At 48.3% G+C, this 102,036-nt stretch overlaps 23 protein-coding genes across 23 annotated transcripts; 13 read left to right on the top strand and 10 right to left on the bottom strand.

Moving 5' to 3' along the window:
* Nucleotides 1-18: 18 nt before the first annotated feature.
* On the top strand, nt 19-1,737 carry F5891DRAFT_1195100 (uncharacterized protein; the record flags this gene model as incomplete). Its single annotated transcript, XM_041368060.1, has 3 exons — nt 19-600; nt 653-984; nt 1,038-1,737. 3 exons carry the CDS (start codon nt 19-21, stop codon nt 1,735-1,737), a joined length of 1,614 nt encoding a protein of 537 aa, XP_041220225.1.
* An 8,316-nt stretch (nt 1,738-10,053) lies between these two features.
* On the bottom strand, nt 10,054-10,671 carry F5891DRAFT_1115879 (uncharacterized protein; the record flags this gene model as incomplete). The annotated part of the gene is made up of 1 exon (XM_041363789.1): nt 10,054-10,671. A coding segment is annotated over exon 1 (513 nt), but the record flags the coding sequence as incomplete, so codon positions are not given.
* Nucleotides 10,672-10,698: 27 nt separating this feature from the next.
* On the top strand, nt 10,699-11,290 carry F5891DRAFT_713518 (uncharacterized protein). The gene is made up of 4 exons (XM_041372924.1): nt 10,699-10,753; nt 10,810-10,977; nt 11,037-11,051; nt 11,104-11,290. Exons 1-4 carry the CDS (start codon nt 10,746-10,748, stop codon nt 11,165-11,167), a joined length of 255 nt encoding a protein of 84 aa, XP_041220223.1. The 5' UTR covers nt 10,699-10,745; the 3' UTR covers nt 11,168-11,290.
* A 60-nt stretch (nt 11,291-11,350) lies between these two features.
* Nucleotides 11,351-13,877, top strand: F5891DRAFT_1062079 (uncharacterized protein). Its single transcript, XM_041362944.1, has 4 exons — nt 11,351-11,913; nt 11,968-12,062; nt 12,186-12,924; nt 13,016-13,877. The coding sequence occupies exons 1-4, from the start codon at nt 11,414-11,416 to the stop codon at nt 13,509-13,511; spliced, it is 1,830 nt and encodes a 609-aa protein (XP_041220222.1). The 5' UTR covers nt 11,351-11,413; the 3' UTR covers nt 13,512-13,877.
* A 366-nt stretch (nt 13,878-14,243) lies between these two features.
* Nucleotides 14,244-15,410, bottom strand: F5891DRAFT_961302 (CHAT domain-containing protein; the record flags this gene model as incomplete). The annotated part of the gene is made up of 1 exon (XM_041375807.1): nt 14,244-15,410. A coding segment is annotated over one exon (1,167 nt), but the record flags the coding sequence as incomplete, so codon positions are not given.
* Nucleotides 15,411-20,735: 5,325 nt separating this feature from the next.
* Nucleotides 20,736-23,048, bottom strand: F5891DRAFT_713495 (uncharacterized protein). The gene is made up of 4 exons (XM_041372923.1): nt 22,813-23,048; nt 22,668-22,765; nt 20,877-22,611; nt 20,736-20,826 (listed from the first exon to the last, which is right to left on the bottom strand). Exons 1-4 carry the CDS (start codon nt 22,889-22,891, stop codon nt 20,816-20,818), a joined length of 1,923 nt encoding a protein of 640 aa, XP_041220220.1. The 5' UTR covers nt 22,892-23,048; the 3' UTR covers nt 20,736-20,815.
* A 1,911-nt stretch (nt 23,049-24,959) lies between these two features.
* F5891DRAFT_1195093 (uncharacterized protein) lies at nt 24,960-25,499 on the top strand (the record flags this gene model as incomplete). The annotated part of the gene is made up of 3 exons (XM_041368059.1): nt 24,960-25,218; nt 25,271-25,401; nt 25,458-25,499. The coding sequence occupies 3 exons, from the start codon at nt 24,960-24,962 to the stop codon at nt 25,497-25,499; spliced, it is 432 nt and encodes a 143-aa protein (XP_041220219.1).
* A 2,065-nt stretch (nt 25,500-27,564) lies between these two features.
* F5891DRAFT_713450 (uncharacterized protein) lies at nt 27,565-29,857 on the top strand. Its single transcript, XM_041372922.1, has 12 exons — nt 27,565-27,580; nt 27,661-27,900; nt 27,953-28,056; nt 28,113-28,148; nt 28,196-28,424; nt 28,481-28,611; nt 28,669-28,686; nt 28,734-28,784; nt 28,837-28,962; nt 29,025-29,182; nt 29,233-29,305; nt 29,361-29,857. The coding sequence occupies exons 2-12, from the start codon at nt 27,729-27,731 to the stop codon at nt 29,754-29,756; spliced, it is 1,494 nt and encodes a 497-aa protein (XP_041220218.1). The 5' UTR covers nt 27,565-27,580; nt 27,661-27,728; the 3' UTR covers nt 29,757-29,857.
* A 1,194-nt stretch (nt 29,858-31,051) lies between these two features.
* Nucleotides 31,052-33,786, top strand: F5891DRAFT_1195091 (MFS general substrate transporter; the record flags this gene model as incomplete). The annotated part of the gene is made up of 19 exons (XM_041368058.1): nt 31,052-31,191; nt 31,250-31,361; nt 31,417-31,495; nt 31,559-31,631; nt 31,681-31,700; nt 31,751-31,821; nt 31,874-31,934; nt 31,986-32,017; nt 32,075-32,080; nt 32,133-32,317; nt 32,372-32,449; nt 32,508-32,694; nt 32,751-32,945; nt 32,983-33,089; nt 33,140-33,279; nt 33,337-33,371; nt 33,431-33,473; nt 33,524-33,711; nt 33,769-33,786. The coding sequence occupies 19 exons, from the start codon at nt 31,052-31,054 to the stop codon at nt 33,784-33,786; spliced, it is 1,770 nt and encodes a 589-aa protein (XP_041220217.1).
* A 1,463-nt stretch (nt 33,787-35,249) lies between these two features.
* On the bottom strand, nt 35,250-35,962 carry F5891DRAFT_713346 (uncharacterized protein). The gene has a single exon (XM_041372921.1). It carries the CDS (start codon nt 35,728-35,730, stop codon nt 35,371-35,373), a length of 360 nt encoding a protein of 119 aa, XP_041220216.1. The 5' UTR covers nt 35,731-35,962; the 3' UTR covers nt 35,250-35,370.
* Nucleotides 35,937-37,025, bottom strand: F5891DRAFT_1195090 (uncharacterized protein; the record flags this gene model as incomplete). The annotated part of the gene is made up of 6 exons (XM_041368057.1): nt 35,937-35,996; nt 36,057-36,122; nt 36,178-36,250; nt 36,308-36,432; nt 36,491-36,678; nt 36,737-37,025. The coding sequence occupies 6 exons, from the start codon at nt 37,023-37,025 to the stop codon at nt 35,937-35,939; spliced, it is 801 nt and encodes a 266-aa protein (XP_041220215.1).
* Nucleotides 37,026-38,233: 1,208 nt separating this feature from the next.
* F5891DRAFT_1195089 (thymine dioxygenase) lies at nt 38,234-39,801 on the bottom strand (the record flags this gene model as incomplete). Its single annotated transcript, XM_041368056.1, has 11 exons — nt 38,234-38,275; nt 38,344-38,418; nt 38,477-38,488; nt 38,547-38,647; nt 38,710-38,767; nt 38,824-38,889; nt 38,936-39,008; nt 39,059-39,189; nt 39,240-39,436; nt 39,505-39,580; nt 39,637-39,801. The coding sequence occupies 11 exons, from the start codon at nt 39,799-39,801 to the stop codon at nt 38,234-38,236; spliced, it is 996 nt and encodes a 331-aa protein (XP_041220214.1).
* Nucleotides 39,802-40,590: 789 nt separating this feature from the next.
* F5891DRAFT_1281534 (uncharacterized protein) lies at nt 40,591-41,750 on the bottom strand (the record flags this gene model as incomplete). The annotated part of the gene is made up of 4 exons (XM_041370479.1): nt 40,591-41,241; nt 41,298-41,440; nt 41,495-41,571; nt 41,724-41,750. 4 exons carry the CDS (start codon nt 41,748-41,750, stop codon nt 40,658-40,660), a joined length of 831 nt encoding a protein of 276 aa, XP_041220213.1. The 3' UTR covers nt 40,591-40,657.
* Nucleotides 41,751-42,365: 615 nt separating this feature from the next.
* On the top strand, nt 42,366-43,621 carry F5891DRAFT_1115862 (cytochrome P450; the record flags this gene model as incomplete). Its single annotated transcript, XM_041363788.1, has 6 exons — nt 42,366-42,487; nt 42,543-42,582; nt 42,639-42,792; nt 42,842-42,972; nt 43,024-43,388; nt 43,441-43,621. Coding segments are annotated over exons 1-6 (987 nt in total), but the record flags the coding sequence as incomplete, so codon positions are not given.
* Nucleotides 43,622-52,960: 9,339 nt separating this feature from the next.
* On the top strand, nt 52,961-53,520 carry F5891DRAFT_961270 (cytochrome P450; the record flags this gene model as incomplete). The annotated part of the gene is made up of 4 exons (XM_041375801.1): nt 52,961-53,080; nt 53,133-53,171; nt 53,219-53,320; nt 53,377-53,520. Coding segments are annotated over 4 exons (405 nt in total), but the record flags the coding sequence as incomplete, so codon positions are not given.
* A 1,662-nt stretch (nt 53,521-55,182) lies between these two features.
* F5891DRAFT_984903 (uncharacterized protein) lies at nt 55,183-55,714 on the top strand (the record flags this gene model as incomplete). Its single annotated transcript, XM_041377519.1, has 5 exons — nt 55,183-55,296; nt 55,359-55,365; nt 55,412-55,507; nt 55,541-55,630; nt 55,677-55,714. 5 exons carry the CDS (start codon nt 55,183-55,185, stop codon nt 55,712-55,714), a joined length of 345 nt encoding a protein of 114 aa, XP_041220210.1.
* Nucleotides 55,715-62,702: 6,988 nt separating this feature from the next.
* Nucleotides 62,703-64,831, top strand: F5891DRAFT_961283 (uncharacterized protein; the record flags this gene model as incomplete). Its single annotated transcript, XM_041375802.1, has 9 exons — nt 62,703-63,303; nt 63,356-63,639; nt 63,690-63,903; nt 63,946-64,066; nt 64,119-64,204; nt 64,254-64,303; nt 64,356-64,459; nt 64,517-64,644; nt 64,701-64,831. Coding segments are annotated over 9 exons (1,719 nt in total), but the record flags the coding sequence as incomplete, so codon positions are not given.
* A 3,460-nt stretch (nt 64,832-68,291) lies between these two features.
* Nucleotides 68,292-69,728, bottom strand: F5891DRAFT_1130893 (uncharacterized protein; the record flags this gene model as incomplete). The annotated part of the gene is made up of 8 exons (XM_041364584.1): nt 68,292-68,409; nt 68,465-68,610; nt 68,662-68,790; nt 68,845-68,977; nt 69,042-69,235; nt 69,282-69,390; nt 69,448-69,591; nt 69,649-69,728. The coding sequence occupies 8 exons, from the start codon at nt 69,726-69,728 to the stop codon at nt 68,292-68,294; spliced, it is 1,053 nt and encodes a 350-aa protein (XP_041220208.1).
* Nucleotides 69,729-70,127: 399 nt separating this feature from the next.
* F5891DRAFT_1195077 (uncharacterized protein) lies at nt 70,128-70,621 on the top strand (the record flags this gene model as incomplete). The annotated part of the gene is made up of 3 exons (XM_041368055.1): nt 70,128-70,190; nt 70,250-70,538; nt 70,587-70,621. 3 exons carry the CDS (start codon nt 70,128-70,130, stop codon nt 70,619-70,621), a joined length of 387 nt encoding a protein of 128 aa, XP_041220207.1.
* Nucleotides 70,622-70,916: 295 nt separating this feature from the next.
* F5891DRAFT_1281532 (uncharacterized protein) lies at nt 70,917-72,433 on the bottom strand (the record flags this gene model as incomplete). The annotated part of the gene is made up of 7 exons (XM_041370478.1): nt 70,917-71,160; nt 71,212-71,253; nt 71,306-71,315; nt 71,374-71,863; nt 71,931-72,149; nt 72,187-72,299; nt 72,349-72,433. The coding sequence occupies 7 exons, from the start codon at nt 72,431-72,433 to the stop codon at nt 70,917-70,919; spliced, it is 1,203 nt and encodes a 400-aa protein (XP_041220206.1).
* A 1,681-nt stretch (nt 72,434-74,114) lies between these two features.
* Nucleotides 74,115-78,569, bottom strand: F5891DRAFT_1195075 (uncharacterized protein; the record flags this gene model as incomplete). The annotated part of the gene is made up of 20 exons (XM_041368054.1): nt 74,115-74,138; nt 74,190-74,243; nt 74,294-74,374; nt 74,425-74,505; nt 74,556-74,636; nt 74,687-74,746; nt 74,806-74,871; nt 74,918-74,968; nt 75,033-75,598; nt 76,386-76,507; nt 76,559-76,728; nt 76,791-76,982; nt 77,038-77,190; nt 77,236-77,297; nt 77,351-77,954; nt 78,008-78,091; nt 78,142-78,258; nt 78,312-78,392; nt 78,443-78,451; nt 78,507-78,569. The coding sequence occupies 20 exons, from the start codon at nt 78,567-78,569 to the stop codon at nt 74,115-74,117; spliced, it is 2,721 nt and encodes a 906-aa protein (XP_041220205.1).
* A 6,482-nt stretch (nt 78,570-85,051) lies between these two features.
* On the top strand, nt 85,052-88,062 carry F5891DRAFT_984900 (uncharacterized protein; the record flags this gene model as incomplete). The annotated part of the gene is made up of 14 exons (XM_041377518.1): nt 85,052-85,171; nt 85,226-85,487; nt 85,544-85,761; nt 85,864-86,128; nt 86,175-86,325; nt 86,589-86,629; nt 86,715-86,782; nt 86,872-86,888; nt 87,046-87,105; nt 87,301-87,331; nt 87,373-87,390; nt 87,501-87,599; nt 87,692-87,775; nt 87,856-88,062. 14 exons carry the CDS (start codon nt 85,052-85,054, stop codon nt 88,060-88,062), a joined length of 1,641 nt encoding a protein of 546 aa, XP_041220204.1.
* A 3,596-nt stretch (nt 88,063-91,658) lies between these two features.
* On the top strand, nt 91,659-92,717 carry F5891DRAFT_1195071 (uncharacterized protein; the record flags this gene model as incomplete). Its single annotated transcript, XM_041368053.1, has 3 exons — nt 91,659-91,698; nt 91,752-92,357; nt 92,410-92,717. The coding sequence occupies 3 exons, from the start codon at nt 91,659-91,661 to the stop codon at nt 92,715-92,717; spliced, it is 954 nt and encodes a 317-aa protein (XP_041220203.1).
* Nucleotides 92,718-102,036: the final 9,319 nt, after the last annotated feature.

The following is a 102,036-nucleotide window of genomic DNA, read 5'->3' as shown; positions in this document are numbered from 1 at the left end:
GAGATCAACTTGAGTGCAATGAGACCCCCCAGCCCAACAGAAGACCCGCTTCTGCTGAGTGCAAGACATTTCGGGTCAACAACCAGTTCTAGATCGACCCCTGTTTTCTTAAGCTCGTCACCGCATAGACATGCCGACGTTCGGGACACCCAATCACCCGAGTGGACGGACACCGAATCGGAAGGCGAGGGAGAGTACACAGGGCGTTTCAAGATGTTTCAAGTACCTACGAAGGCGGACCCACCGACTAGTGGGACAAAGGCCCGCATGAAGGAGTGGGGTCGGCCAGTCAGCCCATTTCCGTACGAGGCACGACTAGACAGGAGCTTGCCTGATCCAGAGGATATGGAAATTGCAGATAGTGAGGATGAAGGCATGGAAGGAAATATCTTGGATGCATTGGATATTGAGAGTGTGTTCGAGGATATCGTGGAGGTGCCACCTGGTTCCGACGATCTATCCAGCGATCTGTCAACCAGTGATCTTCATACCAGGGTAGAAGAGAGTGAAGATTCAGATGTGGACGTCGAAAGCGACGTAGTACGCATTACAGGGAGCGATCCAAATGCTGCAGCGAGAGCCGCTGCGATCTTGAAATTAGTAAGTATCTCTCTTCAATCTCTACAAGTTAAAGTTTTTTTGACCAATCCAGCATGACTACGACTGCGTATTGGCGTCTTCCAGGCCCGCTGCTGCACGTAAGTCGCGCACAACGTTCCCTAGCGCAGGCGTCGGGAAACGCCGCAGCTCGATACCATCTCGGCCTTCCAGTGCAACATGCGGCCAACCTCGTTATAAGCCTAAGGCGGGCGAGTGGAGGCGTGAAGACTGGAAACTTTTGGATAAATGTTTTTTTGAGGAGTGCCATGTCAACGGAGTTATCACCTCGCCCAAGGATGTGAACAGAGAGGCGGTGGTGATGCGATTTCAATGTCTTGCTGGAGGTCACGATGTTGTGACGGGGCTGGGTCCCCCATGGAGTTGGTTTGTACTTCCTGACAGTTTTCGCTGTCCCAGCTGAGTTGACACACACTCAGGGAGAACTTGCTAGCAAGAGTAGATGTGCTTATAAAAAAGCGGGCTGCGCGAGCCGATCTCTCAACATTATCTTTTGCCAGTTTCATGTCCCCGGATGTGTCCAGGCTGGCAAATTTCACATCTACACCGGTCTCGCACATACCACGGTACCGTGACCTCTTCGACCAAGCCGGTGCTATTGACCCGACGAATATTACCATATCTACATCATCTTACTCAGTTAGGCCTCAACCGACTATTGTACCACCAAATCATCTAGCAGAAAAGACGGGATTCTTTTCCAGGCTTCCGACATGGGCATCATTTCTTCCTCGCCGTGAATATGTTAAACCTGATGACCACCCCGACTGTCCTCCCTTACCTCCTCCGCCAACAGATCTCATAGACCGTCGCAAGCCCATTACGACACCAGCGCGGAAACTTTCGGAGCGGCAGAAACCGCACAAGGATTTTGTAAATCTTCACCATACCACACCTCCACAGAAGCATGTACAGCTGCGCAGGAACAAGCCTAAACGCCTCGTGGAGCTCCGTCACATATCGCCAGAGCCCGTCTTCACAAGTGATTCCCGGGCAAGACGGAGTAGCGGTGGTAGCGTCAAGGATTTGATCCAATGTTTTGAAGAGGCGAGTGATCTTACTGGTTCTATACAGATTTCTGCAAGTGCCGTGCAAAGTAGGCTTCCTTGGCAACCATAATTATGCATCGAGAGTTATCATATCATTGTATTCTCAATCATTATTCTAGCAACACGTACATCAATAAGACTTGGTTTCAGGTTTCTGAAATCGGGTTGGTTGAAATCAACCAAATGGAAAAGGCGTTTTTGATGGGCGTGGACTTCAACCTTTACATTTCGAGGAAAACATATATTCATGGACACACCTATTAAGGGGGTTCGTCCACGCCAAAGACAGTGTCGTAGATGGCAATTGTCATAGTCATACTCGACCGATGTCCGCGGCACCGATTCGATCCTACACATTGTATGTACATTTATTCGGCGTGAAATAATTTGACTTGTTTGCATGACCCTGCCAGCCTGACACGCACATTGTATATACATTTATTCGGTGTGAAATCATTTGAGCCGTTTGCACGATTCTGCCAGTCTGAGATCCACCTTACAATGGGAATGAGAGATTTTTGACCACATGCAAGTCCGGACCCAAGGGTTTGGTAAAATAGAGCATGCTCAACTAGTTTAGTAAACGTCCTCATGACTGATGCGAGGTGGGACGACGACGACCAAAGGAAAATTCAAACAAAAATCCGCAGCAGCTCAATGCTTGATAAGAAACATCTCCCATCCCACCACCTGCTCCTTGCGTTCCTGTTGTTTGCCCTTGAGACCCTTGTGTCCCTGGCACAGCCTGAGATTGACCTGCTTGCGTGTCCGTCAGGCGTCCTTGAGACGACTGTGCGCCCGACACAGCTTGAGATTGACCTGGTTGTGCGTTCGTCGGGAGTCCTTGAGACACTTGTGTTCCCGACACGGCCTGAGAATGACCTGCTTGCATCGAACTGCCATTTGTATGTTGCGCAGCTAGTGCAGCCGCTTGTGCGCGGGCCAAATCTGCTGCGCTGGGAGGGGAAACATAGATTCTCTGCCGATGTATTAAGTTCCATGATATCAAAAAAGGAGCAATGGAGGTCACTCACATTTTTCTTCCGACCGGCAGCTACTTCAACGGTATGTATGGAGCTTCCCCCTCGAAATAAGTTGAAATTCCAACGTCGGGGCTCGCGTGGTGTTGATTGAGGCGAATTCGGAGGTCGCGTGCCGACACGTGGGGAACGAAACAACAAGAGACAACGCACTTGCAGGGGAGCTGGCCCATGGTTTCTATCGCTACCAAAGAAATCATTGCCCTGTATCAAATGAATTTTAGCCAAAGCTAAGAATTGAAAAATAATACTAACATATCTCCCCACGCTTCTATTGTTTGCGAGCTGTCGTGAGGGGAAGGTCTGACAACATAAATCAGCGAAGGATCAGGTTGTTCACAACTGCTTGGCGCACATCTAGCGGTCGGATTGGACGTTTCTAGTAAAAAGGTGACATCAAATGTGAGAGAGATATAAAAGACTGGCTTACCTTGAACTTCGCGTCGGGCCCTGCATTGGCGTCATCCGTACCCTAAACAACAGCAAAACCTTCAGAATAAAGAAAAGACGTGGAAGTACAATGCAGAAGCGCACACCCTGCTTGTTTGAGCGCTGCCTCTATACGTTCCATATATAGGACCTTTGTGTCTAATCCAGCGCTGGCAATATATTTGCCATCAGAGGACATGGCAACAGTCAAGAGTTCGTCATCATGCAAGAGCGGGTCTCCGACCGGCTGGTTGGTTCTGAGGTCCCAGATGCGCACAGAGCAGTCTTTTGATGCGCTAACAAGATGGATTTGATCAGGGGAAAGACAGAAAGAGTTGATGGCATTGGCATGACCGTGAAAAACAGCGAGCTCTTCCCACCAATCGACCGCCATTTTCGGATGGTGCCATCATACGACGCGGAGAAAAGGTATGCGCCATCTCTAGACCAACACAACGACGTCACGACGTTTTCATGTCCCTTGATCTCGATAAGTAGCTCGCCATTCTTTGACCACACACGAATTGTCCCGTCCTCCCCGCCGCTCGTGAATTTGTCGCCTTGTGGAGAGTATTTGACAGCATAGACCCAACCGTGACCGGTCTCTATCGGTGGTGCAATTTGTCGGCCGGTATCCGGGTTCCAGCGTCGTATGGTGCCGTCGCTCGATCCACTTGCTATCTCCAGCGCATTGGGAGACCAATCGAGGCACCTCACTTGGCCATTGTGGCCCTCCCACGGATCGCCAACTACACTGCCCTTCTTTATGTTCCACAGCCGTGATCTGCCGTCTATACTTCCGCTCACAACCACAGTTTCATCAGGAGATACAGCCATAGAGCCTATCGGGATCCCATGGTTATCCAAAGGTTTTCCTACTGATTCTCCGTCTATTTTCCACTGGCGAATCAAACAGTCGTTCGACGCGCTCAGCACATTGCAGCTGGCACCCACGCAGGCAAGACTCCATATGGAGCGGGAGTGACCCCCAATGATGCACTCCGGCATCAAGCCCCCTGCTGGTCGTTCTGGTATCGGTTTCTTCCAGGATGTGGTCCGAGTGTTGTGGTTGACGAAGTAGGACCGACCGAGTGGTGAGATGTGCCATTCACATCCACTGACAGCAAGATCTCCAGGATGATCTATGCTTTGTCATGAGTTCCTCGCTCCCAGTGGGATGGTCTTCGCTCAGCTAGACGCACTCCTGGTAAAGGTCGGTTGACTGAAGCTATGGTGATCGCATCGTCTTGATATTGTGTTGTACCATCCAACACCTTAAAATGTTGCCATTCAGAAGGGAGCGCTTCATTCCCGCCTGCATCTTGTTAAGTAAGTCAGTGGCCATCCTGATACTGTTTGCTCACCTTCCCAAATACCATCCTGCCGATGCTGTGCACCATATGGCGGTGGATCTTTCTCTCCCACTAGAGGTCTAATACCTGTTGATGAGCCTAACGGCGCTTCTCTTCCTCTGGCTGACGTGCTTGGCTTAGCCTCTTTGTGGGGCATAACCCTGATTGAGAATCTAAATAGCGTGCTTGCTTTACAGAGAGGTAGACAGTAAACCTTGAGGCAATGCGCAAAATAAGAGTGGAGAAGATATGATGGAGGTGATGAACGAACCTGCTAAACGCTTAGATTTGGATGTTAAGGTTGCAGGCACCTTGCCGAGAACATATGTTAGCGGCGGTTATGTGACTGATGGTTTCATTTCGATGCACCTCGGTTTGTTCCGTCTTACATATTACCACTTGTACCTGCGATTAAATTCGTCGGCGAGCGCTAAGATATGGAATTCTATTGAGCTTCATATATCCAAACACCTGGACAAGCAGTGAGAGTTAATTTTAATTGTGAGAAATGGACATGCAAACGCAGTTACACGCCCAGTCTGTGCTTCTGGGAAGTGTGACTAAAGTAGAGAGGAATACGTGGCATATATACATACATCGTTATCATGATATTCAACGCCCGAGCGGAGTCATCCATGGATGGAAAACCATCCTAGTCAATGATCAATATCCTCCAGAGCGTTAACATACTCCCCATGCGTATCTGGCGTCCAGTTCCGCACTCTTTTGTCACGACACTGACTCAGGTCGCCAACCACCTCCCGACTCCCAGATCACGTTCCCATCGAATATCACATTCCCTAAGAAAACCTTGCGCACCACTGAGAGCGGGGTTCCAGAAAGCAGAGCTGACTTCTCTGAGGGTGGTTGCAACGGGTGAATCTGAAGAAATTGATAGAGGGGGAGGATGAGGAGAAAGAGGAGGCTTGAGCCGAGTACACAGGTGAGGGTTGCAGTGGTGAATTTTAACTCTGAAAAGAGGAGTGCTACTGTACCAGTTCAAACACGCGTATGGATGGCGGGCTTGAGCATGTATGTGCCATATGCCTTCCGTTTCACGACTTTGGCGAAACATCTTCTTTTTTGCTTTGCAATGCACGAGGATTTGTGTACGTCTGCGTAGAGGTATGATTGGGGTAGGCTGGGGATCTGAGCCGAGGGGAAGCCACTACCAGCCCAGCACGTCAGAGCCGCCATCAGATTTACCATCGACGGGTGAGTAGCATTGGTAAACGTTAACATTCTTGGAGCGATCATTGCTTCTGTTCCACGCGTGCGCGTGAAGGCTATAGAGCTGTGGCGAAAACAAGGTACCAGCAGTGTGACGTAAAAAGACCTCAAACACTTCGTGCTATTCCGTGGCTCCGCGGAAGCGATCTGTCTAATTTTCAAAATACACCATCCCACCACTCCATGAGCCTCACCGGCACCGCTCATGCAACTGATCAAATGATCTTGTCTTTCGATTCTCAATCGGACGAATTAGAATGATTACATCTAGGCGATGACGAGAAAGTGGACGAGCTCTTGAATTTTCATGTTGAGTGACTTTACTTACGACAAAATATACAAAACACACAATCCGTCTGAATGATACACAGATCCGCATGAGCTATGAGTTTCGTGGCCATAGACATAAGATAGCTAACACGATGATCACATTGTTGAGTTGGAAAGATGTTGGCCGGTTACTCAACTGAAGAGTCGTTCGAAAGAATACGCATACTCACTCCCAAAACTGAGGGTGATGGTAATCCACCCACCATCCCAGCGTGTGCCGAATCGTCCTCTCCAGGATATGCACTTGGCGGTGCGTGGGGCAGTACTCTCATCGTTTGGATCCTTCCACACTACAAGCAACTGCCGGACGTAGTAGGCGACGCCATGTACTCAGACAGTCCAACCACCTGGCCACGAGTGACTGCAAATGGGAAGACAGAGAGATTGTTGGATGATGGAGGAAAGTTTAAGAACATGAACGTCGGGGTGTCGAATGTTTCGCCTAGACGAAGATGGTTGAAAGCGATGGTGGCCAAATGCTTAAGGCCCGTCGAAGGTGTCGGGAAATTCAAACTGACGATAGCCATTTGCAGCTTGGGGAGGTCTTGCGAGTGCGAACTGAGGTTTACCTTCTGTGTGTTCAGCGGGCACCGACCACTCCGAGTTGGACTCTTCTCTTCGAGGTCTGAACAAAGGACGGTAAGGACCGGATAGATGTGAAGTCTCACCCGAAGTGCTCTTAGATCTCGTTCCAGTCGGCCTGCAGTGGAGGGCAGATTTCGAAGCAACTGAACGAGTCAATTAATCGGTCTCACTACGTAGGACTGAGATTGACTTCGTTTGTCGTTTGGACAGGCGCACATGCATGTATTCTGTCAAATTTAAACACTGACCTCCTTAAAGTTCTTTCATCTGACTAGCAAGTCAATGAAGTCTGCTCGTAAAACTATTTCCTTTCGTCCTTCACGCTCTCGGTAACGCTCGAACTTTCAAGACATTTGTGGAGTCTGAGGTATGGGATGTACTGTTAGGCACGCACTCGTTTGAAAACCGTGATAAGAAACTGTATGGCTTTCATCTACACGGACAAGTAAAATACAACGCTCACGAGGTGCATATCTGGGTGCGAAACAGTCTGTAAAGCCCACGAATTCTAGAGAAAAAAACATCCAAACAACTAGTTTAGTAATTGTCCTCATGACTGATGCGAGGTGGGACGACGACGACCAAAAAAAAATCCAAAGAAAAACCCGCAGCAGCTCAATGCTTGATAAGAAGCATCTCCCATCCCACCACCTGCTCCTTGCGTTCCTGTTGTTTGCCCCTGAGATGCTTGTGTCCCTGGCACAGCCTGAGATTGACCTGCTTGCGTGTCCGTCGGGAGTCCTTGAGACGATTGTGTGCCCGACAGAGCTTGAGATTGCCCTGCTTGTGCGTTCGTCGGGCGTCCTTGAGACACTTGTGTTCCCGACACAACCTGAGATTGACCTGCTTGCATCGAACTGCCAGTCTCGTTGCCATTCGTATGTTGCGCAGCTACTGCAGCCGCTTGTGCGCGGGCCAATTCTGCTGCGCTGGGAGGGGAAACATAAATTCTCTACAAATGTATTATTTTCCATCACATCACGAGGGAGCACTGGAAGCCACTCACACTTTTCTTGCGACCGGCAGCTACATCAACAGTATGTATAGAGCTTCCTCCTTGAAATAAGTTAAAATTCCAATGCCGGGGCTCGCGTGGTGTTGATTGAGGCGAATTTGGAGGTCGTGTGCCAGCACGCAGGGAACCAAACAAACGACGAAGAAGAGATGGCGGGCTTGCAGGCGGAGCTGGCCCATGGTCTGTATCGCTACCAAAGAAATCATTGCCCTGTATCAAATGAATGTTAGCCAAAGCTAAGAATCGAAAAATAATACTAACATATCTCCCCACGCCTCGACTGTTCGCGAGCTGTTTGGAAACGATTGGATGTCTCTGGAAAGAAGGTGAGATAAAGTGTGAAAGAGATATAAAAGACTGACTCACCTTGAACTTCGCCTCGGACCTTGCATTGGCATCATCCGTACCCTAAACAACAGCAAAAACCTTCAGAATAAGGAAAAGACGTCGAAATACAATGCAGATGCGCACACCCTGCTGTTTGAGCGCTGCTTCCACGCTCCATACGTAAATCTTTGCATCTTTTCCAGCGCTGGCAATGTATTTTCCATCGGAGGACATGACAACAGTTAAGAGTGAGTCGTCATGCAAGAGTGGGTCTCCGACTGGTTTATTGGTCTTGAGGTCCCAGATGCGAACCGAGGAGTCATTTGATGCACTAACAAGATGACTTCCATTAGGGGACAGACAGAGGGATTTGATGGGATGGTCATGACCCTGAAAAACAATGAGCTCCTTCCCATCAATGGACTGCCACTTTCGGATGGTGCCATCATACGACGCGGAGAAAATGTATACGCCGTCCTTGGACCAACACAACGATGTCACGAAGTCATCATGTCCCTTGGTCTCGATAAGTAGCTCCCCGTTCTTTGACCACACACAAATCATCTGGTTCACTCCGCCGCTCGCGAGTTTGTTGCCTTGTGGAGAGTATTTGACAGCATAGACCCAACCGTGACCGGTCTCTATCGGTGGTGCAATTTGTCGGCCAGTATCCGTGTTCCAGCGTCGTATGGTGCCGTCAGTCGATCCACTTGCTATCTCTAGCGCATCGGGAGACCAATCGAGGCACCTCACGTGGCCAGTGTGGCCCTCCCACGGATCGCCAACCATACTGCCCTTCTTTATATTCCACAGTCGTAGTCTGCCGTCCACGTTCCCGCTCAAAACCATAGTTTCATCTGGAGATACAGCCATGGAGCTTGTCGAACAATGGCTATCCAAAAGTTTTCCTGCTGATTCTCCGTCTCTTTTCCACTGGCGAATCGAACAGTCGGTCGACGCGCTCAGTACATTGCAACTGGTGCCCACGCAGGCAAGACTCCATATGCAGCCGGAGTGACCCTCGATGATGCACTCCGGCATCAAGCTCCCAGCTGGTCGTTCTGGCGTCGGTTTCTTCCAGGATGTGGTCCGAGTGTTGTGGTTGACAAAGTAGGACCGACCGAGTGGTGAGATGCGCCATTCGCATCCACTAACAGCAAGATATCCAGGACGATCTATGCTTTGTCATGAGTTCCTCGCTCCCAGTGGGACGTTCTTCGCTCACCTAGACGTACTCCTGGTAAGGGTCGGTCGAATGAAGTCATGGTGAGCGTGTCGTCTTGATATCGCGTTGTACCATCTAACACCTCAAACTGTTGCCATTCAGGAGGGAGCGCTTCATTCCCGCCTGCATCTTGTTAAGTAAGTCAGTGGCCATCCTAATATGATTTGCCCACCTTTCCATAGAGCATCCTGCCGATGCTGTGCACCATATGGCGGTGGATCTTTCTCTCCCACTAGAGGTCTGATACGTGCTGATGAGCCTAACTGCGCTTCTCTTCCTCTGGCTGAGGTGCTTGACTCAGCCTCTTCGTGGGGCATAATCCTGATTGAGAACGGCGTACTTCACAGATAGGTAGACAGTAAACCTTGAGATAATGTGCAAAATCAGAATCGAGGAGATGGTATGATGGAGGTGATGAATGGACCTGCGAATTTACATGCTGTGGGTGCAGGTACCTTGTTTAGAATGCCTATGATGAACCTCGGTTTGTTCCGTCTTACATATCACCACTTGCACCAAATCCGTCGGCGGGCGCTAAAGAAATGAACATGCAAATGCAGTTACACGCCCAGTCGGCACCTTCAAGAAGTGTGACAAAGGTAGAGAGGAATACGCGGTATGCATACATACAATGGCAGCGTGACACTCAACTCCCAAGTCGGGTCATCCATAGACGGACAACCATCCTAGTCACCGATTGATATCCTCGGAAGCGTTAACACACTCCCCATGTGCATCCGGCGTCCAGCTCTGCACTCTTTTGTCACGACACCACAACCCAGGCCGCCCACCACCTCCCGGGTCACGTTCCCATCGAACATCAAGTTCTCCTCGAAGAAGACCCTGCGCACCACCGAGAGCAGGATTCCAGAAAGCAGAGCCAACTTCTCCGAAGGAGGTTTCAACGGGTGAATCTGAAGAAATTGGTGGAGGGGGAGGGAGGTGCACGAGTAGAAAGGGAACGCTGGATCCGAGTACACGAGTGAGGGTTGCGGTGGTAAATTTTGACTCTGAAAGGAGGAGTGCTACTGTACCCAGTTCAGACACGCGTACATTAGATTCGGAAGGGGAGCGGTCTTGAGCGTGCATATGCCATACGCCTTCCATCTCGCGAACGTAATTTGGCGAGAACTTCTTCTTCTCTGCTTTACATTGCGCAAGGACGCGTATGCGTCTACGTGGGGGTGTAATCGGGGTAGGCTGGGAAACTGAGCTAAGGGGAAGCCACCACCAGCCCAGCAAGTCGATGCCGCCATCAGATTTGCCACCGACGCGTTTGAGGGACATGGAGAAACATTCTTGAAGTAATTGAAGCGACCGTTGCTCGAACGCTGTTCCACGCGCGACTGTTGATAGCGTCCTATGCATCACAGCTTTACCTTAGTAGGACCTTTGTCTAAGATATGCCTGACCTAGGGGACTAGTATTTGAAAGTGCAAGTTTTGGGAGCCTGCCGGAGGTTGGGTTAGTCGGCAAAGCCAATCCGGGAAAACCCGGGCTACTTCACTTCTGCTTGAACCTCTTCCTCCACTTCCGAAAATCGATATGTCTTAGTGCGTGTGCATATCTCAATCACTAGCTACTGACCCACTGACTGGAATCTTGTTAGCGTCATCTTTGGCCGCGCCATTAAAACCGAGTACCTCACGTTGGGTACGCTCTTCGCGACCGGTGGTGCCGTGTATGCATCTCTTGGTGGAAAGAAAGATTCTGCATCGTCAGGCAAACCTCTTGCAGAGCGCGTGAAGGAGGCTGTACCCATAAATGCTGGATCCAGGTGCGTTTATTCTCATTCTCACTTGCTTGCAGACACAAGACTAACCGTGCGGTCTACAGTGAAGAGGAACAATTGTATGTGTTCTATAAGGACCAAACAACTCGTGCTGCAGCACGGACTGACCAGGATGAACAGTATCAAGAACTTTATTGCAGAAGCCGAGAAGGAGGGCGGGGTAGCGCATCATTGATTCGGGTTCTCGTATTAATATACAGTGCAAAGCGGCCAACATGTAGTTACCTTGATGAGACATACCAGCCAGTGACCTCTGGAAATAGAGATTTTTCTCGCTCTCATCTCGCTATGTGGAGAGTTTCCTTTTCGGTTGATATATATAATTCCAAAGTGACTGTTGCTTTGCAACTGCTCGATATTTATCTTGTGTGACAACATCGTCCTCTTGTCCATGTCTTCAACCATCAACGCCATCTAAAAAATGAAGTCGTCCAAGACCACGAATATGGACCATGGCAATGGCATTAAACACCTGACTCTCTTGAACACCTCCAGCTCGTCAACAGCGGCGAGTTCTCTCCCTTCCCCGCCCTATTCTCCCCCTCCAAGTTGCAGCACACCACCCTTGAGTGCCCACGCACGAGGCGTATCCCCCAACGACGCGACAAAAGCCCTCAAAGCTACCCGCCGGCAATCTTCCATCTCATACGTATCTTCCCGCGTCGATGTGTTCTCGAGACACGGGACATCCACCTCTCCAACCGTAGCTGATGCTTCGATAGGAACGGATACGGCACACGGAGCGGGAGGTCTATTCGAAGGACGCAAAAGGACCTCGCGCTCGATGAAGAGGCATACTATGGTAGGACTCGAGGAGTTGCGCGGATTAAACACAGTTGGGGAAGCCCGCACGCGTCTGTCCGTTGGGAGTGCCAGTGCCAGTGGGGGTGTAGAGAGAGCTGCGCTGACATTAGCTGAGAAGTACGTCCAGATCCCTGCATGCCTATATTGATGTCAACGGAACCTAAATCTCAGGCACGCCGACCTCCTCCGCGCAATTGCAGCCGCCGAGAGTAGGCGCCTCGAGTTGTCTGGTCAACTGGCTGCTGTTGAAGGGGATCTAGGAGAACGTGAGTCCCTTTTTGATGTTTCATTTCGTCCTTCTTCCTCGGTGCCGTCGTTCCGCACTATATCCGCCATCACATATGCCTCAATTCCTCATCAGAGCGAACTGACCCTCTCTCTTTTCCTAGTCAAGCGAAAATGGGAGCGTATCGTCAACCGCGAACCACCCCACCCCACCCTTCCCTTGTCCACACCCACCGCTTCAGTCGTAGATGGCCTCAAAGAAGGCGTAAGATTGCTCGCAGCAGGTCTGAGCGACCTAAGTGACCTTTCTTCTCCAATTCCCTCACCAGCTCCCCCAACCGACACAGAAGAAACAGCAGGGGTCCCGAGGCGTCACACGCAGCGTGTGAGCGACTCGTCCACGTCCACGTCAACGCGTTCGGGGATGACACAATTCTCGAGGAGTTCCGTGTCATCTGTCTGGGACGAAGACATTTCCCTTTCTTCTGGTATCGGCGCGGAACGACATTTCACGAATCGAACACGAGAAAGGGAAGCATCAAGAGCGAGACAGGAAAAAGTCTTTCGTCGGAGATCGCGCGATCTTTCGCATCCACCGACTGCATTTATGAGGCATGCCAGTTCCTATAATAGTACGAGTACCAGTGTGGACCTCGGGCGAGGCAGCGTGGAACTCGACTCGACTACAGAGGTCGTTCGGGATACAATCAATCCGGGAATAGACGCGTCCATTACAGCGGTGGCTTCAGAATTCGATGCAGATGGTGCAGGGTCTTCATCAAGCACAAATACACTCCTTAGCAAACGCTCCTCCGTTGTACTGCCTACATCGATGCCTGGCACCGGATCGCTCGCCGTAGCTGGTGGGTGGGGAAATGTCGGTCGCAAGCTTGGAGGTGATGTGTGAGTAATATTCTCTTCCCGCTTTCAGTTTGGTGCATTCACTATCGATGTTCTTCCTCCGATCACATTCACAAACTAACACCCATCACAGATTCTCCAAAAGCCAAAAGCGAGCTTCCATCCTCCTCGCAGACGTCTCTCAATCCATTGTATCAGCATTAACCCCAGGCCCAGTGGCAACCTCACCCGCACCCGTTCCTACATCAATGCAAACATCAACACCTTCCCTTTTCCCATTCCCCTCATCCCTCCGCACACCCTCAAGCGGCACCACCTCCCTACACGGAACCTTACCAAGCGCTTCCGATTCCGATTCCTCACGCACACCATCATCAAACGCGAGCTCTCCATCGACGCGCTCCACGTTCTTGCACACTCGCACCAAAACTCATGCCCCTATCCCGCGCACAAATAGTTGGCTGGAAGATGAGGAAGATGAGGATACGGTGAATGCTGGGAGGGTTTTGATGCCATCTGTGCTTACGCCTACCTCTACGTCCGCATCAGTACACAAAACACCCGAGTCACTCGCACCCGCCAAAGGAGGAACGGCGCCGAGTTTCGAAGACGACGATTGGAATTGGTAGCAGCTACCGTTGTCCGCTTTTGACGTCCTCTGGCTGGGTTTGGAAGATGAAGAATAGGCTATGACTCGAAGTGTGTGCGAGGCGTACATGGTATTGTATGTTTATACTATAGATATTTGCATCTTCTTCATTCGTGCAGGCGGGTACGACAACGAGCTTTGATGATATGATGATGATAGCGGTGGAGGATGAAAATTAAACGTGAGTGCGTGGATAGGGGTACCGTATTGTGAGTATGTTTATGTTTATATTCATTGTATTTTTTGTTCCGTCTTGTGCTCGATGCGTTGTCGCATTGAAATTATAGTAATTGCATGTACGCTTGACGAGTCTGTTAGGTTAGAAATTTTGCTCGCAGTAATCAACAGTGATTGACTCCAAGTGAGAGCGGGTTGCTATGTGGCATTCATGTGGATACAATATATACGCCGGCACAAAGTGTAAGATAATCCTTAGTAAGAACGCAAGAGACAGTTTCGCGACATCAGCCAAGGACGACCGAATCGCAGCAGCCAACTTTGTACGTGGATATCCGAGTCAATGGTTACGGACAACGGTGTCGGGACCGGCATCGCGGCACGTCTCCCTAATATGATGATAATCCATCCTACTATGTACAAGATAGCTAGAGCGCAAGAATATGTATAAGGGTCATTTGTATAACAGGATGAAAGAGAATCGCAGATCAACAACACATGAATATGTACTAGACGACAGCAATACGACATAGAATTACACACCAATATGAACAAAAACCATCCTCTGCTCAAGCGGCACTTTCGTTTTCACCGAGTGCGTAGCACAGTTGAGTGCCCAGGCTGCCTTCGTGCAGTCCATGACACCACCATCCTTCAAATCTCCGAACATATACTTGTAGAAAGCTTCGACGACGTGTGTTGCGACAGAGTCATCGACCTCCCACAACGTGCCAATGACGCTCTTGAAACCCGAAAACTGGAGACCAGCTGCGAGGTGGATCACTTCGTCGGGCGTCTCCTCATCGCCGACGGCAGTATGACAAGCCGATAAGAACGCGAACTCGGCCTGCGGAACATGTCTCTCCATGATATCGAGCAGCGTCAGATGTTCGTCTCTCATGACAAAATGTGAATCGTAAGGCTGCGTAGGGTCCTGCTTGCCGTGACAAGCAAGGTGCACCCAGGTGTTCTGCTGCAAAGCTGAGAGTGCGCCTGCTCGTGTGGCTGCGTCGCCAGAAACAGTAGTGCGGTTGGCCATCGCGGGGACGAGTGTATGGACAAGCTCGAGCTCGCTTTCGACTGCCAAGAGCGCCTTGCCTTTCCCTGCACCTGGTTGACCCTGTCCGATAGCCACAAAGGAAGGAGGCACACGTTTCTTCATCAACTGTCTAGATCTAATTAGAGCTGAAAGTGTCGGGGTGTAAGAGCAAATGTAGAGGTCCTCCAGGCATGGCTCCTTCCCAGAACGATCCGCCTTTGTTTGAAATGGATGAGCTGCATGGAGAGGAATGGACGTGAAAGCTGCAGTGGGACACAGCCAGATTCGAGAGCGGCGCTTTAGTTTGAGGACGTGCTCGAGCACGTTGACGATGGGTAGCATGATTTGGTCCCATATTATCCGTGAGAGCACTATGAGATCCGTCCTCGACTCCCTTGGGTTCATCCGAGATGAATCTCGTATTGCCCTGGCGAAGCGATCCTTGAGATTAGTCAGATCTGCAAGGGTGACAGACGGCAAAGGAACATGATGGGGGTTTCCTGACGTCGGGACGATGATGGCGCTGCACGAGTATTGACTGGCAACGAGGATGATGACCGGGCCCTGGCGCGCTGCCGCTTGCAGATCTTCATACGAAGGTGGAAGCAGGAACCGCGAGAACGCCGGAAGATCGCGTATCTTAGTTATCGCGGCTTCCCATTGCCTTGTAAGTCTCCTATACTCTGTTGCTGCCCGATCAGCGGCAGCTCTGTCGGTGATGGTTGCCCTTTGTATATCAGCGTTAAAGGTGGAATGAGAGAAAGATTGAAGTGTCGCGAGTTAGTGAACTATGTCAATCTTAGCACGAGGTAGAAAAGAGATGTTCGTAGAGAGTGAATATCCACGAGAAGTGAAAGAGAATTCTAAGAGAGGAGAAACAAATCTTCGCGTGCTCAAATAATGAGTTGGAGGATTTGGTTTTTTGTGTGGGAAGGGCTGGTGTTGATTGGCCGAGACAGATTTTGGCTCAGTGTCTATAAAGACTGGGAGCTCTGTGTCCGAGGCTCGAAGTGCCCGAAAACGCGTGCGTTGAGAGACCAAACTGCACGTATCGGGAAGAGGAAAAAACAGCCCTTCGGAGCGCTGACTGATTCAGTATCGGAAGCAGACGTTAGGTCTGAAGGAGAAAGCAATACCAAACCAGAAGAAAAGCGCAGCTCACAACGGTAGCGTCTCCTTCGGAGACCAAACCCACACACTTAGAGATGCGATTGAACATGTCAGATGATGTGATTGGAAGATGAAAAGTGCCCGTATGATATTGGTAGGAGAGACGGATGATTACGTAGAGGGGGCAGGGTGTGAGAGACGTTGAGCGTAAGAGTCCATGATGGTGTCTACATTCGCGACGCGATCATTGTTGATGGAAGATGATATAAATAAAGGCAAGATGGTCTCAATTCTGCACCAGTACTCCAAGAAGGATCGTGAGGTCCATCTGCCCTGTGAAGAGACTACATCAGGATGCACCCCTTGTAGTAACAGTTCCGTCGCCCCGCCGATGCGGAAAGCATGACCCGGCATGGGTGGAAAACCCTGAGAGATCCAGACATTGTTGCAACGAGAGATGAAGTCTTGACGTGTCAATGGCGACCAACCCGTAGGTGTTAGGTACGCGAAGAGGGGAGCATTCGCCGGAACGTTAGCATTGATGAGAGTGTGCTGTTCCAGGGCAGCCAAGGGACACGTGCGATGAGGGCGAGCAGTGATGGAAATGATGGCACCTTCTTCCTTCGTGGTCTTGGTCCAAGGTATGCGAAGAGAAGCGGCGCGAGCGGAGTTGGACAAGATGATGATGGCCAGAGGAAGAACTGAGCGGGAAACATGTTTGATTGGGTCAAAAAGATTGGGGCTCGGAATTACGAGCTCACCCAAACGACAACAGCACCAAAAGGCCATAAAGGCAGCGGATCCAACCGCGCAGTCAAAAGGATTGGAGAATGAGAGATTGTCAAAAAGAATAGATAAAGCTTCGATAGTGACAGGTGGTCGCTTAGCACGACGAGCAGAAGGAGGTACCATTTTCGAGAAACCACGTCTGGTGTGGTGCACCATGGCAGAAGCATGCCATGGAGCGCCGTTGACGATATGCCAGAACTGAAGGCCTGCCATCCAGTTGTTGAGAGTTTTGGAGGCGGTGATACCCGCGAAAGCTGCGACGAATTGAGCAAGTAGAGCTTCGGAGGCGGGCATGCGCTGAGTTTCAGGAACATTGATGGAGTTGCAGAATTGCGTGAAACGGAGAAGTCCAGCACCGTAGTTGCTGCGAGTGTCTTGGTCGAGAGAGCGAATCATGACCTAAAGAGAGGTCAGATATATTAGAGAAGTGACGCAAGAAGGCGTACTTGAAATAAGCGAAAGATAGATGCATCTGGGAAGTTCTTTTCTAAATCGGCCTGCCAATCCTGACCTGCAGGAGTAGACCACACAAGAAGACGGTCACTGGCGAGAACATGCGGTCTATGTACAGATGGAGTGAAGGAGGAACTGAGTCTAGGAGGGCGAGGTGTGCGAGTGCGAGAGACTTGTAACGATTGCGCTACTGATTGACGTATGGATGAGGGTGGGTTGTCAGCCCAAAAGGCAGCGGCAGCAGCTTGTACATCAACGCCCTGCATAACTTGACGGTATAGTTCAGTTTCCTTCATCTCGAAAGTACGAGGAGATGTCGGGAGGTAGAGATGGGGGAGAGGAAAGGTGGGAGAAACGAGGTGGTAGGATCCCTCTAGATATAGGATCCGCGAGGTTCGAAGCGGATTCGACGTAAATGAACGTAAGCGAGACACGTGCTTCTCGAAGGAGTTCCTCGGACTGTCGAATGGACATATTAATGAGATGATTCGAGCAGCGTCCTTTTTTGAAGGACGCTATCACACCTTGATTGTCACTCTGTATGAGGACATTGGAATCAGTGATATGCTTACTGTATATGAGCCGGATAGCGAGTTCAACGACGATGGCCTCGAGCCAACCGATATCACGAGATGGGCCGCACCAAGTCTCATTGGTGCGCCAGAAGGCCCATTTGGTATTCCAAAGTAACCTGATGCCCGTGTCTGTGGATGCATCCACCCATATGCCATGATCCCGGGTAGGAGGATGAGGAGCGAGACTACGTGGAGATTGATCTGCTAGGAGGAGACGATGCCACCATTTGATGTCCGAAATGGTGGACTTGGGTAGCCAGCGTGGGATATAATCGTTCGAATGATAGGCCGATATGGCCAAGTATAAGCTGGAGAGATATGAGCGTCCATGAAGATAGACGAAGGAGGCGTGGTTTAAGAAACCTGCGACAGATTCTAGTTCGCGTTTCTGGACTTTTGAGTTCTCGAAGAGCAGGAGAAACTCAGAGAGACGTGCGATATACTTAAGACGTTTGAGTTCAGTGAGCGAGACAGACTTCTGAGGGAGATCCCAGAAGAAACCGACGTAATCGCCAGTATCGCTGAAGTCCTGGCCTTTGTCTGGATGCCACGGAACTTTCGCGGGGGAAATGAGAAGTTTGGCGTGATTGAGATCGTATTCGTAGTGGTATAATGAGCCATCAGAGAAACTGACGAAGAGACCTGTCGGTGAAGGGAAACGGAAGATGCTAACGTCGTCCACCCATTTCTTGGATGGTTTGACGTTGAGTTCTCTCCAGATTGCGACAGTAGCATCAGCTACTTCGCCTTGGAGACCTGCAGCAGAAGCTAAGCCGAAGGGTATATTGTGATCGATATATAGTTTACCATCGTGGTAAACAATAAGATATGGTTTGTGAGTGGGGAGACACGGTATGCCTCGATAGGCGGCTTCAATGTCCAGGGTGGCAAATTGTGCGCCTGGAGGAGCGTCTCGTACCTGAGATAAATATATTAGAGTCTGATAGAAGTAGCGAGATGAGAGAGTATAGGTTCTCGTGCCTTCGAACGAGTGCAAGACTCGCAAAGAGCATCCGAGAGAGAGAAGTACATGTATGTAGATATACGCACTATGTCAGCGAATTCTGCCGCAGTGCCCCATTCTGTAGGGTAGTTGCTCGCGTCGATTTCGTCGTTGATGGATGCGCTCATCGAGCCACGATATGAGAGGTGACGACATACTCTGTGTTTGTCTGGAGCACCGTTGATGCCCTTTTTAACGATGACTTGGAGAGGAGACGAGCGAAAATGACCAATCTTGGCGAAGAGTTGCTCATGAGTGTATGGGCCTGAGAAATGTTTCTTTGAGAGCTCGTCTGCGATGTATTCATCACAGACTTCACGATATATGTCAGCACCGGGCAGATTGTGCGGAGTATAAGTAGAAGTGAGAGGACTCATGTCGCCAATGGGAAAACCATGACGAAGTTTCCATGTGAGCTCGGGAAATTGATGGGTGAGATTGGTGAGTTCGAGCAGATGATCAAAACCTTCAGGAGAGTAAGGCGTGTTGACAAGAGAGTAATCAGCGTCAAGATCGTATGGAGAAGGATGTTTTTGTAAGTTGTCGAAGTAGAATCTGGGGGCAGGTGAATCGGGAGGCTCAAGATCTGGGACGTGCACCAAGAAGAAGTCCTCGTCAGAGAGATTAGAGGCAGGAGCGGGACAAAGCGCCGTGTTCAGGTCGCCCGCAGAATGAGCATAAGTGTTGATCGGAGTGGTCCCGCTTGCAAGGACGTCGGGGATTGTTGAGATTGAATCCGATGCACAATTGAGAGTTGTTGGAACGTTTGCAGAGATTTCCGTCTGTGTATTTCGCAAAATTTTGTGCTCCTTTCGGCGAAGTCTCTTCAGTGCATGCCGAGAAACGATGACCGGTGCGTCCGCAGATGATGCACATGGGGTCTGTTGACTTGGCAGACTTGGAGTCACGAAAGGAAGAAGATTCTCCTTCGTTCTTCTTAAAAGGACGCTTGGAGGATGAGTCCTTGTCATAAGGCTCAAAGCGAGAAGAAGAGCCAGCGTTAATGGGACGATCGACAAAGGATGAGCGAAGCTGCTGCGAATGACGAAAGAGTTCGTCTTGCAAGGTAGCATATTTCTTTTTCTGTAAACGATGGCTCCACTCAGCCTCGTCATGTTGGTGCGGACGTAAAGCATAGTTTTGTCTAGTCTCAATGTCGAATTCCAGTATGGCGTGAAAATTCTTACGAATGGCTTCGTCTTTGGCGAGTGTGGTGAAGTGTGTGGTCCATCGCTTGACGGACGGTGCGTCACCAACATCAGCGATCCACGATAGGTATCGCTGAAAGGCCTCCTGCCAAGTAAGAGGATCAAGGTCGCGTTCACTTTCAAACTGCGAGAGATCTAAGAGGTGGTGAGAGACTCCGTTGACGTGGACCTTGGTGCGTTTGAGAGAGTGACCTTCACGATGAAGACGTTCCGTATTCTTGTTGGAGAAAAGAGTCAACGGACAATATTCACCGGCGTTTGCGAGATCCTGGATGAAATGATGAATCCCAAAATTATAAGTAGAGTCGAGTCCGCTAGAAGTAGCAATCTCCTTGGAGCTGTCGAAGAGAGCTTTGGAAATGGGAGTGGTATTCGGTCTAGTGGCGACGTTTCTGGAGCTTCCAGCTATCCCCTCAAGAACTGCAGCTCCTTGAGCTTGAGAAGTTGGGGAGAGATTGACGAAAGCAGAGATCCACTGCTGCAAATGATTTCCGGCAGAGGGAGAAGACGGAAGAGGGATTAGAGGTTCGTCTTGTGCGACATTTGGATTGCCAGCGTCTCTGAGCAATTGCAAAGCAGCGTTGCTTGCTACTCAGCGCGCGTTCTCGGCCACGATTTGATCGTGAGTCATTTGCGTAACCGAAGGAACGGAAGTGGCCGAAGAATTAGCATTGCCGGTGCCTGAAGGGGTTGAGGAAGGTGTGGCTGCAGAGCTGCCTGACGCGACTGAAGGAATGACGGCAGAGGTCATGATTGACGCGTCAGAATAATGAGCTAAAATGTAAGGCGTCGCACAAATGGGAAGGACAAAGAAGAAGAGAAAGAACTCAAGCGCGAATCTTCGAAGTTGAGGATTTATTTGAGAATGCGCGCACAGACCAAGTCCATTCTCGTATCGAAGCACGAGAATGCGAATCTCCACATGGACGCTTACAAAGGCCCTTTTCACATGCGTCAACGTTCGCAAGCTCACGATCCGCTCAGAACGTACAAGAACTCTGGGCTGCATTGGAAATGAGCTTGCTCAGCTCCAAATAATTGCGCGCCAGTGTTGGATTTGCTGACTCGAGGTCTTCGACTGGAGTCCTGAGTCGAGATGCCAGCGACCACTGCTGGCCATGACCCCGCTCTGCGAGTTCAACTGCCTGTCGCAGATCGTCATGACGTATGGCACATGAGGCTGCATCTACAGGCAGCGATTTGACACCATTGAAGGCAGTAGCAGCTTCACGTCGTGAAATTGTCAATGATCGCATTGCCAAATGACCATCAAGAAGGTCGAAACACGTGCTGTATGCCTCTAATGCAGATCCATGACCATCCTGCTCCGCAGCAATGGTCCATTTGTATGCTGTCAGAATCCGTTGTGGGAATCCTTGAGTGGGGTGCCGCGATGCAAGTCTGAAGTTCTCCACTGCATGCGACAAATCAGCAGGGTTGTGTGAAATCCGGTAATGAGATAAATAGGCATTCTTCAGCTGCATGTAGCTGAAATACCTGCCCGGGTGCAATGAAGATGGAGCCGCCAATGATTCTTGGCAAAGAACAATGGCCTCCTTGACATCTTCATTCTTCTGAGTTTGTGTGAAACGAGAGCAGAGCACCGAGCTCAAATTGCGAAGAGTTTTATGGCGCCCTGGATGGTCAGGCCGCATTAACCGAAGGGATTCACGATATAAATCAATGGCCTCGTTGGAATCCTCGCTAACATGCGTTTTGTCATATCTGGTTTTGAGCGCGAGCGCCAGGTTGTGCAGCGTGGTGTCACGACGTGGATGCCCAAGTGGGCGCAACATCAGTGCTTCCCGATAGAGGCTGATGGCTTGGGTGATGTCATCAATGTCGCCGCGTTCATTGAAACGTTCGACGAGAACGCCCCCTAGGTTGTTCAATGAGAAAACACGATATTGGTGCCCAACAGGATACAGGCGCAACGCTCCTTCGTGCAAAGAGATGGCCTCATCGAGGTCATTCAGTTTGCCTTGATGATCGAATCGCAATGCAAGTGAAAAGGCCAAGTTGTTCAGGTAGGTACCATGGCTAGCATGTCCCTCGGGGCACAGAGACACGGCTTCACGACCAAGTTGTATGCTTGTGTCAAGATCATCAATGCTGCCGTGCTGATTAAAGCGTTCTTCAACCGCTTGTGCAAGCTTGTCGAGGGCTTTCGGACGGAGTTGATGGCCCAGAGGACAGAGCTCGAGGACGACTCTTCGAAGATGGATGCCTTCATCAGATGCGTCTTTTGGAAGACTGTTGCATCCGCCGATCACATAATTGACACCATTCTTCCCTGCCGCGATGCTACGAAGGTAGGTGCCCTCTGGACAGAGAGGCAGTAGTTCATGATACAGTTGGGCGGCTTCGCGGATGTCGGCAGCAGTACCTTTCTTGTCGTGACGCCAATTCAGCGCTTCGGTGACATTATATAGAGATAAGGGATAATCAGGATGGGGCTGCGGACGCAATGCAAGGGCGTCGCGGAAGAGGGAAGTGGTGGCATCGATGTCATCAACATCATTTCGGATGTAGCCTTCAAGGCAGGCCCGCGCGAGGTTGGTGAGAGCCGTTGCATGGTCTGGATGGCTGACCGGACACTGGTCCAGAACCAACTGAAAATGCTTTACAGCGTCGTTCAGGTGAGAGACTGTCTTGCTCGTCACATATGCGGCAAATTGTGCGTGGCCCGCATCTGTGTCTCGAGCAATCTCGCAGTCTGCGAGGGACTGCAGTTTGCGTTCTGTCAACAAAAGCTAACAGGACAGAAACCAGCGTCACTCACATCAAACAGTGCGTCGTCCTGATCGTCGCAAGCATGCACAATGGCGGCCTTCAGCTTAAGGGAAGGTTTGACACCGAACACGGGTGGGAAGGATATATCTACGAGACGTTAGTGTATGTGCATAAATGAGAAGCGAACCACCCACCAAATGGCTCATCTCCATGATCAAGTAGCTCATCCCACGACATTTGAAGTTCGCCGATGACTTCTCCACCGCCTAGCATTCGACCAAGCTCAAAGGGCGCCCTAATCTCCACTGACAACGCAGGTGCAGAGTGTGATGATCTACAAACTGACGATCAGTTTTCGCATCGCGTCAAAAAGTGTCCATGGACTTTACAGAGTGATAGTATCCCCCCAAGCTACAGATTCATCAGATGATAAGACACCGATAGCTGATTTCCAGCGCCTCCGGGAGTCGACATTGATGGATATGTAGATGCCAGCAGGAATGCGGCAGGAGGGGACCTGAAGACTCTTTCCGCTGATGACTGTAGATATTGTGTGAGGATGACAACAGATACGAAGGTGGATCGGAGGGGCTCGCCTTCCAGTCTGATATATCGACTTTCTGAGGTACCAGGCATGATGGTGGATGGAGCAAATTGATGAGGATCGAGGATGGGCTGAATGGGCCACGGAATCAGTAAGAAGGAAGGATGAGGGTAAAGATATGGGGAATGTCAATAGAGTTCAGCTGAGAAGGAGGTTGAGGGCTACACGTGTATTTCCACATTGTCGAGGCTGTTCACGATATGGACGCTGGTATGATTGCACTACGCGCTGGAAATGGAGATCACCGACCAGTCTTCAGTGAAAGTGGCCGGTCGAGGTCGAAGGGGGCATGCGAGTCTCAGAGTGATTGGACTTGCATCGTACTACCCAGTTAGCACACCAAGTCAAGATGTAGAATCAAGTGTATTTCGTATGGTAATGCGAACAATGTTAAAACCACTGAAGACGTCACGCTAAGAACCGAATGATTGTATACGACTCATCCAATTGAGCTGATAACGAAAGGAGGATGATCTCGGCTGGATAGAAGAATGAGAACGGAATGTCCACTTGGAAAGCGAGGATGCAACCTACTGTATATAATGCTGCTGTGACCGCTGCCGAATCCATCGACTCAACATCGACTCGTGGTTCGTGCAGGCGGCCACTTAAGGCCTGACATGGGTCGACCCGGGTCATACCCAGGTGCTACCCGCGGGTAAATTGAGAAATAAAGTCATGTGCCAGGATGCCAATTCAAATTTCCATTTCAGTACAGACCGTGTTGCTTACGTGACGCAACTGCCACCCCACTACAGTGTACCACCGACATCAACGACTCGGACTCAACGTTTTGAAACACTTACTACATCATTTCATCATACATGCGCCTGGACGCTGCACCTCGTGGAATTCCAAAGCAAGGCGCGCTTTTGGTGTGTCATTTTTTGTGCGCGTTCTGAATCTTGTCCAAGGGTGTTTGGGCTTGTTTCTGTTGGTTTTCCATGAAACCACATTGCTGATCACCTTCGCGGTGTGTGTATAGCAGGTGTGTAGCGACTTGAAGCTCAAGTCTTTGCTCATTCTAACTGTTGTTCCAGGTATCAATCTTGTTCTTCGTCACTCATAATACCGTCCGTTGCACTGTGCTATCCCTTCTGACATGCTCTCGCAAACCCTCGCTGTTGTTTCCACTTTTTTGCGCGTCCTTTCAGCAGTTTATATTGTCTCTAGTATGAAATACACTGGATTTTACATTTCACATTACTATGTGTATAAGGCAATGGTACGATTCGACGATAAAAATTCCAGGAGTAGCAAGCCTCGCAGGATGCGCATGTTCCCTTTAAACTTGGCATGCTATTTTCGCTGATGACTGACCTTGACGTTGCCAACTTTTTTAGCATGTACAACCTCTCCCGCCAACATTCAATCGTCGGCCATCGTTCTCACTACTTTGTAAAATCACACATGCATAATAGAACATCCTCTGTGCGTTCAATTCGCCTCATATTAAAATGTACTCAAATGTACAGATGACCCGTAGGCTCGTGGCCAGGCTGGCGTATACTACCACAAACAAGTTGATTGTGAGACTAGCAGGTACGCATGATTATAGCTAGAAACACAACAGACCTAGTCACAGTGAAAGCGCAGAATCAAACGCAAAACTCAAGCCATTGAAATTCACACATCCGCACAACTGGCGTCGGAATACAGGCTCTCACAGGAGCAATCAGTGCTATTTTGTACAATGAAGTTGCCCACGACGATCACAGACCGAATTCGCTCAAAACAATGCCTGTGGGGGCAATCGGCTGGACACAGGATAGCATCAGCAGTCGTGTATACAATATCACCCTTCAGAGCCAAGTCGAGATTCGAGCTGTGGTCCACGCTGCACTGAACGATTCACGGGGCGCCCTTGCCTACATGAGGGAGCATTTCCCTGATCCCATCCGCGTCTTCGATTCAGGCGCAAATGGAACCCTTTTCCATCGACAACCGTCGGCTTGCGACATACCGCATGGTCGTGCCTTCCAGCACCCAGATCCCAGTCAGGGTGTTGACTCGAGAGCAAGCGGGTCAAGCACTCTTGCGGGATCCAGATACGGCAAACGCTCAAGCCGCGTCCGCTGCCCTGCATAGACGTTACACCACTCGGGATGGAGGTTACTCTATCGTACTCAGGGTCGGTGCTAGGATCTCTGATGGGTGCTTCACGAACTCGCCGTTCATGGTATGTCCTTCCAACTTTCTCATGGATTGGTTCCGCTGACACTAGTCACGGTGTAGACGGCAGATACGGTTTGTCCATGCATGTATCGGGAGTTGTAATATACTGCGCCTCTTCAAGCGCTTGATTGTGCTGTCTTGTGAGTACTGTTAGCTATCTTGAATTGCCCTGTAAAGTCTTTGAAATTCGAGTTCATATCGTTTTCCCACCATGTGCTAAAACGACGTATCTTTGAAGCTATGTGCGGGCTCGACGTGTGTGACAACTGCAGGTCGTGATCGCATTTTGAGGGTTGCGTGCAGCTAGGTCTTCAAATTGACATGGAGCTCCTCACCTTTCGACTCGCCAACAGCTGCTCTGGTCCACCACACGAAATTGACCTTATTCCTTTAGGTGCATGCGTAGTGTTTCTGACCTAGAATTCCATCGAGGTACATCAAAGCTGTGAGAGATACGGGTCTCAGAAATTGTTGCTATCGAGGGAGCCTCGCACTTCCACCTGGTTCTGGTTGAGTCAGTCTGTGGGCATTATCATGGAGTTGGCCACTCTTCTAAGGTGCGTCATGGTGGTACTGCACAGGCGTCCGTTTGGAGGGATGTTGGTGAAATCGTGTAATAGTGATTCTCCTTCTACGTCTCTCCCGCTTTGCTGACGTGCTTGACTTGACCTCGTCGCGCAGTAAGATTGAAGGTCTGAAAGTATTGTGCTTTACGGACGGAGGACAGTACTAGTGATCGAGGCTCGTGAGGCGAGAAGTGTTTATGATAGAGACTCGCTAGAATTATAAACGTCAGTTTTGCATACTGAAGAGCTTTAATTTCATGAAGAGCAGTGTCACGCTGGCATTACGCTTTCGTCTTGATAGATGTATAGGATCTGTCGAGTGCGCTATTGAACCACTGAACCTGATGGATGAACTGCATGCCGAGTTTGAAGCTTTACAAAACCTCCTAGGGAATGTCAGACGCTGTGAAGAACAAAATTTATACCATAAACCGGTGAATGGTGACCATCATACGTGCACACCTGGAGTCTTTGGCTGGCCTATAAAATCACGGGAATACTTTATAAGTAATAATGCAACGAAAATGAGTTGGAGACTCTGTCATTTGCGTGTACAGACGTTCTACTGCCCAACACTGTCAAGCCTGCTTCAGTGGTGATGCATTGATGCATGATGGGAATTATGCATTATGATTGATTTTGAATGAGAACACGTAGGAGATGACCAATCTGTATGAGACAACGCAGAAGTCTGGCGGACAGGTTTGGGCAACGTCTCGGGGATGCCTCGGAGTGCTTGGTCTGGTGGTCAAAGATCTATTTGTCTTGCATCACGGTCACACATCCCAATCACCGTCATGCGAAATTCATCGGCTTCGATAACGAGATTATGATGGTGTTGGAAGGAGTGAGAGAGAAGCTTGAAGATATGGAGGTGACGGTGATGCCATGATAGAAATTTTGGATTATGATTGATGTCACGTCTCGGGGATGCCTCGGAGTGCTTGGTCGGGCAGTCAAATATCTGTTTGTCTTATTACACCACGGTCACACATGTACATCCCAGTCACCGTCATGCGAAATTCATCGGCCTTGCCGTCGCCATTTTAGTCACCTAGAGGGAGCTGGGAGATGCAGATAACGAGATTGCTATCCCTCCTGGCTGAGTCGTTTCGAGCGGCTATCTTGTCGTCGCAGCCCGTCGTGGTATCGGTTTAAAACTCCGCCACGGCAACGTTCGGCTGGCTGTCACCAGCGTGACTTTGATTGCTTTCAAAGAACTTGACCATTTCTTCGTGAAAATGAGTCGTTCAACCTCGCAATGAACGGTACGTATTAGAAGCATTGATTGAAGCTGTAAATTATGTGTGGAAGTAAGAATTGAGTGAGATATTTAGGTCGTGACGACTCAGCCAGAAGCTTGAAAGTGATCGGGCAGCTGAGCCGGATCCGAGAGAAGGACCCGATTTGTTTTTCGGATCGACTCGCTTCCTTTGCTCGTCCAATGTATCAATCTAACTTGCTTAAGTCGGTGCGTTTGCAATTCATCCCTTCTCGTGATCAGAAAAGTATTTGATCTACTGCGAGTACCTACGGCTAGCGCTCAAGCGTTCATCTCCGTCCACGCTGATGCATACTGTTGGCATGCCTTTTATCTTCTCAATGAACCGACCTGAGGTAAGTACTTACGACATGCATGAGTGGCGTAGTCGGCCAATGAAAAATCATTTGTCGTTTATCGGTTCATGTTCCGCTAGTAATTAAATAGAACCTCCTGCAAACTTTCGATGGCCAGTTTCCAAACTTTTCTCCGAACTAGATCATAATGGTCGCATTTGCTGACCTCTCACTCTCCTTTCTTTTCGGCCTCTCTGGCCTCACAGCACGCCATGATGATACCTCCTCAGAATCTCACCATGCAGAACATGTCGTTCGAAGTCCAGTTTGCGAGCAGATCGCATCGGAGGTCTCGTCGAGCTCCGTAGTGTATTACCCCGGTGCGTACTTCCAGTCAAGTCTCTTGGTGACGCCTGACCCATATTTCTACAGGCTCGTATCAATATTTCAAGGACAATTATCACTGGTCTGCATCTAGTACTCAGAGCTCCCAATGTACCTTTGAGCCTACAACAGCTGATGATGTTGCAATCGCGGTATGTGCGAGGCGAACAAAGTCACCACTCACCTGCTAACGTGTCTTGCATTTCAGCTTCGAATTTTGGGACAGACACAGACAGAATTTGGAGTGAGTAACAATAGCATTATATGTCGATGATACTGACTGTCATCAAGATCAAAAGTGGAGGACACGCCGCAAATGCAGGTTTCTCTTCAACGCCAGGCGTTCAAATTGCGATGTATTCCTTTTCGGATGTTGTGTATGATTCGACAGCACAGACAGCAACCGTGGGCACAGGTTTACTATGGGACGATGTTTATGTTGCATTGCAGCCGTACAACGTAAGTGTCGTGGGTGCGAAAGTTACTGGCATTGGAGTGGGAGGCGTTGTTTTAGGAGGAGGTATGGTTTTACCAAGGCCCATGATGAAAATAAAGCTCATTTTATTTGTTTACTAGGATATTCGTATCTAACTAATCAACATGGCCTGGGCTTCGACAACGTCGTATCCTTCGAACTCGTTTTGCCCAATGGCACAGTGACTGATGTATCGGATTCCACAAATCCAGATCTGTTCTTTGCCTTGCGGGTGAGTTTTCAGCGGTCTGATCACATCAACTATCCTAATTTTCTGCGACATTTCAAGGGGGGATTCAATAACTTTGTGCGTAGCGCCAATTGATCTGTTGACGAACGTGCTGACAATAGCAGGGCATCGTGACGAGGGTTACTGTCAAAACGTATCCTCAGTCTCTAGTCTGGGTAAGGACTCAAAATCTTGGTAAGTATACCCTGACAATCATCTTATATGCAGGGCGGACGTATTTCGTATTCGCATGACCAATGGGATGGCGCAACCGCAGCTATTGCCCACTACGCGGCGAATCTCACCGATACAAAGGCATCCATATACAACACCTATAACTATGTCGCTGGAGTGGTGCGTCAGCTTGCCATTCTCTACTTTCTACTCAGCGAGTGACCTGGGTGTTTGCGTTACAGGCTGAAGAATCGACCATCCTCTTTTATGATGCTCCAATACGCCCTTATGATATTTTCGAAGACTTCTTGACAGCTCCTCATATCGAAGCAGACATTGGTACCAGATCCTACGTAAATCTCGTGCAGTCTCTTCCCTTGAACGTTACTTCTAACCTCAGGTAAGTCGGTGCGGAACATAGGTCCGTCTACTCCACTCACTTGAAGACAGATCCGTGTTTCATTGGATAGCAATGGAGGAGGTTACAGTGCCCGCGTTGGACATGATTGCAAACGAGACACTGGTAATGACTCCTTCCCTCTGATTTGAATACATCGTTAACGTATAATATTCTTCAGTTCTGGGGCGCAGCATTGGAAGAAGCCAGTGCTAAAATCATCTCATACGACGTGGATATCTACGTGCCCACGCTCTACGACCACGTCGCTTCGCCGACTGCATACCCAGCATCACGAGCCAAAGGCTACTCATTCATCGAAGTATACTATGGTTGGTCAGATGCGCAGTTTGACGACGTGATATTCCAAGCTGTCAACGCCAGCGCCCAGCATATGATTCAGGCCCTCACGGATCTTGGTCAGGACATCGCGGATGTTCCCGTGTACCCGAACAACGCGCCTCCCAACACGACTTTAGAGAGGATGTATGGCGTTAACGTGCCTCGTTTGCAAGAGATCAAGAAGGCTGTTGATCCGGAAAATATCATGGGATTGTCGGGCGGCTGGAAATTCTAGTCCTGATTCGAATATAGAAGACCACTTCAATGTAAATTCACATTCGTTTTCACATATACCTACCTATCTAGATTGGAGCCCTTTATAATGGTGGCCATACAGCACATATTACTACGTATATGCAGCCTTTGTTACCTTTCTCATTGGGTGCAAGCCAGCATCGGTCAAGTAACTGTCGTAGGTCGACGTTGTCAATATAGATCACAAAAAGCGCTGGTACCTCTCCATAAGAAAATTATCACAAATAAAAAAACACAACCTGCCAAATACTTTGTAAAAACCTTGGGTGTCAAACGCAAAGCTCACGAAGTGTATAGCAAGGTGCGAAATAGTCTGTAAAGCTTGCGACTTCAAGAGAAAACACATCGAAGCAACCAGTTTGATTAGTGGATGACCTCATGACGGATACGAGGAAGGACGACCACAACTAAAAAAAGAAATCCGCAGCACCTAACTTGATAAAAATCCCGTCCGCATCTGCGCCCTGCATTCTTGTTGATCGATGATCCTTCTAGACTCGTGACCAGTCTAACGTACGTCACCTGAGTGGAGAATTTTTGACGTAGTCCCACTCAACTTGTCCGTGGTTATATAAGCCAGGCTGGTCCCGAGCCTATGATCCTTCTGCGTGGGCCAATTCTGACGAACATAAAAATAGCATATAGCCTAAGCCACTCTATGGCTTGAATGTTTGATCACCGGCACCGCTCAGCCTACAACCAGAATAATGATGGTGTTGCCTCTAGCAACAAAGCCCGCCGCTCTATTCCAACATCACTGGACTTGATCTCAGCCGCGTTAACTGTGCATTCACTTGGGAGAGTAGGGTGCACGCAACAAAAAATATGTGATGTATGTAGATACAAGAAGCATCTACTTACATCAAACTTACATTGACATCACACCGTCCATATCAGGTAATTACTAATCTCTCAGTTGCGTGATGCTGCCACGCTGACAGAACACAGTTCTGCCGGACCCCTTCTGCCCATAACACTAACTGTGAGTTCCCCTATCAGCAGCAGTAGATTTAAACTGATTTCATGCTGATCTCTTCCTCGCTTGTTGGAAAATATTGTTGTGCCTACATTTTCGGTCTAGTCTATGCTAAATACAGCTCGTCCAACTCGGAGACTATATTGAACAGGGATCGTAAAACGACGGTTTTAACTCTGGCAAGGCCTCACAATCTGCGCTCCCCTGAAATTAAAAGAGATACGGTCTCATCGTAAGTACTGTGCTTTAAATTGATAACGGGCATCAAGTGAAGATATTCGCTTCCCAACTCTCACCCAATGGCTCTAGAGGATGTTAGATCCCAGCAGCTGCAGTCAGAAACGAAAGCAGATGACTCAATCAAAGTCGATGTCACCGATGAGGTGGATTTTGTCGCTTATTACGAGCAGACTACTGGCCGTTTAGTAGTTGACCCCGAGTATGTAGTTGTTGCTCCTACTTATCCTGAGTATCGTTACTCATTCGTTACTCACTAGACAGGCGAAGGTTGAGTTTGGGGAGGTAATGGCTTCTAGGCTCAAGCTTAGTCCTGATGGGTTAAAGGTTCTCTGGCCTCAACCCGCTGACGACCCGAACGACCCGCAAAATGTTCGTCATTTCACTATTGTGTCCCTTTCACTAACGCTAAGCTATTCATTCGTAGTGGACAGATTTCCGTAAGACTGTGCACCTGATCATCATTACAATGTCTGGAGTGGTACCTGACTTCGACGGTGGAATTGGTATGTATCTCGCCCTCGCTCAATATCCATAGTAGTCTCATTGTGAAATACCTTTATTGGCAGGAATCGCGTCGATATTTAGCCTCGCTCAAACTTATGACACGACCTCGGGTATCATCAACGATCGGACGTCAAAGTGCGTGATGCATCAATCGTTACTCACATTCAATGACAATTTCCTGAAGCTGGGGCATCTTCCTTCTGGGTGAGATCACATCATCACATGAGAATAGCCTCTTCTCATCTGTAGTCCAGGTTGGGGAGGCATCTTCTGGGTCATGCTCGTGAGACGGTATGGTCGGTTGCCAGTACTCTTCTGGAGTCAGGTATATATTTCCAGTGATTTGGCCGATATAAACCCTGAAAACTTGAGCGCAGCTTTTTGCACTTGCATTCTTAGTTGGTGCCACACTGGCGCCGAATCTAGCCACCTTCGCAGGTATTTACACAATAATTCGGTATTTTTGGACAATGTTAACCTTTGATGAAGGGATGCGTTGCCTGAGTGGATTCTTTGGGCAGGTCATCATTTTTTCATGGCTGCGTTAAACTGACTACAGTCTCAGAACGTGTCCCCAGGTGACAGTATGATTAGTAGCAATTCTCGTGATAGCCTTGTCATTCACCAATCTCCAAGGGACTTTATGTCGTGACGGATATCTTCCCCTTCCATCTTCAAGCACGGAAGCTGAACATCTGGACCTCGGGTTTTGTGATGTCAGAGAATGAATCCTTTTCAATTTGGGAGAAACATTTCTCACTATCTCATAGATCGCCTTTCTTATCACCATTTGTATTTGGCTTTCTTGTAGCGCGTGCGAGGTACGTCTTACACATACTATCCTTGATTCAGGATACTCATCAATATTTGGATAGCTGGAGATGGGCCTATGCTATAGGATCTATCTACAACGCCATCGTATTAGTTCTCATTGCGTTTTTTATGGAAGAAACGTACGTTCTGACATACTGTTTCTTCTCAAGATAGTGGCGTTGACTTTTGCTGAACCAGTATGTATGATCGTCACCTTGCATCGAAGCCACTGCAAATTTCTACGGGACTGCGATATCGATTTGAAACTTTGATAGGTGTCACTGGGTACAAGATGGCAAAATACAGACCACGATGGCCGGAAGTTCTATTGGCACCTTTGGATGTCGCTTGGCGTCCTCAGTTTTTCTTCGTAGTTCTCTTTGAGGTGAGATAAATTGCATTGCTAATCATACTTAGTCCATTTGCTGATCTTTTCGAAAGGCATTGGTTTTCGGGTTCTCGATCGGTGTGAACGTGGGTGTTTCCGTTGCGACCTGCAGTAATAAACTTACCGACTTTTGTAGACGACAAATGTTGTCTTCATGGGATCTCCTCCTCCCGTCGGATTTGACTTTAGCCAATATGCCGTGGCTGGAGCGTATGCGACTCCAATTGCAAGTTTTTTCCGTCTATGAAGTATGCATGATTACTGTTCTGAGCATGGAATTTTTAGGTCGCCGTCCTTCTTGGCGAGATTATTGGACGTTACGTTAATGAATTCATCATGTATCTGCATATTCGTAAAAACGGTGGTTTCTTCGAGCCCGAGAGCCGCTTGTGGTATGCAAACTCAACTGATGATCTAAGGTTAGAGCTGAGAATTTGTGTAGGACCTGTTACTTAGCCATGCCGCTTTATATTTGTGGCTTTTTGACGCTGGGTGCTGGGATACAACATCTCAACAAAGCCGCTCTCATCATAGGCTGGGGTATTGCATTTGTAGCAATCACCCTCAACACTGTTGCAGTGTGTAAGTCTCGGATCCAATACTTCGAGTGTCATGGGAAAACTCAAGGAATATCATTAGACGCATATTGCAATGACTGCTTCCCTCGCAGGGCAGTGAGTGACGCATATATACATATTTATTTGCATTTCAGTGACACATCCTTCCCCTCTAGGGCGAAGTCAGTGCCCTCTTAAACTTTGCAAGATCAGTGGGCGGTGAGTCACAACGGCGCATGATTTCTTCGACGTTCACGATTGCGGCCTAGGTTTCGCAGTCGCATATTTCCAAGTCCCATGGGCTACAAAATCTGGAGCATTGACGGTGTTTGGTGTTGAAACAGCGCAAGTGATTTCGCTTGACGCACTCGAAGAGTCTGACGGTTTTTATAGGCTTGTGATTGGCCTGTTTTTCATCGCCGTTCCTATGACACAGCTGAAGGGAAGCTACTTCCGAGTAAGTGCGGTTCTTTTGATTTGTGTTACAGCACTGAATCTGTACATCAAATATTAGACACGTTTTGCCTTATAATTGGCACTTGAATGTATGTGCAGCCTTTGTTACCTTTCTCATCGGGTGCAAGCCAGCATCGGTCGAGTTAACTGTCGTAGGTTGACATTGTCAATATAGGTCACAAAAAGCGCTGGTGCCTCTTACAGTAAGAAAATTATCACAAGTAAAAAACACAACCTGCCAAATACTTTGTAAAAGTACACGAGAGGAAAAAAATCTTGGGTGACTCAAGTCAAACGCAATGTTCACGAAGTGTATGGCCATGTGCGAAATAGTCTGTAAAGCTCACGACTTCAAGAGAAAACACATCGAAGCAACCAGTTTAATTAGTGGATGACCTCATGACTGATGCGAGTAAGGACGACCACAACTAAAACGAAATCCGCAGCACCTAACTTCACAAGAATCCCGTCCCACCATCTGCGCCCTGCATTCCTGTTTGTTGCCCTCGAGACACTTGTGTGCCTGGGACAATTAGAAATGGACCTAATTGCATTTCTATCGGGGGTCCTTGAGACACTTGTGTCCAGCACAACCCAGAGATCGACCTGCTTGCATCGAACTGCTAGCCTCATTGCCATTCGTATGTTGTGCTGCTGCTGCTGCCCCTTCTGCGTGGGCCAGTTCTGACGAGCATAGAAATAGCATATAGCTTGAGCCACTCTGTAGGCCTATGGCTTAAACGTTCACCGGCGCCGCTCAGCCTACAGCCTGACATAATGATTGTGTTGCCTCTATCAACAGAGCCTACCGCTCTATTCCAACATCGCTGAACTTTATCTCAGCCGCGTTAACTGTGCATTCACTTGGGAGAGTAGAGTGCATGCAACAAAAACAATACGGTTTCCCCACAGAGACAAGAAGGAGATATCAATGCTCACCAGCGTCGAGAGGATTTGCTTTGAATCCTGACACGATATCCGGCAGGGTAACTTTGATTTCCTTCTTCTTAGCTGCGGCTCTCGACCTCTTCAGGTGACGCGAATAGCATGGGCGCTGCTGTCAAAGAGTTTGCCGCTGGCGGGTCAATACTCCTCTCTGTAGCTCAGGCTGTGTTGGGACTTGGTGCGGGACCCGCATTAGCTGCTGGGCGTTACTGAGAAGCGTGGCTGTTTGGCTGCTGGTTTGGCCACAGGAGCGTCCGGTAGAGGTATGGCTTGAATTGGCCCAGACGCTGCTGGATTCGATGGAAACTAGAGTTGCGCGGTAGTGAAATGAAGATAGAAAACAAAGAACGAAGGTAACGAGATGCTATGCTACTAACGAGGGTAAGCGAATGATAACAACTTGCAATGCGGATCCTTGTATGACAAGCTCGACTCGGAATTTCGAATAAAACGACAAAGCTAAGAGCGTCTGAGACGCTTAGTCGGACGCGCAGTGGTGCTGAGTCACTGAAGCTCCTTGCTCATTCTTACATAAACCTTTGGAACATTCGAATTTCGGACAAACAAATAATCACCATACTTATGTCAACCCATCGCACCTTTCACCAGCTTTAATAATCCGCGGCAAACCGTTTCATCACATACTCTTCCACCTATTCCGTCACCATTGACATTAATATGTAATTTCCATTTGCCACCTGGAAGGCAAACTAACTCACCGACACGGGCTCATACTTCTTGGGATAATCTGCTGTCCACGTACCAGGGACCGAATCAACGACTGTGGAAAAGTCCTGTGCATACCAACCATTAATCGACAAATCTGGCATAAAAGGGGGAAAGATAGCGCACGGCAGCACAGAACTGATATATATGTCGACTTATCAGCTACAGGACGTAGGAATAGCGGGAATAAACTCACGTAGGGGATAGAATATCGATCTGGAAGCATGCCATCCTTCGTTACCGCATCCGGCGGTGCGCGGACGCGATGCAACGTGCTCCGTATCGTGTCGTTCGACCCTACAGCAGTCAAATCAGCATGGTCCCAGCAAGACCAAAGGAACCCTGACATCGCCGCAAGAAATCCGCAGCGTTTGTCTAGATCAAGGGGGAACTTACGTAGGGCATAGAATACCGGGACGGAAGCAGGCCATCCTTTGCTGCCACACCCGGCGGTGCTACAACGCGGTGCATTGTACTCCGTATCGTGTCATTCGACCCTACAATTCACAAGTCAACACAATGGTACCAGTCCAACAGTTGCAGAGCAGAAGGGCCCTACATCGCCGCAAAGTCACCCGCGTTGAGAACGATCGAGTTGGGGATGGGAGGCACTGGCTACAAATACATATTAGTTATGATATTGGTGTGGAAGTGGGCTCGAACGGGGGTACGGACCACATACTTCCCAGGCTCATTCGGGTCCTCGACTTCAAGTCCTCCTATCTCGCCTTGAAAGAGGAACTGCCTTGGGTTAGCCTCGCTTCTTTGAACAGATGACACGGAGGGGGAAATTGACTGTAAGCGTGTCGAAATCCGTATGAGCCGATATCCTTGTCAGCTTGTTCGTCTCGAGCAATTCAGAGAATATGCTGCGTTATACAGCATTATTCAATCTCATACCGGTCGTGAGTGAGTGAAAACCCTACCTAGGATAATGATGTAACCTCAGCTGACTATTTGCCGTCTCGTGATACTTCAAGAACCACTCTTCCTCCAAGCCAAAACCCAGTGCAAGGGCGCGGAGGATATTCTGTTCGACTTCGTGACATTTCTGTATACTCCATCAGAATTCACGTACATAGAATTTAACTGCGATGGAACACACTCACCCAAAAGAAGGACAAACACGCTTCATTGAACCCGGGGAGGACGCCATCTGGCAGCCAGATGTTTGGCATAAAGTCGTTATCCTCGCTTCCGCATTCAAAGGACTCTTTCATGCTTGGTGGTGCAATGGTAAACTCGTCCCCAGAATCCGAGTATTGTATTTCTTTTTCCTGGCAAGGGTAAGAGTATCCTGAGAGACGACATATGTGAAGGCGAGTGAACTTGCAGCCAATGATGAAAGATCTAACCTCGATGGTGGCTTCCAGAATCCGGATGAGGCGCAAGCATTTTGGTTTCGTGAGGAGAACAAAAAAGCGTTTCAGTTTTCGTGGTGTAAGTCAGAAATTCTAAGTGAAGAGGCGGCTGACCCACCCAGTCAAACATCTCTTGGACCTCTCCCGCCGGAATACCGAAATTCGTGATGTAGACAAATCCAGCTGATTTGAACGACCCGAGGAGCTGATCTGCAGCCTGCTGTTTCGCAGATTTGTCTAAGAACGGAGTGAAATCAACAATCGGGATTGGATTATTCGACATAGCAATGTTAGATGGTCAAGTATGAAACTAGCTTACATCTTTTGTTGCAGCCCGCCATTTTAAACCTTTAGGCCATAAAAATCAGCTTTGTCGTTTGAATCTGGCTCTAGAGTTGCTTGAGATGATCATAATCACGATGGAGTTGGCCAGGACACGGCAGGTCGAGGTTCGAGAAGCATGGTGTGAGAAAAATCTTTCAGGTATGGTGAAGCCAGCAACTAGAGAAACCAGAGGGGAAAATGGCATTGCTGGCGAAATCTAGCTTCACCGTTAGAGGCTTTTCTACGATTTGCCCAATGGGTGTACGTTATCTGTATAAGGAGCCCGTTCAGTGTGCCGGGCTCATGGTACATACCTAGATCCATCCAATCTTTTGTAAATATCCTGGTAAACCCCATGCCGTCGACATGCACTTTCGCAATCCTCCGGAGATCAGAGGTGGTATGATCGAGTGCCACCTGGAATTTAAAACTAAGTGTTAATTCAAAAGGCTGAATGGTCATCCGACCGTCCGACCTCATCCGCGCCAGCATGGTCATCGTTCCCAATAACATATTATATACCTGAAGAACCCGACGGCGACGAACGAGCAAGCGTGGGAAGCGCTCGCGACCGGCCACTATGCTATCAGTGACTTGCATGTCCAATGAGAACATTCAAAGATGATAGAGTGAAGAACATTAACATACAAATTTCTAGAGTGGTTTCTTCATCTGTAGTAGCGCGGTAATAACGCGAGCGTTGATGAAATAGATGCCATCGTCTGTTGGTGGGTTTCAAGTTTCAACCTCCCATATGTGTCCAAGTACTGGCAATGTTAAGAAAGCTCACGACTTCAAGAGAAAAAAAATCGAAACAACTGGTTAAATTAGTAGACGACCTCATGACCAATGCGAGGAAGGACGATCACAACTATAAAAAAAATCCGCAGCACCTAACTTCATAAGAAACTAGTGCCGCCCCACCATCTGCGCCCTGCATTCCTGTTTGTGGCCATCGGGACACTTGAATGCGAGTCCTTGTATGACAAGCTCGACTCGAAATTTCGAATAGAACGGTAAAGCTAAGAGCGTCTGAGACGCTTAGTCGGACGCGCAGTGGTGCTGACAGTTGACAAGCTCTGTGCTCATTCTTACATAAACTTTGGAACATGCGGACAAACAGATATTTACCATACTTATGTCAACCCATAGCACCTTTCGCCAGCTTTAATAACCATCGTAAAGCCGCTTCATGACATACTCTCCCACCTATTCCGTCACCATTGACATCAATATATGTAATTTCCATTTGTCACCTGGAAGGCAAACCAACTCACCGACACGGGCTCATACTTCTTGGGATAATCTGCTGACCACGTACCAGGGATCGTATCAACGACTGTGGAAAAGTCCTGTACATGCCAACCATCAATCGACAAATCTGGCATGAAAAGGGGAAAGATGGCGCACGGCAGCACAGAACTGATATATATGTCGACTTATCAGCTACAGGACGGAGGAATAGCGGGCATAAACTCACGTAGGGGATAGAATATCGATCTGGAAGCATACCATCCTTCGCTACCGCATCCGGCGGTGCGCGGACGCCATGCATCGGGCTCCGTATCGTGTCGTTCGACCCTACAGAAGTCAAATCAGCACTGGCAGCTATATGGTCCCAGCAAGACTAAAGGAACCCTCACATCGCCGCAAGAAATCCGCTGCATTAACAATGATCGAGTTCGGAATTGAGGGTACCGCCTTCAACCAAAAATTAGTTTTGACTTTAGTATGGAGGCGACCTCACGGTTACACACCAAAAACCTCCCAGACTCATTCGGATCCTCGGCTTCCAGGCCCCCCACGTTGTCTTGAAAGAGGATCTGCCTTGGGTGAGCCTCAATGTATGGTGTGAAAGGAAGACTTGACTGTAAGCGTAGCAAAATCTGTATGATTCGAGATTCGTGCAACTTTGTTCGTAAGGACAGATTCGAGGGCGACGCTAGTATCATGATTCAAGCTCACATCAGTCGATCGACAATGAAAGCTTACCTGGGATAGTGTTGCAGTCTCAACCCATTATCGGGCATCCTATGATACCTCACAAGCCACTCCTCCTCCAAGCCAAAACCCAGCGCGAGCGCGCGAAGGACGTTCTTCTCAACCTCGTGGCATTTCTTCTTCTCCGTCAGAATCAAGGTACAAGAGGTCAGGCCCAAGTGGACACACTGACCCAATAGAACGCCAAACATGATTCCTTGAAGCCGGGGAGGATGTGATCGGGCGGCCAGATGTTTGGCATCAAGTCATCGTCCTCACGCCCGATGTCGAACGACTCTTTCACGCTTGGGAGTGATATGTCAGCCTCAGTGGCAGAATCTCCGGAATCCAAGAGTTGAAAAACTTTCTCCCGGTCGGGGAAGGCGTAACCTGAGAGACGACATATGTGAAAGTGACTAAACCTCTAATCTTAGTATTTGGCAATAGAATTGTCTAACCTCGATGATGCCTTCCAGAGTCTGGACGAGGTGCGAGCATTTTGGTTTCGTGCGGAAGGGCAAAAAAGCGCTTCGACTATCGCGCGACTCATAGGTTAGAAGTCCTAGCTAGGGAGGCGGTTGTTAACTCACCCAATCAAACATCTCTTGGACCTCTCCCGCCGGAATGCCGAAATTCGTGATGTAGACGAGTCCATACGATTTGAAGGACCCGAGGAGCTGATCTGCAGCCTGCTGTTTCGCAGATCCGTCTAAGAACGGAGCGAAATCAACAATGGGGATTGAATGACTCGACATAGCAATGTTAGATGGTCAAGTATGAAACCAGCTTGCAGCTTTGGTTGCAGCCCGCCGTTTTAAATATTTTGGCCATAAAAATCAGCTGTCATTTGGATTTGACCCTAGAGTTGCTTGAAACGATCATAGTCACGATGGAGTTGGCCAGGACACGGTAGGTCGGGCTTCGAGAAGCATGGTGTGAGAACAATCTTTCAGGTATGGTGAAGCCAGCAGTTAGAGGACGGCATTGCTGGCGAAATCTAGCTTCACCGTTAGTGGTTTTTCTACGATTTGCCCAATATGTGTACGTTATCTGTATAAGGAGCCCGTTCAGTGTGCCCATAGTACATACCTAGATATCTTTTGTAAATGTGCTGATCTCCAATGTTCATGGCTGTCTACGTGCATTTTCGGAATCCTCCGGCGGAGATCATAACCGGGCCACGAAGTATCATCGAGTGCACCTGGAATTTAAAACTTCGAAAGGGTCAATTCGAAAGGTTGAATGGTCATCCGACCGTCCGACCTCATCCGCGCCAGGTTCAATAACATATTATATACAAGTTCTGAAGAACCCGACGGCGACCAGCGTGGGAAGCGCTCGCGACCGGCCGCTATGCTATCGGGTGACTTGCTTGTCCTATGAGAACATTCAAAGATAGAGGCCGCCTGAAGAACATCAACATACAAATTTCTAAAATTGTTTCTTCATCTGTAGTAGCGCGGTAATAACATGAGCGTTGATGAAATAAATGCTACCATCTGGTGCGTTTCAACGTTGCAATCTCCCATATGTGTCCAAGTACTGGCGATGTTAAGTTTGGCTGCTCAAGTCAAGATACTACTGGTAATACAATTTACTGGTGCGAGCTTATCAAGATTCAAGTCTACAACCATAAACGGTAGGCTTTCCCTGCAGTTCTTTCAATATCATGCCCGGAAATTCCACGACCAAGTGTTCAATCGTGAACATGTTCATAGATCTCCCTGTTCCAAAGTCATCAGCCCCATCCCTGGCCGCCTTAAAGGTGTCGCTAGCTCTCTCGCCCAGCCCTTTCTGGATCAGGTCAGATACCCTCTCTAATGCATCCTCATCATCCGGCAATGTGAATGGAAACTGATCATGGTGCGCAGAGCAGTGCGCCATAAAGTGGGCGAAGTTGAGCTCCTTGAGTTTGCTGACGTAGTCAACAATCTCTTGGCACGTCCCATTATGAGGTTGACTAGGACGCCAGTTCCCTTGATTTCTATCGAGGAGAAGACGACGGAAGTCATCAATTGTGCCTTCCCCTGACATACATATCATGATGACGTGCGGCAGCATGGCCCACGGTGATGCGATAATGTCTTCATCGGAAACAGGTGTGACATCGAACCAATTGGGTTCTCCCATCTTGTAGAAAGAGGGGGCTGGGGATGCGGAATTCCTGGTGATACGGCAATAGATATTGTGGAATTCTGGTATGAAGCAAGGTCACGATATTATTTCGTTTACATTCGCGTATATTACTCACCGCCATGCGAACAGAACCGCTGGATCGCGACCAGTAAAGGCGTGTTCGATGTCAACCACAACGCGCGAACAAGCAACGTGGATGCATACGTCGCAACGCACGAAATGTGGCGACTATTCGCGACTATCAATCCCTCGGACAAACTAAACACACGGTGTTTGAATACCAATCCCCGAAACCATACCAAGATCACATACCTCTGGTGAAAGTCAAGAAGTCCCAGTCTAAGAACCGCTTTCTTCACCCAATCCGTCGTAACGATGGATACGTAGCCCTGTATAGCATCGCATTATGCATGTAACTTCACCTTGCCATCAAAAGGCTTCGCATTCCTTCCAACTGCCCACTTTCCGCGGACACAAATTTATGAGGTAGAAACTTCAGCATAAACAACTCCAATGGAGTGTTCGCAGGCCTTCTCCATACAGGCGACTTCGTGAATTGTTTGTTCATTTTGATATTGATGTGGCATTCAGAAGTCGACTATGACTCCCACACGAAAACGCGGATAACAGACTGCCTCTTCAGATAGGCTGACTTTGGAGGAACGAGTCTAACTCGGCTATCAGTCCATGACTCATTGGTTTATACCTCTGAGTCCTCCTGACTTCGTTCTTCTTCCAGAGTCCATTCTACCGTGACGTCAGATTGTGTGAGTTTCCGCAAGAATTTATAAAGTTGGCGGGGTTATGGGTAAAACATGTTCGATTTCAAAGATGTTTCTAATCCGTACTTGGCAGATAACGGTTGGTTTTCAGGATGTTTGTTTCAATTTAGCTCCTGCCAGCTCGGCTGATGCGTATCGAAACCTCTCCAGATTTTTGTAGATCCTTATGGCAAGTCAGCAATGTTCAAAATGGTACGGACAAATATACGTTATCATAATCCAATTCGGCAGGTTGGGACAAGTCACCTGGACACATCATGCTAGACGGTATTGTCCCATCTCATCAGATACCATCAAGCATTGTACCCTGCCCTTTCACCTCACTGTCAGCGCCACCCAGTAGAAGCAGTGACACAATGGATTCCATTTCGTTGTTCTCCCTCCTCCTAACCACTGGTATAATATGGATGATTACCAAGTTACTAAGCATTGGAAGGCGCGAGCAGCACCTACCTCCTGGTCCTCCAACCGTCCCGATACTCGGAAATGCCCTCATGGTCCCGCCCAAGTTCGCTCAACTCAAGTAGGGTGTCGCATTTGCCTCCAATTTATAACGTTACAGACCTCATTCGTTCTAGATTTACCGAATGGGCTCGACAATATGGTGGCATTTTTTCCGTAAGAAACGTTTGGTACAGAAACATTTTTGCCATTGCCTCTGACAGTGTTCCTAGTTGAAGATTGGTCACGGCACAGTTGTTGTGGTATCAGATGCCACAGTTCTGAAAGAATTCATGGATAAGCGAAGCAATGAAACCTCTGGTCGTCCGTCATTTTACACTGGAAGTCTCATAACGGATGGGTATTTTATCGCGGAAGCAGATTCGAGTATGTTATTTCTCCCCAGCATCCTTTCAATTTTTTTATCAGTCGTCAGCGACGGATATCTGGCATATGGGCCGAAAAGCGTTACAGACCCTGCTTTCCCCACAAAGTGTGAATAAACACCTACCAGTCGCGGTAGCAGAGAGTTCACAACTTCTATTTGATTTACTCCGTTCACCTCAAGTGAGGTTCCCTTCTTTCCATAATCTATTAAGCATTCTCATCTCCTCATAGGACTTCGAAAAGCACATCGATCGTTACACGTTTTCAATATTGTTGTCTATAGCTTTTGGGAAACGCTGCCCTCGCCCTGACACGGAGGAAGAAAGAATTTTTTATGAAGGTGTGAGACTCACCGTGCAGGTGGTATCTGCTGAGGGGCCTCCTGTCGATCTTCTCCCTATTCTCAAATATGTCCCGGAACGGTGGGCGCCATGGAAAAGAATATGCAGGGAGGCGAGGACACTGCAACGTCGATTATATTTTGGGTTATTGGAAGAGGCAGAAACAAGGCTCGCCAGAGGAGAAAGTACTGGTTGTTTTATGGAAGAAGTCATTCAGCGTCAAGAAGAGCTCGGAATGTCAAAGGACGCTGCTGCGTGAGTGCGAACTCTGAATCAGATCTTTAAGAACTCCCATCTCGCGTTGTAGCTGGTTAGGTGCGATCGTGCTCGAAGCATCCCATTCTTCGGGGTCCTTCATTTCTTCCCTCATTCTATGTTTTGTTGCCTTCCCCGAGACACTGCGAAAGGCTCAAAATGAGATCGACTCCGTTCTACCGGACGGGCGGCCACCCATGATGGATGACATTGCATCACTTCCGTATCATCAGGGAAAACCTCCCACGGGAATTTTGAAAATGTGACAACAATTCTCGAGAATTATGGCAAACTTTCATCAAATTTTTGTAAAAGCTTGTAAATAGTTGATAAATAGTCACATCCATAACGCAGTCAGTGAATGCACTGAAAAAGATATCTACAGGGCTCTAGTTGAACCTGCCATGAGATATGTAACTAATTACTAGTATATCAAAAATGTAGAGTTCACGCAATGCAGAACGGGGATATATTTAAACAGGTGGGAGGGAGAATTCGGAGGTGTCTGCTGCTGGCTACATAGAGCTCGCTCGAAGGGCCTTAGCCTCAGCGACAACAAGTAAATTGAGAAATTGAAAATCGAACCACCAACAATTTAATTACTAATCACAGGGCTCCCACGGTTGATTTCAATGAACTCATTCAAATATTCATGTTTCACTCTGCAACTTACACGAGCCGCGGCAACCACTTGCACACCCTGTCACGTCGTTTTCTTTATGTTTTCATTCTCCCTTATGGTTACTGTTGGGGACTCTAGGTGAGAGGCATCACCACCACAGAGCTAAGTCTCGCTCCGAGCGGGCGTCTGAATTCTGTTGTCGCATTCATCTGTGCGTGGTCATTCAAACCAGGTGTCTATGTAGGATTCCTTTTTTTCTCTTCTTTTTGGCGGTCCAACCGGCCTTCCTGATCTCTCCCAGCTACAGGCTCAATTTGGAGCATACACATAGCTCAAAACTGCATTCTGAGGGTGAGTCATGTAGTTGAATCCTGGTTTCACAGCGACCCGCTCATGCTCACTGTCAGAATCGCAAATTCCCTACTCGAGCCGCAGCTCAGGCCAGAGCCGGGCCACTGCATTCTGAGGCGCGCAGGTGAGTCATGTGGTTGATTCCTGGTTCCTCCCTACCCGCCTCCCCGTGGTCCACGGCTCTAGTGTGACGACTGAGCAGGATGAACATCCCATGGTCTTGGGCCTCACTGCTAGCCCTATGTTCGGTGGCAATCCTACTGCAGCCTTCCGGTATGGTGCTCGGATTGGAGACTACGAATATTATTGACATGCTTCCAGGAAGTTGGAAGCCAACCTCGACTGCGTTATTCATAGTCCTCGAGCCAATCGGGATGAGCTCTTGACTCATGTCCACTGTCTGATCTTCCGACACGTGTGCTACGATACACCGCAATACTCTGATCATAACTATACTTCTAAAAATTTATCAGCAGTCGATGCCATTATTGCTACTATGAACATCGGATCCCGAATTCCATGGTCTCAGCTGTGGTTACTGTGGTGCATCTTTTTCTAACTGTTCAAGCACTATCTCACTGTGTTCTACCAGATTTTTTCTTCCCTACTTGATCTGAAGTTGGTTGACTTTGCATCCGCTGAGTTGAAAGCAGCATTTGCGCGAATCGATTTCGATGGGATGAGTAGGGCATTCCTGATAGCACAGGGACTTTGCGTTACACGTTTTGTCTCATTTCCTCATTTTCATATCTTGTGATTTGCGATATTCTAGTATTTAATCACATTATAATCATTTTGTTGTATTCGTGTGGATTTTCATAAATTTTCACCCATCCGTAGAGGGACTTGGAATATTTTAATGTATTTTCAGAAAGTCAGAAAATTTCAGAAAATTTTACAAAATCTTCGCGGGAGGTTTTCCCTGATGATGTCCGTGCCATCCTAAGAGAGGTGAATTCTTGTCTAGGTTAGCAATAGTAAATCAGGCTGATAGTCTGTTAGGTACATAGATTGAAACCTATGACACCGCTTGGAATGCCTCACGCGTTGCTAGAGACTCAAGAAGTAAGTCGCGATCTACCAGTCACAGTTTTCGCCCACGTTGACCAATATATATATATATTTTTATTTTTATTTTTATTTTTTAATTCCGATTTTTTGTCCATTGAGGATGTAATCCTATGTAGGACAGTACTTTCTAATCTACTGGACCCCCTGTGTCCTTTGCTTCCTGAGATCGCAAATGCCCTGACGTGAGGCGTACCCCCGTCAGTCCGCCGTTCCTGCCGGCCGTTTTAGACGCGCATCTCGTTTGCGTGGTAAGTAGATTTAGTGCTCTACTGGCGGTTGTGTGATGTGCGATGATGGTACATGTTTCTCGTCCGCTTTCACGGAGTGTTACAGGGATCTATTAGAGTTTCATTTGGGAGGAGGTTAGTCTGATGGGACGGTTTGGTTGGCTGGCCGTCTTGCTCTCTTCTCTTCTTTTGCTCTTTTGATGTCCGAGGTCCCTTGTAGGCGAGGTGTGGGGCTGATTATTTGATTTTGAGTGTATGATTATGTTTGATGTAGGTTAGAATAGTTGGTGTTGATGTTAATGTTGGAGCGTTGCGGTTTGGTGATACATCTGTTCTGCATATTAGTTCTTGCGTTTTTTAGTTAATGGTACTACACCGAGTGTCGATTTCAGTCTGCGCGTGTCGTTAACGTATTTTACTAGGTGAGGGATCGCGTCTGGGCTTGTAAGAAGATACGGTATGGAGGAGGCGTCGCGTCCTATTGCGCCTTGGATGGTGTGTCTTTCTTGTCGGTAGTTCTGGCATTCCAGTAGGTAATGATGTACGGTTTCTTCGCGTTCTGGGCAGTGTGGGCAGAATGGACTGTCGGTTTTCTTGATGCGATGGAGGTGCTGGTTGAGTGGGGCATGTTGTGATCTTAGGCTCATGAGTAATCCTGTTAAGCGTTTGGGGAATGTAGCGGTTAGTTTAACAAATGATCGGTTGATGACTTCGGGATCTAATCTTTGAGTGCGGTTATACCTGGGGGATGTAGCCCACATCCTCTTCCATCTGCGTTTTGTTTCTTGACAGTGCGCTTGTTTCAGGGCGGATAAGCTTAATGGGAGGATACCATGTCTGAGGAATTTTGGGAGTGCTGCACGATTGCTGTTGTTCTCTCTACTGGTGGCCGCTAATTTTGCTTCCTTGTCTGCAGTTTCGTTACCGTGGATGCCTTCATGACCTGGGGACCATCGTAGCGTTACGTCGAAGTTTGGGTGCCTTCTTGCTATGTTCTTCATCTGTCTGTTGAAATATTCTGCAATATATGATCCTGGGCGAGCTTCTGAGTTCTCACCGGCGGTTAGCGCTGCTTGATTATCTATTGAGATTGAAATTGGGAACATTAGGTCTTCTTCCGTTTCTAGCAGTTTTGCTGCTAGCGTTAACCCGATTTCCTCTGCTTCAAATACCGTATGTTCCTCTTCTTTACCTAGATGGAAGCGGAGGGTTCTTGGGCGTGATCCGGCTCTGAAGAGGACCGCTGCTGCTCCTATGTTTTCCCGGTATCCTGATCCGTCGCAGTAGATTTGTATGTTGTCGGTGAGTAGCATGTGTTCTTCTATTGCTGCTTTCCTGTCCGTTATTCGAATCTTGTATGGCATTATAGTGGGCGGGGCTCTTCTTGCTGGGTTCAGCGTTTCAATATCTGCGGGTGTTATTGAGAACAATCGGGTTAGTCTATGGAGTGAGGAGCGATGGCGGGATACTTGGGACTTCGCTGCTCGTCGTACTGGCTCATGAAGAGGGTGCGTGTTCGGCAGTGCTGATATGCGAACTATGGCTCTGTGGCAGGTGTTTTGCAGGAGTAAGGTTATCGGTAGAACATTAGCATGGACTTCTAAGAGATCAGTAGCGGTGCTTCTCATTGCTCCGGTGATCGCTAGTAAGGCTATCCTCTGTACTGACGTGAGGCGCTTGGCTGTTCCCAGTGATCCGCGTTGTGGGCTGTCTGATCCATCGCTGAACGCTGGTGCGAACCATAGATCCGCGGCGTATATCATCTTGGGGATCGCTACTGCGTGGTAGAGTTGGCGCATGAGTTTGGTTGGTATTCCTTTGGACATGGTAGATAATCTTCGTATTTGCAAGACGTACACGGTGCCTTTCGCCACTGCGTTATCTACTTGGGCTCTCCATCGGAGCTCCTGGTCCACAATGACTCCTAGAAATTTGTGAGTGCGTGATGGTCTGATGATGTTACCTTGAATGTTCATGCTTGGCCGTTCCTTCGCTCTGTTCAAAGAAAAATCTATTAGCGCGAATTTGCTCGTTTCAAATCTTGAGTTATGAGTTCTTGACCATTCGAATCCTCCTCCGTTTCGTTCTAGCATATCCTGTAATATTCTGTGAGTAGATTTGAAGTCCTTCGCTATTGCTATGAATGCCGTGTCGTCTACAAAAGCTAAGGTTAGTTCTTTGAGCGTTTCCCTACCTTTCTGTGCCTTGGCTACATCTACTAAATCCGAGTTGTAGATTATGTAAAGTATCATTGATAATGGGTCCCCTTGTCCTATTCCGTTGTTGATTGGTATCCATTCGGATGTGTATCCGTCGAATCGGAGCTGCGTTTTTCTTCCTGTTAGTAGTCTTTCCATGAATTCCACTAATTCCCTTGGTAGTCGTCGTTTGCGCATGTTGTGGAGTAGCCTGCTTGTTACAGTGTTCGGAAACGCTCCTTCTATGTCCAAGAATAGCGCTGATGCTACTTTCTTCGTTCTCCATGCGTTTCGGACGGTTTCTTCGAGTAAGTGGAGCGAATCCGTGGTCGATCGTCCCGGTCGTCCTCCGAAGTGGGTGTTAGGTAAGAGTTGATGTCGTTCTAGTAGGAATGTCATCTGTCCAGCTACTACGGCTGTTAGTAATTTCCCGGTTGTATTCAGAAGCGCTATTGGTCTGTAGGCTTTCGGTGTCGTATAGCTGGGTTTACCGGGTTTCCGTAGTATTACCGTTGTGAATGTGCGCCAGGGATCGTAATATGTTCTGTGGGAAAAGACTCCGTTAAATAAATGAGTGAGATATGGTGCTAGGAGTGTACTGCAGCGTTTGAATACAACATTGCAAATGCCGTCCGGGCCCGGCGCTTTGAATCCGCTAAGGTTTGATATTGCTTTGACGATTTGATCTTGAGTGAATGGGGTGTGGTGCGTTACTGGATCTGGATAAGTAAAGTTAGCTGGAACTGAGTTAATTAATGGTGGCAAGGGGAATAGGGTTTGGGCTATCATCTGGCTCTTCTCTGCGTTCATGTTGGCTGACTGCACGGTACCGTCTGGATTAAGTTTCGTTAGGGTCGGGATTCTCGTCTTGCCGCCGTCCGTTGGAGCTGAGGTGACGTATCGGTTAGCTGTCCATAGTTCGTTGCCCTCGATATCTTCGAGCCAGTCTTGCCAATGTTGTTTCTTTGTTTCCTGTATTAGTTTAGCATATTCATTCTTGGTGCGCTTAAGATCTTCGTGGACTTCGTGTCGTGGGAGTGCTCTCATTTGGTATGCCTTGCGATGCAGCTTGGTGACCTTCTTGCGGAGTTTGGTGAGGTCGCGCTGTAGAAACAACAATACTACTAGGAACAAATGATGCTCCTGGCAGTATCTATAAATGTTGATAGGTCGCGCGTTGCCTAGTCTGCGTTGCTTGAGGAGACAAGTGCGTTCGACCCTATAGGGGAAGTGAGTGCAGCAAGGATCTAGAAGTGTGCGCTTAAGCGAAGCGCGAGAAAGCGCAGGAGCGCGCAAGGTACAAAGGCGCGGGAACGCGCGCGCGTATTAGCGCGAAGCGCGGGAAAGTGCGCGCGCGTATGCGGAAATGAGAAACTAAGCTTAAGTAGTGATATAAAGCAAGATAAGAGATATAAGAGTGCAAAATGTAAAGGAATAGCTTTCTACTATATTCTGCTAAGTAGTAAGTGGGTAGTAACTAGTAAGTGAAAAGTAGGAAAAGTAGGTCCCATGTAGTATGTACTGCTGGCGCTTATATAGCGCGCCTAAGCGCGCTCATGCGGAGCCGAAGCGCTACCGAGTAGGTATGTAAAAATATATATGAGTGAGAAACTAGGATAAAAATAAAGGTGGAACTATGCTAATAAAGGAAATGGAAATATACATACTAGGGAGCTTGGTGGACAGTGGATGGATGCATCTGGATGGCTGGCGCTATAGGGCGCGCAAGCGCGGGAACGCGCGCGCGCGTATACATTGTGAAGCGCGGGAATGGTGCGCGCATGGCGCGCGTTGCGTGGGAAAGCTGCGCCTCATATAGAGATAGCTGCGGGTAGCGCACAGAGTAATGCTATGAGTTCGTGCTGTATACTCCTTGGTGAAAACTACCATATCACGCCATGAGAGGCATGATTCTCTACAGCGCGTCCACCATCGTTTCGAGTGCGGACAGGGTTTCGAGTGCGGTACGTGTTTGTCGATGGTGTCTATGATGCCTTGCGTGATTCGATCTGCCATGGTCTGGAATTCTTCATTAGATGCTAATGGGAGAGGGGGAAAAGGTTCGAGGATATTGCTTAGCGTAGTGTTGAATTTCTCCCAATCGACTTCTCTCCAGTTTCTACGATTCTCCTGTGGGGTTGTTGGGACGCTAGTGTCAATGATAAGATGAATTGGTAGATGGTCTGTCTTTGGGCCTCGTAGTTCCGGTGCCGTCGTACATGATATGACGGAGTCTGCTATGTGTTCTGTCCCGAAGATGTTGTCCAGCCGAGTCCAATTGCCCGTGCTTGTGGCCTGTAGAGTGGGGATTCCGATTGGTAGGAGCTGTAACATTCCATATTCCACTATGAGGTCTATTAACGGTTGGGATTTAGTGTAATTAAAAAGGTGGCGATTGCGCATTTCCTCCCAGAGGGGGTGATGGCGATTGAAATCGCCCATCCAGAGCATTTGGTCTTCCGCGGTCGGTCTTACTGTTGCTATATTCTGTGTTAGGAATCTATCTAGTTCAATGAGCGTGTCTTGATGTCCTCCGTCGTTGTATATGTTGAATATAGCGAATTTGCCGGTTTCACTTGATATTTGTAGAATGACGATGTCCGAAGATGGGAAGGCGATTTGGTTCCATGCGTTTGTGTCTAAGTTAGCGTTAACGAGTGTGATAGCGCGGGAGCGTTTTTGGGGGTGGGTGTAGTGCTGGGTCGGGTAAAGAACGTGCCATCTGTGGTTAGCTTTGGTGTTACGAAGAAAGTTAATATATGGTTCTTGGATTATAATTACGTCCCAATGTTTGGCAATTGGGGAGTTGAGCAATGATTCTTGAGCGACCATGGATGTATTTAGATTTTGTTGCCAGATTCTCAGTCTTGCGGGGTTGGTGGTCTGGTTTGGTCGGTCGTTAGGCATCGAACCAACTCGAATTGTGCTCGCTGGATGATTCTGAGTCTTCTGTTAGTGGAGGGAGGTTGGTTAGTATTTGTGAGATCGGTTGAGTTTGAGGTTGGGATCGAGGAGTGGGAGGTTGGCGCCTTGATTGGTCTTTCTGGTAGTTGAGTTTTGATTGGGTGAAGTGTGTTAGTGGTCGAGATGAAAAAGCTGATTTGTTGGGTTCTGATGGAGGCGGAGGTTGAGGTTGAGCACGGTTTGTTCGTGGAAGATTGGCGATTTGAGTCCAGGGAGTTTCGGTTGGGTAGTAGGGCATTCTATTTTCTGGGAAGTTGTCGTTGAGGGTCTCCAGGCGTCGCTTGAATTCGAGGCATCTTCTATTCCAGCTTGTGTGATCGTTGGTCTTGCAATTGGTGCAGTGTTCTGATTTGTATGCATTGCAGTCTGAAGTTCGGTGTTGATTGCCGCATGTTCCGCAGGTGTCTGTGGGTGCAGTGCAGTTACGAGTAATATGTCCAAACTTTTGGCACTTAGCGCATCTGAATGGTTCCTTCTTATCCTTTCGGGTTGTGAATCTTTCGTTGCTAATACATACTCCGTTCTTGATGATGAGATTGGCTGTGGGCGCGTCGATTACTTGAAGCAGCATGAATGCTTTCCGTTGGGTTTGCGAGCGTCTGTCTATTGGCTTGATCCATTTGGCGCTGATTAGGGAGTTCTCCAGTAGGTTGTTCTCTTCTTCCGTTTTCCGTAGGAATTTGTCTTCAGTTATCTGTGTATGAATGGGTAAATATTCGATTACTATAGGGAAGGCACTGCTTCAGAACGATACTGTGGGTCCTAATTTGCCTGCCATTGCATTTCTGTTGAGTGGTTTCCTGAGCCAGGTCGCTAGAGGTTCGTTTTCGAGTTCTACTAGTAGTCCTCCATTACGGAATGTGGTCACTGCTCGAATATCTCCGTGTGGTGTTGTGTCGTCTGAGATGTGTTTCAGGGATTCTTTAAGAAGTTTGACGATTTCCGCATGTGTTGTTTCGGGTGGGAACATGTTTCCACCTGGGAGGGGGTCTAGTATGATCTGTCGGGCTCTGATGGCTGTTCTTGCTAGTGCCTGGTCTACTGATGGCGGGAGATGGGCTGCTGCGATTGTACTGTATGAGGGTTTCATATGCTGAGGTTGGGTTACAGTGGTGGTATGGCTTGGAGTTGAAGGCGGGTCTGTTCGTTGGGAGAAGTCGTTGAGACGGTCGTTGGCCTTGTCGAGGGTGGGCGATATGTTCTTTAAGGCTTCTTTGCATTCGTCCAGTGAGTCGTGGAGTGTGTTTACCGTTTCATCGATTCTGTCTGCTGCAATTTCCATTTCGCCTCTTCTTTCCTCTCTTTCCCTTTCTGTCACTGCTCTCAGTCTTTCGGCTTCTTTCATCGTGTCCTCGAGGTGTTCTGAAGTGGTTAGTATCTTCGCAACTTGAGGAGCTATGGCTGCTACGACGTGTTCTGCTATTTTTGGTGTTAGTATGTTAATGATATGTTCAGAGGCTAGTTTCGCTATGTCGCTGGCTTCGTGTTGCTTCAGGATGAAAGCAACTGCCCGGATAGCTTCTATTGCTGGGAGGGGGATGGCCTTTAGTTGAGTTATATGGAACAGAACTGAAATTAAATGGGTTAGTGTGAATGGTTCATCGATATGGCATAAAAGATTTTTGGACAAATATTCCTCAGCGTTTTCTATATTCATGACGGTGCTTGGAGTGGCTTCTATTTCCTCTTGGGATGGTGCCGATTTCCGAGTTTGTCGAGTATTAACATTTGTGGACGTTGGTAGTTGTCCATTGGGAGGTTGGGTATTCATGTTTTTGTTCGAGTTTCTTCTAGGTTGGGACATATTTTTGTTTTATTGATTAGGTTTTTGGTTTTTGATGGCGTTGATTGCGCCTTTGGGCGTTGTCGACGCCTTTGGGCGCTGTGTTGGATTTGACTTTTTCGGGGTCCTAGTCGGGGTACCACTTGGCGTGAGACCAAGAGGCGATCGACCAATATATTATGCCAGTATCGAAGCTATGTTATCCCTAGAGGTACAACCGTTTTCATAAATGCTTGTATGTGTAACATTCGCATTCTCCAACCTGTCAAGCTGACCATTGAATAGGGGGCATCTTGCATGATCCAGGTGAGTTTGTCGTAATTCTCATGTAAGGGAGGCATGCTCAAATATTATCAGAGGTCTTCGATGAACCTGAGGTCTTTCGACCAGAAAGATTCCTCCTCTCCGAACACGGGACGAAACCTGGTGTGGATAGCAAAGACTGGCGCGCAAGTATACCCTTTGGGAGCGGAAGAGTAAGTCTCTTGGGCTGGAGGGACACAATATGTATCTCATTATGTCTTGCAGAGACTCTGCCCTGGAATAAATTTAGTCAACACAAACCTGGTATGTGACGCTCTAACACTCGATTTCTGAGCTGAACAGTCAAGCAGGCGTTCACCATTGCCACGTTGGTCTGGGCGTTTGATTTCGCTGCTGCCATTGATCCAGTTACGAAGGCACCGATCCCTGTCGATATCGATGCGTATGAGGAGGTGTGTGTCATGGCTGCATCGACGTTGTTAAGGATTAGCCCAAACAAACTCTTTAGGGTCTTGTCTTCAGACCTCGTCCGTTTGCTTGTTCGATCTCACCCAGAAGCGAAGCAAAGGCCAGATTGATCAGACAAAGGTTTACTGATGCGACACCTGCTTTCTCGAAATACGAGTTGTTCCTGACAAAGGAGGAAAAGTGATTGCTTGCGGAAGAGCATCTGAGCCAATAGTGTACTGTACAGTATCATCTCTAACCTGACATCACAACAGACAAACTGGAATGTCGTAACACTGAGATGGATTATCAGAACATCATAAATTTTATTTACATAAGCGCAGCGTTCTTAGTACCAGGCACTTGGTCAAAGCTCGGCCGAGAGCAGTTTTGCCCCCAGTCTCTGACTGTAATTCCGTGTTCAAGTTCTTTCGTTTCACTACGAGAGACACTCACATTTTTCTTACGACCGGCAGCTACTTTAATGGTGCGCGTCTCTATCTATTGCCCACTGACGAATTGAACTATCGCGTGACGCGCTCAGTATATTGCAACTGGTACCCAAGCGAACAAGGCTCCAAATAACTTTGGGATAACCCTCGAGCATACACTCTGGCGTCAAGCTCTCTGGCGGACGCTCAGGCACTGGTTTTTTTCACGATGTGGTCTTGGTATCGTGATTGATGAAGTAGGACTGACCGAGTGGTGAGATGTGCCATTCGCATCCGGGAACGAGTTGTCCAGGATAATCGACGTTTCACCATTAGTTCCTCGTTGCTAGTGGTATATTCAATTCGCTCACTTGTAACTAGTAGCACTCCTGGTTAAGGTCGGTTCCATGAAGTCATCACGACGTGTCATCTTGATATGCCAATCTGTCATCTAGCAACCCAACCTGCTGCCATTGAGGAGGGAGCACTTCATTCCCGGCTCCTTCTTGTTGAGGCCGCTAAGTCAGTAGGTATCACAAACGCGATTACTCACCTTCCAAAAGTGCATTTTGGCGATGCTGTGCACACTGCACCATAAGGCCCGGGGTCACAGTTCCTTGTCCTTCATCCGCCGAGTCGCACTAGCCACCTGTAAGTTTAACGCCCCTCTTTGTTCTGCATCTCTCCATTGTGCTGATGTGCTTAACTCGGCAATGACAATGATCAAAAAAGTTTTGAGATGCCGGTGGCCAGACACGTTGACAGAACTCAATCATAATACGGATAGGTAGCTGTACATGGCACTTCAAATCGCATGTCGATGGCGGTGTTCTGGACGTTGTAGCAGTTCTATGGACATAATGGATTGCTGTACATGACGCCAACGAACGCCGTTAAATATGAAGGTTTGAACTCTTGAACAATGGAAAATGGCCCTGAGAGCACGCCGGGTCAATTGTAAAATAATTTCTGATTGCATTTCTAATCTTACACACGTTTCTATTTACATATATAATGCTCGCGATGAACAGTCCATGAATTCCTTGAAGGAGATTGTACATTCCTGAGCTGTGTAGCTTCCATGAGAAATTTAGAATAGATCGATGCTGTGAATGCAGATCCAAGTAAACCTAAAAGCGTCCGCGATGAAATTGCAGGATTGCAACGAGCATCGTTCTGAGTATGCTGTAGATCGTTCCGTACGTGATGATAGAGTCGAGTACTATAGTCTCAACGTTGAATTTGCAGATCTGGGGCAAATTCTGATTTGAAATTTTGAATAGTTCGAGTGTGGCTGTGTAATTTTTGAATCGTGGGGTTGGGCGCAAAAAGCTCTTAACCCTTGAGTCCTAGATCTCCAGTAATTACTTTGCCTACCTCGAGACCAACCCCTCGGTCGTCCTTGACCATCTTGATGACTGCTTCACTACCTTGACATGGCTGCGAAGCTCGACCAGACAGCCGAGGGCATCTGCGGTCCAAAGCGGGCTGTCGCAAGAGACTTAATAGTCTACGAGACCGCTCCGGCTACACCTACCACTGGCTCCAAGGTAAACACTGACCGTGGTCCACCTATAGTTTGGCCGCTCCATTCAGTAGAGATTTCACAAAGGAAGAGGGTACGTACTCCGTCGATCATCATTGTGTCGTACTGATTTGACATAGCATACGCTCAAAAACTCGATGCTTCGACCGGTGCTTCTCTCAAGCTCACCGTCCTCAACCCCAACGGTCGTATTTGGATAATGATCGCAGATGGTGGTGCGTCCGTCATCTAAAGTGATGCCATCACAGCAGCAGGCTTCGCACATGAACTCGCAAACTACGGTGAATACTCTGGTGCCCCAAACGAGGGTCAAGCTTTCGAATATGCCAAGACAACCTGTGCGTATTCCAACTCGTCAATCACATCTTGCTAATCTATATATAGTCGACTTGCTCACGCGCCCACCTCCTCGCCCTGATTAGTGATGGCAAGATCCTCATCATTGGTAGTATTACAAACTTCGTCAATGTACTCCTCAAAACGTGTCCGATCTATATTCAGATTCAAGAAGCATTTGCGCCAACCAGACTTGAACTGGACATTTGCAATATGTGATGTTTGACGCCACTTTACATATACAGGCTTTTCAAATCTAAGACACGATGGGCTCGTGCATCTCTATTTGGCTGCATCTATGCTCCTGTGTAAGCTCAGCCCTCAGGTACCGAGGTGACTATGTAAGTTGAATTAGATTCTCGATCATTCTCGCCGGTGACTATTTTGCGTCAAGTATTTTGATTCAAATCTAGCTTGTGGAATCGATCCGGAAACCGCCGATGTGTAGACATTCATTTCACTGGCAGCGCTTTGGCTGTTGTTCTAGAACTAGCTGAGCAGGCGATGCGCTTTGAACGTTCTGAACGACACTGCAACTTGCAACGTACACAATACATTAGTGAACCATTGGTCGGCATGGTCAAGTTTATACACAGGTTGAAGCTTAAAGCACTGACATGTTCAGGGTCTTGCAGATCATTTGACTGAACTTTGGCCGGCGGGGTACGTACTGGGATGGCAAAAAGATATTGTAGTCGCGCATGCGCCATGGCCCATGGTTTCCTGTTTGTGCATGCCTACTTACGACTGTAACCGTTGTAGAGACTCGTGTGTCTCATGGTGTGATATGGCAGGTTTCACTAGGAAGTATACAGCACAAACTCGCAGCGTCATTCTGTGCGCTACCCACAGCTATCTCTATATGACGCGCAGCTTTCCCACGCAACGCGCGCCATGCGCGCACCATTCCCGCGCTTCGCGATGTATACGCGCGCGCGCGTTCCTGCGCTTGCGCGCCCTATAGCGCCAGCCATTCAGATGCATCCATCCACTGTCCACCAAGCTTCCTAGTACGTATATTTCCATTTCCTTTATTAGCATAGTTCCACCTTTATTTTTATCATAGTTTCTCACTCATATATATCCTTACATACCTACTCGGTAGCGCTTCGGCTCCGCATGACCGCGCTTAGGCGCGCTATATAAGCGCCAGCAGTACATACTATTACTTACCTTACTTTTCCCTTGAACTTACTAGTTATCACCCACTAATTACTTAGCAGTACATAGTAGAAGTCTATTGGTCTACACTTTGCATCTATCTTTTCTTATATTGCTTTATATCATCACTTAAGCTTAGTCTCTTTTATTTCCGCTTACGCGCGCGCGCTTTCCCGCGCTTCGCGCTAATACGCGCGCGCGTTCCCGCGCCTTCGTACCTTGCGCGCACTTGCGCTTTCTCACGCTTCGCTGAAGCGCGTACCTCTAGATCTTCGCAGCACTCGCTTCCCCTAGGGTCGAACGCACTTGTCTCCTCAAGAATAGCAGACTAGGTAACGCGCGACCTCACAACATTTTATAGATACAGTTAGGAGCATCCTTGTTCCTCATTGTATTGTTGTTTCTACAACTGGAGCCCACCGCGAGGGGAGCAGTCAGCAAGATCTAGTTTTGCGCATCTTAACACATACAGGTCAATCTCTTTGCATTTTCACAAGCTAACCAGTTTCTAGTCACGCATTCTCGCGCCTTGCGCGCGCGCTTTCCCACGCTGTGCGCCTCGCGCGCGCACCTTTGCACTTAGCACAATTCGCACATATAAGGTCAATTTCTTTGCAATTTCAAAAGCTAACCATTTTCTAGTCACGCATTCTCGCGCCTTGCGTGCGCGCAATAGTTCCCACGCCTCTGCGCCTTACGCGCGCACCTATACGCCTCGCGTGCGCATGCGCCTTCGCACGCCTCAATGCCTTATAGATTGCCCATCCGCGGCACAGCAAACGCGCCCAAGTTCGACGGCACTACAGACAACCTCGCCGAATTTATTGACGCATATGAGCAGCTTGCTGATGAAGCAGGACTCCAAGGACACGACCGCATTAAAGGTATTATCCGCTACCTTGAGCGCGACGATCGAGAACTATGGGGAGGTATGCCAGAAGCGGCAGTAAGTGATTATGAAGCATTCATGACAGAAGTGAAGGTAATGTATCCTGGATGGGATGGTAAAAGACGCTACGCGCTCGCGGACTTGCGCGCTATCGCGCGCGAATACGCTAACAAACCAATGACCTCTTGCACAGAACTCAGCAATTACCTGCGCGCATTCAGGAAGGTTATGCAGCCACTCATGGATGAAGACCGTATTGGAAAGGCCGAACGCGACCACCTATTCATGGAAGGAATCCCTAGCGATGCTCAGGCGCAAATTCGCTTGCGCCTTATGATCAAGTTCCCTGACCACCATCCATACGACCCATACCCATTCATGGACATCTTCGCAGCTGCGCAGTTCCTATTACCTGCGCGCGCTTTTCCCGCGCCAAGCGCACCAGTAAGCGCACCAGTTAGCGCACCTGTGGTAGCGCCAAGCACACCAGTGCAAGCTAAGGTAGCTAAGTACAAAGATCGCTACCACGCGCGTCGCGCAACGCAGGATACGACCATTAGCGCTAATGCAACAGCTGGACTCTTCTATCGCGCACCCTCAGATGTTGTACTTGACAGAAAGCCACCAGTTCCTATTCACGTGCCTCGCGCGCGCGCCTTTCCCGCGCCTACGCGCGATTTACGCGCACCTCAAGCATCAACTGTGCCAGCATGCAAAGCTATATCAGACTGCATTACTTTAGATCACGAACTCGAACGCGCGCTCGCAAAGCGCGCTGCAGGCGCCTCTTCACTATCATCCTCAGCAGCATCATCTCCTTCACAATCCGCATCATCTCCATCACCATCAATCGCATCAGTAGTCAGGGATGACTCTAAACATCTATTGCACACTAACATGCCATCGCTCGAATCGTGTGTGCCTATTGCTATCGCATCGCACGCGCCTACCGCTATTGAATCACCAGTAGTCAGGGATGACTCTAAACATCTATTGCACACTAACGCGCCAGTTGAAACACGCGCACCTATCGCTATTGCATCGCACGCGCCTATCGCTATAGCCTCGCCATTAGTCAGGGATGACTCTAAACATCTATTGCACACTAATGCACCGCTAGAAACACGCTCGCCCCTCGCTATCGCATCACTTAAGGAAGAAACCTCGCCAATCGCACCATCACCATCACTGCTCGCATCATTAGAGGTCAGGGATGACCCTAAACATCTATTGCACCTTAGCGCGCCTATAGAGGAGCCTCCTACCGCATCAGAGGCTCAAGTTGCACCTTGCATCAACCAGAGTTTGTCTCTGGAAATTCCAGATGTCACTCGCGATCACGCGCACATCGCACTTTTTGCTTCCAGTAACTATCGCATGCCAGTAAAGCATCCATGCATCACGCCATCTAACCACCAAGCAGAGCATGTCTCAGGCGACCCTGGCGCGACTCAGGCGCACCATATTGCGCCTGAGGACGCGCAATGCGCGCGCCTAGAGGCACGGTATATTTTTCCTCATCTTGTTTCGCATTTTTTGTCTTTTTCATGTTTGAAGCTCTTAAGGAGCTATATGACGCTTCCAAACACTTTAGGTTCATCTTTGCACCACCCCTTGTTCACGCGCCATGATTACGCGCATCGCGCAATACGCGTGCGCATTCCCGCGCCTTGCGCACTCATAATTTTAGCAGAGTTTTCACGCTACCGCATTTCTATCGCTTCTCCCCTTCTAAACCGCATTTCTATCATTCAACACAAAGTATATTTCAATCAGCCATCCAGGCGCGACTTAGGCGCGCGCCTGACACATACATATGCGCCTAACTCCCCTATCATCATCTTTAACTTTGCACTTCCCACATTTATTCACATTCTGCGCGCTTTTGCTTACCATGTCAATTTCATTCCTGCGCGCCTTGATGCGCACTATTCTCCTTCACCTATGCGCCTATTGCGCCTTGATATACCACCCTTACAGCCCATTGGCGCAACATTTGCGCCTAATTCTTCACTATACATGTCTCTTGCTAATGCATTTGCAGAGAAATGGCCGTTCCTCGCGTGTTCGGCCAATATAATTAAATTCGCGCGAAATCGCACCAAGGCGCGCACATCGCGCGCATCCTATCAGCTTGTAGGGCGCCCCTACACCCCTTGCAGCGCCTCCCATTGGCGCGCCTTCAACCTGCAGCGCGTTGTGCAGGAATTCATTCTGCCAGTTACAAGCCCCCCCCAAGCGCGCCAGCCTCGCTCATTCCAACCCTACCTTGGGTAAAGCGTCAGCTCGCAAGAGACGCGAAGCGCGCTAGTCACGCGCACTCGCACGCGCTCAAGGAGGAGGATCAAGCGCCTCAGCCGCGCATCAAAGGAGGAACATATACCAACACTGTTTCATAGGATATTGTTTGTTTTACCCTGGGTTTCGTCCAGCGCTCTTTCATTTCATTTTCTCTCATTATAACAGTGTCCAAAAGACTAATAACACACTGATATATATGCATATAGGGATTGCCTAGAAGAACATAGAAGAAAAACAACCATAGATCGTGCCCGCCTAGCTCAATAGTATTATTTTCTCTTCGCACGCATGACGCGGCACCATGCCCCTTTTTACCTTAGAACGCGCACATATGCGCGCAGTCTTCCCACGCTCACACGCACATACGCGCGCAATATTCACGCGCCCATACGCCTCGCGCGCGCACACATGCGCGCTTCCCACGCCTTGCTCATAGGAAGGTGTAGATGTTGACAGCTGCACGAAGAAGACAAGTCGGATAGGACATCCGCAAAGTCTACCATTTTCCCTTCATATTTTCACATATAGTTTTACTCACAATGTTCAAACCTTTAGCATCTAATATTTAGCGCGCCTAGCAGGACTTGGTCTGGACATGGATTGGATCGCTCCTGGACTGCGCCACTTTGCATCATACCCACCATACAACACATGCGACAATCACGCGCTTTCTCGCGCCTTGTGCGCGCGCGCTTTCCCGCGCTTTACGCCATATGCGCGCATCTCGCCCACACCTTGCGCGCCACATCCATATCACTCTCGCATCATCGCCCCACACCCATGGCATATTATTCACATCAGAGTCACCCTCGCAATCCACCATGCTATGCTCCATTCCCGCGCCTTCATGCATAGCGCGCGCACATTCTCGCACCTCGCGCATACCATGCGCGCGCACCTTCCCACGCCTTTGCACCTTGCGCGCGCCTGCGCTTTCGCATACATTGCATATCACGCGATAATTCCTGCACTCGCACATTCATCACCCAACAACCAAAGCATCGTACAAGCATCGCACTTGCATACTCTCACGCAAAATCCTCACCATGCGCGCGCTGAGTGGGGACACTCAGAATTTAAGTCCCTGGGAGATGTAGAGACTCGTGTGTCTCATGGTGTGATATGGCAGGTTTCACTAGGAAGTATACAGCACAAACTCGCAGCGTCATTCTGTGCGCTACCCACAGCTATCTCTATATGACGCGCAGCTTTCCCACGCAACGCGCGCCATGCGCGCACCATTCCCGCGCTTCGCGATGTATACGCGCGCGCGCGTTCCTGCGCTTGCGCGCTGAAGGTACAACAATTCAGATGGTGAGTCTGAACAATGTGTTGGGTCTTGCAGAACCTAGCTGCTATTCGACCCTAAAGGGTTTCTGGACCAGGCTCAAGGCTCAGAGGAGAGGAAATATCATAAAAACTTGCTGATCTCTCAGACTCATACTGGTAACTGGTGAAAAGATTGCTTGCTTATGTAAGCTACAAAGTGCCAACATAAGGTAAGGTAAAAACAGTCTCTACCAGCCCAGCCAGAAATGAATCCCTACAGCGCCCTATAGCGCCAGCCATTCAGATGCATCCATCCACTGTCCACCAAGCTTCCTAGTACGTATATTTCCATTTCCTTTATTAGCATAGTTCCACCTTTATTTTTATCATAGTTTCTCACTCATATATATCCTTACATACCTACTCGGTAGCGCTTCGGCTCCGCATGACCGCGCTTAGGCGCGCTATATAAGCGCCAGCAGTACATACTATTACTTACCTTACTTTTCCCTTGAACTTACTAGTTATCACCCACTAATTACTTAGCAGTACATAGTAGAAGTCTATTGGTCTACACTTTGCATCTATCTTTTCTTATATTGCTTTATATCATCACTTAAGCTTAGTCTCTTTTATTTCCGCTTACGCGCGCGCGCTTTCCCGCGCTTCGCGCTAATACGCGCGCGCGTTCCCGCGCCTTCGTACCTTGCGCGCACTTGCGCTTTCTCACGCTTCGCTGAAGCGCGTACCTCTAGATCTTCGCAGCACTCGCTTCCCCTAGGGTCGAACGCACTTGTCTCCTCAAGAATAGCAGACTAGGTAACGCGCGACCTCACAACATTTTATAGATACAGTTAGGAGCATCCTTGTTCCTCATTGTATTGTTGTTTCTACACCGTGACTCAACTCCTTACAAGTATAGGTCCACTGCATCAATCCCAATGTCATCTACCCTTGCAGGCAGATCAAGTCCCAGTACTCGGTACTCGGCACTGATCCCTGTCCGGCTGTCACGTTATGAAAAGAACACAGAAGGAAGGTATAAAGGACAGCCAACAGCAGCTATTAGTACGGATTTTTTTTAGCGCGCAACTCAGGAAATCGGTTTATGGGGAAGCCGGCTGTCTAGCAAGTCAAGGGCTGTCATGTCCTACCGCCTTGTGGATCGGAAGGATGCATGCATCCGTATACTTGAGGTCCCCAGCCACAGGTACCGGGGCATGAAGGAGACCGTGGCTAAATCACACAAAAAACAAGGCAGGAGGTACAGCCTGTGAGATCCGAGACATATAAAGGCCTCCATTCTGAGATTTTAACTGCAGAACTCAAGCTCAATCAATTGACCACTGGAGAAATATGTCTGGCGTCGAAACATTATCTGTTCCGTTGTCTGCAGGTAAGCCTGCCTTTCAAAACCAGTTCAAGTCCACTTATTGTTGGATATATCAGAGGCTATCTCCTCCGCGTGGCTTGCTGCATTTGTTTCTGACATATTCGATCCCAGTTTTACTCTCAAGCGCTCGTTTACGAACGACAGCTACTGGCGGGATGTCTTGGCATTCACTCCTGATTTTCGCACTTTGCACTCAGTTTCAAAAATTCAGCATTTTTTCTCAGTTCCCGTTGCCCTTGCACGACCAAGTCAGTTCCGACTCTTGCCAGGTGTCCGTCATCGGCGCATTAGTCCTACAAAGACGTTCATCCAGGGAATTGTTCAATTCCATACAGTCATAGCGCAATGCTCTGGCGTCTTTACTCTGACTCAAACCGAGGACTCCTCATGGAAGGCTTGGTCCTTCGTGACCATGATGGATCGGTTGTCTGGCGTGGTCGATCGCTTTGATGGACATACGCCTCTCTGTCGTCCTGCTGAATGGAACACTGCGATGGAGTACACAGCGGTCGTCGTGGGTGCAGGTCAGTGCGGCTTATCCGTGGCCGCCCGTTTGGAGAATCTCGGGATCTCTACACTTGTCTTGGAGAGGTCTGGCAGAATTGGCAATAGTTGGCGTTTTCGATACGATTCACTGGAGACGAATACTCCCAAGGCGTTCAGTACGTGCAGCTTCAGAACTACCAACCTCGTCCTATGCTAATGTGGCAGCAGATCATCTTCCCTTCGTCGATTTCCCAGAGGGATCCGGAACATATATCCCTTGCGGAGACGTTGCTGACTATCTTGAAGATTACCAAAGAACTCTTGGTCTTCACGTGTTGACCTCAGCACACATTTCTGCTACTTCATATGACGCTTCGTCAAGTACCTGGACATTATCTGTGTCTCTTTCAGGAAAAGCCTCTATTACTGTGACGGCCCGGTACATGATTGTCGCAATAGGCGTTGGCACGATGGGAGGTGCACTCCCGTTCATGCCTTCGATTCCAGGAAAAGTACGCAAGCAGGACTGAATTCTTTGTTGATGCTGACCCTCCACATGCAGAGCTCCTTCCTCGGTTCTGTCATCCATTCAAGCGAATACAAGTCTTCCTCCTGCGTCGGCGCGCAGAAAGCTGTCGTCGTCGGCGCAGGATGCTCTGCGCACGATATTGCTCAGGACATGGTAAATTGTGGGTCTCAGACAGTGCTTGTCCAGCGTTCCCCGACCGCCGTTGTGAGTCGCCAGATGATCAATAGCCTGCTTACCGGTAATCTCAGTGTACTTGCTGTAAATATATCTATATTGATTTGGCTCGTAGGATATGTCGGGCAGGACGTTCCTCCAACAGAGATCGCCGACCGCTTCTATGTCGCTCTCCCCTTGTCAGCTCTGCAAGATTCCCAGTACAACGCCATGGAGATGCATGCCCATATTGATCAGTTCGTTGGCAACATTCGAAAGTAATCTCTTCGTCTCACCCTTTTTCCTTAGGGACCTCAGAGAGAACTTGTCCCGGCATGGATATCTCCTTCCCGGCCCTGAGGACAACTTCTTTCACCGTCTCTCAATTCGACGGGGTAAGTTTGTTTGCTCTGTATCGTTCTATTTTTCTCATCGGCATTCCAGGTGGCTTTTACATCGACCGGGGTTGTGCACAGCTCATCACGTCTGGCAAGGTATTATTAACTTTGCTGAGTTCCCCCACGCATGTTGCTCACTAGCAACCAGATTACTGTCAAGTCCGGGCATGAGATCTCCCACTTCTCCCCTTCCGGGTTGGTATTCGATGATGGTTCGCGAGTAGTGACCGACCTTGTCATCTTCGCAACTGGGTAAGTCTTTTAAACATCTATCCGTCTGATCGCGCACTTCTAACGCACCATTTACAGGTACTCGAAAACTACAATCAAACAAGTTGCTGCGAACCTTTTTGGGCCTCAGGTCGCTGATACCGTCCATGACCTCGGAGGATTAGATAGTGATTATGAGTTCGCAGGTATTTGGAGGCCGACTGGACGTCAGTATTCTGTTGATTTGATTGTGCGATTCAATGATGCTGACATTCTGCTCCAGATAATGAACTCTGGTTTGCAGAGGGCGATCTCTTTGCTGCACGGTTCTACTCCCAGTTCCTTTCATTACAGATAATGGCGAGGGAGATGGGATTGCTAAGTCCAGACCAGAGAACTTACACCCCATGTTGATTTCTGCCATTAGCTTCTCACTTACCCTAAATATTATGTACATGAGATGTCCTTGGCAGCTGGCTCCTGTCACTTGCGAATTGCCACTAGTATTATTTATATGCTTCCATGAGAGTGATTTGATGCTGTGAACACGGTTGGTGCAATAAAAAGTCTGCAGTATATGATATTCTGTCCGATTTGAATGGTTCGAGTGTGGCTGTGCACTCAACTCCGTCCTTGGTACTTTTCGAAATTCCAAGTCGCGCTGATCCCCAGACGACTCCCCGCGATGTCCCAGCACACAAGAAAGAAGTTCTCACCAACTTCCTCGTCAGACTCTACTATGTTTATGTAGATCTCCACTTTGCTTACCTCGAGATCAACCCCTTGGTCGTCCTCGATCATCTTGATGACGGCTCTATTCACTACCTTGACATGGCTACGAAGCTCGACCAGACAGCCGAGGGCATCGGCGGTCAAAAGTGGGCTGTCGCAAGACTTTTGACAGTCTATGAGACCGCTCCGGCTACACCTACCATTGGCTTCAAGGTAAACGTTAATTGTGGTCCACCTGTTGTTTGGTCTGCTCCGTTTAGTAGAGATTTCACAATGGAAGAGGGTACGTACTCCGTCTATCGTCACTGGTCGTTTGTGAACAATGGTCGCAGGCGGTGGTGCATCCGTCGTCTACAGCGACGCTATCGCAGCAGCACGTTTCACACGTGAACTCGCAAACCACGGTGAATACTCTGGTGCCCCAAACGAGGGTCAGACTTTCGAATATGCCAACGCAATCTATATGGGGCATCGTGAAAATGCTGCACCACTGATGCGGTGCTCCTAAATGGTGTTGGTGAGTGCGCATTACATAACTACACTTACTGCTAATCACTAGAACCTCCCGGTGCTTGTTCTCCAAACGAACGATGGACTCGAGTGTGCTCCGATTCCTTATATGTATATCCACGCTCTCAGAGTCACGGTCAGGCGATATAATTGAAGTACTGCCGGTCTGCAAATCAGGTCCCCAATATATTGTTTCAACAAATATCTTTCTCGTTGCTAAATGATGGTTCATATCGCATTGTAGTCCGATGCCTCCGCATACAATGTTATTTTTATTTCTTCTTAGTGAGTGACTAGTTGACTGCGCAGTTGCAGGCATTATCTGAAGCCCGACGCAGTCAGTGCCACCTTTCTTCGCGTTCTTCGTCCTCCATGGGGATTTTGTTACCTGTTGCTTCCGAGGTCCTGATGTCCGTTGCTCGACATAGCTGCTGTTGGCCCGTGCTAAGCTGATTGTTGACTAGACCGTTTCAAAAGTCAGTACCTCAAGCTCAATTGCGTCATAATCACATCTCTGCCTTGATGCGGTCAACACTGTAGAGAACAGAATATGTTTCAGCGACTGACAACTGAGTACTGAGATCCAGACAGTCCAGCAACACCTGTGTACAGTCCCACAGCTCGGACATGATGATTGACAGCTACGATGGACTCAAACTGAGCATGCTGATGGTGAAGTATGTGAGGAGGGTGGGCGTGGTCACGATCGCCATTGTGCTGGTAACATATGCCACAGTGAAATTGGTAAAGGATGGATGTGACTTTGCCGGGGCATTCCTGATTTGAACGAGTTTTCTTCCACAGTTATAGGAAGTGTGCAGTTGACTGATGAGCGTGATTTTGCGTGTGGCAAGACGTGTGCAAGTTGAAACAATGATTCCAAGGCCAAGACACGTACACCATGATCGAACACCATCTTGCCAGTTCTCAGCAACGTTGCTTCGTCTCTTATCGCCTCCTCAGTTCCTGTTGGCCCATTGTTCTATTGAGAAATCTGTCTGATGGGCTCCTTCCCAAGAAAACAGGCAATCATAACTTCCGAATCAGGCCAGCCGTCCCAGAGCTCAGATAAATCAGCATGGGTATCTTTCGCCCACGGCCCGATTGATACCTGACTTAGCGTAATACTATCGTTCTGTTTGAGTGGGTCCTTTGGGGAGGCAGGTACCTTGGTTTCTGGAAAAAGTTGATGACAACATATGTATATGAGTCGCGGGTGCCGGGGCGTCACGGTCATCGCGGTCATCCGATATCGGGGTCACCCATATTTGGGGGGTGCTGCGACACTATACTTACAGTTACTTGCTGGAAATAAACTCAAGTTGTATATATGATACGTGGTCTTTCAGCAGTTATTTTGCACATCATATTGCAGACTCGCATCGTGATTATAATACATACTTTCATGGTAAATTTTCGTATGCATCGGAGAAACCAGAAAGCCGAAGCCTGAAATCTGGGGACTCGGGAGTTGAAACGCACTAGAAATTAGTCTTCGCAGGACAATAATAACATCAGGTAAATGACCCGAAAATGATAAATTATTAGCAAGCTTTATCTCGTCTAAAATTTGCATAATACCTATCAGAATTGTATACCACTCGAGAAAGCTTTGAATACCCGGACTTAGTTGGGTGGAAGCCGCCAAATATACAATTATGGCAGTCCGGTTGCAATAGTCCACAACTAGGTGACAGTGCTCGCGCTTGACAACTCTATCACGGCGGGCGGGTATTATAATATGTGTCATCTTGGTGGTAAGTTGGCAATACACGACAATTTTGACTTGCCCTGGCCATGACATGTAACCTTTGACTGCTTTGACTTCCTTCACAATCTCTGAATAGGTGTCAGTGTCGGTTATAAAATTATATGGCTGGACTATGTTGGACTAAATTGCCTACAACCCAAGGGTGCCGAACATCCGCAACGCGGTACCAAGCTGTATCAATGCGGTTGCCTTATGCAAGCACAGCTTGCTCTTACACCCCCGACAAGAACTTCCCCAGCGCTGACATTAGGTAAGTACTTGTCATGCTATCCTGTGCTAGCTACATCTGCCAGGTGCACAATTCGGGCAATAATCCACAGTGCGTTACCATCTGACCCGACTTCGATGAGATACGATAAACGTACATAAAGTTGGTTTCGCATTTTATGCGCCTCAATGTCTGAACAAACGCTAATGTAAAACAAAGATTTGAATAGCTGGACCGCTTCAGACAAACACGCCGTAAACTGTATGGCTGGACTATGTTGGACTGAACTGCCTACAACCCGGAGGTGCCGAGCACTCACCATGCTGGTACCAAGTTGTATCAATATAATTGGCTCATGCAAGCACAGCCTGCTATTGCATCCTCGACAAGAAGTCCTTCAACGTTGACATTGGTTATGTGGTTGTAATGCTCGCCTGTGCTGTTCAGATATGCTAAGTACACAATCCAGGCGACTAGCGACAGCGCGTTAGCATCCTGCGCAACCTTGTTTAGATACGGTAACTGCACACTACATTGTAGTAAAGGCGCCAAGGCGCAACATTTTGTCTTCCGTGAGCTAGCAAGCGAAGGCCAAATCAGGCTGTCATTATATTGCATTTATCTTAACTATAAATATACAAATTTAAATAAAATTATGAAGAGACAGGATTTGAAGCTTGTTTGAGGGCCATGCGTTTTTGTCGGATCTTGGATAAGGCGCTGTTGGCACTGATAGGTCTCTTGGCCGCAGAGGAAGTGGGAAAAACCTGGCTGAGTGAGTGACAATATATCAGCATTGATGACTTGGCTGAGGCGAAAAAAATACCGATTCCACCAGGTGAGCAGCTCGTCGATTTCCTTGTATTCTTCAGGGTCTTCTAAGAGGTCGAGGAGGCTGTGATAGAATGTCTCCGAATCTGTAGTTGTGTCGGTCCGAGAGAACACCGAGGACGAGCTCAGAGCAAATCGCACCTTCAGTCGTACGTTAAAATTATTCTGCGACAGAATCAATGCTCGACGGACCTGAGTTGCAATATACGCTAAGGAGGCGATGGTGACGGAATTCATGCCATGGAGGCGCGCATTTCCGGACCGCGTGGCCTTTGGCTCCCTGTCGACCGAACTCGGAGATGTAAACACATGCTTGTAGGCCTGGGAGAATACCCTGTAGTGAATGAAATATCTGAAAAATGAATGCGCACTCACATATACTAGCAAGCGGCTCCTAAGAAGACCGCACCACGGGTCTTCAGGGTCATAAGCGTGGTGGGCATACAAAAAAATGGGCCATTGATCTCCACAGACCAGCATCTCGCCGCTTCGGAGTTTCTCTTTGGTCCTACATTACAAAAAGTACAAAAGAAGATTCAGAACTACACAGATGTCAGTAAACGGAAACATACTGAGGGTCATTCCAGTCCAATCCAGCGGGACAAAGAAGAGATCCTGTAAGGTCGTGGTTAAAACCGCGGTCGATCTTGGAATTCCTATGTAAAGGGGGCCGTATGGCTTCCCCTTTCGGGGAAATCCAATCGAGTATCGCAGATTTCAACGTTTTTGTGTCATCGCCTCTGGCGCCTGCGGCCCCCTTGCCGATCTGTAAACCGTAAGCATGAGCTCTGGTCACACAGAAAACAATGTACCAGCTCTCCAACATGAAGGATTTCTTCTTCCGACCCATCTTTCAGTCGCTCCAGAAGACCGGGATAAGATTCCAAAAGTTGCTCGAAGACGCGATGTTCTCGTCGCTCTCTGTCAAGCATGTCAGCCAACTGAGCGGATAGCAAATACAGAAGTAAATATTTTCACTCGGCAGGAAAGTCCTCCAACGGAATATCTTCGATTTGTTCAAGTCTCAAAACACCGTTGGTGAGCAAGGAGGGGTAATTACACAGGGCGAATACCGTTCGACCGAAGTGACGTCCATGGGATACTAGTGGATCAGATGAGGAGCTGGAGACAGGTTTATTAGGCCACAAAAGCTGTAGTCGAGCATCCGGGATGGCTTACGCTTTTTTGCGAGGTCCCATCTGGAGGGCTGAAGAGCCACGTTTGTTCGGAACGCTGGAAGTGGTGTCCTGGGTGGTCATCAATAGCTGGAGAGAAAGAAAGTAGCCAGAGTTCCGTAGATATCGGAAGTGGTTTTTATCCCCAGCACTAGACTACGTAATATGACAGGGCAACTGGTGGCGAAAGCAGTAGTCACAGCGAATAACGGCAAAATTGACGACGGTCAAAAAAGTGGCCACCATCTACGGCGACCTTGAATGATGGCCAAAAAAAAGTGGCTACTGTTCACGGCAACCAAACGACAGCCAGCCACCCATTTGTTGAGTACCTGAATGCATTAAACTTGAACTTAGAGGGTGAGTTTGAAATCTGACGGCCAAAGGAAAGCGTGACGTATCACCATGCAATATATAGCTCCCTCGAGCTTTCATTTTCTCGTTGCAGCCCTCCACCAGAGAATACATCAGCCTAGGCCCAATATGCCACAATCCGGGTATCAGACCTTCAAACTGCAAGGACATAATATCAGCTTGAATTTGCAGGTAAACCTGATGCACCCACCTGGCAGAGGCATGTACTAACGCCTTTCCTTAGAATTGAGTTTGTAGGCAACATCAATGACGACAGCCCCTCCGCGTGGAGCGACGAGGCTCCACTTCTGCCAGTGATCAACAATGAAAAGAGCGATATGGGCTCCATGACCGAGCTCAAAGAGCGACTGCAGTTGGCAGAGATTAACTGCTCCAGGCTGGAAGAGCTGTACCAAAAGTATAGACTTCGTTGGTTAGAGGAGAAGTATCGGGCAAGTGTGTTGAAAGAATACGCACCAGCTGGGATCGATACTTGCTCTCCCCATCAGATTGCATGGAACGCTCCCTCTCCTACTCCAAGTACGTCGAACACACGTTTCCTTGAGAAACTCTGATTGTGCCACTCAGGCGAATACGATGGCGAAGTTGAGGACAACGCGTAAATGCAGGAGCTGCAGTGAATATGAAGTGATTCGGGGCGACTCAGCAGCAGCTTAATCTAAGCACCATGATGCAGCTGCAATTACTACTAGTGTACGCTGTTCACAAATAGTTAGCGGACATTGTACACAATCTATGATTCACTGAATATGATGCACCTTTGACAACGAGCTCAACTCGCCTACCAGTGATCCCGATGTACAGATTACGGAAATGATGAAGTAGCCGCTGTGCGAATTCTGGCGAGTCTGTGAAACAATGTATGTGTATCTTTAATAGAAGATTCAGCCTCGGGAATCAGTAACAAGAATGATCGCTGGCAGTACCTTGTGATTGGCAGGGACAGTGCTCCATGAGAATCCTCTCCGTGTCTGCCTCCGCTTCGCGCGTGTGGATTGTGAGCGGCTTGCCCAGCCTGACAGCATGATTCAACTGTCGGATGAAGACTTCTTGCTGGATTGTCCGTGGGGAGTTGTCGTAGTGGTAATCAAGACCCATCTCTCCCCAGCCTACGCATCGTGGGTGGGCCATCGCTTCAAGACTGAAACTCTCGAATCAAATCCCCAGAATTATAAGGAACGCAGAGACATACATGGAAGCCTCGACTGCATCATTGTATGACTTTGCATCATGTCTTGGAGGATTATCAGTTCACTCCCGTATGAGACATCCGAACCAGTACGCACGGGTGAACGCCTGTCAGAATCATCTCTCAGTGCAAGAATCGAGGACAGCGCACGATCGGATAACTCACCCATCACAAACCAATAATCGATGCCTCCCCACTTCTGTTCCCGATCTTCTGCAGTCAGTGCTGAGTCCGCAAGCTCCCTCCACGCCATTAACACAGGTGCCTCGCACCACACGTCCACGATTGCCCTCACATTGCGATTGCGATACATCTCACGCACGAAGTCATGGATAGTGTAAAGCGTCCCGTTCCTGTACTTGTTCCGGTAAGTCGAGAACGTCGACACAAGGTGGGTGTGCGTGTCGATGATGGGCTGGTCAGCAAGGGAGGCATCTGCAAGCGGAGGAAGACGGAGGAAGGCCTCAGCAGGAATGATGTTGGACTTTTTCTTGTTGTTCTTGCCCATAGTGCGATGGGCTGTTGTAGTAAAATGAACCTGAGGGTGCAATAGAACTGATGTCCTCAATAGCTGCCAACTCGTGCGAATGACATGGTTGCGAGTAAGCATCTGGTCCGCTTCGTCGATGATGACCATTTTCAAATCTTGCTTCCTCTATGACCACCATCCGGGCATTATTGTCGCGAAGAGTTCCGATTCGCACGACTGTAAGGGAACTTACTTTCTGTCGAGAGCCTCTGTATCCTTCCTTAGCGATTTCGTCAATGGCAGCATTACTACGTGTGCAGAGTAGGATTTTCTTCGCGAGCTCTGAAGAGATTGCAGCTTCTCCAACATGAATGCACGTCACTGCACGTGGAATAAAAGCCTTGACGAGACCGCAGATGGTTGACGGCGTGAGTGCTGAAGGGTTTTGGACCCCCACAGTTGAGGTCAACGCCTGAAACGTCCTACATGACGGTTTTTGCAACCTGCACCGTAAGCTTGGGGTCAGCGGAACCGATTTGGTATATTGAATATGGTTTTTCGAGAGGATGAGTCGTAAACATGGCGCGACTCTTGCCGTTGTACGAGATGACACCGGTAACAGCTGAAGAACATTAGTTGATCAGTGGAAATGAGACATAGGTCATACATACGGTCAATCTCGCGTTCTGCGTGTAGAATAGCCTTGTCTACCATTTCAGGGCCCCAGACAGGCGTCGCACCATACTCAAGAGCCATTAATCGCGTCGGTACACTGATTAAAGCTGCATCAACTCGAATCGGACTGAAAACACAGAACCAGCACGTACGAGCACCAGATCTAACCATTGGTGAGAGAAATATCCCATTTCTGAACGAATCTGGTGTGAGATGGTCGTTTCGCGGACGTTTGGGAGGTCATTTCGAATCGCCCTGAGGCCCAGGGGTTGGTGATGTTGAGATTGGGCGACGAGACCCAGAACTTGAGTACCGACCGATCGACCTCAGCCTGACTCAGACAGACTTAGAGACGATGGAACGAAGCCATGGTTCAAATATGCAGCATCGGTAAGCCAGTTAGAACTTGAAGAGTGCAACTTGATATGCTTCTTCAAGAACAGTGCACCACTGCTTCGTTCGCGGTCCGCTGAGTCAGACCTATGTATAAGCAGTTAGTATCCATTCAGTGATACGAACTTTGTTCACATGGAACAAATTTCGGCAGAACCTGCGGGAGCGTATTCGATTAACAACGACCATTGAATCATAACCTGCCTGCAGGCATCGACAATTCTCCTCTTCGTAACGACAGAACCCTTGCTCGAATCACCGGCCTCTCGTCCTAACCTCTCACTCTTCGCTTCATCATTTGAACCTGCACTGACCCTGCTAGTGCAACGACAAAGTCAAGAAGTTAGCATCATTCTCGCCGATACTTCAGATCAATATTAATTAATCTTTAGTGAAGCTGGTATTGCAAGTCATGTCACGTCCGCGGCAGGCACGACCGACCAAAATGAATGAGGCAGTGGACACTAGGTCGCAGAATGAACCGGTTGTTCTTTCAAGACTAGCAGCACGCAAATAGCATGAGTGGAGTGCTGCCAGAGACGGTTCAAGTGAGTGATTTATGCGAGAGAACTCACTGTCATGAACTACTATACTATACTGAAGACTGAACCAGATGGAGGTGCGCGCCCGCGGCTGTTTTCGTCGATTGGAGACTGCATTGCATCCTTTGCATGTTGGTTAAAATAAAAATAGACAAGTTCTCTAATATTAAAATTTCTGGGTACGCAGAACAATCGATCGGACTTCAAAATTTATCACGGCAAATCGGCAAATCGAACTTCGTCCACCATAGAACGGAGAAGCAACCGAGAAGTATACTTTCCACGTGACAGGGTTCGCGGAATGTCACTGACTTGAGGCCTTGAATCAATTTTACGCTAGGTCTCGCAGTGTTTAGGCAAACGGAGTCCCCCAGCTCCATGCTCGGGGGACTCGGTGGATTTTTTTATCGTGAAGTGAGAGACTAAAGTACAAGACACGGCAAAACGTAGGGAGACATACACAAGGCGACTTCGAACGGGTAATACAATAGATCCCAGGAGTGCGAAACGAATAGCGGACAAAGCACAGGCGACTTCGAACGGGTAATACGATAGATCCCAGGAGTGCGAAATGAATAGCGGACAAAGCAAAACGTAGGGAGACATACACAAGGCGACTTCGAACGGGTAATACGATAGATCCCAGGAGTGCGAAATGAATAGCGGACAAGGCAAAGCATAGGGGAGACAGACACAAGGCTACTTCGAACGGGTGATACGATGAATCCCAGGATATGTGAACATGATGCGAAACAAATTAGCGGACAAGGACATCACGACAGGTAACGAGTACATACCTATTGAGTACAGGTATCACGTATTGTATATTAGATGTCGATATCCATGTCATCCTGTGATGCGAAGGACGTCAGAAACGAATAGACGCACTGAGATACACAAACCGAGTGATCGCACATCTCTACATCTCCATCGACTTGATCAACAACCATGGATTCCTGCGACAGAGCTGCTGAGAGATTGACAGCACAAAACGAGAGATGCGTACCGGTTGAACGCTGTCCCGCATTGCAGTGTCGCATACCTCCATCGCGTCCTCGTCATCATCGACGATCACGTAGACTAATTCCTGCGATAAAATAATGTAAGAAACGGATAGATAGATATATGTTTACATACCGGTTGAACGCTGTCCCACGTTGCAGTGCCGCATACCTCCATCGCGTCCCCGTCATCATCGACGATCACGTAGACTAATTCCTGCGATAAAATAATGTAAGAAACGGATAGATAGATATATGTTTACATACCGGTTGAACGCTGTCCCACGTTGCAGTGTCGCATACCTCCATCGCGTCCTCGTCATCATCGACGATCATGTAGACTAATTCCTGCGATAAAATAATGTAAGAAACGGATAGATAGATATATGTTTACATACCGGTTGCGCGTCATTCCCCGCAATATTGACATCACCTTCATCAAAGATGTCCATCGGTTCCTACAACGAAAAAAATGTCAAATAAACGGACCAAAGTACACATGGCGACATATACTAACTAAGTGCATCCCCTCCCCTTCATATTCATCACGGTCAACCTCCATCGGGCCCCATGAAGAAGTATTCTGTGGCCCTTCAGTGTTATATCAGAGTAGATACGAGAGTACATACTGAATGAGTGCTTGCCATGAGATGTGTTTTAGTAATGTGATATGGTAAGTTCTGCGACACTATTTGTTGTCGCATCGTGACGATCTTCGAGCTTTATCTCTCACCGCCACAATACGGCGACTGGCGATATGTCAGCAAATAAAACATTATCCTTTCGTGGGATATGAGTTGCGCCAGTTGGGGCTTCGTTTGATGCTCTCTTTACATGTATGTTGTCGTTATGAGTCCAAGGAGGACCTTTTGGAACGCGATTCGAGCCTTCTTTGCGGAGAGCTTGGAACACGGTTTGAGCCTCCTTTGCAGAGAGCTTGGGACGCGGTTTGAGCCTCCTTTGCGGAGAGCCTGGGACGCGGTTTGAGCCTCCTTTGCAGAGAGCCTGGAACGCGATTTGAGCCTCCTTTGCAGAGAGCTTGGAACACGATTTGAGCCTCCTTTGCAGAGAGCTTGGAACGCGGTTTGAGCCTCCTTTGCAGAGAGCTTGGGACGCGGTTTGAACCTCCTCTGCGGAGAGCCTGAGACGCGGTTTGAGCCTCCTTTGCAGAGAGCCTGGAACGCGATTTGAGCCTCCTTTGCAGAGAGCCTGGAACGCGATTTGAGCCTCCTTTGCAGAGAGCCTGGAACGCGATTTGAGCCTCCTTTGCAGAGAGCTTGGAACGCGGTTTGAGCCTCCTTTGCAGAGAGCTTGAATACTTGTCAGTCAAAATCCACGACATGTTCAACTTCTCACTCAAAGTCATTGCTCAGACATATTCCGCCAGGGTAATGAAAGTGTTTTACATCAAGAAAGAAGATAAATATGATACTATTGGGATGACATTAGGTGTCAGACTTGCAATCTCAGAACACAATGAAGAACTCACAGATCGCGTTCAACCACAAATGGTGGGTATAAACAGGATAGGCGTACCAGACAAGGAGTAAAATATAGCGCCAATGCATCTGCACTGCGGAGTATAGGTGCGGCTCTGTTACAGTGGCTTGAGTGTGGCAGCATGAGGCTGCTGGACTCAATGGGCAGATCAACGAAGACAAATATACATAAACAATTTTGTTTCTTTGAATCTGCCACCAGCCAACTTTATGCAGTACTTGGCTTGTGAATATTGTACTCAGACCTCGTGCGCATCCCTCATTGTGGTACATCTATAGCTCCAAGAGCTGTTGAACGCATCAGTTGAATTCTTTTATGCTCTGTTTCATTAAAATATTAAAGATTTACTCAGACATCTCTCTGCGTTACGACATGCCAAACATAGATTCATGGAAATTGGTAGCGATAACACATCGTATTTGTAGTACAAGGTTAAGAACCGAGAAAGGACCAGCAGACATCCGATTAGTCAAACCTACTACACGTGTATAGCGGCTGGATGAGTCGTGAAGTATGAAACGGGTACATCCCAGACAAATCTCAGAGATTTGGTGGAACTAAAGCCACCACTGTTTGGAACTTCACTGCACGGATTACCGATTGGCTGGATTTCGATGGGCACAACGTCCGTCATATTCCTGAATCTCTTCCTCCCATTCCTTTCCGTCATGGTTCTCGGAAGACCTGTCTTGGGGGCGATGGGAAGGACATTGCTCGCCCTGGATAGAGCATGATGAGTATGCTCAAACAGCACACCAAGAAGGACGCACTTTATGAAAGGGAGAGCCTTCACTGCCTCCGTGAATATCGGAAACAAATGCGGATAGGCGTACATGTCTTCAAGAGCTGACATGAGAATCTCGTTCATGTCTTCTGGTTCATGGTAGTCGATCTGTCCTGTGCGTTTCTCTTTCAAGATGATAACCATCGAGTGATAGAGCTGAAATATCAGCGCGGCGTCTGTTATTTTGAAGAGAAAACACGAAGCGAATACAAACTTACCAATGTCATCAGATTACACACCGGTTTCTGGGCCAGACAGTTGGAGTTTGAAAAGACTTCTTCTGGAAAGAGATCTGCTAGCCGCCCCTTATGTTGTCCATCTGCTAACTTGCTGATTGGGTGAAAGAGCGATGCCCAAACAAGCTCCAAGAAAACTTGTTCATTGATGAGCTCGGAAATCGCCCGATACACCTGAAAAACGAAAAGTTTTGAGCTAGTGTGGTAACTACGGTCTTGAGTCCCGTACATCATCCCTTTTGCCCGAGTTGAAAAGAAGCACAAAGTGAGTGATCCTCGTGATCATCTCATTCCAAGAGGCAATGAATCTGGTGTATGGTGACATTGCACCTTTGACCACCTTCCTTAGTTCTGCTTTTGAATTATCGAAGGCCTTAGCTAGCTGCTCACATCAATAAGGAGAAAGCGAAGGAAAGAGAAGGCGTACATTGACACGGAACACCGGCCACCCTGCAGCAATGGTTTCTCCGTTGGCGAATTTGATGTTCACTGATAAAACGGTAAGATAGCGGCTGGTGGGATCTATGATGCAAAGCACTGACCTGGTTCTTCCAGAATCTCCTCATAAGTCTTGTGAACTAGGTGAAGCGCGGTGAGAAAGTTATTGGTCACCAGATGTCGTACTTCCGTCTGAGAAACCCTAAACGGAGCTTGGTGCTCTCCTACCCACAAACCTGCGACAAACAGGGCCCTAGTGAGCATCACGACCCGCCACCAAGGCGACCTCTTCATTGCGCGGGTGAGGGCGTCTCGTTGCTTTCTGTTCAAGGTTGTCCATACGCCACTCCTAGACTTTCTCCATTGTAGGTCGGAATGGAAAACTTGGAGAGCCAGCTCCTCAGTGAAATCCTCACCCATTTCATCCAAAAGGGGCCCGGCTGAATCGTCAATACCATTGAGAGAGGCAATAGTGGACAACCCCCAGTAGTTATAGCCACAATCGAGCTCTTGAAGTTCCGTGGGTGTGAGTTCAAAAGAAGCGGGAGTCAGGAAGACATCCGAGAGCGTATTATCGAGAACACTTGAATGAGCGAAAGGCAGCGCCTCGTACGTGAGTTGTTGTGCTGGGGTGGGAGCGGGAGGTGGATACCCATCCGGAAACGGAGCATAGAAGAATTCAACTGATGCGTTCAACAGCTCTTGGAGCTATAGATGTACCACAATGAGGGATGTGCACGAGGTCTGAGTACAACACTCACAAGCCAAGTAGGCATTGGGACACCTCTGGCGTCGGCCCTACAGTATGTAGGGGTTATCGCGCTGATATGAGCGCCGCCGGTTGACTAGATCTGTCGTTTCAAAGACGAAATGTTCAATACGGCAAACATCTCACCGTTGCTGTGAATAACTCATGAAGGTGGGTAGTATCCCTCTCTCCAGGAATAATCAGCCACCCAAGTTGTGTGAGCCGACCAGTCCAAGGCCGGGCCTCTTGGAAGGACCTTTCGCACTACAAACAAATGCAGTGAGACTAAGCCTTTGCATTCGAGAAGGAAAACTCACGTAAATAGGTGATACTTGGAGGTGATGAGCTAGATACCCCACAACGACATACGATCCCGTAGTAAGAGCGATGAACGGATGCTGAGAGTAAAAAGGTAAAATGAAACGACAGGTGATGAATGTCGACAAACCTCTTCGTGCTAAAGGAGAAGGTCGTCGCATCAGCGAATCCACTGTACAAAGTCCTATACTTACGGTGAGCTGAACGAGCTGAAGAATTTCGCCGATAGCTGGTACGTATAACCATACTGGAGACATCGTGATGACCGGTGTGGGGTGGGTGAGGAGGGAATTGATGGCAACTAAAGAGGTTAATAAGGGCCAGTCGTAAAATAAAAAAGCCTGCCAGACATTAGCAGCGGTCAGAAGTTAGAGTTGGTATAATGGGGTACTGATCAGTAGTGGCCATTACTTCTCGTCACCGCTAGTTGGTGGCCGTTTGTAACAGCTGGCTGCCAATCTGTGATTGATGGCCACCAATGATTGCTGGCGATCTTGATACAATCGATGGCCATTAATACCTTCCGGGAATATTATGTGTTGCCATTGTAGTCATTGGCCATCTTGAACTTGTTGAATTGTGCCCATCAGATTACATGGGTTCTATTGCTGTAATGTAAGAATTAATTTTCGTAATCGAAAGCATGGCCCATGAACATATCGTCTAACGCCTCCACGAGAGACTCCGTGCTTGCGTTCCTTCCTTGTTCAAAGAAATTCAATTCTTCAACACCAAGGTAATGGCCTTCTTCATCGCCCTCATCCTGTTCATCGTCGCTTGGATGGGCGCTTTCCGCGAAGTTTTCTTCGCCCTCAAAATCCTCATCTTCCATATGGGCGGCTGTCTGAGTGGCAGGTTGCCGTGCCGAGCTATGACCGTCCAAGGTCCCTACCCTGTGTGAGTACACGTGGCCTACCCCGAGGCCATAATGGAATCTCATGAGTGTGTCACGATCAGCGAAACTGGTGGAGTTATGAGGATTTGGTAGATATGACTCGCATGGATAAGACTGCTCACCTGTTGATGTAGTATTCTAACCAGTCGTGTTCATCTCCCGAAAGGGAAGAAATCCCACAGTTCAGGTTGCGCCGGCCTCGAGAGAATGCCGGAATTATATGGCATGCCCTCAGGACTGCTCCTGGATCCACGAAGCCGAATGCGTTTGGATCCATCAAAGGCAGGAAACAAACCCTTCCCAAAGCACACGTTTCCCATGCATGGCTTTGTATGACTTCATACCACCGAACAAACAGGAAGTCTATTCGGCGGGACTCGTACACATTCCCTGAGCGAACTACATTAATATGATGGATACCAAGAACCCGCGCATAACGATATTTGTCATCATGCCCCTCAGCGTGCTGGAGTAGCATAATGTTGTGATGGGGGGTCCTGGGATTTATCACGTCTTGAGCCCTTCGTACGTCGTACGTCGTATAATTAAACCTAACGAGGTTGTGGTGGTATAGTCTATTGCGCTTGAAAAGAATTGAACTTTTTTCTTGGTCAGGATGTGCAGAGTTCTCCATAGAAATTCCAGGAGACCCTATGCGGTCCAGGATATGATCCTTCAATCGCGGAAGGAAGTTCTGTGATTTACGTTAGAACGATTATGATCAAGCCCCCGAAAGTCATACCTTTATGGCAGGATCTCCCGCATGTCTGCGGAGATAATGCCCTAACTCGTCGAAACTCTTCTCACTTCGTCCAATATGATGGTGCAACTGAGGGTCAATTGCAGTTTCGTCGACCTGTGCACGAGGGACCTGTATTGCCTGCCGTTGTTTGATACGGCGCAAGCGCATTTGACGGCGTTCTATCTGAGTCAGTTGGCATATAAAGTTTCTGTGATCAGTTCGACAGTATCTGCCTTTCAGCGTTCGGTGCTCTAACTCTCCCTGATAGCAACTGAGCCGGGGAGCGGACAGGGAGCAAATCACGACTTACTGGTTCTGTGCTGTATGAGTCTGTGGTGCCGAAGCGACGAATGGAAGCAACATAATCGCCCAATGCATGAAATTTGTATGTCTGAATATTTAGCGACTTCTTCCTCCTCGGTTGCCTTGGTAAACGTGGATCCTCCTTCTGTTTCCCTTTAGCATTAGCCCCTGTCCCCTTTTCATTCGCCATGCTGCTCTCCATGCGTCTAGCAACATCCTTTGCCTGCCGACGAGATCTCGCGTCGACCTCACGGTTGAGCTCCTGTGTGTAGTATGCAGTACATACCTTCGATTTGAAGTGTCGGAATTTTTCACTGAGGTCGGTGGTTTGCTGGTCGAGAATCTCCAAGGTAAGGTCAGAATGCATTCGCAGTTTGGCGAGTCCATGCCAATGCGCCATAATGAAAAGGAGATCGAGGAGAATTTTGTTGTGAGCATCGGGGAGGAGGCCTTCAAAAACTGGAATAGAACACTTGTACAAAGTTAGCGCACGAACATATGACAATTAAAAGGTGTACGTGTAGAAGATCTTCGAAGTTGCGTGCTGCCATGTTCGACATGTCGGAGGTGTTGGCAGAGAATCGCCTAATGGTTGCAGGACCAAATGGGGGGACCTGCCTGTACCTGTCAGATATGGAAATGAGTACCCCAGGCGTTATCAGAAATACATTCAGCACCTCCTATCAAGCTCATGCACTAAGTCCCTGTTCAATGCTGTCAGAATTCTCAGTAAATGAATTAGAAGCATGCGCCATATTCCCAGCTCAAACTCGTGTAGGAGATCGACGACAAGCGCTGCAAACACATTGAATCCAAATGGACTAAGATTATCCGACAGCACATTCTAATCAAGTATTAGTTCAGCCGACAAATGAGACTGACGATTATGCTTACTGAGTTCGGCACCCACGAATCAGGTTTGAGAAGTGCTTCGACTGCCGTACTGTCAACACCGAGATTTTTTTCGTAGATAAGGTTGTGTGCAGTGGCAACGGGCTGACTCCTCGAGACGTTGGACCACGCCAGCGTTGAACGTTGTTGCCGATCACGGCTCATCCCCAGATTCTGAAGCCGCGCGGTCGGTATGAGACAGCGAGGGCAAGGACAGCCTCCCAACTGCCGAATGGTTGCAACAAGGACCCTGGTTTGGTCAGCTTAGATGCCTTACGGATAATGATCACGACTCACTTTTCAGGGTAATCCGCAGAGTAGGTAAAAACTTGTGGGTAAAACCTGCGTTTGACTCCATCACAGCAGAGAATTACCATCCCGTGCTCATATGCCTCTAAAAACTCCTCGTCGAGTAAAATCTTCCACTGAGCTTGAAACAGTTCACGCTGGCAATGCGTTGTGCATTCACGGCCAATCCCCTTGCCGTTGGTGTAAGTCCCCACAAAATCCTTAAATGCGTCCGGAAGCTGCCAATGTGTAAGCTTGAATGCGAGAAGGATATCAATTCAGGGGGGACGTTGTACCTTTTGAAAATATGCGACATGGTTCCCTAAATTGCAGGATGGCCTACAACGACGGTATTTGGATTCATTTCCAAAGTACATGTACACTGGCCACAGCTTCGCATTACCGAATGATGTCAGTTGCGTGGCATCTGACCAAAACATCAGTGCGACGATCACGCGGGGTAAATCGCACCCTGGCTCCCCAGGAGACTCAAGGAGATCACGGTGGGCGTCCATAAAGGCCGGTGAGGTATACAGCTCGCCTTGAATGTCGACCTCGCGGGGAAGATGAGGAGCGCTCCATCGCAGCTGGTAAGGTTCGTAGTGGAAAAGCTCGTCATCCTGAGCATTTGCGAGCTTTTCTCGAATGACGGAGGTGAGAGACCGATGGTGAAATTCGGCCGCGACGTAAGGTCGAGGGCCTGGCTGAGCTGCAGTTCGAGAAAAAGGTACTTCGATGCTGACTTGCGTTTTGTGCCAACTGGCATCCACATCCTCCCATTCTTCCCCCTCGTCGTCGTAAACAGTCGCACCTAGCTGTGAGTTAATTCTGCCCCATGGCGTGCTCCGGATATCGTCAGGATTAAAATCCGGATCGCCGACAATGTCAATAAGTTCCTTGAAGCTGTGCTGGGACTTCTGCGCGCCTCCATGCCAGTACCAGTGACCCAGCTCAAAAGAGGATCGATTGGGGTAGGGGGAGAATGAAATGTCTTGAGGCTCTGCGAGAGCATCTGACTCAGTTGAGGCCACGGCCGGAACGGAACTGATATCTTGGAGTGTGACCGATTCTTCTGGGTCGTGAGAAGGGGGGGTGGATGAAAAGAACTGGCGTACCAGCCCGAATACATTTCTAGCAGTACGGAAAGGGGGAGCTCGCGAAGACGCATGAGTGCTAGTAGACGAGTCCATTGTATTGGCATGTGCGTCAAGCTCTGGTGCTAGAGCAGCATAACCAGAGGGAACGCTTGGAGGAGCTTGGGGAAGCACATCCTCATATTGCCTATAACGGAGCGGCAATGAGACGCCAATGCGTCGGCTCCTCCGCTGCGCCAGTGATAAGCCCTGTTCTGCGTCTATCTCCATAGGTAAGGCGCTGAGATCGGCATTTGATACTGATGCGGGTGCGTTTTCTTGCAATGAAGGTCCTGCATGTTCCAGATCAGCAGACGGGAAAGAGTCCTTCGGAAGGTGGGCATGCGCGTTCGACAGAGCTGTGCTAGGGCCAGTAAAATGTTTATCGAGGCTGTGGTTCACTCGTGACCGCTTTGCGGAGCCCAAAAGATGCTTCACTTTGGATAAGGCAGAGAACAATCGTTTCTTGCCCTTGGTGCAAGAGCCCTGATGTTTTGTGTAGGCACTCTCCTGCGTGAACTCGCGAGTGCAGGCACATCTGAAGGGGGTTGGAGTCGGTGATGAACCTGCCCAATCCATGAGGGGGAGCTGAAGGTGTAGGAATACGGTTCAGTCCAATTTTGAAGGATAGGTGGAAGGACTGACGACTTCGGCAGCATAACATAATATGGTGGGCACTTGTGATGGCCAGCCCGATTACCGAACGGCCATCACATCCCCGGATTCCCACAGGCTAGAACTTTTGGCAGCAGAGTGAAGGTGGCGGGCAGGGACATTTTATGTGGCAGGAGAGGCTAGGGAGACTGTAATGTTAATACATGTCGCGGTCTCATAAAAGCAGAGTAGATACCGTGTATTCGCTGCACCGGACCATATAATGGAAGCCCCATCTTCACCTTCGTCTACCATCACTGCCCCACCTGATTGTCACGAAACCGCTCAAAGGTTAGCCAAATTGATTGCGGAGGCTATGACCTGCCACTCTGCCCTACTACACTACGACAGCACCTCAAGATCCATGATTGAATGGTGGTGGTGAGACGCACCTGAATTCTGTGCAAATTTTGACCCATGACGCTGCTCCACGAAAACACAGGCCTGTCGACGGTGATGGAAAGAGGATCCCCCCTTTCAACCTAGAGATCCACCGCGAAGGATATGGATTGAGATACCCATGCTGCCTATGCGCCGATGGTAGTGGAAGGAGGGTGTACGTAGAGTGCGCAGTGTACTCTTGGTGGAATAAGAGCACCGAGAAGTTTGACTGGACCGCAAGATGCGCATCTGATGAATGCGGATACCGAGGTTAGCATTCTTAGCATTCTTCACGCTCAAGATGATCACATACTTAAGAGTGAACATCGCCTAGTGAAAATCGACACATACTTCAGGCTACCAACTATAGCCACCTTCCGCTATCCTCGAAGAGGTATGAGCGTCCCTCCTTCCTTCACTGCAGCACTGGATTTGAACTCATGGATAAAGAACGGCAAGCCTTGCCTATTCAACTAGAGTGGACTTACAAAGAGCAAAGCGAATTGCTGAACAGACTCGATTCCTCTGCTGGCAATGGTATTACTACCACGGAGTTCCAGATTTTGTTTAGCCGCTGCAAGGAATGCAAACGAGTCGGGGTGAGGCCAGCAATGAGGCGCCACATCTGTTCGGAAGGTATGAAAAAGCGAGAAGGTTGACTCGCAGGAGGATCATTATTGCTTAGTATTAGTACAGTCAGCATAGCCTAGATTAATATTGATATGATACTTGTTGATGGAGGTGGGAATCAGCAAATTCTGATGAAATCTCGCTGCCATCCCACAGCCACGGCGTGCAGTGCGCACGGCCCATCGTGCGAGGTGTTAGCTTAAACATTTCCGCATTCTCCACTAATCATATGCGAATCCTTGCAAGGTTTCAGCTGTTAATATACCATTTTCCCCTATGCAGTCTGGAATGTGTAGTAACGATCTATTTGGATGACATGCGAGACACTATTGAACAGCACAGACAGCAAAGTCACCAACATGCAGCAATCAGCCCCAGGCCTATCTAGTATTCGCGTTCGTGCGTGCCAACAACCACCTTTCCGACTTGAGCGCTTGAACTCGGCAGTGACGATTAGTAATCCTCGACGTCGATGTCACTGACATGCTGGAATTCCTGTGAAAATAGAATGGCGCAACCTACTTGCATGACTTGGAGGTTGTGGACGGAAGAAGGCTGATTTGATGACCATTTGACATTTGATGGCCATTTGATGGCCATCGTCTGTTTTTTGATGGCCACCGCTTGTTTGGTGGCCATCCCTAAAAGGAATATGAGATGTCGTGTCGACTCTGTCAATTGCAAAGTACCTCTTCTCATGGTCAGCTCCGCGATTGCTTGGAATCAACGATTAAACTACCGCTTACACATAAATAGTACTCCCACAGTCAAGCCCGCTCGCCACGCACCTTACTGTACATAAAATAGTCGCACCCATACAAGATGTGTCTTTCAGCAGAATTATTTGATCACTCAACTGCTCGGGCGAGCATTTTTCCACTTTCGAACATACTAGGCAGTGAATTCCTGGATGCCTACATAGGACTCATAGCAAATCAGAAGGTCAGTGGTTTTTTTTTTTGGTAACCCTGATCTTTACTAAATATTTTCATGTAGCTCCAGACTGAACTATACGTTCTTTCGTTCTTGCTCAAAGAACGAGTTTATCCTGGCGATCTTTGGGAAATAATTGGGGAGCGCAGCATAGAGGCGAAACAAGAGGAAATGTTGCGAAGGTATCAGAGCGTATGTACTAACGAGGATAGCGGAAAACATACAGCCGTAGAACGAATTCTTTTAGAAGAGAGGAGGAAACGATGCCAGATGGAAGTGTCTTTGTACACCCAGGCTATCGAAGTCTTAGAGCAACACTGGTTGTGTGAGCCTCTTTTTGTCTGAGTGCGGATGTGTAGTCTGAACCCTCTTACTATATAGCACGCCTGGGAGCTCGATCCAAGCATGCCATCAGGCCTCCCTCGAGGCAGACGGTTGCTCCTACAGACTATGCACCTCTACCTTGCACGCCATTGGCCTGCTCAATAGCAGCACGAGGGAGGTGTGAAATTTGGCTGATGAAGAACGATGCCCGCCTCATCCCAACTGCAACTTCTTTGATGGAGGCATTATCACCTCTACACCACTCTATCTCTTCAGTACGCAGTGATTCCACCTCGCAGGAAGGAAGATAAACATCTGTCAATTTGAATGTCAGTACTCTGACAGTTGGCTTAGTTACTCTCACTGACTGTTCACAGTGTATTGGCCCCTCATTGCCCCTGTCGAGTACATGGGTCACCGCTGACGTCCAAGAAGCCTTTTACCAGTCATTCAAGCAGGAACTGACTATGCAGGCGGAGCTGATGGTGACATCCCTGGCTACCAGACGTAGCAATGCCTATCTGCGCAACCTTGGGCTAGATTTGCTCATCTTGCAGGCCAAGAGACGCCGCGCCCACGCCGAGATAGCGTTATATACGATGGCCATTGATAATTTGCATGGGTACAACCTCTCTAATACCAGTGAGTACGACTGATCATGCTCCCTTCCTTGCTAATAATACTGCAGGTTCATCAACATCTTCAAATCCAAACATTCTGCGACCTCTGTGTAAGGAAACGCACTACTACAACGAGGACATCGAAGACGGCACAGAGGAAAGCTGTGGAGACTATGAAGATTACGAAGATTACGAAGACTGCGAAGACCTCGACATTAAGTGACACTGGAATTTCCCACTGACATCTGCATATTTTTTTGCATGGGACTGTATTTTTTTGGCCCTTGCGCAAGCTGCCTTAGCCCTGACCTCCGTAAATTATTCTCTTTATTGTCCTCGTATATAAGTGTGTAGGTTTATGCATTCCCACGAAATCCTGTACTCACAAATGCTATCTGGTTCTTGTTTGGTTAATTGGTTAAAACCTGTCTTGCCTGCCACTACTTCCATGGTGTTCCTCACTCTCATACGTTCGTGTCAAGGAGTATATGTTGGAGAATGTGCTTGTGTTCCTTGGAGGCAGGTGAGCAACGCATGTGGAGGCTGCGTGATTCCAATCGTACAATGTAAATCACTAGATCCGGCATATGGCATTTTTAAATGAAAAGATGAGGTAGCGGGTGACCATTCTAGTAGAAAGCTACCAGCTGCAGTATATGATCAAGAATTCATTCGCGTGCGTATGCAATGATTGACTCATCACTGATCAGTGTGTGGGAAGATTGGCAAAAATTTCGAATCGTCTTATCTACCTTGGCCCACTAGGTGCTAGTTGGATGCATGTAAGTTCATCATTGCGCTCTGGGATGAATTTGATGACTACATGCTCCGAGTAGAGTTCTGCGAGATGTTCCCATATCAGATTGGCCTAGTAACTTGACCTGCTCCCCGGTTCGTACTATCTTTGTTAGTTCGTGATGATTCATTTCAACTGCATAGAATTCCGGAGGAACACATAGATTTCCTTGCAAAGCTCCCCGATTATAGACACATCGTATGGTGGACACCCCACTAAGCTTGCAAAGGATTTTGCCTTGGAAGTATTCCTTGCACTGAAATAACCTTCTAGTGCTCTCGGCACTTCGATGCACGACTGGAAGCTTAGGGTGGTGGTCTCCTTCAGCTGCCAATGTGACCTGAGCATTCATCAGAATGTTTTATGGTGGCTCTGATGTTCAACCTTATGCGGTAAAGGCCTTCTGCTCTTCAGCTGAACGATCTCAAAGTGAGTAGGATTCAACACACCATTGACTTCCGGTGGGCTAGATAGCACCTGCGACTTTGGTACGGTCGGATTGACACCCTTATTGTTATAGTGTGTGGACGAGCTTGGCATTTGATGATTTATTGATTTAGTTCCCATTCAGCGTCTCATCAAATTTTGGTCCTTGTAGGGCTCCTGTCCATACCTGTTCGCCACCTGTCAAAACCGCTACCTGGGCCATCGACTGACTTTTGTCGGGCAATTCATCTTCAACGCATTGGCCTACTGCGTAAGTGGTGCAATCCAATAACAACAACTTACCATTAGCTTACAGAACCGAGTAGGGAGCAAAAACACGAACACGATCTTTGATTCTACCAGTTCTGGTACCAGTGTCCTTTTGCACATTGCGTGTGCCTCGCGTTTGAACCGACCGCCACTATTGACTTGAATGAAGGCCTAAAGGTGAGCACTATGCAATGCTTCTTGACCACCCTCATTTAGCCAGAATTCAGGTGTAGTGATATTCATCCGAACCTTTACAGGCCAAATACATGAAGACTAGAATGCTACAACAGCCGCAGTCCATCCCAAGATCGTTTCGACCGGTCTCATTCTATGGAACCACACTTCTGGGGTTCCGGTTCCCGGTGGAAGTCGTCTTGAAAAGATTGAGGATTCTCTATGGGAAAAACTTCGCAGAGATACATGGCAAACCGAATGTTCGAGCCGCATCAGACTCCCGGAATTGATTGATTGATTGATCGATCCGGCCAATACGAAACGTTTGTCCATTTGCACGTCACTTAATATTTCCTCTCATCATTGTATATAGGTTGGTGGCCCCAAGTCCAAGGTTTCCATATTATTGTACCCGTCCTGCACGAGATTACTCTCATCAGAAGTCGCCAGTGTATCCTCCTGTTCGTGGTGATACTTATCATCCTTACTCTAGTGGTCAAAGCTACTGAGAGTCACACGTATCTGTTCGATCAGATTCATACTGGCCACAATATGATGATAGTACTCGACAGTTACCACGCTCAGTTGATAAATCAAACGCAGATGCTTACTACCCATGTCGACCATCTTAGTCATTATGATCACGATGACACTCAATCGGCGTCCATTGCTGGCACACCGCCTCGCCATGCTGTTAACTCTCCTCCGCCGGCTTAGGTCGAGCCCAGGCCCTTACACCTTCCCCGCACTTCCTTTCAACCACTCATGGATACTTCGACGAAGCCTGGTGTCCAGTCTGACAGGCAATGCATGCTTAAGCGATCTACAGTACCCGTCCTCCCACAACCTCAAGAACTCACACCTGTCCCCACGCCATCTCCAGCTTCGTCGCTCAACAATCTGTCGCACCTGTCATGAGTCCACCAGTGCTTCCGGATCGTCACATCATTCAGGGTTTTCATCATCCCTACCATTGGTCACCGTCTCTCGCAGTATGGCTACCCTTGCCGCCTTGTACGATTTCCTTCCCTTACTCCTGCACCGCCTATTTTGCCGCCGGTCGATACCACGTCTTTATCGGAGCTCGAGTATCACAATGATTACCAGGGGGGATAATGATGGCAAGCAAGTATATCAAGGAGGTATTATGCCCACAAGCTTCATACAGGCGCGTTTTGTCTCCCTTCTATAGTTTTCTTTAGAAGACCGTTCTTATCCTTGATCAGCAATGTATAGTTACCCAGCGGAGTACGCTGAGTACTATTCCGAGGATGCCCTGTCCCCCGGCGGTCCACGGCTCTGTGACACCCTTTTCAATGACGTCTCCCAAGTGACTTCACTTGCGTGAGTTGGCGCTGCTGACTACATTTATACTTTGCTGATGTTCTTTTTGTCACAGACTTAATGAAGAGACCCAGACATGAAGATGCCCAAGGCTCAAAATCCCTACCAGTAGAAGTTCAGGACACTAAACCAGTTACGTCGAGAGTCAGGAAGGGAGGGCTCTCCCTCTTACCCATCATCAGCTTGGATGTTCTTTTCGATGTAAGTTTTACTCCCTGCGCATATATATGCAGCTCAAACATTACCTATCGCAACAAATTGTCGGATTCCTGGAACCGCTTGACCTCCTCGATCTAGCTCGCACCTCTAAAGCTTTTTAGAATTCACTTGTGCGAAAATCGAATGCTTTCGTTTGGAGAGCGTCGCTGTCACTTATCCCGAGCCTCCCCAAATATCCACTACATCTGAGTGAGCCACGGTACGCTTGCCTTGCATTTGATCCACACTATTACGCAGGTCGTCTTCCATAATTTTCATAAAGACATCCTTCAACACGAAACATACAAAACTGTCGTGGAATCGGTTTCAACATCATCTGACAGTTTCGAGTAAAATATTGCGGGCCTTGAGAATCCAGTGATGAACTATGTCAAGTCTCGTAGTCTGAAAAAGTAGTGATAGACGACCGACAGGAAACTAACAAAGAGGACAGACGCATACTTACCCATAAATTCGCGTGAATGTAAGACCGAGAACTGTTTATATAATAAGGTAGCGGGCCCCAGTGCCACGGATGTGGCCCTGCGAGACTTATATAGTTAAGAAGGTTGCCCGGAGGGCTGTGATGAATTTACAAGACATTACCCTGGACGTGTCACAACTGCCAGCAATGACTATTTTGTATCAATATTACAAAAATATTATGTAGCTTTGCAAACAACCATCGCAAGGTGAACCCAATGCAGCAGGTGACCATTTTTGTGGAGCGATGCTGGAATCCCTTCAATAGTTTATCTACAAAATATCATATTTGCGTGACTTCATCAATATTACAAAAATATTATGTAGCTTTGCAAACAACCATCGCAAGGTGAACCCAATGCAGCAGATGACCGTTTTTGTGGAGCGATGCTGGAATCCCTTCAATAGTTTATCTACAAAATATCATATTTGCGATATATACATGACTTCATCAATATTAGAGGTTTCTTGCAATCGCTTGTCATTCAGCATCATTATGCTGGTGTTTAGATAATACTATGTATTTGGATATAATATGTCGATAATTGATTTCATTTTGCCAGAAATATCTATTAAAATCACCTCATGGCCGATTTCCTGATGAACCAAGTGAGTTTATACTAATAATGTCAAGTCCCTCAAGGCACTGATGCAGCCTATCAGCGGGTTGGATTGTGCTACAGAATGCTACAGAGCGCTCTGTAGCTGCATAGTATACTGGTTAAGCTTAAGTGTCGCGGCAAATACCGCAGCAGTCGTACTACTACTACTAGTGGCACAGCATTTTCCTACATAGTGCCCGTTCTCTCATCACTACAATCACATGTCGCTAATGTACAGTGGACCTGCTCACGCACCCACCACAGGTTCGTGTCATATTAATGCACTAAACAGTACAACTGCAGCGCATCAGTTGGCAGTGATGCATTATTGGTGCAATTGTACCACCCTTTGCTTTCCATGCTGATGCATGTTGACCGTGTACGACTGTGCGACATTTCCCTTCTTTTGATGGTTTCATGCATTACTGATGCGGCGAGTATGTAGGATGTGGATCCATGCTGGCCCACTGGGAGCCATTGTTAATCGTGTATGAGCTTCCCTTTTTTGAGAATGTTCAAACGTTGATGACTGATGTCACATTACTATAATGCATTCCAGGCATCAGTAATGCATCAGTAATGCATCGCTATTGCTTTGCTCCCCACTGCAGCGTTAATGCATCACTGCAGCAAATTGTGCATCAAAATGACAAGGACACCTGCGGTCAAACTTCTGAAGCTCAAAGTACTGGCATGTACGGGGTCTTGCAGCTCGTCTGACTGAACTTTGACAGTTGGTTCACCTCAGACTCGATCCGGGCTGGTGGGGCGACTAGGATAGCAAAACGATATTGCAGTTGCACGCCGCGAAATGTGCCATGGTCCATGGGCTCCTGTTTGCACATACCTACTTGCAACTGTAACCGTGACTCAACTCCTTACAAGTATAGGCACACTGTATCGATCCCAATGTCGTCTACCTTAGCAGGTAGATCTAATCCCAGCACTCCGACTCAGCACTCATTACTGATACCTGTCTAGCTCAGACTAACTGTGGTGTTACGAAAAGAGCACAAAAGGAAGGCATCAAGGACAGCCAACAGCGGTGACTAGCTGGCTATCTAGCAAGTCAAGGCCATTATGTACTACCACATTGTGAATCAGAAGGATGAATGTTTAAGGTTTCCAGAGGCAGGTATTGAGGCATGAATGAGACCTTAGCTCAAAACCAAGCCTGTGCGACCCGAGACATATAAAAGCCTCCTTTCTGCGACCCCAACTGCATAACTCAAGCTCTTTCAGTTGACCATTCAGGAAACATGTCTGGCATAGACACCTTCTCTGTTCCGTTGTCTGCAGGTAAGCCTGCCTTTCAAAACCAGTTCAAGTCCACTTATTGTTGGAAATATCAGAGGCTATCTCCTCCGCGTGGCTTGCTGCATTTGTTTCTGACATATCCGGCCCCAGTTTTACTCTCAAGCGCTCGTTTACGAACGACAGCTACTGGCGGGATGTCTTGGCATTCACTCCTGATTTTCGCACCTTGCACTCAGTTTCAAAAATTCAGCATTTTTTCTCAGTTCCCGTTGCCCTTGTACAACCAAGTCAGTTCCGACTCTTGCCAGGTGTCCGTCATCGGCACATTAGTCCTACAAAGACGTTCATCCAGGGAATTGTTCAATTCCATACAGTCATAGCGCAATGCTCTGGCGTCTTTACTCTGACTCAAACCAAGGACTCCTCATGGAAGGCTTGGTCCTTCGTGACCATGATGGACCGGTTGTCCGGCGTGGTCGATTGCTTTGATGGACATATGCCTCTCTGTCGCCCTGCCGAGTGGAACACTGCAATGGAGTACACAGCGGTCGTCGTGGGTGCAGGTCAGTGCGGCTTATCTGTGGCCGCCTGTTTGGAGAATCTCGGGATCTCCACACTTGTCTTAGAGAGGTCTGGCAGAATTGGCAATAGTTGGCTTTTTCGATATGATTCACTGGAGACGAATACTCCCAAGGCGTTCAGTACGTGCAGCTGAAGTACTACCAACCTCGTCCTATGCTAATGTGGCAGCAGATCATCTACCCTTCGTCGAATTCCCAGAGAGATCCGGAAAATACACCCCCTGCAGAGACGTTGCTGACTATCTTGAAGATTACCAAAGAACTCTTGGTCTTCACGTGTTGACCTCAGTGAGCATTTCTGCCGCTTCATATGATGCTTCGTCAAGTACCTGGACATTATCTGTATCTCTTCCAGGGCAAGCCTCTATTACTGTGATGGCCCGGTACATGATTGTCGCAATAGGCATTGGCACAATGGGAGGTGCACTCCCGTTCATGCCTTCGATTCCAGGAAAAGTACGCAAGCAATATCCCGTATGATACGGGCCAGCGGACCATGGGCCCATGATCAAAATATCCTCGACTATGACGGATGGGCCGGGAGGCAAATTATTCCCGATGGAGGCGGGTGGGCCCATGCAGGGGATATATAGAGTAGATGAGTGGGCCGATGTACATGAATATTAGGTAGACGGGTGGGCCGAGGTAGTTGGATATTATGCAGATGAGTGTATTAAGGTAGATGTGTATGAGATAGATGGGTAGGTACTTGTTATCACATTCACGGGTGGGCCCAGACACATATTAAATTAGATGGGTGGGCCGAGGGTATTATACAATATTGTATTATACGGGTGGGCCCAGACGCATATTAATTAGACCGGTGGGCCGAGGGTGTTGTATGGGATGTTGTATTAGACGGGTGGGCCGAGGGTGGTATAAAATATAGATGGGTGGGCCCATGTGTATCATAATTGTAAACACGATGGAGCTGAGGTAGTTGTACATCAACCAAATCAGAGGAGGTAATAAAATCAAAGTGACCAAGTTCCTGGAGCAGCAGGTGATCTCCTGACATGGCCTTTGATGGTGCACAGGTTGTCTTGCAAAATTTGGAATCCGGGGTGCGAAGCTTGTGTTACCCTATGAGAAGCCAAGTTCCGATTACCAACCTTTGGGTCAACCGTACTCAGAGGAGGTAATAAATCAAAGTTCCCGAGTTCCCGGAGCAGCAGGTGATCTCCTGACATGGCCTTTGATGGTGCACAGGTTGTCTTGCAGAATTTGGAATCCAGGGTGTGAAGCTTGTGTTGCCCTATGAGATGCCAAGTTCCGACCACCCAAATTTGGGTCAACCATCCCGGGAGTCGACAAATGAATATCTGATAACCAGCACACTTCCAATCAGGTAGTATTTCATTGAGCAATGAATCATCCAAGGGGTCTCTTATCAGACTCGGTAGTCAATATAGGCAAATGATAATGAAAACATGAAAGTTGTTATTATGCTATTTTTCAAACCCGAGACCCTGAAACCCATTGTTCAACATGTCCATTTTTCACTCACTGCACAAATCACCAAGTTTCGAGTGCCAAAGCGTGAAACTTGAAACCCAGTGTGCAACATGTCCATTTTTCATGTACATTACACAATTCATTGAGTTCCGAGTGCCAAGTGCCGAAACCCGAACCCCGAACCCCGAGACCCGAAAATATGTATGCAACATTTCCATTTTTCACTTGTTGCACAAATCACCGAGTTTTGAGTGCCAAAGCGTGAAACTTGAAACCCAGTGTGCAACATGTCCATTGTTCAATTATATTACACAAGTCATTGAGTTCCGAGCTCCGAGGGCCGAAACCCGAACCCCGAGACCCGAAAATATGTACACAACATGTCCATTTTTCACTCATTGCACAAATCACTGAGTTTTAAAGTGCTGAAACCCGAAACTCGAAACCCGGCATGCAACATGTTGATTTTTCATTTACGTCACACAAATCATTGAGTTCCGAGGTCCGAGGTCCGAGACCCGAACCCTGAACCCCGAAAATATGTGCACAACATGTCCATTTTTTACTTGTTGCACAAATCACTGAGTTTCAAGTGCCGAAACCCAAAACTCGAAACCCGGCATGCAACATGTTGATTTTTCATTTACATCACACAAATCATTGAGTTCCGAGGTCCGAGGTCCGAGACCCGAACCCCGAACCCCGAAAATATGTGCACAACATGTCCATTTTTTACTTGTTGCACAAATCACTGAGTTTCAAGTGCCGAAACCCAAAACTCGAAACCCGGCATGCAACATGTCCATTGTTCAATTATATTACACAAGTCATTGAGTTCCGAGCTCCGAGGGCCGAAACCCGAACCCCGAACCCCGAAAATATGTACACAACATGTCCATTTTTCACTCATTGCACAAATCACCAAGTTTTGAGTGCTGAAACCCGAAACTTGAAACCTGGCATGCAACATGTTGATTTTTCATTTACATTACACAAATCATCGAGTTCCAAGTGCCAAGGGCCGAGACCCGAAGCCCAAGACCCGAAAATATGTATGCAACATTTCCATTTTTCACTTGTTGCACAAATCACCGAGTTTCAAGTGCTGAAACCTGAAACTCAAAACCGGGTGTGCAACATGTCCACTGTTCAATTATATTACACAAGTCATTAAGTTCCGAGTTCCGAGGGCCGAAACCCGAACCCCGAGACCCGAAAATATGTGCACAACATGTCCATTTTTCACTCACTGTACAAATCACTGAGTTTTGAGTGCTGAAACCCGAAACTCAAAACCCGGCATGCAACATGTTGATTTTTCATTTACATTACTCAAATCATCGAGTTCCGAGTGCCGAGGGCCGAGACCCAAAGCCCGAAACCCAACATCATGTACACAACATGTCCATTTTTCACTCATTTCACAAATCACCAAGTGTCGAGTGTCAAAACCTGAAACCCGGTACTTCAAATGGACACAAATTGTATTTGTATGTATTATCCATTGGTGTAGGGCTCAAATAACCTGGGAATTGTATTTGTCAGTACTCGGTACTTGGGACTTGGGACTTGGGACTTGGGACTTGGGACTTGGGACTTGGGACTTGGGACTGACTTGGGACTTGGGACTTGGTACTTGGCACTCAGTGATCGGTGGTCAGTGGTTGGTACTTGGGACTCGTTACTCGGTACTCGGTTCTCGGTACTCGGTACTCGGTACTTGGGACTCGAGACTCGGGACTCGGGATTCGGGACTCGAGACTCGGGACTCGGGACTCGGGACTCGGGATTCGGGATTCGGGACTCGAGACTCGGGACTCGGGACTCGGTGTAGAAACTACAATACAATGAGGAACAAAAGATGCTCCTGACTGTATCTGTAAAAGTTGTAAGGTCGCGCGCTGCCTAGTCTGCGTTACTTGAGAAGCAAGTGCGTTCGACCCTATAGGGGAAGTGAGTGCAGCAAGGATCTAGAAGTGTGCGCTTAAGCGAAGCGCGAGAAAGCGCAGGAGCGCGCAAGGTACAAAGGCGCGGGAATGCGCGCGCGTATTAGCGCGAAGCGCGGGAAAGTGCGCGCGCGTATGCGGAAATGAGAAACTAAGCTTAAGTAGTGATATAAAGCAAGATAAGAGATATAAGAGTGCAAAATGTAAAGGAATAGCTTTCTACTATATTCTGCTAAGTAGTAAGTGGGTAGTAACTAGTAAGTGAAAAGTAGGAAAAGTAAGGTAAGTAATAGTATGTACTGCTGGCGCTTATATAGCGCGCCTAAGCGCGGTCATGCGGAGCCGAAGCGCTACCGAGTAGGTATGTAAGGATATATATGAGTGAGAAACTATGATAAAAATAAAGGTGGAACTATGCTAATAAAGGAAATGGAAATATACGTACTAGGAAGCTTGGTGGACAGTGGATGGATGCATCTGAATGGCTGGCGCTATAGGGCGCGCAAGCGCAGGAACGCGCGCGCGCGTATACATCGCGAAGCGCGGGAATGGTGCGCGCATGGCGCGCGTTGCGTGGGAAAGCTGCGCGTCATATAGAGATAGCTGTGGGTAGCGCACAGAATGACGCTGCGAGTTTGTGCTGTATACTTCCTAGTGAAACCTGCCATATCACACCATGAGACACACGAGTCTCTACATCTCCCAGGGACTTAAATTCTGAGTGTCCCCACTCAGCGCGCGCATGGTGAGGATTTTGCGTGAGAGTATGCAAGTGCGATGCTTGTACGATGCTTTGGTTGTTGGGTGATGAATGTGCGAGTGCAGGAATTATCGCGTGATATGCAATGTATGCGAAAGCGCAGGCGCGCGCAAGGTGCAAAGGCGTGGGAAGGTGCGCGCGCATGGTATGCGCGAGGTGCGAGAATGTGCGCGCGCTATGCATGAAGGCGCGGGAATGGAGCATAGCATGGTGGATTGCGAGGGTGACTCTGATGTGAATAATATGCCATGGGTGTGGGGCGATGATGCGAGAGTGATATGGATGTGGCGCGCAAGGTGTGGGCGAGATGCGCGCATATGGCGTAAAGCGCGGGAAAGCGCGCGCGCACAAGGCGCGAGAAAGCGCGTGATTGTCGCATGTGTTGTATGGTGGGTATGATGCAAAGTGGCGCAGTCCAGGAGCGATCCAATCCATGTCCAGACCAAGTCCTGCTAGGCGCGCTAAATATTAGATGCTAAAGGTTTGAACATTGTGAGTAAAACTATATGTGAAAATATGAAGGGAAAATGGTAGACTTTGCGGATGTCCTATCCGACTTGTCTTCTTCGTGCAGCTGTCAACATCTACACCTTCCTATGAGCAAGGCGTGGGAAGCGCGCATGTGTGCGCGCGCGAGGCGTATGGGCGCGTGAATATTGCGCGCGTATGTGCGTGTGAGCGTGGGAAGACTGCGCGCATATGTGCGCGTTCTAAGGTAAAAAGGGGCATGGTGCCGCGTCATGCGTGCGAAGAGAAAATAATACTATTGAGCTAGGCGGGCACGATCTATGGTTGTTTTTCTTCTATGTTCTTCTAGGCAATCCCTATATGCATATATATCAGTGTGTTATTAGTCTTTTGGACACTGTTATAATGAGAGAAAATGAAATGAAAGAGCGCTGGACGAAACCCAGGGTAAAACAAACAATATCCTATGAAACAGTGTTGGTATATGTTCCTCCTTTGATGCGCGGCTGAGGCGCTTGATCCTCCTCCTTGAGCGCGTGCGAGTGCGCGTGACTAGCGCGCTTCGCGTCTCTTGCGAGCTGACGCTTTACCCAAGGTAGGGTTGGAATGAGCGAGGCTGGCGCGCTTGGGGGGGGCTTGTAACTGGCAGAATGAATTCCTGCACAACGCGCTGCAGGTTGAAGGCGCGCCAATGGGAGGCGCTGCAAGGGGTGTAGGGGCGCCCTACAAGCTGATAGGATGCGCGCGATGTGCGCGCCTTGGTGCGATTTCGCGCGAATTTAATTATATTGGCCGAACACGCGAGGAACGGCCATTTCTCTGCAAATGCATTAGCAAGAGACATGTATAGTGAAGAATTAGGCGCAAATGTTGCGCCAATGGGCTGTAAGGGTGGTATATCAAGGCGCAATAGGCGCATAGGTGAAGGAGAATAGTGCGCATCAAGGCGCGCAGGAATGAAATTGACATGGTAAGCAAAAGCGCGCAGAATGTGAATAAATGTGGGAAGTGCAAAGTTAAAGATGATGATAGGGGAGTTAGGCGCATATGTATGTGTCAGGCGCGCGCCTAAGTCGCGCCTGGATGGCTGATTGAAATATACTTTGTGTTGAATGATAGAAATGCGGTTTAGAAGGGGAGAAGCGATAGAAATGCGGTAGCGTGAAAACTCTGCTAAAATTATGAGTGCGCAAGGCGCGGGAATGCGCACGCGTATTGCGCGATGCGCGTAATCATGGCGCGTGAACAAGGGGTGGTGCAAAGATGAACCTAAAGTGTTTGGAAGCGTCATATAGCTCCTTAAGAGCTTCAAACATGAAAAAGACAAAAAATGCGAAACAAGATGAGGAAAAATATACCGTGCCTCTAGGCGCGCGCATTGCGCGTCCTCAGGCGCAATATGGTGCGCCTGAGTCGCGCCAGGGTCGCCTGAGACATGCTCTGCTTGGTGGTTAGATGGCGTGATGCATGGATGCTTTACTGGCATGCGATAGTTACTGGAAGCAAAAAGTGCGATGTGCGCGTGATCGCGAGTGACATCTGGAATTTCCAGAGACAAACTCTGGTTGATGCAAGGTGCAACTTGAGCCTCTGATGCGGTAGGAGGCTCCTCTATAGGCGCGCTAAGGTGCAATAGATGTTTAGGGTCATCCCTGACCTCTAATGATGCGAGCAGTGATGGTGATGGTGCGATTGGCGAGGTTTCTTCCTTAAGTGATGCGATAGCGAGGGGCGAGCGTGTTTCTAGCGGTGCATTAGTGTGCAATAGATGTTTAGAGTCATCCCTGACTAATGGCGAGGCTATAGCGATAGGCGCGTGCGATGCAATAGCGATAGGTGCGCGTGTTTCAACTGGCGCGTTAGTGTGCAATAGATGTTTAGAGTCATCCCTGACTACTGGTGATTCAATAGCGGTAGGCGCGTGCGATGCGATAGCAATAGGCACACACGATTCGAGCGATGGCATGTTAGTGTGCAATAGATGTTTAGAGTCATCCCTGACTACTGATGCGATTGATGGTGATGGAGATGATGCGGATTGTGAAGGAGATGATGCTGCTGAGGATGATAGTGAAGAGGCGCCTGCAGCGCGCTTTGCAAGCGCGCGTTCGAGTTCGTGATCTAAAGTAATGCAGTCTGATATAGCTTTGCATGCTGGCACAGTTGATGCTTGAGGTGCGCGTAAATCGCGCGTAGGCGCGGGAAAGGCGCGCGCGCGAGGCACGTGAATAGGAACTGGTGGCTTTCTGTCAAGTACAACATCTGAGGGTGCGCGATAGAAGAGTCCAGCTGTTGCATTAGCGCTAATGGTCGTATCCTGCGTTGCGCGACGCGCGTGGTAGCGATCTTTGTACTTAGCTACCTTAGCTTGCACTGGTGTGCTTGGCGCTACCACAGGTGCGCTAACTGGTGCGCTTACTGGTGCGCTTGGCGCGGGAAAAGCGCGCGCAGGTAATAGGAACTGCGCAGCTGCGAAGATGTCCATGAATGGGTATGGGTCGTATGGATGGTGGTCAGGGAACTTGATCATAAGGCGCAAGCGAATTTGCGCCTGAGCATCGCTAGGGATTCCTTCCATGAATAGGTGGTCGCGTTCGGCCTTTCCAATACGGTCTTCATCCATGAGTGGCTGCATAACCTTCCTGAATGCGCGCAGGTAATTGCTGAGTTCTGTGCAAGAGGTCATTGGTTTGTTAGCGTATTCGCGCGCGATAGCGCGCAAGTCCGCGAGCGCGTAGCGTCTTTTACCATCCCATCCAGGATACATTACCTTCACTTCTGTCATGAATGCTTCATAATCACTTACTGCCGCTTCTGGCATACCTCCCCATAGTTCTCGATCGTCGCGCTCAAGGTAGCGGATAATACCTTTAATGCGGTCGTGTCCTTGGAGTCCTGCTTCATCAGCAAGCTGCTCATATGCGTCAATAAATTTGGCGAGGTTGTCTGTAGTGCCGTCGAACTTGGGCGCGTTTGCTGTGCCGCGGATGGGCAATCTATAAGGCATTGAGGCGTGCGAAGGCGCATGCGCACGCGAGGCGTATAGGTGCGCGCGTAAGGCGCAGAGGCGTGGGAACTATTGCGCGCACGCAAGGCGCGAGAATGCGTGACTAGAAAATGGTTAGCTTTTGAAATTGCAAAGAAATTGACCTTATATGTGCGAATTGTGCTAAGTGCAAAGGTGCGCGCGCGAGGCGCACAGCGTGGGAAAGCGCGCGCGCAAGGCGCGAGAATGCGTGACTAGAAACTGGTTAGCTTGTGAAAATGCAAAGAGATTGACCTGTATGTGTTAAGATGCGCAAAACTAGATCTTGCTGACTGCTCCCCTCGCGGTGGGCTCCAGTTGTAGAAACTACAATACAATGAGGAACAAAAGATGCTCCTGACTGTATCTGTAAAAGTTGTAAGGTCGCGCGCTGCCTAGTCTGCGTTACTTGAGAAGCAAGTGCGTTCGACCCTATAGGGGAAGTGAGTGCAGCAAGGATCTAGAAGTGTGCGCTTAAGCGAAGCGTGAGAAAGCGCAAGTGCGCGCAAGGTACAAAGGCGCGGGAATGCGCGCGCGTATTAGCGCGAAGCGCGGGAAAGTGCGCGCGCGTATGCGGAAATGAGAAACTAAGCTTAAGTAGTGATATAAAGCAAGATAAGAGATATAAGAGTGCAAAATGTAAAGGAATAGCTTTCTACTATATTCTGCTAAGTAGTAAGTGGGTAGTAACTAGTAAGTGAAAAGTAGGAAAAGTAAGGTAAGTAATAGTATGTACTGCTGGCGCTTATATAGCGCGCCTAAGCGCGGTCATGCGGAGCCGAAGCGCTACCGAGTAGGTATGTAAGGATATATATGAGTGAGAAACTATGATAAAAATAAAGGTGGAACTATGCTAATAAAGGAAATGGAAATATACGTACTAGGAAGCTTGGTGGACAGTGGATGGATGCATCTGAATGGCTGGCGCTATAGGGCGCGCAAGCGCAGGAACGCGCGCGCGCGTATACATCGCGAAGCGCGGGAATGGTGCGCGCATGGCGCGCGTTGCGTGGGAAAGCTGCGCGTCATATAGAGATAGCTGTGGGTAGCGCACAGAATGACGCTGCGAGTTTGTGCTGTATACTTCCTAGTGAAACCTGCCATATCACACCATGAGACACACGAGTCTCTACATCGGGACTCGGGACTCAGGACTCGGGACTCGAGACTTGGGACTCGGGACTCGGTACTTGGTACTTGGTCCTCGGCACTCGGTGATTGGTGGTCAGTGGTTGGTACTCAAGACTCGGTAGTTTCTCCCTGATACCCACCAAAAAACCCACACCCACAAGGTGGGTGTGGGTATATCATGGGGTATGGGTGGGGGTAGTGCTACTCATACCCCGGGGTTCACCCACACTATTCCCTATCGGTACTCAGTACTCGGCACTCGGTGATTGGTGGTCAGTGGTTGGTACTTGAGACTCGGTAGTCAATATAGGCAAATGATAATGAAAAATGACAGTTGTAGTCCATGTCAAGGTGAGTGATTTGGTAGTCTTTCCTTGTCATTCAGCAAAACATCAGCAATAATGAAAAAATGAAAGTTGTTATTATGCTTAACTCCTTACCAAAGGTTGTAGTCCAAGTCCAGGTGAGTGTAGTGGTAGTCTTTTCTTGTCAATTGGTTATCTTGTTACTCATTACGCAGTACTTGGTACATGGTAATTGGTACTCAGTATTTGGTTTTGATACTCAGTATCTGGGAATCAGTAGTCAGCTTAATCAAGGTTGTAGTCCGAGTCTAGGTGAGTTTATTTGTAGTCTTTTCTCGTCCATTGGTTACCATGTGACCAAGATATAAGCTAAAGAAATCCAAAACATCAATAATGACAAATGAAATACATGTGTGCAGTAAGTGAGTCTAAAGATAAAGAATGAATATTAATAGCGAGACTTGCACATTATGTCGAGATATCCAACATGACAAGCCTGTGATGTGATCAGAGACCTGGAATAACACCCATATACATCCATTATAATAGCTTAAAAGCTTAGAAATATTCATGAAGGATTGATGTAATGATAGGCAAAATGATGTGTGGAGAGTGACAGTAGACATCTTTTATACAAAGTCACATTTATATATGATTCAGGCCAAAAATATCATTACAAATATGTAGGATAGATTGTAAACTACCCAAG

The sequence above is a fragment of the Suillus fuscotomentosus genome (assembly GCF_016647785.1).
Source record: "Suillus fuscotomentosus strain FC203 chromosome Unknown F5891scaffold_77, whole genome shotgun sequence".
Taxonomy (NCBI): domain Eukaryota; kingdom Fungi; phylum Basidiomycota; class Agaricomycetes; order Boletales; family Suillaceae; genus Suillus; species Suillus fuscotomentosus.
The sequence above is the reverse complement of the archived record's forward strand: the minus strand, read 5'-3'. Positions and strand labels throughout refer to the sequence as shown.

What these genes read in the sequence shown, in the direction of transcription:
- F5891DRAFT_713495 (XM_041372923.1), bottom strand. Translation starts at nt 22,891, where the DNA reads ATGCTAGGCGGTGGAGAAGTCATCGGCGAACTTCAAATGTCGTGGGAT. An exon ending in TCATGGAGATGAGCCATTTG is followed by an intron (nt 22,766 to 22,812) that starts GTGGGTGGTTCG and finishes AACGTCTCGTAG; the next exon opens with ATATATCCTTCCCACCCGTG. An exon ending in AGGACGACGCACTGTTTGAT is followed by an intron (nt 22,612 to 22,667) that starts GTGAGTGACGCT and finishes CGCAAACTGCAG; the next exon opens with TCCCTCGCAGACTGCGAGAT.
- F5891DRAFT_1062079 (XM_041362944.1), top strand. Translation starts at nt 11,414, where the DNA reads ATGAAGTCGTCCAAGACCACGAATATGGACCATGGCAATGGCATTAAA. An exon ending in GCGCTGACATTAGCTGAGAA is followed by an intron (nt 11,914 to 11,967) that starts GTACGTCCAGAT and finishes CCTAAATCTCAG; the next exon opens with GCACGCCGACCTCCTCCGCG. An exon ending in CGCAAGCTTGGAGGTGATGT is followed by an intron (nt 12,925 to 13,015) that starts GTGAGTAATATT and finishes CACCCATCACAG; the next exon opens with ATTCTCCAAAAGCCAAAAGC.
- F5891DRAFT_713450 (XM_041372922.1), top strand. Translation starts at nt 27,729, where the DNA reads ATGGTCGCATTTGCTGACCTCTCACTCTCCTTTCTTTTCGGCCTCTCT. An exon ending in CTCCGTAGTGTATTACCCCG is followed by an intron (nt 27,901 to 27,952) that starts GTGCGTACTTCC and finishes ATATTTCTACAG; the next exon opens with GCTCGTATCAATATTTCAAG. An exon ending in ATAACTATGTCGCTGGAGTG is followed by an intron (nt 28,963 to 29,024) that starts GTGCGTCAGCTT and finishes TTTGCGTTACAG; the next exon opens with GCTGAAGAATCGACCATCCT.
- F5891DRAFT_713346 (XM_041372921.1), bottom strand. Translation starts at nt 35,730, where the DNA reads ATGTCAGGGTTCCTTTGGTCTTGCTGGGACCATGCTGATTTGACTGCT.